The sequence below is a fragment of the Siphateles boraxobius genome, unplaced genomic scaffold, assembly GCF_051911475.1.
Source record: "Siphateles boraxobius isolate OS27281-9 unplaced genomic scaffold, OSU_SipBor_1 86, whole genome shotgun sequence".
Taxonomy (NCBI): domain Eukaryota; kingdom Metazoa; phylum Chordata; class Actinopteri; order Cypriniformes; family Leuciscidae; genus Siphateles; species Siphateles boraxobius.
Window position 1 is genome coordinate 4,631,398 of NW_027509215.1, and position 144,179 is coordinate 4,775,576.

General features: G+C 39.2%; 3 protein-coding genes and 1 long non-coding RNA gene across 4 annotated transcripts; all 4 read left to right on the forward strand.

Annotated features, from left to right (window-relative positions):
• The first annotated feature begins 50,276 nt into the window (after positions 1 to 50,276).
• Positions 50,277 to 91,776, forward strand: LOC143731163 (zonadhesin-like). Its single transcript, XM_077221829.1, has 14 exons — positions 50,277 to 50,400; positions 74,029 to 74,118; positions 74,805 to 75,049; positions 76,057 to 76,138; positions 76,280 to 76,635; positions 77,782 to 78,322; positions 80,052 to 80,248; positions 80,451 to 80,831; positions 85,998 to 86,281; positions 87,775 to 88,040; positions 89,785 to 89,838; positions 90,979 to 91,116; positions 91,292 to 91,548; positions 91,681 to 91,776. The coding sequence occupies exons 1-14, from the start codon at positions 50,277 to 50,279 to the stop codon at positions 91,774 to 91,776; spliced, it is 3,111 nt and encodes a 1,036-aa protein (XP_077077944.1).
• Positions 91,777 to 92,697: 921 nt separating this feature from the next.
• LOC143731164 (MAM and LDL-receptor class A domain-containing protein 1) lies at positions 92,698 to 105,038 on the forward strand. The gene is made up of 26 exons (XM_077221830.1): positions 92,698 to 92,769; positions 93,267 to 93,404; positions 93,492 to 93,748; positions 93,839 to 93,923; positions 94,063 to 94,170; positions 94,324 to 94,461; positions 94,592 to 94,851; positions 94,962 to 95,046; positions 95,183 to 95,290; positions 95,444 to 95,581; positions 95,691 to 95,950; positions 96,058 to 96,142; positions 96,286 to 96,372; positions 96,526 to 96,663; positions 97,094 to 97,353; positions 97,468 to 97,552; positions 97,689 to 97,796; positions 97,949 to 98,086; positions 98,196 to 98,455; positions 98,563 to 98,647; positions 98,792 to 98,875; positions 102,916 to 103,053; positions 103,164 to 103,423; positions 103,527 to 103,611; positions 103,713 to 103,857; positions 104,660 to 105,038. The coding sequence occupies exons 2-26, from the start codon at positions 93,275 to 93,277 to the stop codon at positions 104,694 to 104,696; spliced, it is 3,564 nt and encodes a 1,187-aa protein (XP_077077945.1). The 5' UTR covers positions 92,698 to 92,769; positions 93,267 to 93,274; the 3' UTR covers positions 104,697 to 105,038.
• A 6,407-nt stretch (positions 105,039 to 111,445) lies between these two features.
• On the forward strand, positions 111,446 to 118,481 carry LOC143731165 (uncharacterized). The gene is made up of 5 exons (XM_077221831.1): positions 111,446 to 111,486; positions 112,403 to 112,598; positions 112,690 to 112,844; positions 112,943 to 116,646; positions 116,896 to 118,481. Exons 1-4 carry the CDS (start codon positions 111,446 to 111,448, stop codon positions 116,532 to 116,534), a joined length of 3,984 nt encoding a protein of 1,327 aa, XP_077077946.1. The 3' UTR covers positions 116,535 to 116,646; positions 116,896 to 118,481.
• An 8,394-nt stretch (positions 118,482 to 126,875) lies between these two features.
• LOC143731442 (uncharacterized) lies at positions 126,876 to 127,836 on the forward strand. The gene is made up of 3 exons (XR_013200762.1): positions 126,876 to 127,000; positions 127,301 to 127,373; positions 127,479 to 127,836. It is a non-coding gene; the product is annotated as an uncharacterized LOC143731442 (long non-coding RNA).
• The last annotated feature ends 16,343 nt before the right edge of the window (positions 127,837 to 144,179 follow it).

Below are 144,179 nucleotides of genomic sequence, written 5' to 3' on the forward strand. Positions count from 1 at the left end.
GTACTTACCTCGCTTCAAATGTATGCTGTGCTGCGACTCGCCATGTTTACTTCCGGTATATACTGCACGCGGGTTTTTGTATGCGCTGAGAAGATCCTCTACCCAAAAGACCAAGATTCCTTGCTAATAGAACATGCGCAGAACACAAATAATTATGGGGATATGCCCATACGCGTTTACATAACCAAAAATTCGGGTTAGAAAAGGGTCGTGACCGGGTTATTGCTAATATCCCGGTTTTGAACGAGTTATTGGCTGCATGTAAACGTAGTCACTGGTAGGGACAAACTAGCCTGGTCCCACCAGTCTTTCGTACATTTCATTTGTACATAGAGTCTGGCACCGCTCCATTGACAAGCGTTAACTTTCTTGTAGGCGGGTACTCTATAGTCTAAAACTATTGGATCTGCCCAGAGTCACTCTGGATCTGCCATAACCAATCGCTTACGTCTGGTCGTGACGTATGCCTAGCGTTCGCCTTAGCCAACTCATTCACCACTAACGGAGCGAGCTGGAAAATCAAACTTTTCCCGAACTCCGTGGGCCACAACATCATGGCCACCAACAAAACTAAGCAAAGTTTGTTCTTGCTCCGGCTTTAACTTCTTGATATTCGGCAGCGTTGCCACAACGGACCGAATGGCTTCGCTCGCATCTTTCTCAACTGCCATTACTGAACTACAACTCAAAATAACGCACGACATCAACGTCATCGTTCTCAGCCACTCCCTCTGTTCGCTGATTGGCCCAGTAAAAAATTGATCGGAGAAAACCAAAGACTACACTATAATCCCAGACCTAGTACTGAAGGAAAATGAAAATTGAGCGGAAGTACGTAGGAGGGCGGAGCCAGGCTAGGGACAAACCATGATTTCCCCTACTTTTTGGTTATTGATTCCCATACCTATTGATTGTACTGTTACAATCAATCAGTTTAGAAAGGGTATTTAAGTGTCCATTTAGCTGTGCACTTCTTTCCTTACACTGCATACATCTATTTAAAAATACAATAAAGATGATTTAATTGAGCAAAAAATTATTTTGAGGTGCGCAAACGGTATGGTTTGTTCCAGGGTAAATGTGTAAAGAATAGAAAACCCTGCTAAAAAAAACAAAAACATTCCTTAAGCCACCCTAATCTGCTTTATGCTTGTCTCCAGATGATCTAGTTGATCTTCCAGTCTAGTCAAGCTGGTGTTTAGCTGGACAGCTAGCTGGTCTCCCAGCCTCATCAACTGAAAAAGCGACCGAAACCCCTCTAAAACCATCTAACAAACCAGTCTGAGACACCAGCTAAGACCAGCCTCCATGGATGACTTCATGGATGGATACTTATATTATGTGCAATCATAAATTTCAATTAAGTCTCTTAACTTTGGTCAGTGTGATTATGCTGTTAATCATGTTAGCGAGTCTGCGCTGGTATTTTCAGGAGAGTTGAATGAACATTTATCCCTCAGGCATACTTGTTGCAGTCACTTCACAGCAACACAGGCCATGCAAAACTGTTCAAAAATGCTCAATCCCAATCGCAATCAATGACCTCCAGTCACTCAAAGGAACAAGGTCATGCTGGGTATAAACAGAGCATTAGACAGTGAGATAGTGACCAGGAGACAGAGAGCCAAGGGTGATCTCTCTCCCGGCAAGGTCTAGCAGCCCCTGTCATTTCATTGCCGCCACCACCTGATCTCTGTGCTCGGTCTCTCTGCACCTCGTCTATGCTAAGAGAAACCGTGTGTGTGTGTGTGTGTGTGTGTGCTGTGATTAATCTCAGTCAGGGGTAAATGAAAACCTTTAATAAGCCATCTTAGTCTCCTCAGAAAGAGCTGCCACTCACTGTGGACACACTGTCATTTGCATAGTTCAATCAGGACCTCTCACATTGTCTCACCTGTGCTAGAATTTTAATTTGAGGTCTATATGCCCGTCTAAGATTTTCATTTTAACAAGTGGCTGTCTTTCAACTGGAATGACCGCCCCTGAGGACAAAACAGCAGTGAGGTTTTGTTTTTTAGCAAAGTCACCATCGCTCTTTCACTGATTGGACTTGTGGACATTATGAATTTATTGTGCCTGTTCCATATGTTCTTACAAATAAAGGTTATTTTCTTTTAGACAAAGGTTCACACTAAGGTTCTTCTAAGGACTGTTGACTGGAAGGTTCTTTGGGGAACCAAAAATGGTTCTTCTATGGCATTGCTGGAAAGAAAAAACTTTTGGAACCTTTATTTTAAGCGTGTACAATGACTGTTTGTGTGAACCGCAGATTGTCAAACTCTGAAATAGACAAAATGCAAAGTCTTTATGACTTATGCAGTACATTCTATGACTTATGCAGTACTGTCCTCTGAGGTCATACAATCCAAATTCAAGCCAGATCATTCATGCAACTCAATATGGAGCTTATGTCTGAATAATGATTCAATTTTGGCCTGTTCATCACACACAAAGCTATCAAATGACTTCAGAAGACTTGAAATATTGTGCCCACGTTATAGTGAATCTCATTTTGTGCTGCACAAAGAAAATAACAGCCAGTTTGGAATGACACGAGGGTGAGTAAAAATGTCAGAAACTATTGCTTTAAGATATTAAACTCATTCTAGGTCACTGATCGAATAAGCATATTTGTGATACTGACCGTGTTGGACAAAATGTCAGATGTTCTTGTTTCCATTGAAGCACGAGATCTCGTTAGATCATTCTCAAATCATGCTGAATCACATGATCATCAGGTTTTACACAAGCTTGTGGAGGTTCATGCAGCTCGAGTGTTTCTGTTATTAAAGTAAAGGAGAACAAACTAAACATTAAAACAATAATGAATAATTCACTCAAAATATGAATAGTTTGTATAAACAAGTATAAATAAGTCTGTACTTACAGTACTCATCCATATTGTTCCAAATTAGCTAAAAGTTTTCCATTTAACCTTTTAATAAAATTGTTCTACTGATAATGTTATTTTGAATGGGGTGAAAGTGTATTGACTTGAAAATGCAAATGCATTGAATGCTTTTTCACTAGTGGACTTTTGAATTCCACTGTACGTTTAGTGTATATAATAAGCCTATATTTACAATACTCAATGTCATATAATTCCAAATTCGTTGATGCCAAACTCTACTGATGCTGAAGGTTCCCACGTGTATCTCGCTAGTTTGAATGACAATGACATTTGAGAGCGGCAGCAGAAAGGCTCTAGGACTGGTCTTGCAAATTACTAATTCATTCATTTTAGGGATAAAAGAATCTGAAATTTATACAAAAATGTAAGAAAAAAATCTTTAAACTATACATACAACCTCGTCTGAGTATGTGTTATTCTGTGTGCCATAGCTGATCAACCACCAGCTTGGCCTATAAATGACTAGCTTCAACAAACCAGAATCTATGTAGAATGCAGATATAATCTACAAACATCAAGTTATGTAGTTGGCCCACATATCTGTAGACCATCCATTAACGTTTAAGTGATATGGCTTGTACAAAATTAAGCAAACAGTTTTATTATTAACAGACACTGTGGTCAAATGATTTTTGGTTAAACTGTTTAATAAACAGCCAGATTCCAATCATTTAATTGGCATTTGATTAAACTGGTGAGCGTAGACCCTGGAGCAGATCCAGACTGCAGAGCTTCGCTCGTCCAGCTGAAGATAAGCCTAAAGCTTAGCAGGACAATTAAATAGGTCTGAATGGAACACTGGGTAAAGCACAAAAACTCTGGATCAGTTTTGAAAGTTAATGATTTCCCCGAGACACCAGCCTGAGTCATTATCCTTGGATTTGTCAAGGAGACGCTGAAGAGCCTCAGTGAAAATCCAAACAGATTAAAAAAGAAAATACAAAAAAAAAAGAACATTTTTGTTCACTGAAGTTAAGACTCTTTTTTCCCTTTTACAAATGTAATTGTATTTGGTAGAATATGAGCAAGAGAGAACTCGTCTTCTGTTTTCAGAGACAAAGTTTGTCGTACTCCATGACATAATATTCAAATTGATTCAGGACTTTGGACTGTCTTTTAATGAAGTTTTTAACTCGCTTTGTCTCCATAATTGAACTAATTTTAGAGGATTTCAAAGTGATAAATCTGGCACAGAGTCTGAGCGGGTCCAGAAGGCGAGAGTGAATGAGAAACAAGATACGCAATTTTAGAAATACACTTCCATGGTATTCATCTCTTGTTTTAGACTTGACAGGAAGGAAATGAAGTTTGAATTCACTGCAAATGAGAAACTATATTTGTCCTTTTCAATGTGGGATAGAACTGTTCAAAACAAATCTCTGCTAGAAAAAAACCTTAGACCACACTAGTCCAGGCTGGTTTATGTTGGTTTGGCAGAGATCTAAACTTGTTCATTAACCTGGATGGTATTTTTGATGAAGCTGGTTGACTAAAAACAAGCATGTTGCACCAGGTTTGACATCAATTACCTCAAATGTAATTGGTAATTTTGTGCATTTGTATCATTTAAATTTAGGCAATTGTGATTCGAGAGCTAAGCCTAATATTTAAAGGTGCAGTGTGTGATTTTTAGCGGCATCTAGTGGTGAGGCTACGAATTGCAACCAAAAAAAGTAACGGTGGGCGACAGGAAAATATGTTATCGTCTGAGACAGCAGAGTGTAGCCAGTTCAGCAATGAGGTTTCTTTACAAGGATAAATTAAGAATTTATGTTTACTTAATTATTCAGTAAAATTTTGTCATTGTGAATATTATTGTTACTTGTTCATCATTGTGTCAGTGTTTTATTCGCTGAACTAAGCTTGCTCATTCTAAGGTAATACAAATATAACGGTTCAATAGGTAAGGTCTTTATACCCCACTGAAAACGTCCTCGGGTTACGACTGAGAACTGCGTCGAATGACACTTTGGGGGGGGGGGGGGCCTTAGCGTAACGCATCTGAAGTATGAATGAAACTAATCCAATCCTGATTGGTGTTGCGTCATGACGTAACATGTGACGTGGGGAAGGGACGCAGTTCTCGTTCCCTTTCTCAGGGAACAAGGGTTACAGTCGTAACAAAAGGGCTACCTGCAGTAGACTGATCCCGTCGCGACGGACCTTCTCTAGAACTCCCGGGAGCAGAGCGATCGGGGGAAATGCATACAGACGCAACCTCGGCCACGTCTGCACCATGGCATCCAACCCCAGCGGGGCTGGATGAGAGATGGAGAACCACAGTGGACAGTGGGTCATCTCTCGAGATGCGAATAGGTCCACTTCCACTGGGCCGAACCTCTGAGATATTGACTCCACCACCTGGGGGTGGAGTCTCCATTCCCCGGGCCTCAGCCCCTGTCTCAACAGGATGTCTGCTCCCTGATTTTGACTCCCTGGGATGTATGTTCCTCTTAGAGATAACAGTTTCCCCTGGGACCACAGGAGGATCTGATGCGCCAGTCTGCATAGAGGGCGAGACCTCAGACCCCCCTGATGGTTTATATAGGCCACTACCGACATATTGTCTGACCTCATAACGACATGATGACCCTTGAGGTCCGGCAGGAAGCTCCTCAGAGCTTGGAACACCGCCAACAACTCCAGGCAGTTTATGTGCCAGGAGGAATTATGGTCCTGCCATAGGCCTGTCATAAAGCGGCCGTCCATCTGTCGAAACAGATTTCCGGCGACATGACGCTCCCAGTACTGGACCTTGGGACAGAAACCAAGCTTTTTTCCACAAAGATAGGGAACGAAGGCATCTGCGCGTAACCCTGATCATGCGAAACGGGTTCCCCCTCGGGGAGAACCTCTTGGTTTTCAACCACCACTGGAGGGCCCTCAAGTGCAGCAGGCCGATTGGAAAAATTTTGGACACTGCCGCCATGAGCCCTAACACTCTCTGAAAATGTTTCACAGTGATGGCTTGGCCTAGCTTTACCCTGTGGCCAGAATGGATTCGATTCGTGCAGGAGACAATCGTGCCCGCATCTTGACCGAGACCCACACCACTCCCAGGAATGTTGTTCTCTGGGCTGGTGTCAACATGCTCTTTTTCGTGTTGAGTCTCAACCCCAGGCTTTGGATGTGGGCGAGGACGACATCTCGATGCCGAACCGCCAGCTCTTGTGACTGGGCCAGAATCAGCCAGTCGTCGATATAATTGAGCACCCTGATGCCTTGGAGCCTCAGCGGTGCTAGAGCTGCATCCATACATTTGGTAAATGTGCGAGGGGAGAGAGCTAGGCCAAACGGAAGAACCCGATATTGGTACGCTTCGCCCCCGAAAGCGAACCTCAGGAACTTCCTGTGAGATGGAAGGATGGATATGTGGAAGTATAAGTCCTTTAGATCTATCGTGACAAACCAATCCTCAGATTGAATTTGACTCACGATGATGGGAATAGTGAGCATCTTGAACCTGAATCTCCACAGAGAACGATTCAAGTGGCTGAGATCTATTATTGGACGCAACCCCCATCCTTCTTGGGAACTATAAAGTAGCGGCTGTAAAACCTAGACTCCCTGTCTGGTGGAGGAATACGCTCTATAGCCTCCTTTACCAGCAGCAAGTTTACTTCTTGTTCCAGTACCCGACCCTGCACTGGGTTGACTACAGTCCAGACCACCCCGTTGAACCTTGGTGGGCGGAAATGGAACTGCAGCCTGTACCCCCTTTTGAATGGTGCACAGGGCCCAGGGAGAAATATTCGTGAGATTTTTCCATGCATCGAAATATTTTACCAAAGGAACCTGGCTCTCGAGCCTGGCTTCGTGTATCAATCGGGATTCGTTCTCGGCCCCCTGCAGCGGATCTCCGGCAGGGTTCGACCAAAAACGATTCTCGATGGGCGGACGCGATTGCTGCCTAGCCGCAAGCCTGTGGGGCAGACAGAATAGCGTGCGTTCGCTGGAGACCGATTTGTCCCGAAGCGTACTTATGGCGGGATACAGACATCGACTTCCTGAGGGCTCTTTCGGTTTCGTTCTCGACACCCTGAAGCGGAGGGCCGGCAGGGAATAATAGAAAACCGTTTCCGATGGGCGAACACGAGCACTGCCTGGCCACAAGCCCTTGGGGCGGACACTGCAGCGCATTCGCTGAAAACCGATGTGTCCCGAAGCGCACTTGACGCTGGATACAAACATCGATTTCTGAGGGCTCCGCGGAGGAGCAATTCTCGCTCGTCCCTCCATGGGGAGGGGATAGCCCTGCTATTTTTGTCTCGTTTTCGATACCCTGAAGCGGAGGACTGGCAGGGAAAAATCGAAAAACGATTTTTGATGTGCAGAAGGAACACTCCATGGCCGCAAGCCTGTGAGGCAGACAGAGCAGCGTCCGTTAGCTGCTCATCATTTTAATTCCTCAGAATTAACTGCAGCCATAAACAAGTGTAATACGGTCTCGTAATCTACACGCTGCCTCGGCAAACGCGAGATTCGAGTCGTTACAATATATTTGGCTTTCATCCCTCAAGAAGAAAGTCAACAGGTGCGAGGCTGAAACATCCGACAGCGCACAGATATACGCGTCGAGATATTTCTCAATGAACAACTGCCAGCACCCTCAGGAGCTAACTGTCAATGCCTCGCCCCCAAACAGTATTATTTCACAGATCGAGCACACACACAGAATCTTTATTGTAAAGTAGACCCATAATCTACGCGCTGCCTCGGCAAATGCGAGATCCGAGCCACTAGATTCTGTATCGCAATGTACGACCTTAAATCTACGCGCTGCCTCGACGACGCGAGATCAAGTCACAGAATCTTTATTGCAGAGTAGACCCGTAATCAATACGCTGCCTCGGTAAACACGAGATCCGAGCCACTATAGATTCTGTATTGCAATGCAGACCTTTAATCTACGCGCTGACTCGACAACGCAAGATCCCAGTCACAGAATCTTTATTGCAGAGTAGACCCGTAATCAATGCGCTGCCTCGGCAAACGCGAGATCCGAGCCACTATAGATTCTATATGGCAATTTTTTTTTCTTGCAGACCTTTATTTAGGACAATTCTTATGGGACAAACAACACCAAATAGGACAGACAGTTTGACACAGAGCGCTTGCTGAAGAGCAAAAAGCTAACTCGGTTGTGTGCCGGCGTGCCTTTGTAGCTTCCGTGTATGCCGTCACATGTTACGTCATGACGCAACACCAATCAGGATTGGATTAGTTTCATTCATACTTCAGATGCGTTACGCTTTAGACATTCTATTAACTATAAGTAACTTTGCAACTACATGTCAACTAACTCCCATTAATTTGTTAATTAACAACTAACTTCCATTAGAGTATTAGCATACTGTAAGGTTAGGTTTAGGATTAGGGTTAGTAGAATCATTTTATGTGCTTGAAAGTTACTTATGTCTGCTGGGGGACCATTAAAATAAAGATTTAACTGATATTAAGCATGCAGTCTACTAACACTATAAAGACCTGTAGTTCATGTAGTTGTATTATACTGCCTGAGGCTTACAGACCACAATGTATGCATCATTATAATACATATAATCTTATGTAACAATGTATATAGGCCTAAGTAAGAATATCCAATGCATGCTAGGGACCAAAATAAGCAATACTACTCATTTTACCAGATTACAGGCCAATCTGATTTACCAAAGACTCTGCAATGAAATTATAGATGGGCAGTCTGGTTGATAGGTCAGGTTACTGAATCATGTGATTTAATTCAACAGTGCAATAAGGAAATCCACAGCTTTATTCATCCCAGATTGAATCTGCAAAACTGATCTGCATCATTTCATCCTATTACTGATAGACTCTAAACACTTCTGCTCCTTTGACACTTCAGGGAATGGCGGTTTAAGCGCAATCCCTGCCTAATGCTCTGATGCATTATTCAGTGACTGACCTGTTCTCTTATGGAGAGTAAAGTCCCCTGGATCTGTCTAAATGCTGGGTAGAATGCAGCGCTGATGTAAAATGCATGTGTTCTGATGTCACCTCTCCCCTGTCCTAAAAGCTCTCATCTCCACAGACACAACCACGAGGAACACCGCAGCATTAAAAAAACGACCGCAGTACTACTGCACCATCAAAGCATCATCTCTGCTCTTTAATTAGACCCTCTGCACTGTACACACCACAGGCAAAAGGAAAGGAAGTGATGAAAATTTAACACAGCACAAAAATAGAAGAAGAAATGGTGTCAGTCATTCTATTTGAATGTGATAGGGCTTTTCTTTTTGATTGGGCTGGAGTGCTATGTAGAGCGGAAATCAGTTCCCCTGGAGAAATCAACACTAGAATAGAGGACAAAAATTCAGATTGAAGTAGAAGATGTATGTGGTTTTTCAGCACAGAAACCTTTATTCATTCATTCCGCTTGCAATTCAGATTAATAAGGTACATTCTTAAAAATAAAGGTTCCAAAAGGGTATTTTCAGTGCAATCCCATAGAACAGGGGTATTCAGTTGAAGTTCCGGTCTCTATATTTCCTTCCCAGCAGAGGTCCAGACAATACTTTTTTGAAATAGTTATAAATTTCCATATGGGCAGCAGTAGTATGCTGTAAAGGGAAAATTGTCATCAAAGATGAGTATATGGGCCCTCAGAGTCAAAATAATGTTTCTAAATAAGAAATAAATAAAAATTCCAGTCGAGCCCAATTGGACATGTACATGACAATGTTTATATTTTTGCTTAAAATAAATATAATATATATTCTATATTATACTAAAAACAAACAAAACACATAATAATCAAAACACCCTCATCATGATCAGAAAACAAAGTTAAACTAATAGGCCTAATTCCAAAGTTTTAATTGTCTTTCCTTGCCATCTACAAATAGTTTTCCCAGTTACAACATTATTTATTAAGAAATGCTCTTAACATGCTGATTAATAATGCTAAATGTAGATGAAAAAACTTCTTATCAAAAATACTTTTATTTGGTTAGAATCATGTGTATGACAGATAAAAAAATATTTATTTGCTGGATATTCTGCAGTGTTTTAGCAAAGTATCAATCTATTTTGCTGCTCACTGTTGTTGTTTTTTTTTTTTTTTATCTTCTTAGTGTGGCGCTTTAGCGGGATAAAGAAAGTTACAGAACATAAAGGGATTGAATGCAGCACGTTTGGATCTAGATTATTCTAGAAAAACATTAGAGGATATAACACAGAAAGATCATTACCATAAATGACCCTGAGCGCTTGTGGTATGAACGGCTCTGTTGTTTTGATGCGCTGCTCTCTTTAAACTGTAGAAACGGTAAAATGGTGCTACCACTGTCATCATGTCTCGCTGTCCGGTTGAAACTAAAGGTGCGTTCACACCGCCGCCGACTTGAGCTTCCAAAGCGGCCGGAAGTCATTCATTTTCAATGGAAGCTGGCTTCTCTCAGCTGCAAGGAGCGTCAAATCCCTCGGCGTCGCGTTTTGGGCGTTTTGAGCGTTTTGAGCGTCAATCAGAAAGTTGAAAGAAGCTCAACTTTATGGTAATGAGCTATGACGCGGTTCAGCGGCAAGCAGCGGCAAAACGCCAGAAACCAATCAGAATAAAGACGTCCTTCACTCTGGCTGATTCCGGAGAAACATACGATGTGAACTTTCGTTCCTACCAAAACAGTTCCGAGAAAATGGAGGAGAAGCTGATAATCGCTGTTGCTGGGTTTCCTAACATATATGATATGACGTTGTTTGCTTACAGGGACCAGTTACAAAAGAACGAGGCATGGGAATGCAATTCATTTGCTCACGGTGACAAAGATTTGACCAATTGCACTAATGCAAATAATAGCCTAATGCAAATAATAATAATAATAATAGCTAATTATTATTTTTTTCCCCGACCAAAAGTGACCAAAACAGTTATAAAAATGCTGTCATTATAAAAGGTTTCTTCAATGTATTGCTTGTTTTTTTCTGTTTATTACATTTCATGTTGTGACACTTCTCTTCTCCCTGCTACGTCAGAGCGTCCAAAGCGTCAACGAGCTTCCCCGTGCTTTTTGACAAGCGTCCTTGACAGAGCGGCCAGAGCTTCTTTGACGCTCAAGTCGGCGGCGGTGTGAACGTACAGTAAGCCAGGGTCTACTCCTGCCACAGAACCAACATTTATGGTTCTCAAAAGAACCTTTCAGTGAACAGTTCTTAAAAGAGCCATTTTTTTCTCCTAGTGTGAAGAACATTACACTAGAACAAAAATCTAAGGAACCATTTGTGCAATGGAAGGGTTCCATGGATGTTCTTCATGGAACCATCAATTCCAATAAAGAACCTTTATTTGAAAGGATTGTTACGGAATTATATATTCCTTGTTATTGTTATTTCTGTGTTTCTTGTTGTTTGTTATTTTTGTTTGCTCTAATCTTCCGATCAGCTGTGGGATGGCTTCACCCCTTTAATTGGCGTGGGTTTAAGACTCCAGCTTCCGCCCTTTGAAGTTGAGCTGTCGCACTTCTCCTGTCTCCTCTCCAGCTGTCAGACCATTATTGTACCGAATTTAGATTATGTTTTTTTATTTCTCAGTGATGGTGTCTTGTAGGGTTGACCTGCCCTTTTCTTTGACATCACGTTTGTTCTGCTTTGTTAGTGTATTTAGGGTAATTTGCTGGATTTTGATTTGGATACTTTGAGGGACGTTAGTTTGATATTTTGTTTATTATCTGTTTTGTTTGTTATTTTGGGCCTTGGGTCTTCCTGAAGATTATACACCCACTGGTTTATGTTACTCTGGAAATACCCACATTCTACGTCTGTTTATTTTCTTTATCTTAATAAAACGTTCATCGTTTTTCCTGAATTTTGGGCTCATTGGTTTCTTTCGGTCTGACGACTTGGCGTGGGAGTCGTGTTTTTTTTGTTGTTTTTTTACGATTTAACCTAGACGGATCGTAATAATGATGATGGTGATTTTGGGGAGGACAGGCCAGTTCTTGGAAAGATTTGTGAGATTCATCTATCGATATCTTGTATAAAGTCTCTTTTATCGCAGGCTTCTGTCAGTCTGCAGGCTTTGGCAAGCATTTGGGTCTGTGTGTGTATGTGTGTAATTATCACTAAGCAGTTACACACTCTTTGTCTCTCATTTCTAGTCCATTTCCTGGCCCATGTTTTATTCATGCCTAACATGCTTGTTTTACAAAACATGATGCTGCTACACTTGGGACTTGGTTTTGGATGCAGTGCCAGGACTGGATTCAGAAAAAGACAAGTGTGGATATCTGCAGGCTGGAGTAATGGCCATGACGAAAGGTAAGGGCGTAGAGAAAGGTCATTATAATTGATCACTAAAACTGTCTGTTTAGGGGTTACTTTCTTTTGTAGCAATCATCTTTGTATTTTATGGGCACGCCCATAATCCCGAGCTGAAAGAGAGATGGACAGATATAGAAATAAAGAAAAGAAATGTAGGGATGTAGGTAGGTGGGGAGGAAGGAAAGAGAGGAAGGAAGGAAGGAAGGAAGGAAGGAAGGAAGGAAGGAAGGAAGGAAGGAAGAGGAAGGAAGGAAGGAAGGAAAAAAGAAAAAACTGGAAAAAAAGAAAGAACTGGAGAGCGGGCGACACTGGCTATTATTACGAGTGGCAGTGTAGCTGTCAGAGGTGGTGCCAACCAATGAACCACAAAGGAGACGAAGACAGGAAATGTGGCTCCACATAAAATAATAAAGGACCCACATTATTCATCTGACTCAAACACACACACACACACACACCATTCTCGTATGTTGCAGAAATATGAGCACAGGATCAAAGTAAGTGCCCGTCCTGAGCAGTGATTGAAATGGCTCCAAATGAGCCACTGAACTCAATCCACCTGCAGGCAGTGGCACAGGAGCCATCTGAAAATAGCCAGAGGAACACATTATAAAATATATCAGCCTGGCTCATGAATATTAAATATACCACATAGTCCAATATTCATAAAATAAAATAGAAATAATGCATGCAAAAACCTAACTTAAGGAAAATTATAAATGTTGCCTTGGCAAATAAATTAGTTCAACTTGAAGTACTGAAATTACTAGATAAAAAAAATGAAAATAAATAAAGCTGTATAGAAATATATATTTTTAAAAATGACAAAAGTACAAAACAAATATATAAAAAGTTAAACCGCAATTAAAATACAACTGAAAATATTAAAAATAAAAGCTAATTCAAAATATTAATAAATAATATTATAAAATATTATTTGTCACAGTGGATCTTTTTATATCAGAATATTAAATTAAATTATGTTTATTATCTTTTTCAACTTAATATAAATTAAAATATGAATTTGTCTAAATTCTTTAATTTAATAGTTGGCACGCCCCCTGCCTGGGAACATTATCACATCCTCACACACTTCTGTTCTAAACCCAGGACAGATGACCAGCTGATTGGCTGAGATGCTCACTGACAGCAGGTGCTTCTCATCGGCCGTGTGAGAGCAGAGGCTCAGTCCACATTACAGACTCTGTCAGAACATAAGGCATTCTGGGAAAACTCAAGAGGTCCCCTAATAGAGCCTGCCAATAATGGTCAGATCATGACACCCTGCACAGACTCCCAAACAGAAGCACGGGCCAAAGTCAGCAAACACACACACAACTTCATCCCTTCTAGACTAGAACAATAAACAAACAATTACACACAACTCACACTGGAGGTCTTTTCCAAAGCTAGCATTTTAAGGCGAATCAAAAGGCTTGAATTTAAAGAAATACTTGCAAGAAATAAAGATAAATGGGTGTGGAACAACATGAGGGTGAGGAAATAATGAGGGATTTCACTTCTGGGTGTACTATAAGCTCTTTAAAGTAGGAACTAAAATGATGCTGACTTTTAAGATCACTTCAATTTAGGCTTAAGGCAGCATTGCATGTATACTTACAGTAGCAGACATGGCAATCTCAGAATACATTGCGACAGGCTCAGTAAAAAAGTATATACATTTCAATAATGAAAAGCATCAATAAAAACAATCAAAATAAACATTTCCTATTTTCACCCAATGTTTGTATATTTTTTATGTTTATGTATAGCCTAGCTTAGCTTTCATGACAACACTACCAAAAGCATAGATGCGCTACAGAGTAGAATTTTTTTTCTTTTAAGGCATCTGACACTACAGCAGCAGGATGATTAGTGTCTAATCTCTGTGCAAAGGTATTTCTTCGCCGTCTGATGGTTAAAAAATAGTGTCCTGTCAGAATCCTGTGTAATTTAGACAGCGTGGTTGAAATCCACACAGGGTTCAAGGGGTTGTGTCAGCTGGCAAGCAGCCTTGACACTCGATAAATAGAAGACATTAATGTGTCAAACTCGATCTTCTCTCATGTCAGCCGCCATTGCCAGTCATTGATTTGCAGCTTTTTGTTTCCTTGATTTCTGTGCTTCATCTATCAGTTCCTCTGGCTGCTCTGGGACAGGGTTTAGACTGAACCTGGAAGGAAATGCCATAACAGGTCTCAGGTCAGTGATAAAAGTAGTTAACCCTGTTAGCAAAGACAATTAATGATCATATATTTGCCACAAGGTAAATAAAAGAGCTCAGGCACAGGATAAAGTTGAAAATAAAGCATAAAAAACAATGCTACTTGCAAATAATAAAATGCAACTAACAGTAAAATAAAAACAATTTTGGTCTCCTTTTTTACACCAAGAACACAAAAGCTTACCATGTTTTTTTTCTTTTGACATCAAAAGCCAAATTAGACATATATCAACATGAACAGTTTGTATGATTACACAAATAACACAAATTTCTATGATTTTTTTCATGGGCATGTTTTACTTATGTATGATAAATTACTTTGAATTAAAAAATAATTAAAAGGTATATTGAATATTCAATATAAAATTTTCAGTACTCAGAACATAAGTTTCAGTATTCAATATCCAGTATTCAATTCATACTCAATTGTGTCCTGACCTGAAGCAAAACTAATGCAGAACAACTGGTCAAATAAATTAAACAAACAAACAAACATTACCCAACAAAGGATTTGACCTATTTTTCACTTTTCTTTATTATAAGACAAATGCACTGATTAATGCACTGATTACTTAAAATTGACTATTGTGCATTATCATTGTGTTTATTGTGATGAACAGATTTAATTTTGACTTTTATTCACATATAAACATTCATCAACTCACACATAAGTTGTGGTAAATGGAAGCTCAAGCATATTCGCTCGACGTGTGAGAACCAATGAAGTTAATTCTCGTGTTACGCAGCACGTTTGAGCTTCAGCAAGAACCAATGAGGTTCATTCTCGTGTTACGCAGCACGTTTGAGCTTCAGCAAGAACCAATGAGGTTCAGTCTCGTGTTACGCAGCACGTTTGAGCTTCAGCAAGAACCAATGAGGTTCAGTCTCGTGTTACGCAGCACGTTTGAGCTTCAGCAAGAACCAATGAGGTTCAGTCTCGTGTTACGCAGCACGTTTGAGCTTCAACAAGAACCAATGAGGTTTAGTCTCGTGTTACGCAGCACGTTTGAGCTTCTGCAAGAACCAATTAGGTGTATTCTCGTGTTACGCAGCATGTTTGAGCTTCAGCAAGAACCAATGAGGTTCATTCTCGTGTTACGCAGCACATTTGAGCTTCAGCAAGAACCAATGAGGTTCATTCTCGTGTTATGCAGCATTTTTGAGCTTCTGCAAGAACCAATGATGTTTATTCTAGTATTATGCAGTATGTTTGAGCTTCTGCTGGAACCAATAAGGTTTTTTTTCACGCATCAAGCAAGTACGGTTGAGCTTCTTTTTAAGTTCACTAAGTAATTTGTGAAGTCTGAAGTCTCTTCAGAAAATTTTGACTAAAACCTCCATATGAATTAGTTTTAGAATATCTTTATTAACTTCTTAAGCGTCAAAGTGGTAGTTGCGTAGACTGTCAATGGACGGACAGAAAGCTCTCGGTATGCATTTAAAAAATCTTCATTTCTGTCCAAAATATGAACATAAGTCTTTCGGGTTTGGAGCGACATGTGAGAACCAATGAAGTTCATTCTCGTGTTACGCAGCACGTTTGAGCTTCAGCAAGAACCAATGAGGTTCATTCTCGTGTTACGCAGCACGTTTGAGCTTCAGCAAGAACCAATGAGGTTCAGTCTCGTGTTACGCAGCACGTTTGAGCTTCAGCAAGAACCAATGAGGTTCAGTCTCGTGTTACGCAGCACGTTTGAGCTTCAACAAGAACCAATGAGGTTTAGTCTCGTGTTACGCAGCACGTTTGAGCTTCTGCAAGAACCAATTAGGTGTATTCTCGTGTTACGCAGCATGTTTGAGCTTCAGCAAGAACCAATGAGGTTCATTCTCGTGTTACGCAGCACATTTGAGCTTCTGCAAGAACCAATGATGTTTATTCTAGTATAATGCAGTATGTTTGAGCTTCTGCTGGAACCAATAAGGTTTTTTTTCACGCATCAAGCAAGTACGGTTGAGCTTCTTTTTAAGTTCACTAAGTAATTTGTGAAGTCTGAAGTCTCTTCAGAAAATTTTGACTAAAACCTCCATATGAATTAGTTTTAGAATATCTTTATTAACTTCTTAAGCGTCAAAGTGGTAGTTGCGTAGACTGTCAATGGACGGACAGAAAGCTCTCGGTATGCATTTAAAAAATCTTCATTTCTGTCCAAAATATGAACATAAGTCTTTCGGGTTTGGAGCGACATGAGGGTGAGTAATTGATTACAGATTTTTTTTATTTTGGGTTAAACTACCCCTTTAATAAATAAGTGTCAGTAAAAAATCAGTAAAATCATGAGCACCCTCGCATAGTAAAATTGGTCTGTAACATAACAGTCAATGTTTGCTTCTGTAAAAATGAATTTCCTCAATAAAAAAATACTGTAAATGCATCTAATGTGATGATGTTGTTGCAATTAAAGCACACAGTTTGTTAGTAATGGAACAAGGCTGATTTCAAGAAACGACCTACACAGCTGTGTTTGCCAGAGAGAACATACTGAAGCGCAGCTTTCACTAGACTGTAGCACCTTGTTTAATGTAAAGCTACTAATCATAATTAATTACAGTAATGCCTTCACATCTTACATACGGTGAGACGAACACATGGATATTTAGGTGATCAAAACAGATTTAATTCCACCAGAGTATAACAGTTTGGTTTTTTCCGCTGTAGTAAACTCTAATTATCACTAGCCCGCCTCTCAGACGAAGGATATCTACACACATACTGGGATTCGGCAAATGGAGAGAGCTGACTAAGAAGAGGATCCTAGCGAATGGGAGATGGATTTTAAAGAGATTTTTATGCTTGGAGTTCACATGTATTCAGCGTTTTTCTGTTTACTGTATCCTCCCTGATCTGTGCATGCATTTATGACTGAGATTGAGCAGAGAAAAGAATGCAGTCATGCTGATAAGTTCACAACATCTTTGCCCATTAATGTGTTAGAATGTAGCATTGGATATAAGTACCACATCTGAATGTTGGAGCACACACTAGCTATACTGAACGTTTACATGGATTCGTTTTCTTTCAATCTGAATGATGAATCTGAACATAGTGTTTACAAGACCACTAAATAAAGTGATGCTAACTCCCCTTAGCATTAAAATGGACTATGCGGGTGTACAAACAGCCACCGTATAGAGCACAAAAAGGAGGCATGAGTGGGAAGGAGTTAAGAAAGAGGGGTTGTATAAAATGAATGAGGGTCTTGACCCTCATTCCCACCGTTACCAGCGTTTACACAGGCAAATTGGAACGAGCGATGACATGCATTATACATTAGATGCCAAAGTGACACGGCTGTTGGACTAATGGGATGAGAGATTGTATTTACCCAGCATGCCTCTCAAGAGCTCTCACCGGTTTGATTGGTTTACTTGGTACTATAATTCCCACACAGGGGTAATGTACACTGCTTTAGTTATGTCAGTACATGGGCATAATTGTGTTTCCTGTAAGGGTTAATCTGTTTGCGCTTTGGTTTTGTCCATGTATTAGTTCAGTTTCCTTTGTTTCATACTGTTTCCGTGGTTATTCATTGTTTGGTTAATGTTCGCACCTGTGAGATTCAAATCGTTAATTGGTTTGGTTCTGAGTATTTAAGCCCTGTGTTTTGTTTTGTTCATTGTCCGTTCTCATCACATTTTAGTTTGGTTGGTCTGCTTGTTTCAAGATTCAATAAAACAGCCCTAAATAGGCTTTGCTAAAAACTAATATATTTATAGTTAATTAATGGTTTATAAACAGTAGTTAATGCATTAATAAACTATATATAATAGTGAGCTCTTCATTAATTGTCACTAATAAACAAATTATTATTGTTTAATTAGATGATATATAAATAGTTAGATAATGCTTTGTTAACAACTTATTAACCATAAATAGATCTCATCAGTTTAGGTCACGGAATTTCTGAAAATTTCATTAATGAAGTGCTTTAAAACAAACTTTTAGTTAGGATTAGGGTGTGTGTGTGTGTGTGTGTGTGTGTGTGTGTGTGTGTGTGTGTGTGTGTGTGTGTGTGTGTGTATAATGTATTTGTAAACCTTTTAAGGAACTCTTATTACTATTGTAATTAATGTCCACTAAAGGTTGGTTTAAAGCACTTAATCAATGATATTTTCCGTGACCTCATCTCAAGTGAGCCACTATTTATGGTTAATATGTTGTAAACAAAGCATTACTTAACTCTTTACATATGAGCTAATTATTAAACAATAACACTTTAATTACAGTGACAATTAAGAACTCACTATTTGTATATAAATATTAGACTACAGTTTATAAACTATTAATTAACTATAAGCAATTGATTTATATGTGCTTTGTTACTGTATATTTATTATAAAGTGTAACTATTAAAATCTAAATATATAATCTGAAAATACCTGAGAAACGCTGATAAAAGTGCTCATCATTTACCAAAAATGTACTTTCTGAGCTCTGGCCTACGAGCCACCAGACTACATTTCGATCTGCCCAATCACTGTCACCATGCAGTCTGAATACACATCACCTCAGACTGTACCTGCGTGTACCCCCCAGCTCAGAACCCTTCATTAAAACATTTGTCTAGTGAACGTTCTGCGTCTTGATTGCACAAAAATTACACTCCTCATTGATTGCACTCAAATGTGTGCATTGTGCTACATTCTTTATTCTCAAAACAATCAAAACCCCTTTCTAAACAATAGTACCAATTGGCCATTTTATACTACTTTTTATTGCAAATTTGATTTGAATAATCTTTTATTTAACTGCCTGTTATATATCTATCCCAGTAATATGGGACTGCTTAAACAAAGTTGCCCACTTAATGAATTCATTACAATGTAATTTAAATGCCTTGGATGATTTACACCTCCACAAACTATTTTCTCTGTTACTAATACAGGTTCTTAGTGTGGCATTTTAATGCAAAAAACCTGTCATATACATGCTAATGTGTCTCCATGAAACAATGGCTTATATAACATAATTGGTATGTAATGTAATTTAATCCTTATTTATTAAGAACTAATAAGAAGCAGAGAGCTCTAATAGGGGAATAAGACAGAGATGGAAAACCTGACTATATTCTGATATTAGAGAAAATGTATGCTAGAACAATTAAAAGTTATAGAGACATGCAAAATGTTTCTAAACTCTATAAGAATAAAAAGACAGTAATCACTCAAGGTTGCATATTACAGTGATTTCTTTGCCATGCATATAGCAGACTATTTACCGTAAATGGCTTTTTTTGCTTGAGTGAAATGACAGTAACAGCAATAAGCAAAAAGACATTAAATAAAAGCAATTAAATACTATTCAATAAATAAAAAATAGCATTAAATTATAATAATAATAATAAACAATAATCATTGAAATCTTTCACGAAATAATAAACGGAGCAATTCCAAGAGGGTCCTCACACCATCAGGGCTCGTTCCCTAATAATTAAGGTCATTAACATAACTGTAGGCTAGTTACAATCGCCAAGCAACATGACACATCTATTTAAACACATGCTAGACGGACGTGTATGACCGTTGCGCTCAAGTCTCTCGTCTTCTGCAGCGTCTAGCACATGAGTGCCATGCTAAGTTAAAATAATTTCAACTTTTACACGCAGCACCACTCATCAATGTCAGTTTCAAAACATTGGACCGATCAGAAGACCCTGGAGGCGGGGCAAGCATTGCAAGCTTTTGTTCACAGTAGCAAATTAACATGGCAACTGTTTTAATAAATGGCGTCGGAGGATGGGGTGAACCCAAATAGAACTCTGTCCTGTTGTTCTCCGAGCAGCGACAGTTTTTGTCAAATGCCATAGCCAGTGAGATTTTCTTTTTTTCCTTATCCAAAATAGTAGCTATCGGTCCTCATGTGCGAGATGCTGTAAAAGACGCGAGATGCAAGCGCAACGGTCATACATGTCCGTCTAGCGCGTTTATATAGAAAAACAATGGAAAAGTAGCGCATTGGTATGGAAAATGTGTTCTACGTGAACGGCTCCTAACACAGTGGTCGCAGTTGTGTGATTGTTACCTTTATAAACAGCTTTGAGCGTAGCACATCCACTCAGAATTTAGAAACACAACCACTATGGCTCGAACTGGCCAAGTCATAAATATACATGAAAACAGATGTTTATTTGAAGTTGTGATAAAATAAATATTATATGGATCCATGCAGTAGCCGAAGAAAACCAACTAAAACATCAATACTGCAGTTGCACTGCCTCCTATGTAAAATATTCTCTGAAACTAAACTGTTATCAGATTATAGTAATTAAATATAGGTGATATGATCACCTGCACATGTTCTGTACAGAGAATGACACAAAGCAAGTAGATCAATCTAGCACAAAAAACAAGTCACTGAGTAGATGGTGTATTATCAATGTAACGCAGAAGAATTTAGAAGCCAATTTAGATTCAAGGGGGCGTGAGGACATTTTTCAGTGCATTCTTACATAAGTGTGTTCAATTATTACATTTTATTCTGGCTCAGTAATTAGAGTAAGTCTTAAGCATTAGTCCTGAGTGTTGTATTAAAGCTGAGGAGTTGATTTCAGGGGTCCTGTGAACTCCAAGATCTATCTGTGGATGTGCAGGCAATTAGCATCTCTTTTTAATTAAATACCCAAATGCAAGTTTTTGTAATTTCCCGAGCAGGTCATTTAGGAGCTGTGTGACTAATAAAAAAAAAATTGTGAGTTGTGAGGAAGTGAAAGAAAAATGTGTTCATACTACCTTTTGATTTGTTTTAATTCTTGGCAGCTGTGCAGAAGATTGTTATTTTGTTAAAAGATGGAGGTGTAGAGCATCCTGTGTACTCTTCTCACTAATTAGCTTTAGTGCTTGAGAGTGAAAATAATTGAAACTTTGTGTCAAGACAATGACAGGTCGAAAGAGAAAATAGCTCAGCTTGCTGATGCACTATAATATTTATGAGAAAAGACGAGCATTGTGCAGTGCGCATCAAATTCAGACTACAGAAACAGGCAACAGACTTTCATTTCAACTCAGATATTAAACAAACAAACAAACCATGTTCATCAAAGCCACAACTGATCTATGATCTGGTATTTGAAATAAAAGCCACAAAATAACGCTGTAAAAGAGACCAGGACATGCTGTAAATTCTAAAAATTAGATTGTCCCAGTTACACTTAATGCGGTCACATTTTCCTGGTTAAATAAACATTACGTTATATATGTTACATTTCTGTAACATATATAATCAATTCTGATTTTGCATTTTTACATTAACAGTGTAATTAATGTTCTATTTATTAATTAAAACCAAGTACAAATCTCATCAAGTTAGTGTTTTTAAGCATTTTTACATTTATTACAGTAACTAAAGGCAGTAACAATTTAAATAATAAACCTGTGTTTTACTGATGTTCAGCTGTTCTTTTTAATAGTCAACTTATTTCGGATCATCAATCATTAAGCTCTGTAAACACTGGTCACTGACACAGATGTACCTTTCATTTCACAAAGCTGATTGCTCACACCAAAAAATAAATCACAGTCAGGCCATTTCAGGTTTGATTTTTATGAGACAAAAAGCAGCAATATCTAACTGTGCGAGCTGTTTGCTTACTTTTAAATTAGTCTTACCAGAATAATATTGTTTATTCAGACCGATTACGAAAACAAGAGGTGGTATTTATTCGCACAAACCAATCATATCCAATCATAATCAATCATAACGCGATGGAGGCATTGCCTCCTCTCACATGACTTTCCCCCATTCATTTTCAATAACCCCCCTAAAAATTACCACCCGGCTTTAGGGGGTCTGTTAAAACTAAATGGGCTCAAAAAAAAGTCAAATTTTGTAATGCGTTTTATTTTTTTAATTTGGATTATTTTCGATAGATAGATAGATAGATAGATAGATAGATAGATAGATAGATAGATAGATAGATAGATAGATAGATAGATAGATAGATAGATTGATAGATTGATAGATTGATAGATAGATAGATAGATAGATAGTGTCATGATACAACCAGACACAGGTAGATCCAAACGCAGCGTGAGTTTATTAGAGGGTAGTCAGACAGGCAAGGGTCACAGACAGCAAACACAGCATAGGAGACAAGGCAATACTCAGAGTCCGATAACCAGGCGGGAAGACAGAGGCAGGCGGCAGACAAGTCGGAATCCAGGAAACAGGCGATGGGTCAGATACACAGAGAGGACTAGACTAGGAAAAGCTTGGTGATGTCCACAACAGTAAAACAAGACTTAGCAATGAGTGATAGTTAGAGTGGAGTATAAATGAGTGTGGAGCTGCGTGAGGAACCCAATGCAGTTGTGAGAGTGATCAGTGGAAACAGGTGTGTGTGAAATCAGTTCAGGGTGTGTGCATGGACGTGATGGCGGCCAGGGCGGAGCAGGATGAGCCAAAGGCCAGGGTGGAACAGGATGGACCAATGGCCAGGGTGGAGCCCCCTCAGGCCTCCCTGGGTGTGAAGACCTCACGGGCAGCCACGGCAGAGACGACCCCTCAGGAGACCACGGTGGCACGCCCCTCATTGTCCCTTCGTGGCCTCTACTGCCCCCCTCCAAAAAATACTTGGGGGAACCTACGGGGACATAGACTGGAACTGGAGGCTTCGGGGGTTCGGCTGCAGGCTTCACTAAAGGTTTCGGAGGTTCGGCTGCAGGCGGCTCTGGCAGTTCGGTAGCAGGCTCTGGTTCAGCTAGGCAGACGTGAAACTCAAGCTCGTCATGGCTGACGTGAAGCTCTGGGTCATTCAGGCTGACGTGAAGCTCTGGCTCGTCGAGGCTGACGTGAAGCTCTGGCTCGTCGAGGCTGACGTGAAGCTCTGGCTCGTCGAGGCTGACGTGAAGCTCTGGCTCGTCGAAGCTGACGTTAAACTCAGGTTCGTCGAGGCTGACGCGAAGCTCAGGTTCGTCGAGGCTGACGCGAAGCTCAGGTTCATCGAGGCTGACGCGAAGCTCAGGTTCGTCGAGGCTGACGCGAAGCTCAGGATCGTCGAGGCTGACGCGAAGCTCTGGCTCGTCGGGGCTGACGTGAAGCTCTGGCTCGTCGGGGCTGACGTGAAGCTCTGGCTCGTCGGGGCTGACGTGAAGCTCTGGCTCGGCAGAAAGGAACCCTGGAACGGCGACCTTTATGGACTTCCGTGTTGAGATCAGTGGAGGATCAGCCATGCTGGAAACCAGTCCTGGGTAGCAATAGACCGATCCGATGGCAGCTTTGATGGTAGGTGTGACATGAGGATTCTCCAGCTCGTCCAGCGTGACATGACTATACCCTGGTTCGGTGAATGCCGCGGCGTCGTGGAGCTCCTTCTCCATCTTACTCACAGCGAGAGCAGAACCACTCAGTAGAAGGGCCATGTCAATATACTGCATTAAAGTTCCGTGGGGATCATGAATGGGCATCAGTGACCGGAGCGTTCAGATAACCCTCCGCGGAAAAAGACCATTAAACATTCGGTACTCATTATCGTGAAACGTGCCAGTTCAACAAACTCTTTGACATACCACTCAATCGATCGATCCTCTTGACGAAGTCGCATAATCTCAGCTCCCGTATCCGTGTTCGGTATTGCTGCGAAAGCTCGACGTGGAACCTTGCTGTCGAATTTTACCGGGAGAGCTTGGCGTGGAACTGGGATTGGCTCAGGGCTGACAACTGTGGAGACAGGCTGAGTCTGCGATGGTCCCGGTGTGGAAACCTGAAGACCGCGAACCATCTTGGCCAACCTCTCCAATGACGAGGTGAGTTGATCCAGCTGATCCCGGTGTACAGCGATCAGATCCGCATTGGCTGACTGGGAGGCATACAAGGCTGACATGCTGCTGGATCTGTTTATGGCTAAGTCTTCTGTCATGATACAACCAGACACAGGTAGATCCAAACGCAGCGTGAGTTTATTAGAGGGTAGTGAGACAGGCAAGGGTCACAGACAGCAAACACAGCATAGGAGACAAGGCAATACTCAGAGTCCGATAACCAGGCGGGAAGACAGAGGCAGGCGGCAGACAAGACGGAATCCAGGAAACAGGCGATGGGTCAGATACACAGAGAGGACTAGACTAGGAAAAGCTTGGTGATGTCCACAACAGTAAAACAAGACTTAGCAATGAGTGATAGTTAGAGTGGAGTATAAATGAGTGTGGAGCTGCGTGAGGAACTCGATGCAGGTGTGAGAGTGATCAGTGGAAACAGGTGTGTGTGAAATCAGTTCAGGGTGTGTGCATGATCAGTCCCAGGGAAGGCAGTGCAGGGGTGGAGCACCCTCTAGTGACACTCGAGGGCAATCCAGCCGAACATCGTCACAGACAGACAGACAGACAGACAGACAGACAGACAGACAGACAGACAGACAGACAGACAGACAGACAGACAGACAGACAGACAGACAGACAGACAGATAGATAGATAGATAGATAGATAGATAGATAGATAGATAGATAGATAGATAGATAGATAGATAGATAGATAGATAGATAGATAGATAGATAGATAGCTAGATAGATAGATAGATAGATAGATAGATAACGTGTTAACACTGTAGATGACATTACGTGTTAACACTGCATATGACATGAAAGTGCTTGTCAAGGCCCTAAAAGCACATAGACATACAATCATTATCTTTTTGTGCAATACTTTTTAATACATATTACAATTTCATGAAGGACTTCAATTCTTGGTGACATGTAGTCAATAATTTATTGATTCAAGCTAAATAATGGATGGTAATGTGAGAGATGGATCATTAGGACGACTGTGAGCCTCTACTATGAATCGGTAAAATTTCTTATCAATAAATAATGGGTTTAGAGACCATTATCCAACATTTCACTAAGATGGATTAAACACACCCAAAACCACTATGAAGTCTTAATGCCGGCTAAAATAGTATTGAACGAAGCCGACTAAGAGGATGAGGATGGGGTATACCTGAATGAGATTATAATGACATTTCATTCTTCCAACGAGCCTGTCAATACAGTTGAAATAATAAGAAATGATAAAGAAAAGAGTGGTGCCTTTCAGAAAATCGACCAGCAGAGACAGGAGATGGTTTAAAATCAAGTTATGTCTTGTATGTAACTTCCTCAAAGGAAGTCTTTTTTTTTTTTTTGCTTTAGTTTAGGGTCCAATTCTCGCTATTAACAAACTATTGTGTATTTTTTGCCTTAATAAACTCCTAATTACTGCTTATAAATTGTTTGTAAGGTAATTGTTAAGTTTAAGTGTTGGGTGGATGGGATGGTTAAGGGATGTAGAATATGGTCATGCAGAATAAGGCATTAATATGTGCTAATAAGTACTAATAAACAGCCAATATCTTAGTAATATGCATCCTAATAAGCAACTAGTTAATAGTGAGAATTGGACCGTAAACTAAAGTGATAACTGATAAGAAGAAATGTTTTCCAAATCAGCCTATAAATGATTTCTGATGGATCAAGTGATACTAAAGAGTACAAAAAAGGGTTCTGAAAATCCATCTTTGTCGTCACAGGAATAAATTACATTTTATAATAAATTAAAGTAGAAACAGCTATTTTCAATCATCATAATATTTCACAATATTACTGTTTTTACTGTACTTTTGATCAAATAAATGCAGCATTGGTGAGCATAAATCTTACCGACCAACTTAAATAATTATAATTAATATTTTACTTGATATATGGTATCAATGTCTAGTCTACAGTACAATAAACATTGCAAAAGCTATAGAGAGGACAAAAAGTATAAGACCACAATGTCATATTCAAAATGTAATTTATACCCGCAAACAAATCAAGGGATTTAAAAACACAGAAAAGTTTCTATTTACACCTCTGTAAAAATGTCTGTTAAATCACAAAAGAGTTCAGTCGTGCTGCAGGGCTAGCATGCCTCTACACATCCAGCGCTAGCTGGCTAATCAGTGGGTATGTCAGCACCTTAGCGGAGTAATAGCCTATCTCAGACTGATAAAGAGACAGTCACACGGGACGCACAAACCCCCCTGCGGGTGCAGGCGCTGGCTCTGCTGCAGACCCCAGAGAGCCGGGAGAGGGTTTCAGCAGACAGGACGGGCCAGTGGGCAACAAGCTAGTTGGCTGTTACTCAGTTGGAAAGCTCGTCTAGCCTGGCATTCCAAATCTCTTTCTTGAACCCCTGTGGGTGTCGGGCTCTCGCGGGTGACATCTGTCTGAGACTGATATGATGAAGGGTACAGGAAGCCCTGAGGGAGGCTGGATAACTCCATCTCACCTAAAGCTATCAATACGGTCATAACAGCATCTCCTGATATGGATACACTCATGACATTCAAAAGTTCATAACCATAGTCTTCTAATTAGTTATGAGCTAAGGCAAACATAGCTATTTCTATAGAGTGTAAAAGTGCCTTTTTACTTTTTCAGCTGCCTTAGTTCTGGAAGAATTTTAAAATAGGAATCTAATTTTGTCTTGGAGGTCTCCTACAATAGGTTTAAATCAGTGGCATGCAATAGGGTTGTGAAATGACGAGGCAAAGTCCTCACTTATTATTATGTTTTATATAAATAAATCAAATGTAAATTCATTTCCCAGTTGCACTTAATGTTGTCATGGTTAAATAAACATTACATTACATAAAAAAAACAATATATTTTATTTGGTTACTAATGTAATACTAATTTATTTTCAGATCATCAATCATCAAGCTCTGTAAACACTGGTCACATCCAAGATGTCCCATTCAGTGATTGTTACGGCTTAAAGAGCGTTTTGGAAATGAAAAACCTATTCCTGTATCTGAATGTCAGCTCCGGAGGCTTCCTCAGCTTGAAACACAGTGATACTGTACGAACAGTAAAGATGGCGTCAGCTTCACTTCCAGTGTGAGTCTTCATCATTTTGAAATGCATGACAGGTAGATTTGCAGTGCTGAAAACAGCATATTTTCGACATGTTGACAACAAGAACCAAACTCTTCCAGGCCTCAGCTACAACTAGTGTCAGCCAGTCTCACTTCCTGTTAAATACGTAACAGTAACAAAGCCAGCCTATGGTTTTCATTACCTCCCTGTGAACAAGGTCTACTTTGACCAGCCCTCAGTGCAAGACTGTGTACTAAACAGCTTTAATGAGGGAAAGAAGTACAATCCCATGAAGCATTGCGATTACAAATGACAATCAAAAAAATATTGATTTAAAAATGTTGATTATATAATCACATCTGTTTAAACAGGCCTACCACCAAATGAGTCCAGCAATGCATGTTGCTAAGCCATCTTTGGAATCAAGTGTGCATCATTGATGATTATTAATAAAAAATATATTTTCTTTGTGATTTCTGCAATAGAACACAGTTTAAAGCAGAATATTCATTAAAAAACATTCAAATGTAGCATGTCACTGGAAAAGGATTCAATAGCTGTGCATCTATTTCTATTTATACCTTAAAAGTGTCCCTATTAATGTATTATGGATTTTTGAAAATAACCTTTCATGCAGTGTGTAATGTAGCTGTTTGTGAATGTAAACAGCCAGCAAAGTTGTAAAGCTGAAAGTGCATCATAAAAAAAGTTAGTTTATCTCCAAAGAAAGAGTCGACTCTGAACCGCTCAAACGAGTCGTTTGGAGTTTGAATGTATTTTTGCGATGTTCCCACGTCACATCTCACTACAACTGCATAATGCCAATCTACATTCTGCGTGGATAGGAGGACATCTTGCTGTAGCTCGTTCATGTGGATATCATGTTGTTACGACGCTGTACTCTCCGCTGTGAAAGAGAATTCGGTTTATTTTCACTTCCAAAGGATGAGGCTGTGAATAATCAGTGGTTAAAATGAATCTTTACCACAGCACAGATACCAGATATAATCCCAAACTTTTGCTGTGTTCCTTTCATTTTACTGATAACTGCTTCAATGCGGGATTCGCAAAGCGCTTGCTCTAGAAAGATGGGTCAGTACCCAGTTTAATTGGACCCATTTGCTCCTCAGAATCACAAAGTGTAAGTATGTAAATATATTTTCTACCGGTATTCGAAATACTTAATTTTGTGTTTTATATTGTGTACGTCTCCTAACTGGCTAAATCACGTTTTTACTGTCTTATACTGAAATACTTCTGCTTATCATCTGTGGGCCACTATTACCTAAAACTGTGTATATTAATGCAGATCGTCTGTCGATCTTACTACTTTGAGTAAAGATAAAGGATTAGCAAGATTTGTTTTACCAACGTTTATGTTACATCAGTCATTCACACTAGAGCTTAGCTAATGTATGCACCATTATTGATACAGTTCCCACATGTTCACCAAAATAAATTACAAATATACACATGGGTTCGTTGATGGACATATACTTGTTAATGCTGATTGTGAGGAATTACAGTTGCAACATCTCATAATGTACCTCAAACTGAGTAGTGTTGTATCACTGAGAAACGTTTTGCTCGAGTCGTCCTTACGATGAAGGTTTGGTTGAATAAGTAGTTCTTCCAATGTTCTCGGACTCGCGCTCAGATTGATATGGTAAAATCGGCGTCATCATTTGTTACTGTCTTTAGTTTACGGTGTACAATCGATTAGCCATAGGAAGCCTCCGGTTGGAGCAGACGTTCAGTTATGGCAATGGGCGTTTTTGTTTTCAACACGAGCTGTACGCAGTAAACCAATCACAACAGACTGGGCCATCTGGCCAATCAGAGCGGAGTAGCTCGTGGATGGGAGGGATTTAGAGAGATTGATGCATCCATGGAGTCGTTTAAGAGTCATTGAAAAATGTGGTGATGTGCAATGTTTTAAAACAAAAAAAGTTTTATTTGGATTCATGAAAACCTGTTGTAGGAGACCTCCAAAACAAAATTAGGAGACTTTAAAATAGCATAATAGGAGCACTTTAAATTCATTGACTTCTAGATAATGAAGTAATGTAATTTGTGAGCCTAAATCCATTCATGAGAGTGGCATATTTAATCTAAATGTGTAAATGGAAAGCATTATGTGCAACACAAAGCAAAAGAGTGCAGACGCATAGTTGTGCTTTGTCTTTGCATTGTACAGTAAACCTTCCACTCACTATTTTTCAATGCCTTTCAAAAAGTGGTGGGGACAAAATCGACATATCCCACTCGTCCTACCTACAAATTATGCCTATAATACAATCTAGCTGCTAAACAAGTACATTTTACCATTGACACTACAAACTGTAACTGTCCTATTTCTTCCTAACAGACTAAATGCTGAAGCAGTCCCTAATGGGATGAGTTGGTATAAATGTGTTGCAGTTACTTAAATAGATAATCATGACAGCTCTTTTCTCTGTATTTCAGATAATGCGCTCGACCTTTATTCGTACCGTGCGTTCTTACATTATGATTTGTCATTTCCTGCCAGTGTGTTGTCAGTAGAGCAGAAAATATCTGTAACATTCCACAAATAGGGGCTCTTTCTTTCTTCTTCCTGTGCTTGTTTAATCAATCCGTGTCATAGGAAAGGTGGAACCTATTACAACGTGTCCCACGACTCCCATCTCATTAGTATCACCATGCAGTGAGAGGAAGCGTCCACAATGGCAGGTAATAATCATAAGCTATCTTGTACAACATCTGAATGTCATGATTACATCTGCCAAGATGGCTGTTCAAAGAACCAAATGGCTAAAACGCATCATTGGGTTCAATGAACTGCCACCCCGCACGTTGAGCTGATGTTTTAATTAAGAGCGTACATGCTAGGGCATGTTGTTCTATAACGCGGTTAGTGTTTCTTCATGGCAGCAGGTTAATGCGACTGAAATTGTTGGCTTGAACCCGAGGGCATGTTGAGTGTGACTGAGCATGCGGTGGAGCTGCGGATGGAGTGCGATATCCAGAGCGGCACCTGACAACATCAGACATGACATTTTCAGGACGGAAAAGCATCTGAAATAGAGCATGGAGGGTTACAGAATGAGCAGACACCCATAATGACAGAAATAAACATGACGTGAACCATCACAAACAAGAGCAGTGCAATTTTTCACTGTGCTGATTTAAGATGAACCAAGTCTCAAATAAAACTCCCTGTCAACAAGGTCAAAAAAACATAATAAAACTAGTGTCGTGGTCTTTCACAGCAAGAAAGAGAAGTTGAGGCATGATATATAAGCAGTAGCCAATTTTATCAACAAAATAAGTAAAACAATAAACACGCAGGAGCACATGAGAATACAGGAACGCAGGAGAATTACAACCGACTTAACCTAGACATAAACTAAGACAAGAACAGACCAAGAACAACTCAAACTGACGGCTACATATATACACAGGCTGCGTGTAATGGGCAACAACAACTCAACCTGTAAGAAATCGAAAGGACAAAAGTACTCGTTCATTCAACTTCCGACCTATAACCCATGTTGAACTTGCAAAATCTACAATCAAATCTGAGATTTCTCAATGGCAATCGGGTGAAAGAGACAAATTTAGCTGTCTAGCTCCATAGACTCCCATTCATTTTGCACTCAGGGCGATCGCCCCCCAGTGGAACTCAGGTGGAACTACAACCAAAATTCGGTACAATAGGACTTAAAGGAGCATTTCACCCGTGGGAACATTCATCTTTATTGAAAGTGTGTCATATATGTAGTCAAAATATAATACAATTTTCGAACTTGGTGCCTTCTTGACCGAGTAAAGACAGAAAGTCACTTTAGGGCGCATTTGTACTGAAAACGATACTCGAAAGATTTATCTTCTCGAGATATTGAAGCCAAAAAATGTTCCTTAATTTTGTATTCATTGTCAACGCAGTGCAGCAGCTAGCAGACCTAGAGCAGGCCATCTCGCGTGCTCATTGGCTGCCTTGCGGGCAACTGCTGCAACTTACCAGTGAGCCCGGCGTGACGTCATGCCCAATGAAGGGCGCCCGCGCCTTCATAGCGTCACAGCCTACCGGAATGGGCGTGGCTTAGCGTATAAAAGTAGGGGCTCTAGGCTGCCTTCCCTGGTTTTTCGTTGACTAAAGCGAAGTCAGTCGTGGCGCGAGCACGGCCGGTTACGCAATACTCGTTCCCTCTCTAGAGAGAACCGAGGTTACGTTTAGTAACCGAGTATCGTTCTCTTACGAGAGGTTCTCTCGTATTGCGTAAGTTTAGCTTACGCTACGGGAACACTTTGTCAACGCCGTGCGCGCCAAGCATCCACCATGAGACCCCGAACTTTCAGGGGAACCCCATAAGTGGAACAAAATAAGGTGGCCAGCCACGCGGGCCATCACTTGTACATAAGCACACATAGGGAATACAGAGCAGCGCGCCGGTCTGTATAGGCACAAGGCACATACCCTACTAGTGCAGCTCAACCAGGAGAGCTGAGTCACGTGAGAGTGATCTGGGCAGGAAGATCTGGGCAGAATACACCTCTCCTTCAAACTGACAAAAGTTTAGCCTGCAAGGCAGGAACTTCTAGGTTATAAAACCTGACAAAGGTAGACGGAGAGCTCCAGCCCGCCGCTACACATATGTCATGGATAGAAATCCCACTGGACCACGCCCACGACGAGGCCACGCCTCTCGTGGAATTAGCCCTGATGCCCAGAGGGCATTGCAGACCTTTTGACGCAAAGCAGCTGCTATAGCGTCCACTATCCATCTGGACAGGCTCTGTTTCGAGGAGGCGAGACCCTTGGTGCACCCACCAAACGAAACAAAAAGCTGTTCTGAACGCCTGAAGGAGGCTGAGCGCGTAATGCAAAATCTTAGAGCCCTGACAGGGCAGAGGAGATTCACCTCACTTTCGCTGTCAGATGCTGGCAGAGCTGACAGCGAAATAACTTGCGCTCTGAATGGAGTGCCCATCACTTTAGGAACATAGCCATGTCTAGGTCTGAGGACGACTTTAGAGTCATTCGGCCCCAGTGTTGTGGGCAACGCGTTATAAAGTAACGCGTTAGAGTACTCTAATTACCTTTTTCGTGATATGTGTAACTTAACGCGTTAAATTGTGCGTTAAGTAATCAGTAACTTCGTTATTTTTTTAAAAAAGTAATCCGTTATTTTAAGGAAAGGAAAATCCCGACTGCAGCCTGTTTTTTGTCCGACAGTAGTATGCCTAGGTCTACTGTGCCACCTGCGGATGTACCAGTGGAGCCGAAGCGCTGTAATCATAAAGTCAATGGCTGTGATACGTCTGTGCCCTGGCCTGCTCATGCTGTCTATGATCCCCCTGCATGTGTGTGTGTGTGTGTGTCATCCTCATTTCATCCTCATTTATATAGCGCTTTTAACAATGTAGATTGTTTCAAAGCAGCTTTACAGAGATAAACATATAATTTAAGGTAACAGAGATTGGTTTGGTTTTATAGTGGCTCTTGAAAAATGTTTTTCCAGCTAAAGTTAGTTTTGATTGATTCACTTCCGTCTAAATGATCATTTTTTATTAAATTAGGGGCCGCTAAGACGACACCGTTCTCTCTAAACAGACTTTAAACGTGAACCTGTGATAGACGCTGATGGCGTTCACATGCGCATTAAGAATTGATTCTATAGTTATGTGCGTTTGAATATATGTGCGCAGGTTTGTAATTCCTTACAAACCATGCCTAAACAAACTACTTGTCTATAAATTTTGATGCAGAATTTTTATTTTATCTTATCACTTTGGGTAAAAAACCTCGGGATAAACAAAGACACAAAAATTAGCGTAGATGCCATTCTTCTTATGATGTAACGAGTACATCAGGATTTGAGGGAAGTGTTCCCAGTTCCGGCTGACCTAATCTAAGCAGCCTAATATTGAATTATAGAAGTCTATAGAGTGTTATGTGAATGCTAGGTCAAAGAGATGTGTTTTTAGTCTAGCTTTGAACTGACAGACTGTGTCTGCTTCCCGGACAATGTTAGGAAGATTGTTCCAAAGTTTTGGTGCTAAATAGGAAAAGGGTCTACCGCCAGCAGTCGATTTATATATTCTAGGTATTATCAACTGGCCGGAGTTTTGAGATCGCAATAGACGTGAAGGACTATAATGCGTTAAGAGCTCGCTCAAGTACTGGGGAGCTAAACCATTTAGTGCTTTGTAAGTAATCAGCAATATTTTAAAATTTATACGATGTTTAATAAGGAGCCAATGCATTGTTGACAGAACCGGGCAAATATGGTCGTACTTCATGGTTCTGGTAAGAACTCTAGCGGCTGCGTTTTGAACTAGCTGTAGTTTGTTTATTAAGCGTGCAGGGCAACCACCCAGTAGAGCATTACAATAATCTAGCCTTGATGTCATGAACGCATGAACTAGTTGTTCCGCATTTGTCAATGAGAGCATATGATGTAATTTAGATATATTTTTAAGATGGAAAAATGCGGTTTTACAGACACTAGACACGTGACTTTCAAATGAAAGATTGGTATCAAATAGCACACCCAGGTTCCTAACTGACGACGAAGACTTAACAGAGCAGCCATCAAGTGTTAGACGGTATTCTAGGTTATTACGTGTGGAAGTTTTTTGTCCAATAATTAGAATCTCTGTTTTTTCAGAATTTAGTAGTAGGAAATTACTAGTCATCCAATTTTTGATATCAACTATGCATTCCGATAATTTTGTGAATTGGTGAGTTTCGTTAGGTTTGGAAGAAATATAGAGCTGAGTATCATCAGCATAACAGTGAAAGCTAATTCCATGTTTCCTAATGATATCTCCTAAAGGTAGCATGTACAGAGTGAACAGCAGCGGTCCTAGTACTGAGCCTTGTGGTACGCCATACTGAACTTGTGATCGATAAGACATCTCTTCATTTACTGCTACAAACTGATAGCAGTCAGATAAATATGATTTAAACCATGCTAATGCAATTCCACTAATGCCAACATAGTTTTCTAATCTTTTTAAGAGAATGTTGAGGTCAATGGTGTCAAATGCAGCACTAAGATCAAGTAACACTAATAGAGAGATACAACCACGATCGGATGATAAGAGCAAATCATTTTTGACTAATGAGAGCGGTCTCAGTGCTATGGTGCGGTCTAAATCCTGACTGGAAATCCTCGCAGATACCATTTCTTTTAAGAAAGGAACACAGTTGTGAGGATACTGCCTTTTCTAGTATCTTTGACAGAAAAGGTAGATTCGAGATCGGCCTGTAATTGACTAATTCTGTAGGATCAAGTTTCGTTTTTTTAACAAGCGGTTTAATCATAGCCAGCTTAAAGGTTTTTGGTACGTATCCTAGAGACAAAGATTAATTAATGATGTTAAGAAGAGGATCTATGACTTCTGGAAGCATCTCTTTCAGTAGTTTAGTCGGTATAGGGTCTAACATACATTTTAGATGATTTAACGAGTTTGCAAAATTCATCCTCTCCTATGGCAACAAATGAATCAAATTTTACCTCGGGGAGACTATAATGCACTCCCTGATGTGATGCTGTAGTAGACGGTTGCATAGTTATAATTTTGTCCCTAATATTATCAATCTTATAAGTGAAGAAGTTCATAAAGTCATTACTGCTGTGTTTCTTGGAAACTTCTGGGCTTGAAGCTTTCTTTTTCGTTAGTGTAGCCACTTTTTCAAATAAATACCTTGGATTATGTTTATATTCTTTTAATAGGGTTGAAAAATAAGCAGATCTAGCAGCTTTTAAAGCCTCTCTGTAAGCAATCGAGCTCTCCTTCCATGAAATCCGAAATACCCCTAGTTTTGTTTTCTTCCAGTTGCGCTCCATTTTTCTGGCTGCTCTCTTAAGGGCCCGGGTGTGCTCGTTGTACCACGTGTTGGACTATTTTCTTTAATCTTCTTTAAGCGCAACGGAGCAACAGTATCTAAAGTGCTGGAAAGGAGAGAGTTAAAAGTTTCTGTTGCAATATCAAGTTCTTCTAAGCTATCTGGGATGTCGAGACGATGAAACTGATTAGGAAGATTATTGATAAAGCAATCTTTAGTGGCAGAAGTGATAGGTCTAACATACTTGTAACAGGGAGTTGGCTTTGCAGCCTTGGCTAAATGTAATTTACATGAGACTAGATAATGATCTGAGATGTCGTCGCTCTGCTGCAGAATTTCAACAGCATCAACATTGATTCCATGTGATAATATTAGATCTAGGGTATGATTACGACAATGAGTAGGTCCTGACACGTGTTGTCTAACTCAAATAGAGTTAAGAATGTCTTTAAATGCCAATCCCATTGCATCTTTTCCATTATCTACATGTATATTAAAATCACCAACAATTAGGACTTTATCTGCAGTCAATACTAATTCTGATAGAAAGTCAGCAAATTCTTTGATAAAATCTTTATGGTGCCCTGGTGGCCTGTAGACAGTTGCCAGCAGAATTCTCAAACTTGATTTATCGTTTACATTATATATTTTTACATTAAGCACCAACACTTCAAAAGAAATATATTTTAAACTAGATGTTTTAGTGGTTTTGAAAATATTACTATAAATTACAGCAACACCTCCCCCTTTGCCTTTCAGGCGAGGTTCATGTTTATAACAGTAATCATGAGGGGTGGACTCATTTAAAGTAATGTAATCGTCTGGTTTTAGCCAGGTTTCTGTCATACACAGCACATCTAGGTTATAATCTGAAATCATATAATTAACTATGAGTGCTTTTGAAGTAAGGGATCGAATATTCAGCAACCCAAGCTTTATCGTTTGCTCATCTGTATTATATCTATTTTTTATTTGTTGAATATCAATTACATTTTTAACCTTAGATCGGTTTGGACGTTTTTTGGATTTCCAAATTCGGGGAACAGACACAGTCTCTATATGATGATATCTAGGTGAAAGAGCCTCTATGTGATGGGATTTATCTGACCTTGGTGACGCGAGGCCGCTAGCAGATGGTCGGTTTAGCCAGTTTGTCTGCTTCCTGACCTGAGCCCCAGATTGTCATGTTTTGTCTCTAAGACTATGAGCCAAATTACTAGAGAGAAGAGCAGCACCATCCCAGGAGGGATGAATACCATCTCTTTTCAACAGGTCAGGTTTGCCCCAAAAACTTTTCCAATTGTCTATGAATTCTATATTATTTTGCGGACACCACTTAGACAGCCAGCCATTGAGTGATGACAATCTGCTAACTATCTCATCACTCCTTCGAACAGGAAGGGGGGCAGAGCAAATTACAGTGCCTGACATCGTACTTGCGAGTTCAAACACCTCTTTAATATTAATTTTGGTGATCTCCGACTGGCGGAGTCGAACATCATTAGTGTCGACGTGAATAACAATCTTAGAGAATTTACGATTAGCATTAGCCAGCACTTTTAAATTTGCTTTGATGTCAGGCGCTCTGGCTCCCGGCAAACATGTGACTATGTTGGCTGGTGTCCCTATTTTCACGTTCTGTGTAATAGAATCGCCAATTACCAGGGCACAATCAACAGAATTCTCAGTGGGTGTTTCACTGAGTGGGGCAAATCGATTTGTTGTGGTAATCGGAACGGAAGAGTGGTTTTTTGATCCGTGACTAGAGCGATCCCTCACTGTCACCCATCTGCCTGGCTGCACAGGCAATAATTCAGCCGGAACCGAATCATGTAAAGAGTTCACTATGCTAGGCGCATCCAAAGTAGAATCTAAAGCTCTAGCACACTTACTATCCTCAATTAAAGTTTGGATGTGAGTTTCTAATTCTGAAATCTTCTCCGTCAGCCTGACTGTTTCCTTGCATTTATCACATATAAACCCTATATTGCCGACGGGGAAGGCTATGCTAAACATGTAACATGAAGTGCAGGTGACAATAACAGGACAAGACATTACTCACCGTGTTTGTTGACTGATTCTTACTCACCTGGGCTTTTTATGAACTCAGAGGCGCGGGCGCGCGAGAGAAAAAAAATAAATAACTGAGCGCACAGGTGGCGCGTTAACAGGCTAGCGAGTTACTAGCGTGTTGTTCTAACAATAACGGAAGCTAGCGATGTCAGGTTAATCTGAGATGTTGTCTAAGCTGTATTTAGTAGTATAAACAACTAGAAATGGTAGTAAATGATGGATCGTCTGAAGCTGGGAAAAGCAGTGGGGCCTGATGATATTGGGCCCAGACTGTTGAGGACATGTTCTACCCAGTTGAGTGGTATTTTTACATACCTGTTTAATCTGAGTCTGCACCTACAAAAGGTCCCGAAACTGTGTAAAACATCCTGTTTGATTCCAATTCCAAAGAAGAGATATCCATCTAACCATAACGATTATAGACCTGTAGCACTCACCTCACATATCATGAAGACGTTCGAGAGACAGGTCCTTTCTTACATCAAGGCCTGTATGTCAAACTACGTGGATCCATTGCAGTTTGCATACCAGTCCAACATGGGTGTGGATGATACCCTTATTTACATGCTACAAAGAACGCATGCACATCTGGACACCCTTGATGCATCTGTGAGATTCACGTTTTTCGACTTCTCAAGCGCCTTCAATACGATCCAGCCCCGACTGTTGTGTGAGAAGATGAGGAGGATGCAGCTGGATTCAACATTGGTCCAGTGGTGTATGAACTATTTATCCAGTAGACCACAGTACGTGCGTCTGCAGAATAGTGTTTCTAATACTATTCTGAGTAATACGGGGGTGCCGCAAGGAACCGTGCTGGCCCTGTTACTGTTTACTATCTATACAGCAGACTTCCAGTACAATAGTGGCAGTTGCTTCCTCCAGAAATTTTCAGACGATACGGTCGTGGTTGGCCTAATTAAAGGAGGTGAGGAGGAGGAGTACAGGAGAACTATTAAGGCGTTTGTGGGTTGGAGCGACCAGAACCATCTCCAACTTAACATCTTAAAAACAAAAGAGATGGTTGTGGATTTTAGGAGGAGGAAGAAGACACCGCTAACCCCAATCACCATCCAGGGCAGTGAAGTGGAGATGGTGTCCAGTCACAGATATCTCGGTGTTCACCTTGATGATAAGCTGGACTGAAAGAGCCACATGGATACAGTGTATAAGAAGGGTCAAAGCCGACTTTATTTTCTAAGAAGGCTTAGGTCATTTAACATCTGCCGTCCTCTACTGTGTAACGTCTATCAGACAGTGGTGGCAAGTGCTCTGTTCTTTGCTGTGGTGTGCTGGGGAGAGGGTGCTCGCATGGGAGATCTAAATCGAGTCAACAAATTGATAAAGAAAGCAGGCTCGGTTGTGGGGACTGAATTTGATATGATCCAGCACGTGGCTGAGAAAAGAATACTCTCTAAGCTAAAATCAATCATGGACAATCCCTTACATCCAATCCATGCTCTTGGGGTGATCAACAAGAGCACCTTCAGCCATAGATTGATCGCACCAAAGTGCAAGTCTGAACGTACCAGGAAGTCCTTTGTACCAGCGGCCATCAGAATGTTTAATGAGTTATGAATATTCACATGTTACTGAATATACTATATTAATTATGTTTTTGAATATCCTGTTTTGAATATGTATCTGTTACTGAATATTCTATATAGGTATTATTGTTATGTATTATGTATTGTTATTAAGTGTTAAAGCTGCCGTGACAATATAATTTCCTGCAAAGGATCAATAAAGTATCAACAACAACAACAACAACAATTCAAAAGAAAATACAAAAGAAATACAAAGCTAATACGAGTCTTAGACGGAGCTTACAGCCTCGAAACAAACAAAACACAGCAGGCAGCTAGGCAGACAGGAGCAATCGATCAGGATCTGTGTGTGTGTGTGTGTGTGTGTGTGTGTGTGTGTGTGTGTGTGTGTGTGTGTGTGTGTGTGTGTGTGTGTGTGTGTGTGTGTGTGTGTGTGTGTGTGTGTGTGTGTGTGTGTGTGTGTTTTCGAACTCCGGGCAAGATGGCAGAGAGGACAGCGTTTGCAATATGGAAGTACGCACATTATTTTCAATTTGTCAACGAAAACGAAAATAACATAACGGTGACGTTGGACACTGAAATTGCTGAGTATTTTAAGTCAGGTTTTGAGATCGATATGTTGAACAAGTTCCCCAAGATCAAGACAGTGTTTCTGTGCTTCAATACCCCACCACCCTCCAGCGCACCCGTGGAGAGACTTTTCAGCCTCGGGAGTCTCGTTCTTAACGTTACTCCCAGGAGAAATCGACTGTCGGACAAACGTTTCGAAATTCTGCTTCTTCTACGTTTTAATCACTACTTTGAAGAGTAAATGTAAGAGGAGAGGACTATGTTAAAGCAAATTTAGGTGAGTCACAAATGTTGTTACACTTTATTAATATTTAGTTTGGCTATTAAGCGATTTGTCATTTGCCTGTGTGGCAGTGAATGATTTTATTCGGTTTGTAATCATTTTTGTTTGACAGACAGCTGTTAATTTTGTTAGATCGTTGACTGGTTGTTAATTTCTAACTGCATTAGAGTTAAAGAAAAACTCTAACTGCATTAGAGTTAAAGAAAAACTCTAAATGCATTAGAGTTAAAGAAAAAATCAGGAGTTATCTTGTTGTATGGTGCTCATAGGCTAAATAAATAAAACGCTATGTGGAATAGCCTATTGATGACTGTCTTTCCTGTTATTGTTATACCGCAGTGTTAATTTTAGTCGGATGACTGACGTTATTCATTGCCAGGAGTCACGACTTCTAGGTGCATTTAAAGGGGGCCGTGTCTGTCAATTAAGCTGCAGCATGTGTGCAGCACTGCAAACGGCTTTTTTAAATTTTTGGTAACGCATGAGTACTCTAACGCGTTACTTTTATGAATAGATAACGCTGTAACGTAACTGATTACTTTTAATTGATGGTAACGTTGTAACCTAATTAACTACTTTCCAAAGTAACTATACCCAACACTGTTCGGCCCGAACTCAAGACACAACGCGCTGACAGACAGCGCATGCAGGTTCCCCACACGTTTTACTGACGACAGTGCAGTCAGAAAGACGGTTTTCAGTGATAGATATTTCAGCCCCACGGAGTCTAGTGGTTCAAATGGAAAGGCTTTCAGGGCCTCGAGGACCAATGAAAGATCCCACATAGGAACCGACGGGGGGCGCGGCAGGTTCATCCTTCTAGCTCCTCTAAGGAAGCGGATGACCAACTCATGTCTTCCCAGTGACTGGCCGTGCGTCGATTCTGCGAACGCTGCCACGGCCGCCACGTATACTTTGAGCATGGATGGGGACCTCCCCTTATCCAACAGCTCCTGTAGGAAGGTGAGCAGATGCGCCACCCCGCATGTCCGGGGGTCCGGACCTCTGTCGGTGCACCATCCGGAGAACACCGACCATTTAGACGCGTAGAGCCTTCTCGTGGAAGGAGCTCTAGACTGCGTGATCGTGTTCATCACTCCTTCTGGCAGGGCAATGAGTACCCATTGATCAACCATGCGTGCAGAGACCAGCGCTCTGTATGGGGATGCCAGATCACGCCGCAAGCCTGAGAGAGGAGATCTGCCCTCACCGGAATCGGCCACGGAGCTGTAAGTGACAGCCGTGCTAGTTCCGGGAACCAAATCTGATTCTCCCAACGCGGGGCTATGAGGAGCACCGAGTGGCGCGTTTCCCTGATTCTCTTGATCACCTGTGGTAACAGAGAGACCGGAGGGAAAGCATATAGCGGGAAACTGGGCCAAACCTGGGCCAGTGTATCCTCGTCCTTCGAGAAGAACGTCGGGCATTGAGCGTTGTCTTTTGACGCAAATGGGTCGACTTCCGCTCTGCCGAATAGGCGCCACAGCTTCTGGACCGTTTGGGGGTGCAGGGACCATTCCCCTGGGGGAACAGGCACAGGTGAATCTGAGACCAAATAAGGAGGCGTTCCGTCAGATTGCAGAGATTTCTGGATCTGACACCGCCCTGACGGTTTACATAGGATACCACAGACATGTTGTCCGAGCGGACAAGAACATTCTGGTCCTGTATGAATGGGAGGAAGCACTTCAGCGCGTTCTCGACCGCTATCATCTCCAGACAGTTTATCCCTCCAGACCCTTCTCCTGGTCTGACCACTGGCCAAAGACCGGTCTGCCCTCGAACAGTGCGCCCCAACCCGAGTTGGACGCGTCTGTCGAGATGACTTTCCGATAAGAGATGGTTCCCATCCTTACTCCCTGCTGTTACCAGTCGGCCACTAACCAGGGCTGCAGAGCCGCAGGTCTGAGTCATTCTGATTTTCTGGCCGCCAGACAGCCAGGCTCGGCGGGACACGCGAGGATTCAACCAGCGTTGGAGCGGGCGCATGCGCAGTAGGCCCAGCTGAAGCACCGGCAACATCCTTTGAAATGTTTTCAAAGGGAGAAAGCTGCCCTTCTGGAAAGATGCGGCTAGGTGGCTAACACGGCGCTCGCGCGCTGTGTCGATAAACGAGCCGTCATGGTCACCGAGTCCAGTTCTATTCCTAAAAAAAGAAAATTGACTGGCTGGGGAGTAATGAGCTCTTGGTCCAGTTGACTGTGAGACCCAAGCTTTCCAGGTGAATGAGAAGCACTGTTCTTTGAGATAGCAGTTCTGTCTCTGACTGTGCCAATATCAGCCAATCGTCCAGATAGTTCATTATTCGCAGCCCCTGACTTCTCGTAAATGTTCGGGGTCCTAGGGACAGGCCGAACGGCAGGACGGTGTATTGATATACCTGACCGTCGAAGGCGAATCAAAAAAAATGCCTGTGACGGGGTATTATCTGAATCTGAAAATAGGCATCCTTCAGATCTAGAGAAATAAACCAGTCCCTCGGGCGAACGTGCGCGAGGATTTTCCTGGTCGTAAGCATTTTGAATGGTCTTTTCGCAAGCACTTTGTTCAAATCTCTCAGATCTAGGATAGGTCTGAAGGCTCCGTCCTTCTTGGGTATGAGAAAATATCGGCTGTAAAAACCTGACTCGCTCAGAGAAGACGGTACCTTTTCTATAGCCCCTTTGCAAAGCAGCTTTGCTATTTCTGCGTGAAGTAGGTGGGCTACTTCCGCATTCACTATCGTCGCGGTCCAGGCTTGAAAGCGCGGGGGACGGCGAATGAATTGAAGTGTATAGCCCTGCTTTATTGTGCTCAGCACCCATTCTGAAATCCCTGGGATAGTTTCCCACGCAGCTATGTGAGCCGCTAGGGGGCGAATGGCCTCCGGGTTCAGATCGCCGCCATTTGCGGGCTTGTGAATCTAAACCGGAGCCGAAAGCGCGGCGAACTCGCTCTCGGTTCTGGGCAATGGCTGCTCGCTGAAAGCCGAAAGTGGCTGATTTATGTGAGATGTCCCAATCATAAGGGATGGGGAACATTCTTTTTTCACTTTTTGACGCGCGAGCAGCGCTCCGGGCGGAAAAGCTTCCTGTAAGCGCGTGTGCGCGGGCACGAGACTTACAAGTGTATTTGACGCCCCGATCATAATGGATGGGGAGCGTCTTATTAATGCCCTGCGGTTTGTGATAACACTTAAACCCTTAAACACAAGCGTGAACGCTCTCTGGCGGGCACGGGACACGCGCGTCTTTTCTCTCTCTTTGTTAGGAAGGCTTCGCGAGATCAGACTTCAGCGTGATCTTCTGCTGAGGCCCTCTGGGGGGCGGCGGTCTGTGACGGCTGTCTGAGCGCGACCTAGGGCAGCCACCCTGACGTCGCTTCGAACTGGACCCTGAGGCTGTGCTGGACGCTGGGCACTGGCTCGCACAGGAGGCTGGCTTTGTCTCTCGCGAGAGCGGCCTGTAGCGGAGCTCGAGTGTCGCAGCAGGAAGAGGTTCATGGCCTTCATGGTCTTCTGTACCTCAGAAAAACGGTCAACGATCCCGTTCACCGCTGGGCCGAAGAGACCAGTGGGGGAGAGCGGCGCGTTCAGGAAGGTGGCTCGCTCAGTTTCCCTCATATCCGCGAGCGTCAACCAGAGGTGCCTCTCTGTTACAGGCAACGCGGCCATGGCTCGTCCAATGGCTTGAGCTGCGGTTTTAATGGCGCGGAGAGAGAGATCCGTCGCACTTCTCAGGTCTGTAACCGCAGCTGGATCCCGGCCCTTCTCATCCCATTCACGGAGGAGGACGGCTTGCAGGATCTGTACCACAGCCATGGAGTGGAGAGCAGACGCGGCCTGGCCGGAGGCGGCATATGCGCGGCCGACCAAGGTGGAAGTGGCTCTGCAGGCTTTTGACGGGAGGGCTGACCGTGACCGCCATCTCGCGGAGGGCGGGCAAAGGTGCGCTGCGACCGCCTCTTCCACAGGGGGAATTGCCGTGTACCCTTTCTCGGCGGCGCCGTCCACTTGGGAGAGCGACGCGGAGTCCTGGGACTGAAGTCTCGAGGAGAATGGTGCATTCCATGACTTCGTCAGCTCCGAGTGAAGTTCCGGCAGGAATGAAGCGGGCCTGCTTGCTGAAGCTGCATTGCGGCGACTTTGAAGGAAAGACTTTGAGCGGCAGCTGCGCGTCGGTGAGGGGGGGAGGGAGAAGACAAAAGCGAGGCTCGAGGGAGGTTCTCCGGCGAGCGCGTCGCTGTGGCCACAGGTTCCTAAGCTGCCTGTTCGCTGTTCGGCGGCGGCGGTGGCTTCTCTCAGATCCAGCGATGCGAAGAGCTCGCTGAAGAGACGAAAAATCAGGGAAGTCAGCCTACAGCCCCTACTTTTATACGCTAAGCCACGCCCATTCCGGCGGGCTGTGACGCTATGAAGGCGCGGGCGCCCTTCATTGGGCGCAACGTCACGCCGGGCTCACTGGTAGGCTGCAGCAGTTGCCCGCAGGGCAGCCAATGAGCACGCGAGATGGCCTGCTCTAGGTCTGCTAGCTACTACACTGCGTTGACATTGTTAAAATTACAATGTACAAAATTAAGGACAATTTTTTGGCTTCAATATCTCGAGAAGATGAATCTTTCCCGTAGCGTAAGCTAAACTTACGCAATACGAGAGAAACTCTCGTAAGAGAACCACAACTCCCACAATGCATCACATTGCAAAGCTCCGCAAGCCACTCCCACTAATCCAGAACAATGCTGAGGAGGTATAGGCCTATCAGATTCAGAGAAAGCACTCTACCGTCTACAAGGCTGGGTGCCGCCAGAGTTTGAAATTCATTTCACAGAAAAAAAAAAATTTAGTTTGTTGCCGAAATCATTATTGAATTACTCCTCGTTTCTATTTATGTTGAATGTTTAGTCCGAACATTGTAATGCAATTTGGATTTGCAAAGTAAGAATAAAATTTTTTAGGCATTACCATTATTTTGTTATCTATTATCATGTCAGGTAACAGTAGGTTAGTAACATTAGTTCCACTGATGGAATGTTGGTCGTCCAAATTTATCTAACATACACGTGGAATAAAACACTAATAAGGAAAACAACGTAAATGTGAACCATTTATTTCAATAATGATATCAACAAAAATAATTATGTTAACAATAAAAGTTCAAAAATACAATAGTAACAACAATAGTTCTTACTGAGGTTCCTCAACTTATTGGTGCCCGAAGTACTGCGAAACTGGAGCTGGATACTTCAGTCGGATTGCGACACGAGCGGGTAGAATGACACGACCAGTCCGCCTCAACTCGAGCCAGCGCGGGCTCCTCGTCCGCGACAGGCAGGTCTTCTGATTTGGCTGATGGAGGAACAGAGCGCGGCTGCTGCGGCTTCTGCAGCCGATGCAGAAGACCTGCCTTTCACGGACGAGGAGCCCACGCTGGCTCGAGTTGAGGCGGACTGGTCCTGTCATTCTACCCGCTCGTGTCGGCAATCCAACACTTTGCTATATTGTGGCTAGTAAAGATAGCCACGAACATCGGATTTGAGCAGAAGACTTTCAAAATCTTCTTCTTCTATATCATGTTTATTTCCTTCCATCATTGTCGTAACTTCCCATCTGGCTCCACAGCGCTTGTTAGCTTAGATTCCAAACAAGATGGGGGATATTGCTATTAGTTTCGGCAAGTGAAGTCCCACCCTCTGATCTGTAATAGGTCTGTAGCGTGAGTGGGCCCCTCCACCTGAATAAATGATGAGCTAGTGTTTGTAGTCTTAACCCTTATACAAAGAAATGGGACTTCCTGCTTTTTATGAAGCAAAATGACGATTTTTACATCATAAAAAGCTGGAAGTGGAACACTTAAATCCTTATTTCTCCCATCTCAGGGGAAAATAAGGGAATAAATCATGACCATTCAAAAATATGACTGGGTTTCTAAAGATACAAAGCTTAATGCAAATGGATGAAGTGTCCCTTTAATAGGGAGTGAACAGGCTTTCCATATACGGGCTTTGCGAATACCCTGTGAAGTCCACTATATACGGTCGAATGGAACGCACCTTGAGTGTACATCAGTTGTTCACTCGTTGTTGCAGTGCATTATGGGATTGACTGGGTGCACTCCATAATAAACCAAACACCTACAAACTAAACGTTTATGAAAACGAAACAGAGACCAAACTAGTTTTAATGCCAGAGAAAAACATAATCAACAATTCAATTAGGCTACTCTATCTATGAAAGATGCCACAATGTTGAGCTGGGAAAATCTGTTAATCTTTTTTATTTAAATTAGCATATATATATATATATATATATATATATATATATATATATATATATATATATATACTATAAAAATAAAATATATAAATCATATTATGTATAATATATTTTAAAATTTTAATTTTATTAAAATGTAATTTATTTTATTAATATATAATTTAAAAAATGTATTTTACAAACAAAACAGCACAGCCACTTTATCAAATATTCATACATAAAAACATGCAATTTCATCTACCACCTACGATAATTAATCAAATGATGATAAAATTATAGAGACCCTAACCAGCCACATTAGTGATTTTCTATAAATTAACTTTCACACTGTGTTACTCAGTGTTAATTATTTGAATACTGGTGTAATCAGAAAATCAGAGAAGTGCAGACTAATTATGGGGATAATTATGGTAAACTCTTATTTAAGCTCAGAAAAAAAGATAACGATTAGAAACCAAAGCCACCATCTTTACTTAAAAAAAACTAAAGAAAATAATAATATATGGAATAGTTTTTTAAAAAAGTAATGCAAAGCAACTTGCCGTTTTTAAATTAGACAATTCGATTTAATTTAGTTTCATTTCATGCAAAATTCTTTTTAACATTGTTTTAAAAACAAAACACATGACTTACCTAAGAATATGACTTTCTTTCACAAGATATTAACATAATTTCTTGCGAAGCCACCAGTGTGCTGATTATGCAGCACAATTTACCAGGTAATTATGATCTCATGTTTAGTTCTTTTCTGTACTCAGCAAACCCGCTAATTGATGGCAAACAGCGGGGGGTGCCGGTGACCTGCTGTCGTAAATATCTCACCTGGTTACTTACTCAGCTAACATGCAAATGCTGTTAAATTGGAAGTGATGGAGAATCAGTTCATATTGAGCTACTCTGCATTTATCAGCTCTTGACCTTTGGCTTTGGCTAATGGCCTGTTTACTTTTGCTTTCTGGTGGTGCCAGCAGAAGTCGTTCATCTATTGATTATATTCGTTTTGGATCTGAAAATGCTCATTAATCTGACCGATCACTTATAGAAGTCCAGCTTGAGCCCCTATCATTAGATGCACCACATGTTAGCAGGTCATTGTGACTATAGGCAACTCATCTGAGAGGCAGTGATCTCTGAAGAGCACAAAGTGTCAGCAGGTGGCCAGATGACATCAATAAAAGGTGCAAAAAGACTGAGGTCGACTGCGTGAGTGGCCTAAATATGACACACATGAGCAGGACCAGATGAGCTCAAACACAAAGAGCGAGGAGGAGGGATAGAGAGAAAGACGAAGGCAAAGCATTGATAGCCACCAAATTTAAAGTAAAGACTGCTACAAACACATCCTATGCATCTAGTTAAAAAACCTTTGTCTAAATTTTGAAGCATCTGAATCTGCATTTTAATAAAAAAATAAACAATAAAAATATTACAAAAGTATGTCAAACAACAAACAAACAATGATGTTTGAACAAAATGTTTTACTTATATTCCACTCATATAAAAATATAAGGCCATCTTAAAAATTAAACAAAAAATATTTATTTTATTTTACTGAGTCAAGCTTTTAAATATATTTAAATAAACTTCTAAAGTATATTAAATACACACAATGCTCTTTTAGGTAAATCTACAAAAAAAATCTAGCATTTTTGCTGAAAATAATCTGGCATAACTGGGTCAAGCTATATTTATATAAGCATGCATTATATTTCACATTCAATGTCCGACATAATTTCACTAAATTAACATGTCTGTACTCCTCTTGTTCACTTTACCTTTCTTCTGAGCTACTTTTATTTCCTGCCCTCGTGAGAGAGGTCGAAAGGTCACTGAGACAGAAAAAATGCAAATATAGTGATTTCCCCACATGATTCTTTACCTGACTAATTTCCATAAGTTTTGTTTCCAGGGAACCACATCAAAGGAAATGCAAACAACTCACTCGTCAATGCAGTGACAGGTCAGCTTTCATCTCGTTTTATTTATCTCCTGTTATATCCCATTCTCATTTATTTTTACCTCACTCTATGCCTGCTTAAATGAATCAAAAAAGAAATATGAAGGGGAAGAGAGAGAGAGAGAGAGAGAGAGAGAGAGAGAGAGAAAGCGAGAGAGAGAGAGAAAGCGAGAGAGAGAGAGAGAGAGAGCTTCTTGTAACTGCATTAGTGCATCAGACATGGAGAAGTTAAAGTGAGTCAAAATTCTGTAATTAATTGCTGACGCTCATGTTGTTTGAAACCCATAAGACTTTCGTTCATCATCGGAACATAAATTACGATCTTTTTGATTAAAACTCAAAGCTTTCTGACCCTCCATTGGCAGCTAGGCAACTACTACTTTGATGCTTCAAAAAGTTCATAAAGAAATTGTAAAACTAATGCTAGTCCTTCATATGAGGCGTTATTCCGAGGTCCTGACTCTCGGTGCTCATTAAAAATCCCAGCATGTCCTTTGAATAAAGAGTAGGGGTGTAACCCCGGCATCCTGGCCCAATTTGCCCACTGGCCTCTGTCTATCATGGCCTCATAATCCTCCCCATATACTGATTGTCCTCTGATTCTACTGATTATCACTCTGTCTCCTGTCCACCTATAAGCTGGTGTGTGGTGTGCGTTCTGGAGCAATATGGCTGCCTTGCACATTGTTTGAGGAGATTCCCCCCTTCAATGTAAAGCGCTTTGAGTGCAGAGAAAAGCGACATATAAAGATCTTCATTTGTGTTCTGTAGATGAACAAAAGTATTACGGGTTCGGAGCGACATGAGGGTGAGTAACTAATGACAGAATTTTCATTTTTGGGTGAACTATCCCTTTAAGTTGTTTTAGAGAGTTTCTCAGCTGTAGTTCACTGACTGATAATGTACTCAATTACCCCTTTTCCACCAAAAAATAACTGGTTCGGAACTGGTGCTGGTTCAAAGTTGGTTCGGAGTTGGTTCAACTTGCGAACCTTCTCAGAACCTGTTTGTTTTTCCACTGACTAGAGCGCCCAGCGAACGGCGTCGTTACGTCACTGTGTACGTCGCCATACGTCTTAGCTAGAAACGCTTGCAAGTACAACATTACTGTGGGATTATCTCTAACTCGTGTACCAAGAAGGCTTTAAAATCAATTGAAATATGTCTTTTAATCTTTTCCTTTGATATGTAATCTTTTCTGATTAGTTATGTACCCCTGTCTCGTGTCTTTTTTTCTTTCCGTTTATTTGTTCTATTGTGACTGTTTTCTTCTTTGCTTTTTACTTTGCGGTCAGAAAAGATGTTTAGAGCACATCTAAACCCGCCCCCAGCCCCCGACGTAAACATGACGTGGTAAAAGAACGGTTCTAGTCCAGCAAAGAGTTGGTGCCGCTTTGGAACCAGTTTTCCTGGCCGAGAACCGGTTCTTTGGCTGTCGAAACACAAAAAACTGGTTTGCGAGTAGGCACCGGCTCCGAACCGGCTCTCAAAATGCCTTGGTGGAAAAGGGCCAAATGATACCAATTACTCAGGTATTTACTACTCTTTTAAAAATCCTTACATGAGCAAAAGCAGTTTACAGCCTGGCTTAAAATACAATGGTCCAGAAATGTCCCCTCAAGGACAGCAATAGTTTAAATCAGCAACACTGTTAAGAGCATCCAACCGCCCCATGAGGAAAACAGCTCAATGACCTAATGTATAATGTATAAATGCAAAAAGGTTGTGTGAGGATTATGGTCATAGAAAACATCATTAGCTCAGTATAAAAACAATAGAATTCCTCACCATGGTTAGCAAACAAAAGTGTGTGTTAGTGTGTAAACAACAGGTAGAGATGCACTTGCTCCCACCAGAACTACAAAAGCCTGCTTAAAAAAACATGTGTGCGTGCGTGCGTGTGCGGTGTCCTTGATTGAGACTGAATAAATCCTTTAGTTGTTTGCGAGTCAAAAGACATCAAAAAAGCGTTTGTTTTTTCCACACACATGCTGTCCACAGACCTCACATTGTTGCAGAGCCCCAAAAGGGACATGGTGATGGAAAAAATATGAGATGGCAGGGAAACCTATATTTCAACACCTGGCATCAATGAGTGCATTTTTCAGGCTTGATCATAACAACAGTTATGCTTAATAACCCGACCATATTTAAGGTAATTTAAATAACTTTAATTGTGTTGTTACATAAGCAAAACTTTGATAGTCATCAGCATTTTGTTGTACATATAAACCCACTCATTTAGAACGAACATCTGCAGGAGACATTCATTTCGATGCTGGTCCAAGCTAGTTTAAGCTGGTTTAATGCTGGTTTAACTGGTAAACCAGAACAGTCATGCAGATCACCAGCATGTTGAGCCATTCTTGCAGGTTAAGCTAGTTAGGAAGCATGGTGAAGACACCTGAAGACATGCTGGTTAACAACATCCACAACCAGCCATTTAACAGTGGGAACACAGAAATCTCAGAACTGAAGATGTAGAGACTTCTAGCATGAAATTATAAAAGGTGGGAAATGCAGAAGAGAGAAGCAGAAAGATGTGCTGAGGGTGGAGAAAGAGATGGAGAAAGTTTAGAGGAGGGGCAGGCTGAGAACTCAGAGGACATGTGGGGTTTAGAGCGGAGCTCTGGGGTCTGCCGTCAGGGAGAGAGAAAGATTAGAGATGATTGAATCCTGACTCGTGCTGTCTTCAAAGAGTCTGAGGTTCATGTGAAAAGCAGTGGGGCAACCGTAACAAACATACAAGCCCTCAGCCACCTCTAGTCTGTCCGTGGCTTCATAAACACGTAGAATCAGTCACATCGTGACGATTCCTTTCACATCGTTCATGAGCCAATGCACAGAGTTAGCAGCATCTCAACCTTCAGTTTGTCTTTCTAGATGGCAAGAAGAGAATATTGAGGGTCAAGAAAGACTTTGAATCCACAACATAATGATGAAGTTACTAAATGCTAAAAACCGAGAGTTTTGCCGTAATTAAATATTAAAGTATTAAATTCAGTATTTAAATAAATATTTTAAAGGAAGAAGTTTTACATGTACAAAAATATAGTTTTTTATTAAAATAATGTACAAAAATTATATTTTTTATAAAATTATAAAATGTGTACTGGACGGTTGTCCTAATCACACACAGAAAAACCTTAAATTAATTAATATTTTTAAATTCAAAAAAATATTAAATAAATAAGGAATTATGTATTTACTATAGTATATTATAACGGATATATAATAATTTGTTATAAAATATTATAAGTATAGTATTTTCAAAAGTAAATTAATTTATCTGTACATGACATTTGATTTCGTCACATAAAATAGACAGAAGTGTTTAATATTCTTATATGGTTGACTCTTAAATGTTAATGATAGGAACAGAACCATGACAACAGGACTGTCCCAGCGAGGGCCAGATTAAGGAATCATAGGGCCCCTGGCGATGTTGATTTTGGCAGCCAATCTCCCTGTGACCGGTCGGGGACATCTTTGGCCTTTAGCACTGCATCTCCTGCTATTTGAAAACATTTATACAGCCCTGAATAGTGGCCCAAATTCCCTAATGAATAATCCGGTCCTGGTAAATTCCCAAATTCAGAATATTCCAACATGTATTATTAATTTAGGAAATGCAAATTAAATTAGCACTTAAAAACATTCTTTGATTTAAAGAAAAAGGGTCAAAATCTACTTCAAAAATCAAAACAGAACATTTTCGAAATGGAAAAGGAACTTTCATAGAATGCCTCAAGTATATCACTAAAATGGCATCAGTCAATAATCCACTGTCTGACATTTCAGAAATCACATGTCAGCCAGCTGGATCAAAGAGTGTATTTATTTTTAGGAGATTGTCTATCGACTATGTCTGTGTATATGTGTACAGGCCCTCGTCCTAACCTCAGATATGATAGTCTGTCTCCAGAATGATGGATTTACATGTGTTAACTTTTTCCCCACCAGCATTTTCTAAAAAAAAAAAAAAAAAATTAATAAAAAAGTTCCCAGCCAGCATATTGAATATGTAAACAGTCAATATTTCAAAAGAACAGAGACTCTATTTAAAAAAATAATAATAATAATAATAATACTCTGGTTTTTCATTCATTCTTTTTTAACCAACACTTGATGAGGGTAAATTTCATTAAAAAAAAAATTCAAACAAAAAGCTGAGAAAATCACGCTTTTGTAAAAGACTAACGTGTGAGCAACTTCTATTTGCTCCTAGTTTACATATATTCTTTGCTTATTTTTCGGATCCGGAGGTGCTGTACTATTTCCAATTAATAAAACTCCCTCCAACCATATAACAATGAAAACAGAGATTGCTGGACATACTTGCTGGGAAGCGTTGTGTCATAAATGACAGAAAAACTCGTCAATGGTGGGGAAATGTTGCATCATAAATAATGGAAAAACTCGTCATTGGCAGGGAAGCGTTGTGTCTTAAATGATGGAAAATCTTGTCAATGGTTGGGAAGAGTTGTGTCACAAATGACGAAAAATCTCACAATTGGCAGGGAAGCGTTGAGGCATAAATTACGTAAAATCTCATCAATTCTGGGAAGCGTTGTGTCATAAATGACGGAAAATCTCATCAATGGTGGGAAAGTGTTTTGCCATAAATGACGGAAAATCTTGTCAATGGGGAGGAAGCATTGTGCCATAAATGATGAAAAATCTTGTCAATTGAAGGAAAGGGTTGCGTCATAAATGATGGAAAATCTTGTCAATAGCGGAGAAGCGCTGTGCCATCTCGTGTGGCGAGCAGGACGAGGCCGAGGGCCATGAGAGAATGGCGTGAGGCCGGTAGCGTGATTATTGATGAGCGACACCTATGCGACGCAACGGTCTCGTATCTCTTACGAAGGATCTTACTCATAAAAGGAGGAGCGACGACAGTGAAGGACGAGAGAGGATAGGCCTGGACTTATGTTTCTGTTTTTTTATGTGTGGCGGCAGTTGTTCTTTGCTGCCGTCTTTACTTTCGTTTTGTATTTGTTTTATTTTGTTATTAAAGTCTTTGAATGTTCGCCGGTTCCCGCCTCCTCCTTCCCACAACAACGAACTGCGTTACATTGGTGCCGAAACCCGGGAGGAAGGAGGAGTGCGCTGTCAAAGAGCCCTCGCCCATATTCTTTACCATTTTATTTTTTGTCTGTTATAATACTAATCAGGTTTCTTGACCGCAAAACAGCCATAATTTAGTGTTTCTGTAGCACAACTGTCAGAGAATGATGCTAGCAACCCCAAGGACTGGGGTTTGATTCCTATAAATGCACATACTGATATGAAAATATCATTTTAAAATGGTCATATAACAGAAAATATTAAATTTCCCTTGCAAAACAGCAAAGAAAATGTGGTATTTTATATATGACCCCTTTAAAACTCTCTCTCTCTCTCTCTCTGCCTGTCTCAGGGCTCTCGAGGAAGACCAAGGTGAGTGTCTCATGCTAATGTGCATCTGATCTCAGTACCACCCTAACATCTGCTGTGTCTGATGAGTCACCTCAGCCCCAAAACCACCATGAGCATTCCTTTACCCAGCCAACAAAAATGTGTCATCTCTCACATCAGATCAACTATTTATAAAGAGCAGACTACGAACCTCAAGAACAATGTGAAGAAACTTTTTTCTCCAAGTAACATTTCTTTCTCCATTTCTCTCTCACACAAAGATGTCCTAAATATTCTCTGAATCCCCCTTTAGACATTAAATTCAGTAACTGAGGATGAATAATAATAAATTTACACCAAAATCTAAAGAAAAAAAAAATATATATATATTTTGCATAATTAAAATGAAGCTCATTTTTTAAACCATTTAAAGGTGCTGTATGTCATTTTTGGACTGTACTATAGCATGAAAATACTATAATATGTTTGCAGAGATTTAGGAAACATCTTACGTTCACATACTTCTTTCTCAGAAAAACAATTCTACAGCAATATATTCTACTTTGAAATGAGTGTTCAGTGTCAGAAAGACTGTTTTTGTTTTGGTTTATGTCAGTGTGATCCCCGCACACTGCCAATTTACCCAAAAGTATTTTGCCATCGTGGGGTTGCCAGTTGGCGGAAAACACAGCATATTACAGCCATGGAAAGCCAGCGAACAAACTGGGTCGAGAAGGCAGATTCTACCCGACCCAAAAAGCCTCGACAATAAAACCACTCCAAACGTACATTATCTGATCAACTTCCAGTGTAAGGCTCATTGCTTTCCATTGTCAATTGTGCTTGTTCCTGTTGCACATCATCACTCTGCTAACCCACGTGAGCGTCGAGTCTGATGATATTTTGAAACTGCAGTGCCAATTTCAACTGCTAGCTGTCAATATTACATACTCCAACTTCAAAAAAAGATTTTTTGTTGCATTGTGAAATTTGCCTGATAATTAAGCAAAGATTTATATATCTATACACAATGCATGCCTTTTATGTTTTTGCTACAGTTTTGTACGTTTTTTCTTAATAAATAACCAAACATTTGAATACTTTTGTAATTTAAATTTTATATTTAACTATTCGGCTAACTATTTCATTCCGTCCAGGGACTACAGATGAAAAATAGCATCAGCTAATTCTGTCAAAATGACAGTAATGTTTATTAATGTGCACTGTCCCTGTTTAAATAATATCATATAATAAAAAAAACTACCCTCTCATTACTGTAATGCAAAAAAAGACAAATTATTTAAAATTTACTATAAATTAAATTACTGTTTTAATGCAAAATACTGTATTAAACTCATAAGAATGAAATGTTGATAATAATAGGAATTACAAAAAAATATATATATTGAATTTATAAAATGTCTTATTTTTTTCTATCATTTTGGGTTAAAGCTCCAGTAGGTAACTTTTGTAAACAAATATTTGTTAAAACTGTCATTATGTCCTGACAGTAGAATATGAGACAGATAATCTGTGAAAAAAATCAAGCTCCTCTGGCTCCTCCCTGTGTCCTATTGCCATTTGCAGAAATACACCACTCCTGGTCAGAAACAACCAATCAGAGCCAGGAGGAATGTCTTAGCAGTGTCAATCACGCTCGTGTACGCGCTGATCACCCCTCTCTTACACAGCGCGAGCACATACCGTCGTTCCTGACTCTCCTGTTCGAACTCCTTCATCCAAATGAACGAATCTTTTTTCGAGTCATTTCATTCATTCAACGAACGAAATGACTCAAAAAAAGATTAGTTAATTTTGAACGAGTCTTTTTCGGAGTCATTTTGTTCATTCAACGAACGAAATGCCTCGAAAAAAGATTTGTTCATTTTGATGAACGAGTTCGAACAGGATCACGAACGTGCATCACAGAACAGAGCAAGGCGAGCATTTGTGCTTATAAAAAATATTTTTTATTTATTTAATTTTGAAATGACCGATCGTTTCGCTAGATAAGACCCTTATTCATTGTCTGGTATTGTTTAAAGCTCTTTGAAATTGCACTGAAACTCACATTTGGTCCTTGAAACGTTTGTGTCCTATTGAAGTCCATTATATGGAGAAAAAGCCTGGAATGTTTTCATCAAAAACCTTAATTTCTTTTCGACTGAAGAAAGAAAGACATGGACATCTTGGATACATGGGGGTGAGTAAATTATCATCAAAAGTTTTTTTTTAAAGTGAACTAATCCTTTAACGTTATCTTACTAGCTATTTATAACTTATAGAAAGAGTGCAACCTTATAAAGTTACATGTATTGCAAAATACATAATGATTTGAGGACCAAGTTTGTAGTCAAAGTATGGGCAGGCCATAGTCAATGTAAAGCATATTGTTGATGTTTTCGTCCCTATTAGTGAATGTTCCATAACTGTTATAATCCGCCGTCATCGGTGGTCCTGCTTGCTAGCCTGCGCGTTCACGGCAGGCTCCGCTGTGGAGGAGGAGCTGTGGGGGGAGGAGCTGTGGAGGAGGAGCTGTGGAGGGAGGAGCTGTGGAGGGAGGAGCTGTGGAGGAGGAGCTGTGGAGGGAGGAGCTGTGGAGGGAGGAGCTGTGGAGGGAGGAGCTGTGGAGGGAGGAGCTGTGGGGGAGGAGCTGTGGAGGGAGGAGCTGTGGGGGAGGAGCTGTGGAGGAGGAGCTGTGGAGGGAGGGCTGTGGAGGGAGGAGCTGTGGAGGGAGGAGCTGTAGGGGAGGAGCTGTGGAGGAGGAGCTGTGGAGGGAGGAGCTGTGGAGGGAGGAGCTGTGGAGGGAGGAGCTGTGGAGGGAGGAGCTGTGGAGGGAGGAGCTGTGGAGGGAGGAGCTGTGGAGGGAGGAGCTGTGGGGGAGGAGCTGTGGAGGGAGGAGCTGTGGAGGGAGGAGCTGTGGAGGGAGGAGCTGTGGAGGGAGGAGCTGTGGAGGAGGAGCTGTGGAGGGAGGAGCTGTGGAGGGAGGAGCTGTGGAGGGAGGAGCTGTGGAGGGAGGAGCTGTGGAGGAGGAGCTGTGGGGGAGGAGCTGTGGAGGGAGGAGCTGTGGAGGGAGGAGCTGTGGAGGGAGGAGCTGTGGAGGGAGGAGCTGTAGGGGAGGAGCTGTGGAGGAGGAGCTGTGGAGGGAGGAGCTGTGGAGGGAGGAGCTGTGGGGGAGGAGCTGTGGAGGAGGAGCTGTGGAGGGAGGAGCTGTGGAGGAGGAGCTGTGGAGGGAGGAGCTGTGGAGGAGGAGCTGTGGGGGAGGAGCTGTGGAGGGAGGGCTGTAGCGCAGCAGAGAGCAAGGGGGTTGGACCTGTAAGTTGTGCTTGTTCAAATTTTCAGGCTAAGTCAACATTTTATCAAAACTCCCTACTGCAGCTTTAAGGGTTAAATAAGTTTCATATGATTTGCCAAATAAAGTTCCCTTCATTTTGACTGATGCCTTATTCATCCAACACAAAACTATTCACTTGGTGAAAAATAAATCAGACAAGTTACATCTGAGGGAAAGAAATCACACTCATACATTTAAAACATTTCATACCTTATTCCCGTTATTGTTATTCACAGCTAGAGAGAGATTCTGAAAGAATCGAAAGGAAATGTGTTCCATTTCCCAGCACACTTCTGATATTTGACGCTTGACATTCTCAGGCGCTCTGTACCTGCGTGAAACTGTGGAACGGAGCGTTATCTGTGCCTGCCGCGCACTCAGAAGGAAGTCTGAAGGTTGGAGGTCAGGACTCAGTGTTCCTAACGCAGTGAGGAGAGACAGCAGGGGTGCAAGAGATGGAAAGACACATTAGGACAAAGAGAACAGCCTTAGCATTTCACACAGGGTCTCAAAGTGCAGCAAGTCTCTGTTGCTGGCAAACCGCTGATAAATGTCCTTAAGCGAAGCTTTTGTGCCTCTGTGTGTGTGTGTGTGTGTGTGTGTGTTGTGTGTGTGTGTGTGTGTGTGTGTGTGTGTGTGTGTGTGTGTGTGTGTGTGTGTGTGTGTGTGTGTGTGTGTGTGTGCGTGTGCGTGTGCGTGTGCGTGTGCGTGTGTGTGTGCGTGTGTGTGTGTGTGCATGTGTGTGTGTGTGCACTCTCATCACAAATTACAGGAGAGGGTTCCTCTCCTGTTGTGGAAGGCAACAGCTTGGTTAGGTTCTCTTGATGTCAGAAAGTGAGGGAGAGAGAGTAAAGCATCGATTCGGCTGTTCTCATGTTTAAATGCCTTCACATTTGAAAAGGCACAAACCAGCCAGACAGAACAGGCCAGATCTCTGCAGAGTGTCCATGTTTGCAGGCTGACAGAGCGTGATGTCTCTTGCCTTGCCGGTGGCTGGGTAGTCATAAATACTGATGTTCAAAAGAGTGAGACACACAAAGAGACATATATGAAACACGTCACCAGACAAACTCTGTCATTAATTCAGTTGACCATTTCTTCTTAAATGGATGGTTCATGCAAAAATGAAAATGTTCTACTCCTATTCTTGTTGTTATAAAAACTGTAAGGCTTTCTTTTGTCTGTGGAACATAGGAGAGATATGTTGAAGAATGTTTCAACTGTTTTTTTTTTTCATACCATTAAAAGCCAGTGGGGTCCAAATCAACAATGGACCCTATTGATTTTTATTGTATTGACAAAAAAACACAGATTTTTCACTTAAAATCTTAAATATTGCCAGCAGCCATATCACCATGTAGCCCAAGACTGGTTGCCCACTGAAGCTAAGCAGGGCTGATCCTGGTTACCTGGATGGGAGACCTTCTGGGAAAACCAGGTTGCTGCTGGAAGAGGTGTTAGTGAGGCCAGCAGGGGGCGCTCACCCTGTGTTCTGTGTGGGTCCTAACGCCCCAGTCTAGTGATGGGGACACTATACTGTCAAAGAGCACCGTCCTTCGGATGAGACTTTAAGCGAGGACCTGACTCTCTGTGGTCACAAAAAATCCCAAATTTGTGGCCTCTGTCCATCATGGCCTCCTAATTATATATATATATATATATATATATATATATATATATATATATATATATATAGTAATTGGCTTCATCACTCTGTCTCTCCTCCACCAGTAAGCTGGTGTGTGGTGGGCGTTCTGGCGCAGTACGGCTGCCGTCGCATCATCCAGGTGATGCTGCACATTGGTGGTGGTTGAGGAGATTCCTCTTTCTATCTAAAGCGCTTTGAGTGCCGAGAAAAGCGATATATAAATGTAACAAATTATTATTTATAATATTATTATAAATATATATTTTTTATAAACTGTACAAGATATAATATAAATGAAATGTAAGTCAACTTAAGTGTCCTTAAAGATAGCTTATTTATACACTTAAGTACTTAAACTGTAATACATTTTCACTTGTGATTAACATGCAATTAAGTGTCCAAAATCATTAAAATATACTTAAGTGAGAACTGAAGGTATAGTATTTCTGTAATAAGTACTCTTTTTAATAGTATGCTAAAGTGTACTTTTTTCCACAAGGGTAACCCTTTAATGATAAAGTCCATTAAAAAGAAGAGTCGTCATAACAAACTGAAGCTGTCAACGTTCATACTTTGCTCCCCATATTTGAATGGATATACAGTATATTATGCTGTTTCGTGGGCATACAGTGTCATTAACAGACTACGTGACCAAAACACACTTTGTGATTTTATCTAGTCTACCTAAATGCTAAACAGAAAAGCTGGAGCATAATAAAATGTGTCCCAGCACCACAAACACACACTTCCTGTGCCAGTAATTTACACTTCAAAGCTATGTGTCCTCTCTGCCCTGCGTGCAAGCTTCCTAATTTATACAAGAACACACACACACACACATCACATGATAACTGCAACACCAAAAAAATATCACACATACGCACACAAAAGTCCCTGTATGTGTCTATCCTCATTTAGACACAGTAAGATCTCACACACCCACACACACACAGGCACAAAAATCTGAACTAGTCTTGGCTGGACCTCTATATTTCCGTTCCCTCTCTCTCCTGTGAAGATCGAAGCACCATGTTTTTATCTCAGTGTATTGGCTCAAACAGTGTTTTGTTTGTTGCTTACTGATTGTTCATATGTGTTATTGGCTTGCATTAAAAGCACATTTATTATGATTATGATAGTTTTAGCACCTGATGCAATTTCAAACATGCACATGTGACCTATTAGCCTTGCACTAAGAAAAAAAGGCAGATCAAAGCATCTATGAACAGATCTTCAACATTTCCAGAGCATGCAGCGTATCTGTTGGATTGCCAGACCAGGCTTGTCCAGAGAGAGACATTAACAATCTCAAACTGTTGGAAAAGTCTGAAAGCACGCACTGCTAAAACACATCTAACATCGCTTACCAAAGCAAACCTTATTCAAGTGTGTATTTTGGCAGGTGTGACAAGTTATCAAATAATTTGTTATTATTATTTGCTTTCATGATCCGAGCAGCACCCAAGTCACATTTCAGAACACAGAACCTAAATGTATGTGTATGTTTAACTAAGATTAATCATATCAAAACGTGTGCACCTTTACTGCAAAAAGTACAACCCATGCAGTCACTGAAAACCAAACTGACACATTTCAGGGTGAAAAAGATAATAAAAAATATATATTTTGAATAACTAATAATAATAATAATTATGCAGTATAAATTAAAGTATGATTAACTGAGCGTAAAACTGGTTGATATTGCATCTCAATGCTAAAGCAGCATGGAACTTCTGTGGCTCAAGAATATTAATTGGGCAATGTGACTGGATGGTCTAGGAAGGTAACCCTAAGGTCAGCTTAAGCTCATTAATATTCATGAGTTCCTCTCCATAGAATTACATCACAGGCCCTGCCGCTGGATGTCCATACTAAAATTGCTTTTTTTGTGGTGCTAAAATATCTCTTCAAATGTATATGATATTAAATGATGTTTTGTTAAAGTTCGAGAGGAGCACGTTCAAATAATTTATCCAATTATCACATCATTCCAACCAGCTGTCGACAATCAGTAATCAACATGTCTATCCACACAGCATGAGCAGAGACCTATATATACTCATTTGACTCACCAATGTTCCTCGACAGTTTTCCAGCATCCCTCCACCACCCCGTCTCCTCACACTCGCCTGGTTACTTCCTAACCAGCAATACGGGGGCAGTACTCTGGGTTCGGGCCCAATATCCGAGCTCGGAGCCTCTCCCCGAACAGCACGCTAAATATGCATACCATTTATTCCATCTAACTTATTGTAAGTGTGAACTAGTGAAACCAGGTTATTCAGGTAGCTGCTATAAACATCATATTTTTTCTATGTGTTTCCAACATTCTCTTCAAACTGCTGACCATTCATAATAACAGTTGGCCTGAAAGAGAATATTTACCTCAAAACAGGCCCGGTGGGACTGTGCAGAAGGTCCTTGTCTTGCGTGACGAACTGCAGACTGACATGTTTTATAATGCAATGACTTAGGTTTGTGTAGCTAGAAGCGTTTCTGTTAGCATACTTGCATAGGCTACGCTTCGGGCCTTGAAATGAAAACAGGCAACGTTAGCAGAGCTGTTGAGTTAAATTTGCAATTAATGTGGTATCAGCAGGAACAAAGGTACAAGCGTGTCCTGCATGTAAAAAGGCACACACACACACACACACTCTTCTACATGCACTCACACCCTTGCCTAGCCCTAGGGGACTCTCCTTTCCTTCTGTCAAACACCTCCATGTTAACAAAAGGCAATTAAACACTGGCTGCTCACATCTATTGATCATATCTTACACAATGCACTGCTCTGCCAATGTAGAACAACAGGAGCCATATTCAGCCAGAAACCCCATCCACCCTCGGCAAGACGGACGCCCATCTAGAGATACATATCTGCTGCTCATTTAACACTTGTTCTCGTGAATCTCACAAAACATCACATTTTACTCCCCAAATTAAAAGAAAACTACAATTAACTGTGTTTTGCATAAAGAAAACAAAGCCATCAAGATTATTTTTATGACAACTAAGCACATCTGCCCTTGAATAGCCATTACTAATGTGTCGGGAAGATCACTTTTAAGCCTTTTCTTGTAATTCTTATTATTCTTCATGGAGATTTTCATGACTTAATACAGTAATTTTACCAAAATTTTTAAAAAAGGCTGAATTACATTTGTTTTTTAAATACTAAATTAAAGGTAACAACAAAACATACTAACAAAACACATATACTGTAAATCATACATAATGTAAATAATTATAATGAATAATGTAATGTATAATTATATAATTTATATTATATATTCTATTTAAAGAATACAAACAAGAAGTTATATTTTATATACATTTTCCTATATATATACTGTATATATACATTATATAATGTGTGTGTGTGTGTGTGTGTGTGTGTGTGTGTGTGTGTGTGTGTGTGTGTGTGTGTGTGTGTGTGTGTGTGTGTGTGTGTGTGTGTGTGTGTGTGTGTGTGTGTGTTCCTTTTTTTTTGGAGGAGAGATTTACCCATTCGTTACATGCTTTGGTTCCTGATAAGAAACCAAAAGAGTTGAGCTATCAAAGGTGACCCTCTTTCTCAATATCCTCCCAAATGCCGCACAAACAGTGAATTTCTATCCTGACTTTTAAAAGCTTTTAAAAGGTCTGAAGATGAAATAAGACTCAGTGTGAGAGAGGAATCCTGATTACAGACAGAGACCGCAGACGAAAACAAGAAAGGTCAGCAAGTGCAACAGATTGGAACAAAAGCAATGACCTTGACCTGATAATCTTTGTGTGCGTGTGTGTGTTATTTGAGCAGCAGGAAGATGATGCAGTACACATCCTCTCCTCTACTGCACAGTGTGACCTGTACCTCTGTTAAAAAGGGCAAGGTGTAGATTGATTCTCTCCACCTGCTGACCTTTAGGACCAGATCTGATATGGCCTGCTGATTAGACAAACAAAGAGAAGGAGAGATAGAGAGAAAGAAAGAACAGTTTGTGCGTGTCTGTGTGTGGGGGGGTATTTCATAGAGAACAAAAGAAGCAACAAAGAAAGTAGTAGACGTAAGATGGTTTGAAGGTTTTAGCTGGTTTAATATGGTCTAGCTAGTCCTTCAACCTGGTGTACCGAGGAGGATATAAAAAGTCTACACACTTCTGTTAAAACAGCTGCTTTTTATAATGTGAAAAATGAAAGATAAATCATGGCAGAACTTTTGCACTTTTAATGTAAAAATGATAAACTAGCCTATTCAAGGTCACTGAAAACAAAACTGGAAAAATGTGGAATTTCTAACTGCATAAGTATGCACACTACTGAACTTCTTAGTTGTGGCACCCTTTGCTTTTTTTTAACAGTGCTCAGTCAGTTTGGAAAGAAGTCTATCAGCTTGGCACATTTTGACTTTTTCCCCCCGCTCTTCTTTGCAAAAATGGCCTGAGCTGTTCTAAAGGCCCAAGCTGTTCTAAAACCAGCAACCCATCCTATAGACGGCTGGATATCTGAGGACAAATACAGGGATTTCACAAGAACACACCTGCATAAAGCTTGTAGCATTCATCTTAAAAATAATCGCTCAACTGCAGCCTCACCCTGTGAAAGCACACGTTTTGAAATCAAATTTACAGCCTGAATACCAGAATTTATAAAGAACATCTAAAGGTCCTGGTTGCTTTCAGAGAGTTGGTCTAAGTTGTCTAATAGTACTTTGGAGACTACAGGTTTGGCTTTCTTCCCCTCTATCCATCTTGTCTGAATGGGTGAGTTGCAAATCTGTAATATTCAGAGGGACATAATAAAAAATATAAAAAAGTATTTTGCAGATTTACTGGTAGCATCCAATGTTAGGAAGGAGTGATTCAGGCTCTGCTTAGAAAAGAGCATTTACAGCCATGCTAAATTTATCAAACCACAGCATTTTTACAGTTATGCAACAGTCTCATTAACAAACTTAATCAGTCATTAGTTTGGTCCAAAACATGACAGGAACAACTAATTATAGTGCAAACTGTAATGCACACTTCAACAAGTGCTTTGGAGAGTTGCAAGAATGAATTTATAGCTTTTGAAATTAATTTAAGTAAATGACAAACTTTAAATGCAAAGCAACCACAAGGCACAGATAAGATGTTGAAAAACATACAAGCAGGAGCAAGGTGAAACCTAGTGGACTGGCCTGGCGCTCTGATTTCACCAGCACAAGATTGGACCCATCTGGCTAAGTTGTTTGGGTGGAAATGACTCCCAGGCAAAAAATAAATAAAAATGCACAAAACTGGAACAAAACTGAGGGTATGTAGTTTGGGAATTCTGTAATGCAGTGCTACAGAAAGCCTTCCCTCTTTCATCTCTCTACATCATGCTCTCATTTGACATTCCCCTCCATTCCCCGCAGTTCCTCATGCAGTCAGGTCACAGGTGCACACAACTAATGTATTCAATTAATCCTATAATTCACTCTCATTTCTGCTCTGAGAAGCGGGACTGTGTTTATTTTGGGAGTGACTTCTTTTGAGATTCTTTTTGTTGAGTTTTGTTTTATATTGTCTTTGTTTGGGGGCATTTTTGTTTAGTAGACAAAAGTAGTAGCCTAGTAGTTTTTTCCCCAGCAGGTCTGTGTGCTATTCTGCACTTAAAATTCCAATTCAATTCCTGAATCTGAATTGAGGTACAGCAGCAAACAGGATAGCCTACAGAACTGCAATTCAAATTGGAATGCAAGGATGCAGGAATTATAATTAATTGAAATTCAAAGAATTTGTTTAAAATTTTGAACTAGAAAAGCAAGATTTAAGAAAGTGATTTTATGTCCAGAAATAATTTAAACTTATCTAGGGTCACTATCAGGGGCGTAGAATTTAGTAGGGACGCAAGGGACGTGTCCCTACCAATATCCAGTGACACTGATGTGTCCCTAGCAATAATTTCGATCAAAAATGCTAATATTTTTATATATAACCACTGTTGCCAGTGTGTTTTGCGTAGTTCTTATTTTATTTAACCAGGAAACATCTAATTTAGATAAAAATCTCTTATAAGAGCGTTATAAGAAAAAAATTAAAAATTAATTAAATTAAAAATTGGCAGAAATTTTTGGCAGAAATTCACATCCCTGCGCGAGCCGAACTATTCTCAAAGACTTACTTTTAGTCATTATTTGGGTAGCACACATGTTCTGAATGCCTTCGGCAGAATTCAAATGAGCCATTTTAATCTAGATTAATTCCAAGATTACAGTGAGATTAATCTAGATTAAAAAAAATATCTACGACTATGCCCACCTCTAATATATATACACATATATAAGGTTGGCATACATATATAAACATTAACAGCCTTATCCAGGTGATATGGCACAAGACACAATTGTTATTATTATCAATGTTGCTGCTTAATATTTTTCTGGAAACCATGATACATTTCTAAATATAAATCTTTTGTAACATTATAAATGTACATTTTACATCTTGTAAAGTGACCCATGCTACCATCTCAAATGTCTTCATACTACATGACTCTTCAACAGGGCCATAGCTAGGGTGTCCGGGGTCCAAGTGCAGGTTCTTGCTGTGGGCACTCCTTGGATGAAATAGTATTGTTGTAGGGGGGGTGCACCGCCACTGAGGGGGTGCCACTGAGGGGGTGCCCCCCCCCCCCCCCTTGGTTGGGGGGGTTGAGGTTTTGGGTCCCCCTCGGTTAAAATCGCGGGGGCCCTAGAATCATCACCAACTTTCTCCCCTATAGCGAGTCAGCGACGGCCCTGCTCCTCAATGCGGTCAAACTCAGTGATGTGTCTGTGTGTGTGTGTGTGTTTTGCGTATATATGCAAGGTGAACACAGCGGGGTGCCATCCCCTCAGATCCACTAAATCCACCAAGATCTTTCTTCCTTTCATGCCCTGATCTTCCTCCTCTTCTCCTCTTTCTCACTCCCTCCTCTCCTCCACTCGCAGCCAGAGATAGAGGGCTAGAAAGACAGGAACAGCTCTTTGATCTTAGTCCCCCCCCCCCCTCCCTCTGCTTTGGCCATCCAGAAAGGCACAAGCATAAGATCGTCTCCTCTCTGAAGTTCGTCGGATCGATGAGACCAAGCGAGGCACGAAGGGGAGTTAGTTCTTCATCCCTTTTTTTCTCTTTTTAATACTTCCTCGCATTTGTTCTCAGTTTTGATGGGTTAGCATGATGCTGAGGTGGGCATGCAGGGCGTGGAAATGACTTTGAGAGCAGAACTGTGTGTCCCTGTCAAGGTCTGGACGCAAACACAGTCTCACAAACACACACACACACACACACATACAATCTTGGAGAGACAAGCACTATAAGAGCCCATTTCAACTATTAACGTCCATTTTGGTTGACAATTTTTAAATGTAAAGATGCAAAGTAAAGGTGTAAATAGGCTCTGAAATGTTGAGATTCGTCCACTTTCATAAAATAGGGAAATCACATTCAAATGCATGCAAATATATACACAAGACTTCAGAAAACATCTTCAGTTGTTTTATATCAACATGCAAGCACGCTACCTGAAGGCCAGTCGCTGCTATTTGTTCCCGGAATCACTGTGTTCACTAACCGGGTGCAATCGCAGTGTGACGGATGAATTGAGCTCTGCACGGTTTGCCTGTCTGGTGCAACATAAATCCAGTCTGTTTCTCAAGCCACAGGTACTAGCATTGATATCCATCATCTTTTAACTCCACGCAAAGTCTCCAAACTTGTGTCCAGGCCTGGTGGTGGGGCCGCTACAGTCTGTTTCACACACACCTACACGCTCACTACACACGCACACACACCAATTGTTTGTTGTATTGTTGTTGTTTTTCTTGTTGTTGTTTTTTTTGTTGAAATTTAATACAAGAGACTTAATTTGTGTTGAGACGTATTGTGAATCAAGGACTCTTTTTTTGTCAAATCAACAGCAATCTCCATGGTTTGTTTCATTAATTTTTTTTGTCATTTGGAGAAAGAAATACAAACGCTGTTTGAAAAGTGAACATTGTGTAACTGTTTTTTTATTTTATTTTATTTTATGTTTTCTTAACACTCTTTGATCTGAAAACCTTCAATTTGTGAATGTGTCATTTAAGTGCATACCTAGGTGTTACCTATAGGTGTGGGCGGGTATATATATATATATATATATATATATATATATATATATATATATATATATATATATATAGGCTATATATATTAATAAAAATTTTATCTAATTTAATGATAATCACTAACTTTTTATTTTATTCATTAATTCGTTTATTTTAATCTTATTTATTGTTTTTTAATTTTTTCCAGCTTTACTCTGGGCTTTACCATGGACCCCCTGCCCCCTTTGCGGCCCTCAGACCTCAGTTTGAAAAACAGAACTACAGCCGTTGGACTGACTGACCCATCCCTACTCTGACTTGGCAAGTCATTTACACAGAAAAAAAAAATCCAAAAACTCTCTAAAAACACTCACCTAAACCTTTAACACGGTTATTTTGCTGCCTGCACTGATATTTAGAAAGAAGAAAGAATGAACTTCACTCATTTCAGACTGCATGAAACCGCTGTAACAATGCATCCTTCAATCTCATACTCTTGATTACTTTTTTTTATTTTCTACAATAAAGACATGAATTTGACATTGTATCTCCTATTCCTCATGCTTCTTGCACAACATTTAAATAAAAAGCGGACTGAGAAGAAACACTGGGGTTTGGCGCTCTCTGCTGGAATTGACATGCTAATGCATGACAATATGCAAGCAGATTAACTTGCATGTATAACTTTTAGGGGCGGTTTCCCGGACAGAGATTAAGCCTAGTGCTAGACTAAAATGGCCCTTTAAACCAGTTTAACAGAAATCTGCTTTCTCTGTCATGGCTTTAAATAGCCCTAGATTTAGTTTAGTCCAGAGTTTAATAAACTGATTTCCTGGAGGAAGATTAGAGTTACCCCAAGACTAAATTGAGTCTTAAATTAAACCTACCAGGAGGCAGGTTTAACTTCAGATTAACAATGTGTTTCAAAGAAGACACATGTATTACTAGTATATATATACAGTTGTGGTCAGAATTAATGGCACCCCTGGTAAATATGATCAAAAATTTTCTTTTGATCTTCCATTTAAAACAAATTGCAAAAATCTAACCTTTCATTGAAGTAAAATAATTGAAAGTGGGGGGGAAATCACATTATGAAATAAATGTTTTTCTCCAAAGCACGTTGGCCACAATTATTGCCACCCCTAGAATTTTTTTACGAGTGAAATATTTCTGAAATATATTTCCATTAATATTTACCTTTTTTTTTTTGGCACACCAGGGTGACTAGGAACATAAAATTGTCTTCTTGACTTTTCAAGAATGCCTTCTTGTTTCACAGGAGTTTAAATATGAGGAAACACAAAGGCCAAATTCCCTCAATCATCCACCACAATGAGTAAAACCAAAGAATATAGTTCTGATGTGCATTAAAAGATTGTTGAGCATCACAAAATAGAAAGTGGCTGTAAGAAAATAGCTAAAGAATTGAAAATCCCCATTTTGACCATCAGGGCAATAATTATGAAGTTCCAATCAACTAAAGATGTTACGAATCTTTCAAGTGACAAGTTTCGCACGCTCTCCCTTTTGCACCATATATCTCGTTAAATGTGGAGCAAAACTGACTTGTGCATCTGTAGAGGCCGTGGGCGGAGCCAACATGAATATTCATGAGTTTCCCGGGCATGCTCGTGGAACTGCTCATTTTAGTTCACTCAGAGGTTCCCTCCTCGTTTCTCAGCAGGTTTAATGGGTTATATATATATTTTATAAGGTAAATATAGTTTCAGCGCGAACTTAAACTACAATTGTGTATCGTTTCGTAATGTTCATAATGTTTTTATTAATTTGCACATTTTGTGCATTCGTCAATGACTGAATGATTGCAGGCATTCACTTTGTGTAGGCCTATATAAAGTATTTAGATTCTAGTGTGAGTTTGGGAGATCTCACCACGAGTGGGAGGGAGTGGGGGTCGAGGGAAAGCACGAGAGTGAGTTCAAATGGTTCAATTTCAAAAGAAATGCCTGGAAGTCTGTTTGTAATTAATTATATATATAATTAATTACAAACAGACTTCCAGGCATTTCTTTTCTTTTCTTCCATAGCTGATGTGTGCTGTTCCATATCTGATGTTTATTTAGCTTGCTTAAAAATAATTTTCTCTTGTTTAGTAAAAAAAAATTTTCTGATGCCATTGTTTTCCTTGTATTTGCTTCTCAGTTCCATGCAATTTTTAGCTTTTCTTGGTTCATTCCATGTTTTATAGGCTACCTCTGTCATGCTAATTCAGATTAGTACAGTTGGTTTTAAATTAATCTGGTTTATTTTAGTTCAGGGCTCCATAGTCCAGGTGTAACTAATCTGTACTTAATCTGTGTTACAGAAAGCCATTTTTTAAGACACGATTAACTATTCTAGATTAAGGCCTACTCCAGGCTTAATTTAAACCCTGTCCGGGAAACCGCCCCTTAGTGTTTAACTGATTTAGCTCACATGTAATCATATATTCACTGTGTAAGAAAATGTATATTGTATGAATGTTTTAATTTAGCTATTAACTATAAGCACTCTACCACCCTTCAGACAATAAAAGTACAGAACCAAAATTAAATGTGTAAATTAATGATGACCTTAGAATGAGTCTTAACTATGTGGATGATTACACACATGCTCTAAATGAACAACCTGACAACATCTTGCTAACTAGTTCTCAGTTTGGGACTCTGCCTGATTTTTAAATGGGTCAGATGACGTCTGAAATTTAACACTATGGAACTTTGTAAGAGTACAGTCTGTGTCCAGGGGAAATGGTTTGGAAAAGCACACAATATATCACCTCGTCAACGTTACACTTCAAACAGAGCACCTCTCAGCTTTACTCACCAGGGCTTCCGCAGCAAATCCCTCGCTGAGCAACAAATCACAAACACGTCTCTCCCAAGTTTCTGAACCGCTCACACTTTAAAGGTCTCTGCAGGAAAGTTTCTGAAACTCTAATTAAGGACCAAGTAGAAACAACTAACTTTTCCACCCAAAATATTTGGAGCATTTTTTTGTAAAAATCCACCCCACACAGAGCCCAAACTACTGAGATGCCAAGGTAAAACAATGGAACGTACACATTTTCTGCACTTTATATGATTTATATATTTTTTTAAATACATTTTTAAATCTATTTTAATATTTTTTATTTCATAATAATCATCAAGTTTAAAAAAACTGCATTGAACTGAAAAAAATGCAATAAGCTGAATAACAATTCAATACAGATTTTTTTTGGGGGGGGGGGGGGCAGCCACTTTGTGTGTTTAAAATGTGTTATGTTAATTTTATTTTCATTGTTTTTCAAATATATCTAATAGGGCTCACAACACAAGTGTGGAAAAAACTACATGTGTCAAAAAGTGTGTGTGTGTGTGTGTGTGTGTGTGTGTGTGTGTGTGTGTGTGTGTGTGTGTGTGTGTGTGTGTGTGTGTGTGTGTGTGTGTGTGTGTGTGTGTGTGTGTGTGTGTGTGTGTGTGTGTGTGTGTGTGTGTGTGTGTGTACTGGATTCATCAAAAGTGGAATCTAGTTGTCACATCACTTCACATATTAGTTTAAAAAAAATTAATCAAATGAAATACTTGAAATGTAAAATGAAACAATGATGATAATTTCTCTCACGAGAGAGTCAAAGTCTCCCTGTGTGGAAATCAGAGAGACTTTATGAGACAAAAAAGAAGAGAGAACAGAACGGAGCATTAATATTCTTGTCAAGTTTAGTGCGTATTGACACAAATGCCAGTAAGTGTCAGGGAACGGCCGAGGGAATGTCCATTCAGAGGTGTCAGACTTTAGCTCTCATTGAGAGGCTTCTCTTATCTCTGACAGGTGGCAAATACACTCTGCACAAACACTCACATTGACACCAGCCTTTATCTGGGCTCTGTGTACACATCACACACCTGTAAATGTCCAATTAGGGCCATTAATCTGCTACATTATGGAATGTATCTGCATCAAAAAAAGTTTCACACAATGGCTCAATATTCAAACACACGCATGCATTCATCTCTTAAAGCAGGGAATATTCTGCAGTCATTCAACTAGAAAATATTATTCAATATCTGAAAAAAGTAGGATCTACCCAATCCACGGTGGATCAGATTACAGGTAAACATTTTAATTTAACTTTTTTTAATACTTCAAAACAAGAGAATAGAGCAAAATCAAGTTATTTGCTAAGTATTTTAAAGTTTTTTTTAGCAATGGAAAAGCCGGAGTGGAGCCAGAGCGCATGGGATTATAGACTCTTTCTCGCTCAAATTACAGAATGATTTGGCTTGCTTTGGAACTACTTTTGCCTGTGAGAATTAAACAGAAAATACTTAGAATTTCCATTAAAATGTGATACAGACACTATCGTTCAAAAGTTTAGGGGCAGTAATTTTTTTTTTAAAAGAAATTAATAAAAAACATTTTATTCAGCTTATTTTCATGATACATTAAATTTAAAAAGTGACAGTAAAGACATTTATAATGTTACAACATTTTTTTAATTTCGAATAAATGCTGTTCTTTAGAATTTTTTATTCATCAAAGAATCCTGGGGGGGGGGGGGGGGGGGGTTGTTTTAGCTTTGCCATTACATAAGTAAATTACATTTTAAACTATATTAAAATAGAAAACAGTCATTTTATACTGTAATAATATTTCACAATATTAATGTGTAGGGCTGTCACATGCCTTGATTAAATTCGAGCGCTCTATTTAAAAAAATTTGCAATTGCAATTTACCCGTGTCGATTAACCGGCAAAATGCCGGAAGTGGTTATCAACAACGTACATTTGGGAACGCATAAAGTCTGATGCACTTTGTGGTTCATAGGGAAGTGTTGCACTGTTATCAGTTACGTGAAGCACGTCTCAGCAGCTTAGTTAACAATCTCTGCATAAGCTTTGAGTTTGGGTTGCTTCTAACTTTCATCTGGGAAAACAACATGCATTTCATCAGATTTGTAAGGTAAATCATTTACAAACCTACGCCAACACAGGAGAATCCATCGGTATGTTTCTAAATATGCTATTTGTTCATTGTGATTTCAAAATAAAAGTTTAAACCCTCGCTCTGAGTTTGCATGTTTTTAGCAGTAAGTGGTAGTTATAGGGTAAACAAGTGTAGGTTGTAACCAAAGACTATAGATATACAAAGACGGTTTACTCCTATAACTTATAAATGGGATAAAGCAGTTTTTGAGAGTTCAGGATTCCCCCATTCAAATAGGCCTATTCCCAGACAGCAACATAGTGTCGGCCCAGATCTGGCCCACATCTGGAAGCGCGTGGAATCCACGTGTAGCAGGTGTGGGCCGAAACTATGTTGCTGTCTGGGTTTGAATAGCTGCCCAGAGGCATTGCAAATATGGCAGCCAAGTGAACAGACTTTCCTTTAAACTTAGCACTCATTTATGCAACAACTCGGCATAACCTACACACAGCTGATGCAAATGGTCACAGTTCTTTATACACAAGGGTTGGACCTGCTTATGACCCTGGTTATATTCTAAATCAGCATTAAAGAAATTGAAGCAATTTCTAACCTCTCCAAGGGCTTTTGTTTCAAATCATTCATGCCAATTTTCTCATTAAATCCAATCGTCGAGAGAGAAGCAATGTTCATTTTGTAATATTGTTTGTATTACATCTGTCAGAGGATGACACTTAATGATCCACTGAGGGTAAATAGAAAATGTAATCTTATCTGAGTTGAAATCGCAGTCATTCACCGGTCTCTTCAACTGCAGTCTGTTTCTCAGCTTACTATAAAGGAGGAGTTTTGTTTGCTGCAAACCAAGAGTTTAGTTGATAGCAGATGTATGACATCCACATCCTGGAAATCATATCAGTATCAGACCACCTGCAAATGTCTGAGAAGACATCATTAAAGAAAGCTATTATCTGATATTTAAGTCAATCAATCTCTCATAATACAGAGTCGCTATAGTTATCTTATCTGTCGGACAAGTTGAAGATAAAAATAGGAGGAATAAAATAATAAAAGAGTAGCATTTGGAAACTTATGTCTTATATTGCAAATAAAACCAAGAACTGTGACATTATTACAGGAAAAAGTTAATTAGCTCTAGCTCAAATACGCCATGAAATATGTTGGCGTAAAAGAAAACTACACATTAAACGGGTCAGAGGTACGACTACAGATCACAAGGTCAAGGTGTCAACGTCTGGCATCAATCTAAACAGTGGCTTTGCTCCTATTTGATCTTTGCAAATGTAATGTTTAGTGAAGCACAGTAAATAAAAAAGGTCTCAAATGTGTGTTTAATGGACTGGCATGGTTCAATTAACCTGAGGACACTGCAAATCTATTCGCATGAACTGTAATACATTACTTGAATAATAAACGCACCGTAAAAAAGTGTATCCGTTTAACAATCACAATGGTGTCTAGTTAAGAAAATCTATCTGGCATACTCAGACAAATGTTACTTGATTTTTACTTGATCTTTTCTTAGCTGGTCAGGCGCAGAGACCACCAACCATAACCAGGCTGAAGACCATCTTATCTTCTGTTTTAGAGACATGCTTAAACCAGCTCTGGCTAGTTTAACATGTTTTTTTTTTTTCCAAGAAAGGAGCTTGCTTTGATATTATGTTATCTAATACTGCATTAGCAATGTTGCATTAGATTGTAGTAATTAAAGAGTTGCGGCAACACAATAACTGGACTTTGATATGGTGGTGACTGGGACTTAAATGAAACTACAGTTTACCTCATCAATTTCTCATTGTTACTGTAACTATACATCAAAACCCCTCCCCTTTTGGTGGGGCATCATCAACAAAACCACACCTTCTCAGGGTCAAAGGTGCAATTTCCATCACCTTTATAACAACCAGCACATTCAAACCACTCTCATTGTCCCGAGAAAGGAGGCAAGATCTAGACTCACCTCAGCGGTGAACACCCGAGGACATATTAGCAAGTCACTGGGACAGACACTATGCCAGGGGACACGTTCCAGAGGCTGCTCTATGTGGTAGCCTATTTATGTGTTCTGAACGCTGATGCTCATTCAGGGTAGGTTGTATTTCTATCACTTTTATATTATGTTTAACAAAGCTGTTTCTCCATTTAACATTTTATTATATCACATTTTCTCCATTCATCATCTGCAGAAGTTTCCCACTCACTCTTCCTGACTGGAGGTCAAATGCAGGTAAAAATTGTATGCATCACTTTTATGAGGTTAACATTTTAAAGCATTGACGGTAAAACTTTACTTGAAACCTTTAAATACAAATGCATGATATATATAAGTATTTCTTGTATTATGCCTTGTAATGATCTCATGAATTGTTATCTGTAACCACAGTTATAAAACTAACCTAAAACACTTACGTATTCACTATTACACTTTTAGAAAGTATAATGCATTAAAACATGTATAGTTACCAAGCAATTTCAGATATATCAAGAAATCTGCAAATATTATAATGCATTTTAACTATATTACAATTATTTATGAAAATATATAATGCATTACAACATACATTATGAATAACTTTATAATACATTATACATAAAGGCTTTAAATGTTACTGAAAATCTTCTGGAGTACTGAAAAATGAACCTGTTAGAAACCATGCTATTAAACTCTGATGAGTTGTGAACTTTTTAGGCCTTTCTAATAGAAGATCTCACACCGACTGGTATGACCAATTTCTCGCAAGAGTGACTTAGGACATGAACATTTGTTATAACAAGCCAAACAGAAATATATTGTTGGTTTGTTTCTTGTTTTCGATTAGGTTCTTATTCTCACTCCTCTTTTTTATCGTCATTTAATCACTTTTCCCTCCTGTGCTGTAGATTATTTCGCAAAGTGTGATTTTGGCAGTGATTTGCCAACATCCTGTGATTGGACCTCTGAGGGACCCATCAGCGTTCAGACGGCAACAGGTAATTATACTGCTGAGATGAAATTGCTGCAGAGACAGTTGCTATAGTTTGTGTTATTCGCTGGTGTTTACTGCCAATCCATTCACCTGCGGCAACAACAACAGCAGTTAATAGGTTTCCAACAGCACGTAGCAGAGCTTCTTTAAAATTCTTTATTCCTCAAATTATGTTCTTCAACTTGACTTTCAAGTATGCAAGGCACCGCATTCCGCCACTTGATCGTGACGCTGTTGCTACACTGCTAGAATTCACAAAACACAAAGTTCAGATCAGAGTCTAACCTGTGGCACATGTAAGCTTTTAGTATGTAAGCGGGTGATGATCATTTTTATGACAGCATGCTTTTCCAATCTATGAACTAAATGCATGTAACTAATACCGCCTGTGCTGGCCATAATGCAATGAAAGCATGACCAACTCAATGTTTAATGAAAAAACGGCACAGGGAGGTAACAACGCAAGCAGTATTCAAACTTTCACAGCCCACATAAGCAGCTCAATGTATCAGGATACCTGTAAAACCCACAAACCAAGCAGAAAAACTAAACTATTAGTATACTTAAGGGAAAGGGGAAATAACAAACTTTGAAAGGCGGTACAACTCTTCACTGAAAAAAAACCTAGCAGCTCTCTTTTGAATCACTTAAATGTATGCATGTTTTTTTCTCTTTGTCTATGTGCTACAGAGGAAACCGCTCTCAATCCCATGAGTTCATCTGGTGTGTTTCGTCTCAAGAGTGGATTTCTTAATACCTCAGAAGTCTCCTGCCTGGAGTTCTGGTACCATAAACCCAACCGGAAGAGTTATGAACTCAGAGTTTTGGTAGTGGATGACATTCTGCAGACACTGATTTGGTCCTCAGAGACTTCTAGCAGTGGAGACTGGAGACAAGTTTTCATCCCTCTGATAAAGCAATTCGACAACATCCAGGTAGAGCAATTTAAAGATTCAGATTTAGGTGTTGGGCATCTTTATTGGTGAAAGATTGCAGATAATGGTAAAGGTTAGAGTTTGTAAACATTTTAGAGAACAATGCAAATTTGTATATTTTTACTGTGTATACAAAAAGTCAAAAGTTCTGCAACCAAAACCACCAAACTTAATCAATTAAACAATGAAAAAGCACAGTAATGCCAATGGAAACCGAACAATAGAAATGAATCCAACATTTATCAATGGCTGGTGTCCAATGAGTATTTTTAGAGATATACAATAAAGATACAAAAATTACATACAAATACCAATGATTAATGATAAAAGTAGGATCCCTTTGAAAAACCACCAAGAGTTTTCTAGGAGTCTGAATTGTATGATAAGCGGTCTGCCATCTTAAAGCACTACAAAAATTTCTGTAAGTTGTTTGATAAGAAAGCATCTATGCACAAATGCACGGAGCCCCTAGTGGAATGGAATTTGAGATGGGGGAAAAAAAATATCTAATTTCAAAACATTTGCATTCGCTTGCAAAACCTTTGCATTCCCTAGCAAAAGTTTTGCGGGCAAACGCAAAGCTTCTCGGGGGAACACATTTTTTTTAGTGAGAATGCAAAAGCATTGGCTTATAATTTTGCCTCCCATCTCATTTTTTTCCATCACCATGTCCCATGTAAAATGTAAATAAATAAATTATTGGTGTTTCTGTTTGTAAATATTTTTTGGAATATATAATAAAGATATAAAAATAACAATTCATCAATAAAGACTGATTAAGTGGGATCCCTTCAGAAAAACCTCCAAGAGTTATCTGTTAGCAAGTGTGAGCTCTATGATAAGCTGTCTGCCGTCTTAAAGCACTACAAGAATTGTTGAGTTGTTTGATAAGAAAGCATGAGCATCTTTGAAAGTAATGTGCACAAATATAATAGGTGCATTTTGGTCTTTTGCAAGCACTGAAGAATCACTGTTACTCACTGCAACTGTAATTGTGCTTCTGGCAGGTTATTTTTGAGCTATCACAAGGACAGCATGAGGAAGGGGAAACTGCCTTTGACAGAATAGGAATCCGGAGGGGACAATGCGGTAGGGTCATTATTATTTTGACCTAGAAACATGTCATTTATCAACATAAAAACATCTACAGGCTAACACTGAGATATATCATCACCACATTTATTAGCCTTTGTGAAATAGTAAAGTGCAGTACGCCACTCTCTTCCACAGGGCCACAATGTCAGCGAAGAGGCACATTTTGGACTGATGAAAGCACCCGTTGCACCTGCACTGATGAGCAACTCACCTGTTCTCACATCCCCTGGTCCAACGACACCTTTGGAACCTGCCATGTGGCCTCTGACCCACATTACACTACTTTTGATGGGGTCAGCTTCCAATTTGAGAGTCCTTGTACCTACGTTTTGTCAAAGGTCTGCGATGCCTCAGGGTTGCTTTCGGAGTTTGCAGTAGAGGTGCAGAATGAGAGAAAAGGGGACTCGCACGTCTCCTCCATTCAGCAGGTGAACGTCAACATACGTGGTCTGAGAGTGACCATGCTGAGGACAGAGAGGAGCAGAGTCATGGTGAGCGATCAACCACAAGTAGTCGTTATTGAGAACTATATTGATTTTAATTTTAATTTTTAATGACCAATGCCAATAGCGATGCTGATATCTTAGAGAGATATTTAGAGATATAAAGCCGATATATATCACATTCCCCGTCGGCGTTTTTTTTAAAAAGTTGTCAGTCACCGCCAGCGTTTTTGATCATTGTAATGGCCCCCAGAATATTTTGATGCATGAATATCTGAACATGCATTACATCAAAAGAAAGAACAGAGCCTCTGGAAAAAAAAAAAAGTTTCCTTCTAGTTTTGTGCATTGTTTTTACCGATACTTGAATGTTAAGTTTCATTGAAAAAACAATATTTTGAACAAAAACCTGAGAATTGGGGGTTTTTTTTCAAAGACTAAAAAAAGCATAAGCTATGCTTTTATTGCTTGTTTCTGCTCCTTTTGCCTGTGTTTTGAGCTAAGATTATCTACTCTTTCAGAAGATGCATAAGAGCGAAAACACGGAAAGTCTGAAAATTCCATCAATGGCGGGGAAGCGTTGTCTCATAAATGGCGGAAAATTCTTTCAATGGTGGGGAAATTGGGTTTGGTTAATTTAAAGATAATAAAAATACATCCATAACAATTTCTGGAATTAAATCTATATTTATTTGACCTATTTACTGAATTAGAAAGAAAGAAAGAAATTGAAAATGATTTATTTGAAATAAATATTTTGAACAAAAAAATCTGAAAAATGTAATCTTTAGATTGAAACGTCTTGATTCTGTAATCCTACGATAGCATTTTTCACATATAAATACATAAAATGGAAGTAAACAATGTACCTAACCAGTGCACTCAGTGATCTGGTGAGTCTGTGTGCACTGGGAATCATATTTTCTCAAGTAAAGACCAGGTAACCCTAATTTTATATTGAATATGACATGAATACGACATAGTGGCCAACCAGATAAAAAGCGCAGCATACTTTGAAATCAAGGATTGAAGGTTTGCCGATTGTGCGTATCCAGAGAAAGAGTCGATGCCGGCAATTGAAAAATACCAAATAATCAGCGATATATCGGCCTTGGCAATATATTGGTCAACAGCTAACCACAATTTATGATTATCATTTTTGTCTTAACCCCCTTCTATTGTTGTTCTAATCAGGTTAATGGGATCTGGAAGGATCTCCCTCTACTCATGAAGGGAAATACAGTTACGGTTAATGCCCAGGGAGATGCTTTGGTCCTTCAGACAGATTTCAAACTGTCTGTCTTCTACATGCATACCGGTGCTGTTCAGGTGATCATCCCCAGCCATTACTCGAACAGAATCTGTGGCATGTGCGGCAACTTCAACCAGGAGACAGAAGACGACTTGAAGGTCCTAGACGGGTCACTTATGCAGGATGCTCATGTTTTAGGGCAGAGCATGTGTGATGAGCCCACCCTGCCTAGGGTCTGTACAGGCTCAGAAGAGCAGCAGTACGCCAGCGAGGTTTACTGTGGTCTGCTGACATCCAGACAGGGACCGTTCTCAGCATGCTCATCTGTTCTCAATGCAGATAGTTTCTTCCAAAACTGCATGTTTGATATGTGTACAAGTCACGGAGATCCTGGAGCACTCTGCGATGCCATTGAGGCCTTCAGTGCCACCTGCGACAAAGTTGGGATCTCTGTTGCAGACTGGAGGAACTCAACATTCTGTCGTAAGTGGCTGACAATAGCTAAAATTATCAACAAAAAAACATTTAGGATAAATAAAACTCAAACTTGACAAGTAAAATCAGTAAATCAGTAAAATCTGTTTATTATTATTATTATTATTATTAATTGATCTCTAAAGTTTTCTTTTTAAATTGAATTTTTTATAGGTGAATACACATTGATTATACTTTACTGACATAATTATTGATGGTGGACTTTGGTCCATGTAAAAAGTGCAATAGCAAGAACCAATATTATGGCCAATAAGCCAATAATTGTTTAAGTGGGTGTTAACCAATAAATAGTATATATTATATATTATAAATATTATAAATCTATCTATACTATTTATGCTGCAAGTGAATTTAGGCATTACGCTCAAATCAACATTATGATGTACAACACAGAGGGTGGCAATGATTGACATAGATCATAGATATGATTGTGAATCAATTTTCGTGGAAATCGGAACATCGGCCAAGGAGGAGTTTGAAAAAGTAGGTTTTTCAGACAATTCAAAATGGCTGACAAATTTTCATGACGGGAAATGATGTTTTTTTTGCTCATAATAACAGAGAAGGGAATGCTTTGAAAAACTCCAGGATAACTCCACTTCTCATTAGATAAAAAATTAGCAAAGCATGCACCACATTACCTATAATTAAAATTGTGATATGGCTTAGTGTAATATTCAAATCACAAAAGGCTGAAATTTAATTTAAAAAAGTATCTAGTCTGTCATGCTCCTTGTTTCAGAGTGAAGCACAGCAAGTATCCAGTGTTTTCAACATCTTAGTTCACTGTGAATGCAGCAAAATCAATCTTTGGTTACTAAAAAAAAAAATGAATACTTAATTAGAAATATTTATTATTCATTTATTAGAGATAATAATAATAATATATTCAAATTGCTTGATTAAAAACACCAGTGTGAATGCAATGCGACTGATAATCACAACTTTAAAAAGGTTTGAGTAATTTTTTTTATCTGTTAAACTTAGTCATAAAAAAGGGGATGGAGCTCTTAATTTTGCTATTAAAATGCCTCAGATTGATGCATTTAACTTCTATATAACAATCGCTTAAGTTTTAACAAATTGACCTTCACATCTTAAAATAGGCAGGAAAAAAAACATCAAATATCAACAAAAAATGAACACACTGCTGCTCACGCACAGCATGTGTGAAACGGGCCTTGAGCTCTATCAAAATGCTTTTAACCTTGAATATTGCTTTAAAGCCTTATTATCTCATCTCCACCCAAGGATATATGAAACAATGGGCAAGAATACAGACAAGCGATTCAAGTACTGCCAATATTGTTAAGCAAATCATAAATATAAATTAAGGCTTGACGTGTCAGATCAGACTACCTGATTTAAGCCACTGTTGAGCAAAAGGCCTATCTCAGACCTCTGTAATCAGCAGTGTAGTCTCCACCTAACAATCCACACAGAAGTACTCGACTTACTCACTGGTTATTTATTAATATTCTCCCACACCTTCACCAGCTGACCCGTAACTTTCCATTACAAACCACAAAGGCCCTGGGAAACATACTGTAAATCTATCAGGCACTGGGAAACTTACTGTATCTAACAAGGCACTGGGAAACATACTGTAAATCTATCAGGCACTGGGAAACATACTGTAAATCTAACAAGCACTGGGAAACATACTGTAAACGTATTTTTGATGAATTATGTTTGCCTCTTCTGGTTTCTGCTGTAGCTGTGTCATGTGGCCTACACAGCCACCATAACGCCTGTTCCAGTGGCTGTGCCAAGACCTGCTCCAGCCTGGACACCGCAGGGCCTTGTGGGATATGCGAGGAGCGTTGCGAGTGTGACGATGGTTTCATGCTCAGCGGAGGAGCATGTGTGCAAGCTAAAGACTGTGGATGTTGGACTAATGGACAGCATTATTCTGTAATTAAGCTTAGCCATGTGTATATATATATATATATATATATATATATATATATATATATATATATATATATATATATATATATATATATATATATATATATATATATATATACTTTTTTAGTATTATTAATTTTTATGTGTCCATAAATCATACATTTTTATATGTATCCATAAATCTTTCTCATCCTGTCCTATCCAGATCAGTGAGACATTTATGGAGGGTGAATGTGAGCAACAGTGCCAGTGTTTGGGCCATGGGAACATTCACTGTTCACCTGCTTCCTGCACGGCTGATGAAGTGTGCATGGTTAAAGACGGTGTCAAAGGTTGTTTCCCGTCCAGTCCGGTGACCTGCAGTGTCTACGGTGATCCCCATTACATCACGTTCGATGGCAAGGCCTACTCCTTCTGGGGCACCTGCAACTACACAATAGCAAAGACCTGTGGGCCTACTCACACCCAGTTCACAATAACCGCACGAAATGAGGGACGGAACGACTCTGCAACTTCCTCTCTTAACTCTGTAGCTCTTGACATGGAAGGCCAAAACATTATCATCGGGAAGAACAAGCTGGTTTATGTGAGTGTCTTGTTTTTGTCATTCATTCAGAGTTGGCCATATTATCACTGTTTGTTTTAAAACTATTTATTCGTTTACACCAAGAATAGACCATACACATTTAACCATTTTAAGTCTCATTATTAACAAATGTCAAAAGCACATGTGCACACCAAAGGAATCCTTTCATGAGGAATGAGATAGTGTTGCTCCAGCTTACTATGAAAACTTAAAAATAACTTTCAAACTTAAAACTACCCAGTCCAAAAAGATTTAATGAAACTTCCAACAGTAATAATTTCTTACTCAATAATTATGTCTTGCTTTCCAGTACAAATATCTAAACAAGAAAAAAAACATTTACTTGAGAAGCAAAATGGCATAAGATCTAAATCTTATTCTTGCTAAAAAAATAAAAATAAAAAATTTAAAAAAAATCTTATTTTCCTTTGAACTAAAAAAATATTTTTCTGACCCCATTGGCAGATAGTTTTTCTTATTATAAGCATACACTCACTCAATTACACTTTTCTTTTTTCTTTTTAGAAAACAAGACTTAATATCTTAAGTCATTTTGATTCTCAAGCAAATGTATCTTGATTTCTGTACTGAGAAACAAGACAAAAGTACTGAGTGAGAAATTTTATTTTGGTAACATCATACAGATGACTGTCCACACATTTACACATCAATGCCTATCTGGTGATTAGATAAGTGATCAGAAACTAGAGGAAGAAAGATATTATCAGAGAACAAGACAAGCAAACTAACTATTGTATTAGAGTACAGTGAGGAGAAGTTTATGAGGCCTCCACTTAGTTCTCCACGTAGCACTTCCCTAATCTTTCATGATATACATGGGCAGTTCGTGGAAAAAATGTTTTAGGAGCTGCCATCTAGAATGTATGACTCTTAATAAGTGTTTACAGTAAGTAAAATGTTCATATTTTAAAGGTAAGTGATAAGAAATATGTTTGCTTATGACATAATATGCCATAATTCAAATGATAACATTTGAAAAGTGTCCTGATAGTGACTTCTGCTTGACATAATCAGATTTCTGATAAGCAGGTTTAAACCGGTCACTTAAAAAAAAAAAGCATTCAATCACAAGCACTTTTGTGACTCAGACACTTTAACTGATCTTATCAGGAACACAACACTCTCTGGCCCTTAAAAAGATAAAACAATGTGCCAGCAAATGCATGACCCAGTTTTAACAAATCTAAGCACATTTTTATAATTGACAATGATTTGGGACTATTATAAAATAAACATTATCAAACATTTACCAGTCTAACATAGTTCCCAGCAGATTACCAAAATTACTACAGTCATGTTTACTACAACTGTGCCAACTTGGGATCAGCATCCAGTAAAAACATATTTTTTAAAAATGACAGAAGATTCTGAAAGCATCTTAGACAGTTTGAAGGAGATCCTACATTAAATGTATCATGATTTTATAGCAGAATAGATCAACAGTATTTTGGCAGAATCTATGTTATCATATTAAATTTTGTATAATGCCCCAGTCTTAAAAGCTGAACACAAATAGGATCACAAATATCCTTTCAAAAATATGAACCTGTCATTTTAATTCAAAATCACAAGAAAAAAAAAATAAATAATATTTTTCATATAGAAAATGAAGCTTACTTTTGGACCTTTGCATTTTTCCCCATGGTGACAATTTAAGACATGAAGGCCTGGTTTCACAAACAAATCTTAAATAAGTCAGTATTAGGCCTTAGTTCAATAACGAAATTTAAGTAGCTTTTATAAACATGCCTTAGAAAACAACATTACTGGTGCGCATCTTGAGACAAAACAATGGCACTGACATACATGCCGGTGCAAGTAGCTTTCAGTTAAAACAGCTCAAACATGCATTTTAGTCTGGGATAGGCTTACACGTCATCTATGAAACCGGGGGATGAAGAATAAACAAGAATAATAATTTCCTTTGAATTAAAAAAAAAATTAATTCTGACCCCATCGGCAGATAGTTTTTCTTATCATAAGCATAAACTCAAACAATTAATCTCACTTCAAGACTTGGGCCTGTTTTCACAGACAGGTCTTAGATTAAACCAGGATTAGGTTTAAGATAAATTAGGACACTTAAGTAGCTTTTATGAATGTGCCTTAAAAAACATTACTGGTTGCATCTTGAGACAAAACAATGAAATATGACGATATGCCAGTGCAAGTTGCTTTCAGTTAAGGTAGGCCTACCTCAAACATACATTTTTGTCTAGGGACTTTTCTTAAACCTTGTCTGTGAGACCGTGGGTTAACCCTTGTGCATCAATTAAAAAAAGTTACTCATAGGTACATGGAGGACAAAAATGTCCGTATCCAAAAACTGTCATAAAAATATTATAGATTTATATTTTTTTCCACTTTCACTGACATCAATTTTTTAACCAGCATCAGCTCTAATCATAATGACCAAACATTCATTAATTTTCAGAATTTTAACCCTTAAAATGTGGGTTTGTTTACATAATGCCACTGTTGTTTTTTTATGAAAAAAAGAAAAATAGTAATTATTTTCAATTTACTAAATGCTAAGCAGAATTTTTTTTCTTTGATTATTACAGCCTTGGATATGTCAATCATTAAAAACAACATTAATTTTGATGCATTAATATTTTTTATGCAGTATCAGATTTAAAAAAAAGCTACCACTCAGGCCCATAAAGGACAAAAATGTCCATGTCAAAAAAGTGTCATAAAAATATTATAGATTAATATTTTTTTACACTTTCACTGACTTAGATTTTTTACTAGCATCAGTTCTAATCATAATTACCAAACAGTCATTAATTTTCAGAATTTTAACCCTTTTAACGTCGGTTTCTTTACATAATGCCACTGTTGATGTTTATAAAAATTAGAATAATAATAATAATTTTCTATATACTAAATTCTAAGCAGGATTTTTTTTCTTTAAATATTACAGCCTTGGATATGTCAATAATTAACAACAATATTAATTTTGATGCAATCATATTTTTTATGCAGTATCAGATAAAAAACAAAACTACCACTCAGGCCCATAAAGGACAAAAATGTCCATGTCAAAAAAGTGTCATAAAAATATTATAGATTAATATTTTTTTACACTTTCACTGGCTTAGATTTTTTACTAGCATCAGTTCTAATCATAATTACCAAACAGTCATTAATTTTCAGAATTTTAACCCTTTAAACGTCGGTTTCTTTACATAATGCCACTGTTGAAGTTTATAAAAATTAGAATAATAATAATAATTTTTTATATACTAAATTCTAAGCAGGATTTTTTTTCTTTAAATATTACAGCCTTGGATATGTCAATAATTAACAACAATATTAATTTTGATGCAATCATATTTTTTATGCAGTATCAGATAAAAAACAAAACTACCACTCAGGCCCATAAAGGACAAAAATGTCCATGTCAAAAAAGTGTCATAAAAATATTATAGATTAATATTTTTTTACACTTTCACTGGCTTAGATTTTTTACTAGCATCAGTTCTAATCATAATTACCAAACAGTCATTAATTTTCAGAATTTTAACCCTTTAAACGTCGGCTTCTTTACATAATGCCACTGTTGATGTTTATAAAAATTAGAATAATAATAATAATTTTCTATATACTAAATTCTAAGCAGGATTTTTTTTCTTTAAATATTACAGCCTTGGATATGCCAATAATTAACAACAATATTAATTTTGATGCAATCATATTTTTTATGCAGTATCAGATAAAAAACAAAACTACCACTCAGGCCCATAAAGGACAAAAATTTCCATGTCAAAAAAGTGTCATAAAAATATTATAGATAAATATTTTTTTCCACTTTCACTGACTTAGATTTTTTACTAGCATCAGTTCTAATCATAATTACCAAACAGTCATTAATTTTCAGAATTTTAACCCTTTTAACGCTGGTTTCTTTACATAATGCCACTTGTTTTTTTTATAAAAATTATAATAATAATAAAAATATTCCATATACTAAATGCTAAGCAGATTTTTTTTTCTTTAAATATTACAACCTTGGATATGTTATAGGTTTGGCTGTGAGAGCACTTGTGTCAACGAAAATCTTCCAGACAAAACAATCACCATTTTCTGTGAAAACAAAAACAATGTGTTGTGGAGCTTCTAAACTTCTACATCAAAGTCAAGCTCACCTTTTATCTTTGTAAAAAAACAATAACAAATGAAAAGGTGCAAGCAAGTAATAAGAAATGTGTTTGAATGAAAAAAATCCTCAAAGCTCAGTAACTTTTTGACCTTTTCAGTTTTCACATGGCAGGATCTGTGACTCTGCCAAGGGTATGACTCATTTACATGTGGTGGGATTTGTGATTTCCAGTACAATATAATTTCTTTCTTTCAAACTGAAAGAAAGAAAACCCACACACACACCTAAAACTTTCAGTACACACATACAAACCACACTCTGACATCCATACCAACACACCCACACAATTATAGCTTCATAATTTATCTAATTGGCTCTATAATATGCATAAGCCGAAAACAGCAGAAAACAACAATAAAGTGATCATTTGCTTTATATGCCAAACCTGAAAAAATGGCACAATCTGATAAAAAATAGTAAAAATGTAAATTTTGAAGCCTTGCCAACAGAATGAAAGCCTGTTAAGAAAGATTGCATCATTTTATAGTTGAATGGCACTGGGATTAAAAATCGCAGTTTTAATTCGTTTCAATGGGGACATTTTTGTCCAAAAGGCGCTGAGTGGGAGTATTTTTTGTACCTAGTGCAAAATAGATTTTTTAAAGGAAATGAAGGTGAAATATTAAAATTCCAATAAAAATACACACCTGCAGCAAATTTCATGCAGTTAGCATTAACACAGACAAAGTTATCAAAAAAACAAAACTGAAAAGGACAAAAATGTCCATAAGGATGCACAAGGGTTTTAAATACATTGCCTCAATATTTAATGCAAAAAATATATATATATTCTCATATTCCACCGTGATGTGGAAAAGGCCTAACAGTAATTGTAGTTACAGTAACAAAAATATATCATGCTAATTAATAAAAAATCTTCATGGTCCTAAATACAGCTCTTTTTTCGTTTTGACATTTTCTTCACAGGCTTCATGAGATGCACTGGAAAATTCCTCACCTTGTTTTCTTCCCCCCTCCAGGTAAACGGTAGTCAGGTCCGCCTCCCCGTGGAGTTTGGTTCTTCTGTGTTTGTGTCTCAGTCAGGACCTTACGCCCAAGTTGATACAAACTTCGGTCTGAGGCTGCTGTTTGGAAACGCCAGGCTGTTCGTCCAGGTGGATGAACGCTACAGAGGAGTGTTGTGCGGCCTGTGCGGCACCTACTCCGGAACTCAGTTTGACGATTTTCTGACACCCGACGGAAACACAGTAGCGGATTCGCACGAGTTCGCCAGCAGCTGGAACACCAACGACAGTGACTGGCCGTAAGAGCTCACTGAATCCTCACAGAATTCGTACTAAGTCCTAAAATATTCAGTTGAATCCGTAAAAAAAGGACAAACTGTTCCCCTTAAGCAAACAAAAAAGTAAAAACTCCAAATATGTTTGCGCCTGATGATTTAAAGGGATAGTTCGTTCATACTGAGTAGCCTACTGGGGCGTTCAGACTCCAAATTGCAAAAAAAACAACATAGGCTAATTCTTATAAAGCCATATGATAGTGAGATAAACAGACCGAAATTTAAGTTATTATTCTCTTCAAATTACATTCACTCAAGCTTTTCTTGGCGATGTAGCAATGACCGATTCGTGAATGAATCGTAATCGTAATGAATTGGCTGATCCTGTTCACGAAACCTCTTTGAATGATTCAGTCATTAATCGTTCACGATTCATTTACCAAGCGACTTTAAAGGGATAGTTAACCCAAAAATTAAAATTAGCCCATGATTTACTCACCCTCAAGTCATCCTAGGTGTATATGACATTCTTCTTTCAGACGAATACATTCAGAGTTATATTAAAAAATGCCCTGGCTCTTCCTAGTGGCAGTGAATGGATGTATATTTTTTGAAGTCCATAAAGTACATCCATCCATTACAAAAGTAATCCACACGGCTCTGCAGGGTTAATAAAGGCCTTCTGAAGTGAAGCGATGCGTTTTGTGTAAGAACAATTTCCCTATTTAAAACTTTATCGACTAAAATAACTAGTTTCTGGCAGATGGTCTACACAAGTCGACTTATGCCAAAATCATACAACTTGATGATGTATGATGTAGGAGTAGCGTAAGCTTTGACGCCTCGCCTCTTGCGGTTCAAACAAACAGAGCTGGGCAACAAATTCAAGCTTCTCCGACATTTCTCTTTAAAAAAATTTGTTATAGACTTCTAATTAGTGACTGGTGTTTTGTTTTACTCTATCGCCTGTGCTTCCGCGTTCATCATTACGTTGAACGTCAAGGTCAAGGGTTAGTTTTCCACCGTAAATCAATGCTTACAGCGTCTGCTGGAAGCTAGTTATTTTAGTTGATAAAGTTTTAAATATGGATATATTTTTCTTACACAAACTCATCGCTCACTTCAGAAGGCCTTTATTAACACCCCAGCTCTTTTATCATGGATGGATACACTTTGATGGACTTACAAAAAATATACATGCATTCACTGCAATTATAAAGCTTGGAAGAGCCTGGACATTTTTTTATATAACTCCGATTGTATTCGTCTGAATACACCTAGGATGACTTGAGGGTGAGTAAACCATGGGCTGTTTTTCATTTTTGGGTGAACTATCCCTTTAAACTGGGGATGTGACGGTGATTGATTCATCGAATGTGAATTACAAAGGGGCATAAAAACATCTGCCACACTATTTTAATTAATGAATGATTTATGTATGCATTTATTATTATAAAAAGCTACATTGTAATATTAAATACATAATGTACTGTTTTTTCCCCCTACCTTTTTCCCAGTTGCAGTGATGGCTCTCCAGACCCCCCTACGTGTCATCCAGACCTGGAGGATGATGCATATACAAAGTGCAGTGAACTGTTTGAAGATGCTTTCAAAGAGTGCCACTGGTTCGTTCCACCACAGATCTACGTCAGCAGCTGCGTTTCTGATTACTGTATTTCCCAGGGGGACATGGCTCTGCTCTGCACCTCTTTGGAGGACTATGTGTCTGCTTGTGAGATAGCAGAGGTGTTTCTGCCAGACTGGAGAAATCACACCTTCTGTTGTAAGTGCATAATTGTTTATTCTATACATCGTTCAATAATAATCTTCAATCATATTTGTCTTATTAAACATTTGTCCCATTTGTCCTACATTTTGTAAAATGCAATAAAATCAAGAATCTGTGATTTGTTCATTCTATTTAACCTTTTATTAGCTGACAAAAGAATCTGTGATTTGTTCATTCTATTTAACCTTTTATTAGCTGACAAAAGTACAAATAAACGTTTTCCAATGTTTTCACTGACTAAAATAAATGTATTTTGTAAATGTGAACAAATTTTGATTTTGATGGCTGCAACACACCCCAAAAAAGTTGGGACAGAGACCAAATAAAAGTGAAAAGACTATCCAAATTAGATTATCCAACTATTTTGAAACAGTCCACAATGAGCAGGTGAATTGGTAATAGTTGTGGGTATCATGTTTGGGTGTAAAATGCTTCTCAGTCTTTTTAAGCAAAGATGGGTCATGGCTCATCACTTTGTGCCAAATATCTTGAGAGAATTGTCAAACAATTAAAAAATCACATTTCTCAATGCAAGATTGCAAAGCATTTATGCCTTTCATCATCTTCCATACATAATATTGTCACAAGATTCAGGGAATCCAGAGAAATCTCAGTCTGTGTAGGGTAAGGCAGTAGACCTCTGTTGAATGTGCGTGACCTTTGAGCCCTCAGATGGCATTGCACAAGATACCATCATGCTAATCCGTTAAATACAGCCACATGTGCTCAGGAGTAATTTGGAATACCATTTTCACTGAACACAGTCTGACTCTGCATTAAGAAATGCCACTTGAATCTCTGTTATGCAAGGGAAAGCTTTACATCAGTTCTATGTGGAGATGCCGGCGAGTTCTTAGTTTCTAGACACTCTGCACCATAGAAGGAATGTGCCTGCCTGTTTACTGCAGTCCAGATATGTCTCTTATGGAAAATGAAAATGACCCATCATGAAAAGGAGAATCAGGCAATGATGACCACAGACTGTTGAGCGGCTGTCTTGTATCTGACAAGATTGGGCAAATATTCCACTAACAAAACTCCAACAATTAGTATACTTAACTCCCAAATGCTTAAAAAGTGTAATTAAAAGGAAAGGTGAAGTGATACAGTGGTAAACATGTCTCTGTCCCAACTTTTTTGGGGTGTGTTGCAGCCATCAAAATCAAAATTTGTTCAAATTTACAAAATACAATTATGTTGGTCAGTGAAAACATTGGGAAACTTTTCTTTGTACTTTTGTCAGTTAAAAAAAGGTTGAAAAGAATGAACAAATAACAGATTCTTGATTTTATTGCATTTTACAAAATGTCCCAACTTTTTCTGATTTGGGATTGTATATAGTATATATATATATATATATATATATATATACAGTATATATATATATATATATATATATATATCTTTTTAGCTGTTCATTGTGCTGCACATTTTCTTTCTTTTTTTGGAAAAAAAATATGTCCGTATCTTTTGATTTTTTAAAACTTTTTATTCACTTTAATATATTATAAAATCATTTTCAACTTAACATTTACATGCTTTTTATACTTTTTTCTTAATTGCTTATGTAAAAGAATTATCATTGTATGAAATGTACAACATAAATAATCCTGCCTTGACTTAACATAGGAGTAGTTTGCTAAATCATTTCTTTCTTTCAGTATAGTAGATGAAAAAACGGCAAGGCAACAACTCAAATGAAACCTTAAATCTCTGAACTTTTTCTGCTTCCATACAGTTGCCAATCCTTCACCACCACCAACAGACAAGCCCACACCAACCTCATCTGCAAGTAAGAAGTCTTTCTCTTTTTCTTTATTGTGTACAGGTGAAACTCAAACAATTAGAATATTGTGCAACAGTTCATGTATTTCAGTAATTCAAATTAAAAGGAGAAAATAATATACATAGTATATTTAGTATATATAACTATATACGGTAATACTCTATTTTACAGTGTCCTTGTTACATATGCTACATGTAATTACCATAGTAGTAACAGTATATTATGCCTAATTACATGCAATTAACCCTCAACCAAATCCTAATTCTACCCTAACCCTATAGTAAGTACATGTAGTTAATTAATGTTACACTGTACTTAAATATTTAATTACACTGTAACAATGACACCTTAAAATAAAGTGTAACCCTATATACATATTCATGACTATACTTTTCAGAGGGCCGACATTTCTGTATTTAATATAATAATGTAATATTCTAATTGTCTTAAATTTTGAATGTGGGGTTTTCATAAGCTGTAAGCCATAATCATCAAAATTACTTTTGCACGATATTCAAATTTTTCGAGTTTCACCAGACCGGACCCAAAAAAAAAGTTGCTGTTGGGATTTAAAATGCTTAAGAGTCTATGATTGGATCATTTTTATAGTGATTATTATGTTTCTAGTATGTTATATGCTTGCCAACACTTCTTTTAATGCTAATTTATGGAGTGTGTAGATTTTCATTTCTTAACAAACCATGTAGGACGAAACATCGTGGCCATATTCCAGGATGACATAACCAAGATTAATCAGGCTCAAATTGCGAAAGAAGGGTTGGGACTGAGGGAGAATGAAGAATCATTTTCACACATAAATTAACACCTCTGAGTACAGAGCTTAAATTAATTGAAAGTCTTTGGGATGTGCTGGAGGAGACTTTACAGAGTGCTGGACTCTTGCATTGTCAATACAAGATCTTGAACAAAAATTGATGCACCTCTTGATGGAAATAAATGTTGAGATTTTATTTCAAGATCATCAATTTTGGGTTAAGATCCTGTACTACTCCAGCACATCATAAAGACTTTCAGTGAATGTGCTCTTGCCTATTTAAATCCAAACAGTGATTTATTTTCTTTTTTCTATTTCTTTTTTGGTCGAGCTGTTTATATACAATTTTTAATTCCTTTGTCATCATACAGGTTGCCTGTGGAGCTGTAACTTTGATCAGGATGAATGTGGGTGGGAACAACTTATCCAAGACAGTTTTGATTGGACCAGATGGTCAGGGACAACGCCATCAAACTTCACTGGACCACCTAGTGACCACACCACAGGAAGTAAGTTTGCTGGGAAAATTGGTTAATAAAATATGAAGTAGACTATGGGATTCTGTTGAGATTCTGTGGAGCAGATTTATTGTAGACATTGGGTCGGTGTCCCAGTCAATACATGGGTAAAACAACTTAAAAATTTTTTTACTGTCTCATTCACTTTTCTGACTGTTATATATAGGCGGCTTTTACATGTATATTGAGGGGGATAGCGTGGTCCATGGCGACTCAGCCCGAATGATGAGTCCTGTCTGCAACACTTCTGGCAGGCAGTGTTTGAGTTTCTGGTTCCACATGTACGGCCTGGCAAATGCTATGTCTCTTAACCTCTACATATATGAGAACAACCAAGCCATCAAAATATGGTCCAGAGCCAACAACCAGGGCAACAGCTGGTACCAAGGCCAAGTTGAAATCCAACCACAACAGCCATTCCAGGTAAGTTACTGTGTGTGGATATGACATCAACGCATTCTACTTGTTAATGAATTCAGAGGTCAAAATTAAGTGCATAAGCAAACATGATGGATGAAAGACTGTTTGTTAATACTCTGATATGGACTGTTTCAGGTCATCATAGAAGGCATAAGGGGCTCAGATCAACGCTCAGATGTGGCCATAGATGATGTGGTCATAATGTATGGTGCATGTGATAGTAAGTGTTGAAGATATAAATCTATTACAGACTGATCTATAAAACATATTTTGAATCTGATTATTTTTGTGTGGCATGATCCGTGACCACTTAGTTTGTTTTTTTGTTTTTTAGCTTTACTCCTTAAAGGGATAGTTCACCCAAAAATGAAAATTCTGTCAGTATTTACTCACCCTCATGTTGTTCCAACCCCGTAAGACCTTCGTTCATCTTCGGAACACGAATTAAGATATTTTTGATGAAATCTGAGAGCTGGATCACTCCTCCATATGTTCTTGAGGGATTGAACTTGCAGGCCCCGAAAAGTTATTACAGACATCGTTAAAATAGTCCAAGTGACTACAGTGGCTCAATCTTAAGTTTATCAAACAACAAGAATACTTTTTGTGCGCAAAAACAAACAAAAATAACGACTTTATTTCAACTATTCATTTCCTTCTCTGTGGGCCTCGAGTGAGTTCACTAGTGTAATAGCGTAGAGCTTCTGTTGTTGTACGTCACACGCATCACCCTCATGACCAGCGTCGGCCAATAGTGAGCCTACGTGAGACGTAGCTCTACGCCATTACACTAAGTTAACTGACTAGAGGCCAACAGAGAAGGAAATTAATAGTTGAAATAAAGTCGTTATTTTTGAGTGATCCAGCTCTCAGATTTCATCAAAAATATCTTAATTCGTGTTCCGAAGATGAATGAAGGTCTTACGGGGTTGGAACAACATGAGGGTGAGTAAATACTGACAGAATTTTCATTTTTGGGTGAACTATCCCTTTAAGAATAGTCTTAATCTAATTCTACTTCGGAAATGCTGTTGTTAACTGGATATTAATTTATTTACTTAAGGTATAATCCTTTTGAATTTTTTATATTACATGATTAAAGCAAGCTTCAGTTAATTTGATTTGATCTCATCTCATGAATTTGATATTCATCCGCAGAAGATTCAGACTCGAGCACTCTGGCACCCCATCTGACTACTCCAAACTCAATTAACCCCCAACCAAGTAAGACTTTCTATAATAAAGTTTATGTAAAAGTGATGAAAAACACTGGGATGCACAACCCTGTTTACTTCTGTAATGCTGCTGTTGTTGTTTTTTCAAGTAAAATGGGATATTCAGTGAGAAAAATTGTTGGGCATGACTAAACATTATTCGTAAGTAAATGTACCAGTACACGTTTTTGTAGTTTAAACTGCAGAAAACATGAGTATAGTTTCAGGGAATACACAAGCTGATAAAATGTGCAGTATATCTTCAATGCAATAAAAACATAAAAGTGTCTTGAGAATATTCATGTGAAATGAATGAACTTAGAAAAGTGGGTGTTACACAAACAAAAAGGGAGAGGTTGAAAAGAAGGATTTGTGACAAATTAGACATCACTTTATAGGTGAGCTAAGTTTTAATGTTTAAAAAGGCGTTCATATGCTGCATATCGGTGTATCAGACTGTGGTCAACTGCTTGGCATGATAATTATATGGTTGCTTTGTTTTGACAGATTGTAGAATGAACTGTGATTTTGAAAAGGACACCTGCAGTTGGACTCAGATGGTGACTGACGTATTTGATTGGACAAGACACACAGGCTCCACCCCTACATCAATGACTGGTCCCTCCTCTGACCACACAACAGGAAGTAGGTCAACATTCACAATTTTACATCTTGTAAAATTTCCATTTTTTGAACATTTCCTTACTCAGATGTCTCCGTTTCCTGGTCCAGGTGGTTTTTATATGTACATCGAGGGTGACAGCGCAACTTATGGCGACACGGCCCGTCTCCTCAGTGCAGAATGTGCTGACCCTCAACCTCAGTGTCTTCAGTTCTGGTATCACATGCATGGTTCAAGCTGGGCCATGGGACTGAGCGTCCACATACTGGAGGGCAATGTGGCCAAGGAGGTCTGGAAGATGAATGAAGACCATGGAGACATGTGGCATCTTGCACAGGTGGACCTGATATCAGATGTTAAGTTTAAGGTCAGGAAAAGTTTGAGAACTACATAATCTTCTTCAAAATAAACTAAATTATTAGATCTAATATATTGACATATGTTATTGGTCTATCAGGTGATCTTTGAGGGGCGTAGAGGTAGCTCAGCCCGGTCAGATGTTGCCATTGATGACGTGTCACTGCACAGAGGAGCCTGTAGCGGTATGTTCCTACTCTGTGGCAGACCTTAGTAAAAACATTCAGATTTAAAAATAACAAGTCAGCCTATTCAGTAAAACGACTACTAAGTTTTGCAAAAAGGTACGTAATTAATTTCTTAAGACTTGTACACATCTTTCAGATTTACCAAATCAGGTGGCTCCACCTTCAGTCCCATTGCCACCAGCTGCAACAACGCCACAACATGCACCCATCCAAACTGCAGAAATATCAAACACCTCATCAGAGTGTAAGTTCACTATCCACCACTGCAGTGTGATCACATTCTGTTGTGACTGATGATGCCAAAAAATAACACCCCCATGTTTAATTCTCTACATCTTCCATTGTTTTAAGGAAAAGACTATTGAAAAAATGAATGAAATTTGCTTATTTCCTCCAGCTTGTGGCATCAACTGTGATTTTGAAAGGGACATCTGTGCTTGGACTCAGTTGGCGACTGATGTTTTTGATTGGACAAGACACAGAGGCTCCACCTCCACATCAATGACTGGTCCCTCCTCTGACCACACAACAGGAAGTAGGTTTGGTCTTCTAGTTCTTGAGGTCATTCCACCATTAAAATTATAATTGTCACATTATTAAATAAATTTGCGTTGCAGAAATTCTATAATTGTTCTGCTCAAGAGTCTCCTGATCCACTTTTCCAGGTGGTTTTTATATGTACATCGAGGGTGACAGTGCTGCCCATGGCGACACAGCCCGTCTCCTCAGTGCACAATGTGCTGACCCTCAACCTCAGTGTCTTCAGTTCTGGTACCACATGCATGGTTCCAGCTGGACCATGGGACTGAGCGTCTACCTGCTGCAATATGGCAATGTGGCCAAAGAGGTGTGGAGGAAGAGAGAAGACCAAGGAAACATGTGGCATCTTGCACAGGTGGACCTGAGACCAGATGTTAAGTTCCAGGTCAGTAAAAGTAAAAACTAACTAATTCTTCTTTGAATAATACACGTTAAAGCGAACATACTAAACTCTTAAAAAATAATCTACAGTAATATTTGTTATTGGTCTATCAGGTGATCTTTGAGGGCCGTAGAGGAAGCTCAGCCCGGTCAGATGTTGCCATTGATGACGTGTCACTGCACAGAGGAGCCTGTAGTGGTATGTTCCTACTCTGTGGCAGACCTTAGTAAAAGCATTCAGATTTAAAAATAACAAGTCAGCCTATTCAGTAGAACGACTACTACATTTTGCAAAAAGTTTCTTAATTATTTTAAGACTTGTACACATCTTTCAGATTTACCAAATCAAGTGGCTCCACCTTCAGTCCCATTGCCACCAGCTGCAACAATGCCACAACATGCATCCATCCAAACTGCAGAAATACCAAACACCTCATCAGAGTGTAAGTTCACTATCCACCACTGCAGTGTGATCACATTCTGTTGTGACTGATGATGCCAGAAAATAACACTCCCATGATTAATTCTCTACATCTTCCATTGTTTTAAGGAAAAGACTAATGAAATCATTAATAAAATGTGCTCCTTGTCTACAGCTTGTGGCATCAACTGTGATTTTGAAAGGGACATCTGTGCTTGGACTCAGTTGGCGACTGATGTTTTTGATTGGACAAGACACAGAGGCTCCACCTCCACATCAATGACTGGTCCCTCCTCTGACCACACAACAGGAAGTAGGTCTTGTTTTCTAGATCTTGAGGTCAATCCACCATATTCAACATCAAAGTTATAGAAATTATTTCACATCAAATCAAAAGCTGTGTTGCAAAACTTCTTTTCCAGGTGGTTTTTATATGTACATCGAGGGTGACAGTGCTGCCCATGGTGACACAGCCCGTCTCCTCAGTGCACAATGTGCTGCCCCTCAACCTCATTGTCTTCAGTTCTGGTACCACATGCATGGTTCCAGCTGGACCATGGGACTGAGCGTCTACCTGCTGCAATATGGCAATGTGGCCAAAGAGGTGTGGAGGAAGAGAGAAGACCAAGGAAACATGTGGCATCATGCACAGGTTGACCTGAAACCAGATGTTAAGTTCCAGGTCAGTAGATTTTTGAGAACTATCTAATGTTCTTCAAATGCTTTACATGGTAAAGTAAACATACAACAAAATAATAACACATCTAATCTATGTTATTGTTCAATCAGGTGATCTTTGAGGGTCGTAGAGGAAGCTCAGCCCAGTCAGATGTTGCCATTGATGATGTGTCACTGCACAGAGGAGCCTGTAGCGGTATTTTCCTACTCTGTGGCTGCCCTTTGTAAAAAAAACATTCAGCTTTAAAATGTCAACTTATTCATTAGAATTATTTATTTTTTTACGTTTTTCAAAAGGGTTCTTAAATTAATGTTATAAGAACTGAAAATATCTTTCAGATTTACCAAACCAGGTGGCTCGACTTTCAGTGTCATTGCCACAATCAGGACCCATCCAGCGTAGAGAAATACCAAACCCCTCAGCATGTAAGTTCACTATCCACCACTGCAGTGTGATCACATTCTGTTGTGACTTATGATGCCAGAAAATAACACTCCCATGATTAATTCTCTACATTGTCCATTGTTTTCAGAAAGAGACTAATGAAACCATTAATAAAATGTGCTCCTTGTCTACAGCTTGTATCATCAACTGTGATTTTGAAAGGGACATCTGTGCTTGGAGTCAGATGGCAACTGATGTTTTTGATTGGACAAGACACAGAGGCTCCACCTCCACATCAATGACTGGTCCCTCCTCTGACCACACAACAGGAAGTAGGTCTTGTTTTCTAGATCTTGAGGTCAATCCACCTGTTACGACCGCAGCCGTAACACAAGTGAAGACATCACAACACAGCTCGTTCCATAGGATTTATTACAAGATGTGATGTCGACATAACCATAGGAAAATAACCCGAAGTAAAACACAGCACAAGAGCACACAGGACCGCGCCGAACCTCCTCGCCCGCCGAACAGATTTAGCCGCTTGAACTGCTTATGCCTAACGTACTTGTTTCACAGGTGCCGGCCATCAGTCCCTAATAAAGAAAGACACAAACAAGAACACTCGCCCCCTAGAGGACAAACAAATCATAACATAAAACAAATGACGTACATGCACATGTAACACCACCATATTCAACATCAAAGTCATAGAAATTATTTCACATCAAATCAAAAACTGTTGCACAACTTCTTTTCCAGATGGTTTTTATATGTACATTGAGGGTGACAGTGCTGCCCATGGTGACACAGCCCGTCTCCTCAGTGCACAATGTGCTGACCCTCAACCTCAGTGTCTTCAGTTCTGGTACCACATGCATGGTTCCAGCTGGACCATGGGACTGAGCGTCTACCTGCTGCAATATGGAAATGTGGCCAAAGAGGTGTGGAGGAAGAGAGAAGACCAAGGAAACATGTGGCATCTTGCACAGGTGGACCTGAAACCAGATGTTAAGTTCCAGGTCAGTAAAAGTAAAAACTAACTACTTATTCTTCTTTGAATAATACACATGTTAAAGAGAGCATACTAAACTCTAAAAAATAATCTACAGTAATATTTGTTATTGGTCTATCAGGTGATCTTTGAGGGCCGTAGAGGAAGCTCAGCCCGGTCAGATGTTGCCATTGATGACGTGTCACTGCACAGAGGAGCCTGTAGTGGTATGTTCCTACTCTGTGGCGGACCTTAGTAAAAACATTCAGATTTAAAAATAACAAGTCAGCCTATTCAGTAGAACGACTACTACATTTTGCAAAAAGTTTCCTAATTAATTTAAGACTTGTACACATCTTTCAGATTTACCAATTCAAGTGGCTCCACCTTCAGTCCCATTGCCACCAGCTGCAACAACGCCACAACATGCACCCATCCAAACTGCAGAAATACCAAACACCTCATCAGAGTGTAAGTTCACTATCCACCACTGCAGTGTGATCACATTCTGTTGTGACTGATGATGCCAGAAAAGAACACTCCCATGATTAATTCTCTGCATCTTCCATTGTTTTAAGACAAAGACTAATGAAATCATTGATAAAATGTGCTCCTGTCTACAGCTTGTGGCATCAACTGCGATTTTGAAAGGGACATTTGTGCTTGGACTCAGTTGGCGACTGATGTTTTTGATTGGACAAGACACAGAGGCTCCACCTCCACATCAATGACTGGTCCCTCCTCTGACCACACAACAGGAAGTAGGTCTTGTTTTCTAGATCTTGAGGTCAATCCACCATATTCAACATCAAAGTTATAGAAATTATTTCACATCAAATCAAAAGCTGTGTTGCAAAACTTCTTTTCCAGGTGGTTTTTATATGTACATCGAGGGTGACAGTGCTGCCCATGGTGACACAGCCCGTCTCCTCAGTGCACAATGTGCTGACCCTCAACTTCAGTGTCTTCAGTTCTGGTACCACATGCATGGTTCCAGCTGGACCATGGGACTGAGCGTCTACCTGCTGCAATATGGCAATGTGGCCAAAGAGGTGTGGAGGAAGAGAGAAGACCAAGGAAACATGTGGCGTCTTGCACAGGTTGACCTGAGACCAGATGTTAAGTTCCAGGTCAGTACATTTTTGAGAACTACCTAATGTTCTTCAAATGCTTTACATGGTAAAGTAAACATACAACACAATAATAACAAATCTAATCTATGTTATTGTTCAATCAGGTGATCTTTGAGGGGCGTAGAGGAAGCTCAGCCGAGTCAGATGTTGCCATTGATGATGTGTCACTGCACAGAGGAGCCTGTAGCGGTATGTTCCAACTCTGTGGCGGCCCTTTGTAAAAAAAACATTCAGCTTTAAAATATGTCAACTTATTCATTAGAATGATTTTTTTTTTACATTTTTCAAAAGGGTTCTTAACTTAATGTTATAAGAACTGTAAATATCTTTCAGATTTACCAAACGTGGCTCCACCTTCAGTGCCATTGCCACAATCAGGACCCATCCAACGTAGAGAAATACCAAACCCCTCAGCGTGTAAGTTCACTATCCACCACTGCAGTGTGATCACATTCTGTTGTGACTTATGATCAGAGTTGTGTATAACACGTGTATTCTAATTACTTTTCGTAATAACGCAGTAATGTAACTCATTACATTTAATATTTATGTAATTTAATTACAGTTACTTATGTCAATAAAATTAAGTTACTTGCGTTACGAATGTATTTTTAAGAAAAACATATTTAGTAAAATGCATTTCTAATCACGTTTGGCCGGCTGCGTCAGTTAATGAGCATGCGCTTTAATAAATTACCGGAGAACGTGCTTCATGAGCGAACACGCACACACAAGCAAGGGCCGTTTCTCAAAACCAAGAATGCAAAGAACGGACTTGTGTTCTTGGGGAGAACGCTCTTGCTAGTTGTTCTTGGAAGAATGAACTTACAAGGTGCCGAGCACACAGAACGCTGCTGACAGTTTGAGGCGATGTGTTCTTGCTGGTATTGCGCAATACCCCCGCACAGCGCCGTCTTCAGTACCCAAACATAACAAGAATTATTGATGATAACAGCCAGGTTTTTAGCATGACTGGCCGGTTGGCTCGCTAGCTACACCCGCGTGCGCTTATGGAGATTCTTCACTACCGAAAATATTTGAGCATATTTTCGATTCGCCATAAATTTGCGTAAAAATGGCAATATTTTAAATCTACACAGTAGTTTTCTCGCATCAAATGCTCTCAGAAGTGAATTTAGTGATGAAATAGCATACGAAATTGTAGAAAAACGACTTACTGTTGTTCTGCCTTTCTGCTCCCCGCTCCTTCCTTGAATGCCGAAATGAATGCTGGGATATTTCTTCCGTCAAGTTCACACAAGTTACCAACCGATGCATCCTCGGTAAAATGGGCATGTCAAGAACACTTCCGGGATTTTTAACCGTTCTTGCCAAAATGCAAACTTGTGTATTGAGACAGTACCTGGGCAGCGACTGATGACGTTTCACAAATCCACAAGAACACAAGTACAGATAAGAACGCATATTGAGAAACGGCCTTGGTCTCTCGCTCTCTCCGCCGTGCGCGCGCTACACGGTTTGGAGCACAGTCTGGCCGTTTCTCAATACCAAGTATGCAAACTTTGGACTTGCGTCCTTGGTAGTTCGGACTTGCCAAGTTCGACTCAGGAGAACGAACTCCCGTGGACAAGAGGACGCAAGTCCGGTTATTCTGTAAATGGAACAGCGGCGTTCTTGATCGCGTCACTCATCTACTGTGGCTACTCCGGTTATCTCTTTATGTATATTTTAGGCAACAATAAAGCGAAATATGGTATAAAGTAGAACTCTGCCTCTTTTCGTCAACAATAAAACAAAATATGTTATAAAACACCACTCTGCCTCTTTTCTTTAAAAAAAAAAAATCTTAAACATATTAATGGCCACACAAATGTGGTTCAGGCAACGCGTACATTGATGATCTTCACTGCATATATTTATAACACGACGATATATAAAATGCAACCCTGCTTCTTTTTGTTTTTATTTTAAAAATATGATTTCCATTACACGAGAGTAGATGTTAAAACTTCATGCTGATTTGTACTCGGCTTTCGGCAAGATAAGCACCAACTAAGACGTAGCTTTACAGTAACCTATGCTTCTCCATCCATTTACGCTTCTTTCCAAATGGTGACGTGATTCTCCTTCTGTCTGGTGTTAATAGCTGCAGTGTATTTGCACACACAACGGCTGCAACCACAGTGCGGTCCCCTCATGACAACCGTCTGGATTGAGCAGAGTAGGGGACATCTCTAGGGTCTTCAAGTGGGCACCTTCCGTCCTCAGTGTTTCGTCGACTAGCCCACGACACCTCAAGAGGGCTCGACAGTGACTCTGGCGTCCCAGAGTCACCCCCCTACGTCTCCCATTAAACTCAGCCCAGCTTACTGACCTTTACGTCCCTCCTGCTGCTGAGGCTGCTCCTTTGACCTAACCACAATCTCTCACAACCCGACCATACGCGCCAACCCGTTTGACTAAGGCTGTCAAGCCGTACTGCGGACGTTAAAGCGGTCAGTGGCAACGGTTCCGTATGGCATACTAACGCAAAACACAGTATCTGTCCAAACACCAATCCTCATTCACGCAAAATACACAGGAACGTAATAACTGTAATTACTATGCAAACTATACAAATAAACCAACTGACTCATCAAATTTTCAAGAATTTTTCGAAACCGTAGCATGGCGGCCTGTACACAGCCAGCCAGACTCTTTCCGTCTCAACCACAGCCAGTTGCCGCTCCTCTCTGCTGCTTCAGATAAGTTCTTTACTGTGCGACGCAACTCTTGGCCACTGAATCGGACGTCTCTGAGGAACCGGGTTGTAGAGTGTGCCACAAATCCTCGACAACCCACTTCCACTGGATAAAGCCGGACTCTCCATCCTCGCTGTTCTGCTTCAGTGGCCAGCTGAGCATACCGCAGTTTCTTCCTCTCATATGCCTCATCTACAGCATCCTCCCATGGCACTGTCAACTCTATCAGTTGAACAATGCGTGCTGATCTAGACCACAAAACCATATCTGGTCAGAGGTTAGTGCTGGCAATCTCAGGTGGAAAAATAAGCCATTGATCAAGATCAGCCAGCACTTTCCAGTCTCTAGCAGCTTCCAGTTGCCCTGGGCGAGAATTGGTTTTAACACCCTTTCTTGGTGGTTGCTCACCTGGGCGGAGGAATATTGTCTTCTGTGTGTAATGTTTTGCTAGAACAGGTGGCAACTTATTGGTCATGTTACGCTTGTCTTCCAATGCTAAAGCCAAACATCGGAGTACCTGGTCATGGCGCCAAGTAAACCGACTGGCTAAGAGCCACCTTACTTCCTGTCAAAATGTGCCTTAATGTGGCAGGTGATGAACACAAAGGACAAGAGGGATCCTCTCCTACCCAGAGGTTTAGGTTCTGTGGTGATGGGAGAACATCATATGCTGACCTGATAAGGAAACTGATCCTACTCTCTTCCATTGACCAAAGGTCTTGCCAGCCCATCTTGCGTTGTTCCACACTCTCCCATCTCATCCACTCTCCCTGCTTGGCCTGGGAAATGGCCTTTATACACCTCATCCTTTCCTCCGGCTTTTCGCACCTCGTTGACTACATTAAAAAAACATTATTGATCATTAAAACTGACATTTTAACAGAGACAGCTGTCTTTTTATTTTATTATACATGTAGGCTACATAGAGTGAAGAGAATGTATAGTCAAATAAATATAAAAAAATTCTATATATTTTAAAATATATAAAATAAAATTACATAACCCTGTCTCTTTTTGTTAAATGTCAGTTTTAATGATCAATAATATCCAGTATAAAAGTATAAGTCGCCTAAAAGTTATAAGAAGCTATACAATTAGAAATAAAGCGAACAGTTCAGTCAAACAAAAGTCAGCTCTCTAATAGGCTACAAAGTTAAAGTCACCTCTCCATGCATCCTTGGTAAAAGGGGCGGATCAAGAATACATCGGCGGTCTTGAACTGGACTTGGCTAGATGTTAACTTTGAATTGGAACAGTTCTTGGGCAGCGACTAATGACGTTTCACACGTCCACAATAACAGATTGAGAAACGGCCCTCTCTTCTGTCTCGCATGTGCACTCTTGCTTGCTCGGTCTAGATTCCGGGAGATTTTAACTAATTTGCAGGCATCAGGGAGCCGCTATCAATATGCAGGAGACTCCCGGAAGGAGACTTGGGATGTCTGCAATATTAAATTACGGAAAGAACTGAGTTTCACGTTTTTAGTGTATTCTTGTAGTTTTAATAGGTTTTCAAAGTAACTTAAGTAATTAGTAATCTAATTACTTTTTATATAAAGTAATCGGTAATGTAATCAAATTACAATGTTAAAGAAGTAATTAGTAATTTGTAGTGGTTTACTTTTTTTGAGTAACTTACCCAACACTGCTTATGATGCAAGAAAATAGCACTCCTATGATTAATTATCTGCATCTTCCATTGTTTTCAGAAAGAGACTAATGAAACCATTAATAAAATGTGCTCCTTTTCTACAGCTTGTGGCATCAACTGTGATTTTGAAAGGGACATTTGTGCTTGGACTCAGTTGGCAACTGATGTTTTTGATTGGACAAGACACAGAGGCTCCACCTCCACATCAATGACTGGTCCCTCCTCTGACCACACAACAGGAAGTAGGGCTTGTTTTTTTAGAATTTGAGGGCAATCCACCATATTCAAAATCAAAGTTATAGAAATTATATCACATCAAATCAAAAGCTGTGTTGCACAACTTCTTTTCCAGGTGGTTTTTATATGTACATTGAGGGTGACAGTGCTGCCCATGGTGACACAGCCCGTCTCCTCAGTGCACAATGTGCTGACCCTCAACCTCAGTGTCTTCAGTTCTGGTACCACATGCATGGTTCCAGCTGGACCATGGGACTGAGCGTCTACCTGCTGCAATATGGCAATGTGGCCAAAGAGGTGTGGAGGAAGAGAGAAGACCAAGGAAACATGTGGCATCATGCACAGGTGGACCTGAAACCAGATGTAAAGTTCCAGGTAAATATTTGAGAACTATCTAATGTTCTTCAAATGCTTTACATGGTAAAGTAAACATACAACACTATAATAACTAATCTAATCTATGTTATTGTTCAATCAGGTGATCTTTGAGGGGCGTAGAGGAAGCTCAGCCCGGTCAGATGTTGCCATTGATGACGTGTCACTGCACAGAGGAGCCTGTAGCGGTATGTTCCTACTCTGTAAAATCAACCTAATGTGTTACTTAGCCGGATTATGTAACTTCAGTACTTAAGCATCGCAGTGAAATCTCTCTCTGACTCTGCAGAGATTTCTCTCTCTGACACGTATGGAAATTCTGAAGGTACACTCAAAAATAACATGATACTGTCTAACGGGGAGGAGGTCAAATATAAGAAAGAGTTTCGAGACAGCTGGAAAACAACAGATGACAAAAGCACAGCAAGAAGAAGGTAGAGAGTCTTTCTTAATCTTTTTTTTTTTCTTTTTTTCACATCAGCTTTACCAATTCTGTTTTTTGCTTTGTCATTATGGGGCATGGAGTGTAGTTTGATCTGAAACAATTTATTAAAAAGCATTTTAGCATAAGGCTGCAACATGACAAAAGGTGAAAATGCGCAACATTTTTACGCCGCAATCTTATGTGTGAGAGTGATTAATTTAGTAACCATATTGTGCAATTTATTTAATATGATTATTAATTGATTAACGGCAAATAAGTTAAACATAAGTTGTCAGAGTAGGTCTTAAATACTAATACAAAGTAATTCTTACAACTCACAATTGCGTACCTTTTTTTTTTTTCTTCGTGGAAACAAGCTTCCATTCCAGATGCCTCTGTACAGGCAAAGAAAACAATATTCTATCTTCTTGTATGTTAATCAGTTACACATATATAATGTAAGATATTTTCTGTATTACATGTTTTGGTTTATTAATATCTCTTCATATAGGATATGAGGTGAAATTATGCAAACTGTTCTTAGAAATCAAACTAAACCTGCTTTTTGATTATAATATTGTGAGTCACCTATAATAAAAATATAAGTATGTGTTTGGTTTTTTTCATCATTGTTTTACATCACATTTAAATTGGTTAAGAGAGGTGTTAGGTTAAAATAGCCTTTACTGATTTACAATTTTAGACTGTTTATGAACCAGTGATGTTGGCCAATGTTATTGTTTTTTTTGTTTTGTTTTTACAAACATAATTGACACCTGTATGATTGTTCTTCTTTCATCTTTGATATGCAGGCGGTCCTTGCTGTTAAAAAAACCTTCTCAGGCTTGAGCTGAAACATACTTCCTTTATACGTGGCAAACAATCAGCTGACAGCCCCTGTCAATATGGACCTCCTCCTCTACATCATAACTCATCAATCACTCACACTAGTTTTAGCAAGATCATTTAGTAAGCTGGGTGTGTTGGTGTTGTTTAACTAAGAAGTATCGGTTATATACAACAGTCTCTAACATAGTCTTTTCATTATATGATGTACAACAAAATGCTTATCAGCTTTTTATAGATAAGATGTTAACCCCTAATGTCACAGTGAATTTTCTTCTCAAGTTCACAAGGTCTCCTAGTTCCTCCATTACATTAACTATGAACATCCACAAAACATCCATATGCTTATTTTAATTTTCAACAATTTATCTATTATCATTTGAAAACTAGCAAACTTAACTTTGTCAAAGTGTGTGTGTGTGTGTGTGTGTGTGTGTGTGTGTGTGTGTGTGTGTGTGTGTGTGTGTGTGTGTGTGTGTGTGTGTGTGTGTGTGTGTGTGTGTGTGTGTGTGTGTGTGTGTGTGTGTGTGTGTGTGTGTGTGTGTGTGTGTGTGTGTGTGTACGTACGTAATATGTGAGACAAACATGTTTTTGACATGCATTTAATAAACATTTCAATTTCATTCAATAAAAACTTGTGATGGTCCTGTTGCTTATTTAACTTTTTTTTAACTTACAAAATCACAACCTAATTGTTTTCCAGCATTCCTGTCATAGTTTCAGACTATTAAGCGTAATGACAAATGACACTGATATACAGCAAAACCTGCTGAGCAAGATGCAATCAGTATGTAGCCTCAAGAAAACTCTGCAGAACAAGTAGAAAACAGTTAAACAACAAGAAAATCAGTTGAATTGGACACGCGTCCCTGAAGAGAATGAAGGTTTCAGTTGTAAACTTCTGGCTTCTCTTTCTACTCATGTACCAAAGAAACATGAACCTGGCATCGGGTAAGTCAGACGACACTGTACAGGTAACCTGCCATGTGTTTACACATGTTCTGTGAGAAACTAAAGGTAAAAGGAAACTTTCACGTATTGGTCAATTTTGGCCTATTTTGCTTTCTTAACTAGTGGAAAGAAAACATCCAAAGTATAGCCTACATTTAAGTGTTTCTATTATAACACTATCTATTTGCGTCTGTAGATTTCAGTTGCATATCTTTAAAAGGCATTTTCTCTCCACTTCAGAAGCACTTACATACACGCGACTTACCAGTTTTATTCCTATCTATTGTTCTGGAAGTTTCGTATATCATTCACCTGATTCATGTAACATTTTACTTTGATTTATGGAGTGATAAAAGAGAGATAAGTCAACAAATATTTGACATATTTTATTTGAGTAAAAATACAAAAAAAAACAGTAATATTGTGAAATATTATTACAATTTAAAACAGCTGTTTTCTATGTGAATATATAGTAAAGTGTGATTTATTCCTGTGATCAAAGCTGAATTTTCAGCATCATTACTCCAATCTTCAGTGTCACATGGTTCTTCAGAAATCATTCTAATATGATGATTTGATGCTCAAGAAACATTTCTCATTATAATTACATTTCTCATTATATATATATATGTGTGTGTGTGTATTAAATATATATATATATATATATATATATATATATATATATATATATATATATGTGTGTATATATATTTATTTATTTATTTATTTATTAAATATAAATAGTATTTTTCAGCATCAGAAACTTTAAAATAGAGCTACTAATTTGAATTCTTTCTTCTCTGCATGAAGAAGGTATTTTGGTATAATTTCAGATAGCCCCAAAGCAGCAATGTGCACCACAAGGGGAAAAATTGGGGGTACAAAAAACGTGAAAAGATGTCTTCTCTTGATTTATCCATTATATTTGGATCCCCAAGTATTTGTTGTTGATGTTGTCATATCTTGATCATTGTAAGAGCTGCACTGAACTCTGCCCTGTCTCGGGTCTTGTATCTTTCAGCCTTGTGTTCAGAACCCACAGTGCTCTGCTGTGCTGGCAGGAATGACAGTTGCACACGGGATTGTTACTGTGATGAGTTCTGTGTCACTAACGGAGACTGCTGTGCTGACTACAATCAGACATGCATTCAGCGTAAGACTAAATACACACTGATTACTAAACACAACACACTGATCAAGAAAATCATGATAGTCAAAAAATATATAGTAGGTTTTTATGCAACCCTGCTGCTGTGTAGTTTTAAATTTGAGAAAAGGTACTCTAGGTAAACAATTAAAACTTGCTTTTTTTTTCTTTTTTTTTAATAACCTGGTGTCACAATTTTTTAATGTAATAGAATCTCCCCAACAGAAGTACTGCTATTTAACCACTAGCGAGCAGTTCACGATAAGAGGTAGCAAAATGCACAAAGGTAGCGGTGTTTAGTTCGGTAGTTTTTTGTGATTCATAATAAATCCAAACTAAAACCTGCTTCAAATAGTTTACTCTTTTTTTTTTAATGATGAATCAGACTGCATCAGATTAATATATAATGTAGTATTATTTACATCTGTCCCGATTAACCATAAATCTCATTGTCTATACAATCATTCTCTTTACCAACAGGATCAACAGCCTTGCCACTATTTCCAACATCCCAACAATCTTCAACACCAGCTTCACCATCATCACAGACAACACAGTCATCCTCACCATTATCACCATTATCAGCATTATCATCCACACCCTCATCATCAATCTCAACACAACCTTTATCATCCTCACCATTTTTATCAGTATCATCAACATCATTACCACAAACTCCATCACCATCCTCCCCATCTTCACGATCACCAACATTCACACCATCTTCATCACCAACCGCAATACTCTCATCATCTTCCTCATTTCCTTTATCATCATCTTCCTCATTCTTACCATCATCAACAAATTTACATCATTCATCACCAAAATTAACATCATTCTTATCATCATCAACATCTTTAGTACCATCATCTCCACCATCCTCAGCACCATCTTCATCAGTCCCACTATTGTCATCATCATCATCGTCATCATCAACAACTTCAGCACCACAGCCCACACTAATAGCAACCTCTACATCATCTTCCTCGTCAGCAAATTTACAGCCTTCATCACCATCCACACCATCTTCATCACCAACATTAACATCAACGTCATCAACATCCTCAAAGCTATCCTCTACACCATCTTCATTATCTTCAACTTCCTCAGCACCATCTTCCTCAGTCCCACTATCATCATCATCTTCTTCTTCTTCAACACCATCATCCCCACCAACATTATCCACATCATCATCCACACTATCATTTTCAACTCTACATTCTTCATCATCAATCTCAACAACATTGTCAGCACCAATTACAACATCATTCTCATCATCAATAACCTCATTATTAGGTGACTACTTTAACTATTTGAATATAATTATTAACTTATAATTTGCATAATTTTCATGTGAGTTCAGATATTCTAGATTAAGAGACAGGAAAACATTGAAGCTGAGTGATTTTGTGCAATAATAATAATAATAATAATTTTTATTTGTAATGCTCTTTACACATGAAGGAACATATCTCAAAGTGCTACAAGTACACAGATAAAACAATAAAATAGATTAAAACACTTAATAACAAAATTAAGAACAGTTAGTGACAACAAGAACAAGATATGTTTTAAGAAAAAGCAGTTAAAAATAAGTGGGTCTTCAATTTATTTTTGAAGACCTCTATAGACTGTGGCGCCCTCAGGTGATTAGGGAGAGCGTTCCACATTCGAGGTGCAGCTACCTGGAAGGCCCTATCTCCCATAGTACAGAGTTTGGACTTAGGAACCTGAAGTTTGTGGCTGTCAGAAGAGCGGAGATGTCGGGGTGGATTATGCAAAGTAATGAGGTCTTTGAGGTACACTGGTGCACTACCGTAGACACACTGATAGGTCAGGAGACAGATCTTGTAATCAATCCTGAATCTAACAGGGAGCCAGTGAAGTTTTTGGAGAATGGGTGTGATGTGCTCAAATTTGCGAACCCCCGTCAGGACCCTGGCAGCGCAGTTCTGAATGTATTGCAATCTTTGCATGCTCCTGCCAGGGATCCCAACAAGGAGTGAATTGCAGTAGTCAAGCCTGGAGGAGACGAAGGCATGCACCAGCATCTCTGCATCAGAAAAAGAGAGGGAGGGGCGGAGTTTGGAAATGTTCCGGAGATGAAAAAGTGCGGTTTTACAGGTGTGTTGGATGTGAGTGTTAAATGATAGATGGGGGTCAAATCGAACCCCCAAGTTGGTTATAGAGGATGTCAAAGAAATATCATGGCCAGCAAATGAGTAGACTGTCAGGGGGGAAGATCGGAGTTGGTGTGGGGTCCCAATGAGGAGACCTTCAGTTTTGGTGCTGTTTAACTGGAGGAAATTATCCGTCATCCATGCCCTCGTCTCCTCCAGACAGGCATTTAGAGTGGAGAGTGAAGGTGTAGATGAAGTGGGGTCCAGCCTGACATAGAGCTGAGTATCATCAGCATAGCAATGGAAAGCAACGCCATGCTTGCTGATGATGTGGCCCAGTGGGAGCATATAAATGGAGAAGAGAGTAGGGCCGAGAACGGAGCCCTGGGGCACTCCACAAGTAACTGTGTAGGGCCTCGACCTGGCTCCTCCCAGGGCCACATACTCAACTCTATCAGTCAGGTAGGATTGAAACCATTGAATTGCTGTATGTGAGATGCCAATGAAGTGTTGTAGACGATGGAGTAGGATAGTATGGTCAACAGTGTCGAAGGCGGCTGTGAGGTCCAAGAGAATAAGGAGAGATGGAGAGCCCTGGTCAGCAGCCACAAGAAGATCATTTGTGACTCTGACCAGGGCTGACTCTACGCTGTGGCCGGAGCGGAAACCAGACTGAAATTTTTCATAGAGACCATGTAGATGAAGATGATTATGAATTTGAGTTGAGACAACTTTTTCAATGACTTTGGAGAGAAATGGAAGGTTGGAAATGGGCCGATAATTTGAGAAGATATCCGGATCGAGGGATGGTTTCTTAAGCCGAGGGTTGATACGGGCAGTTTTAAGCGAGATTGGAAAATGACCCGATTGCAGGGAAGAGTTAACGATAGTAGTGATGAGAGGACTTAAAGAATTAGTATTTGATTTGATCATGTCAGTGGGAAAAGGGTCCAATGAGCAGGTTGAGGGTCTCATACTGTGTATGAAAGTCTCGACCTGTCTATGTGTAGGAAGAGTGAAATGAAAGAGTGTTGGTGCAGAGGTTGGGGTGGTGGATGGAATGACATTGCTTTGTATTAGGTCAGCACGGATGGTAGTTATTTTTGTTGTGAAAAAATCAAGGAATTTATTACACTGGTCGTCAGTATTATTTTTATGCGTCAGGCCAGGTGGACTGAGAAGATAATTTATTGTTTTAAAGAGCTGTTTTGGATTTCTTGGATTATTGTTAATAATATTGGAGTAATATTGTGAACGTGCCTGACTGAGTAATTTGGAATATGATCTTTGTTGCTCTCTATAAGCGATTTTATGGACAGTGAGCCCAGTGGCAACATAGCGCCTCTCAAGGACCCTCCCAGCCGCCTTCTGTCTACGAAGCGCATCAGTGTACCACGGAGCAGGGCGTGTAAATGTTACAGTCCGTGTCTTGAGGGGTGCATGGGCATCAAGTATCCCTTTTAATCCAATATTGTAATGATCGACAAGCGCGTCAGTAGTAGAGTGATCGGCAGATATGATTAGTTTGTGTAGATCATGTGACAGATGTTCAAGGTTAATTTCTTTTGTTCTGCGAAAGCAGATTTTGTGTTTCGGTTTATCGAGTGAGGTCAGCAATGAAAAGTCAAATGATATGGCATTGTGATCAGATATGCCTAAATCATGTACATGAACATTGTTAACTGGAAAGTTTGTTACAATGAGATCCAGTGTATGCCCTTTGGTATGTGTAGGGACTGTCACAAGTTGCCTGAGGTTGAGTGAATCAAAAAGTTGTAGTAGTTCTGTAGTATATAAACTTGTTGGAGATTCAACATGAATGTTAAAATCTCCAAGAATTTCCACATTGTTTGATGTGGTGCAAACTGGCAAAAGTAACTCAGTTAATTCTGCAATAAAACACGGGTGTAATTTTGGTGGTCGGTATATGAGGATGGTTGTAAATGGAATGGGTAATTCACATCTAAAAGCCAGACATTCAAATGACGACAACTTTGGCAAGGTCACCAAAGATAGGTGAAAATCAGAGCGATAAATGACCGCCAAACCCCCTCCACGACCATTGCCCCTAGCTTTTTCCAGATAAGTATAGCCAGGTGGGCAAGCTTCATTAAGTGCAGAGTACACTTCTGATTTATGCCAGGTCTCAGTGAGGCAAATAAAATCAAGCTTCTGATCAAATATATAGTTGTAAATAAAAGATGCCTTGTTGGTAAGTGATTGACAGTTTAACAGTTTTAATTTTAATATTTGAAGATGGAGTCCACTTTATCAGAGAGCGCAGCACGGTAGAATCCACTCTGCGTTTCTCAGAACACGTAGTGGGTAGTTCCTCCGGCAGGGGGCGTGGGTGTGGTCGGTTACAGTTTTTGAGGCGTTAACCGTAGGCGCTCTGATGACGCTTCTGATGATGACGTTGGTGTGCGCCGGTACTGGCAGCTGTCCACAGGCTCGGAATAGAGCTCTCGGTGATCCTCTCGGAGTAAACAAAACGCCGCCGTGACCCTCTATGGATATAGGGGGGTCGACGAAGGATGCCCAGTTCCTTGAGAGCAGAAATGTTCGATGGGATGAGGCGAGTGTTAAGTTCCAAGAGCCGATTCGGCAGATAACGAAGCATGGTGGGTGTAAGAGTCATTGTAATGCTACAGTTAGGCAGCTATCGATGGATCCGGCAGACGTGGATAAATGATGACCATATACACCAGGACAAGTGGCAGTGCTTGTAGTGACTCAGAGTGCAAGTGTGGCGTCCACTGGAGATGGTGGAAGCCCATGTGGACTGCAAAGCTTGGTTTCAGGACAGTATATGGTGGTAGCAGCCGACTAGCCTAACCACGGACCAACGTATCTCGATGAGCGAAAACGGCTTCAGCTAACCACAAAACTGCGGTTGTCCCAAGTTTTATTTCATCAGTCTATTCAAATTACTGAAAGCACTCAGATCGACGAGATCCCCAACATCCAAGGGCGATGAAAAATAGCTCCAGTCACTCACCACTCCAGCAGCAGCAAGGGCAGCTCCAGGTAGAAAATATCCGAGCCTAGATGTTTTTAATATCCAAACAAAGTTTGGACAGAAGGGTCACTATCTGTTATCAGTTAAACAGATCAGTAAAACTAGTTATAGAAGTTTTAGCAAGTTTTAGCAAGCGGAGAAGCGGCGAACATCCAGCGCCAGCGTCCTCTCGTCCTTTGATACCTCCAATAGGTATCAAAACTCCAATGTCTCAGTCAAAGAAGCTAATCTGCCCAACAACAGTTCTGCTATTTAACCAATAGTGGGCAGAACTAAACGTGTGACAAAATGTACAACGGCATTGGTGTTAGACTGGGAATCCATGAAGAAATAATTACACAATCTATAATATTCCAAAATTGCTTAAATTAGTTTAACTTTTTTATTATAAATCACACAGCATTAGACTTTTACATATTTTTTGTTTTCACACCACCATTCTCAAATTATTTACCATCATCTTCTCTAACAGCCTCAACAGCCATGCCACTATTTCCAACATCCCAATGGTCTTCAGCACCAACCCCACCATCATCACAGACACCACGGTCATCATCCTCACTAACCATGATCCCATCTTCACCATCTATGTCACCAACCAGATCCTCTTCATCTTCACCAAGCTCAGCAGAATCAGCATTATCATCCACACCATCATCATCACCAATGTCACCATCTTCATCAAACTCAACACAACTTATATCATACTTACCATCTTTAATATCACCAACTATACAGCCATCTTCATCATCATTACAGACCACAAGACTGTCATCAGCAACCTCACCATTATCACCATTGTCACAACCTTCTTCATCCTTACCATCATCATCATCATCATCATCATCATCATCATCATCATCACTAACCTCACCACCATCCTCCTCTAAATCATACACATCATTAACATCTTCGTCATCCTCACCCCCATCATCATCATCCTCGATACCACCAACTTCACTCCAACCTTCACTGTCATCAATTTTGCATTCTTCATCACTATCCACACCAGCTTCATCACCAACATTAACATCGTTATCAAAACCATCTTCACCATCTTCAGCAGCACTATCTTCATCAGTCACAGTATTGTCATCATCTTCTTATTCTTCAACACTATCAGTTACACCATCTTCATCATCTTTCACATCTCCCACATCTCCACCACCAACATTACCATCATCATCAACAACATCATCAATACCATCATCTCCACCATCTTCACCATTCATAGGACCATCTTCATCAGTCCCACTAACATCGTCATTATTATCTTCATCATCATCTTCAACACTATCATCTGCACCATCTTCATCACCAAAATTAACAAGATCATCAACATCTTCAGTACTATCATCTCCACCATCCTTAGCACCATCTTCATTAGTCCCACAATCTACATCACCTTCCTCATCCTCAGCAAACTCACAGCCTTTATCACAATCCACACTGTCTTCATCCCCAAAATCATCATCATCATCATCATCATCATCATCATCATCAACATCTTCAATCCTACCATCAACGCCATCTTCATCTTCACCATTGTCAGAACAATTTTCAACAGTCTCACTATCGTCATCATCTTCTTCTTCAACACTATCACTCACACCATCTTCATCACCAAAATTAACATCATCATTATCATCTTCACCAAACTCAGCACCATCTTCACATGTCCCACTATCTTCATCATCACCATCATTATTACTATCATCTACACCATCTTCAATACCATCATTTACACTGTCATCATCTCTATCATCCTCAACACCAACTTTGTCACCATCATTATCATCATTAACACCATCTTCAGTGTCATCATTTACACCGTCCTCATCTTCACCATCATCAGCATCTTTAATACTATCAACAACACAATCATCATCTTCACCATCCTCAGCACCATCTTCATCAGTCCCACTATTGTCTTCTTCAACCTTATCATCCACACCATCTTCATCAGAACCACTATTATCATCTCCATCATCACCATCGTCAATACTATTAACAACACCATTTTTATCAGTTTCAACATTTTCATCATCATCTCTATCATCATCAACCCCAGCAGCACAGTCCTCACTATCAGAAACCACTACATCCTCTTCCTCATTCTTAACATCAAAATCAAACTCACAGCCTACATCACCATCCCCACTATCTTCAGCACGCACATTATCAACATCTACAATAATACCATCTACACTAAACTCAGCATCATCTTCATCAGTCTCCTTAACATTACCATCATCATCAACCCCGGGAGTACAGCCCTCAGTAGCAGCAACATCTACATCATCTTCCTCATTCTTACTATCATCAGCAATCTTGCAGCCTTCATCATCATTCACACCATCTTCATCACCAACATTAACATCGTTATCATCAACATCTTTAATACCATCAACAGCACCATCTTCATCATCTTCACCATTGTCAGCAGCACCGTCTTCATCAGTTGCACTATTCTCATCATCATCATCTTCAAAACTATCATCTGCACCATATTCATCATCTTTACCATCTTCATCACCATCATTAACATCATCATCAACAACATCTTCAATGCTATCATCTCCACCATCTTCACAATTCGTAGCAGCATCTTCATCAGTCCCACTAACAACATCATCATCAGCCCCACCAGCACAGCCCTCCCTATCAGCAACCACATCATCTTCCTCATCCTTACCATCATCATCAAACTCACAGCATTCACAGCCATCCACACCACAAACATCATCATCATCATCAAAAATGTCTTCAATACTATCTTCCACGCCATTCTCTTCATCTTCACCATCCTCAGGACCATCTCCATCAGTCCCACGATCGTCTTCATTATCATCATCATCATCTTCAACACTATCATCTGCACCATCTTCATCATCCATAGCACCATCTTCATTAGTCCCACTATCTTCATCATCATCATCATCAACCCACCAAGCACAGCCCTTACTATCAGCAACCTCTACATCATCTTTCATATTCTTACCATCATCAGCAAATTCACAGCCTTCATCACCATCACCAACATTAACATCATCATCATCATCTTCAATTTCATTTACACTATCCTCAGCATCTTCATCAGTCTCACCAACATCATCAACAATATCTTCAATACTATCATCTACACCATCCATAGCACCATCTTCATCAGTACCACTAACATCATTAACCCCACCAGCACAGCCTTTACTATCAGCAAGCTTTACATCACCTTCCTCATCCTTACCATCATCAGCAAGCTCACAGCCTTCACCTCCATCCACACCATCTTCATCAACAACATTGGCATCATCATCCTCAACAACATCTTCAATAATATCATCTCCACCATCCTCATCACCTTCACCACAATTTTCATCAGCCCCACTGTTGTCATCATCTACTTCGTCTTCAAAATTATTATCCACACCATCCTCACCTCCACCATCCTCAGCATCACTTTCATCAGTCCCACTATTTTCATCTCCATCATCAACAGCAACAAAGTCCTCACTATCAGCAAATTCTACATCACCTTCATCATTCTTACCATCATCAGCAAACTCACAACCTTCATCATCATCCCCACCATCTTCATTAACAACATTGGCATCATTATCCTCAACAACATCTTCAATAATATCATCTCCACCATCCTCAGGACCATCTTCATCAGTCCAACCATTGTCATCAGTATCTTCTTCGTCTTCAACACCATCATCCACACCAGTTTCACAATTTTCATCATCATCAACAACCCCGGCGGCTCAGTCCTCACTATCAGCAACATCAACTTCCTCATTCTTACCATCATCAGCAAACTCGCAATCTTCATCACCATCCCCACCATCTTCATCACCAACATTTACATCATATTTATCTTCTTCACCAAGCTCCCCTCATCAATCCTCAGGATCCTCACTGCTACCCTCATCATCTTCACTATCAACACCAGCAATTACTCCATCTTCATCACTGCTAACTCAAGCATCATTTCCATCGTCTCCATCAGCACTGTCATCATCAGAATCCTCTTCAACAACAACAACCTCTTTTTCAACATCCTCAGCATTATCATCACCAACATCACAGCCTACTTCATCATCCTTACCATTATCACCTTCAATAATCTCACCACCAACAACAAAAACACCATTTCCTTTTTCTCCACAATCCTCATTGACTTTACCAACTACACCACCATCTTCATCATCCTCACTTTCAGCAACACCAATAATACCACCATCATCCCTAACCTCAGCACCAAACTCACCATCCCCATTTTCTTCATCAATAACTTTCCATTCATCTTCCCCAGAAGCAACACCATCATCCCCTTTTTCTCCACAATCCTCATTGTCTTCACAATCCACATCACCATTCTCATCACCATCTTCATCACCAGATTCACCATCCCCACTATTGTCTTCATCAATAACCTCACCACCAGCAACACCATCATCCCCTTTTTTACCACCATCCTTTTTGACTGCATCAACTACACCACCAGCCTCATCATCAGCAAACTCTCAATCATTCTCATCGTCCTCGGGATCATCATCATCATTATCGTTACTGCCATCAGCACCGACCTCCCCCTCATTTAGATCATACTCACCCTCAACATCATTCGTGGATAAGAAGAGAGTGACAACAGGAATGCGTGTGTTTGTGCGTTCCAGGGCTAATAAGGAAGCAACGCTAAAGGCCGTGCAGGGTGTAAGTAGACTCATTCCTAAAATTACTTTCAATGGTGCATCACTACCTGCATGAATTTGCTTTATTGCCAACTAAAATCTGCACCTCGATGTGAATTTTACAGCACCCAAATTCAAGGGTTTATAAAACTAAAAATAAGGCATTGAACTAGCATTAAAAAAAAATACATTAACAATGGCTAGCATTAAAAACCACACTGGCAACAGTACACCTAAAAAGTTGTAAGTAATATTCTTCTTCTCTGTTTAGTTTGTTCTTCACATGGAGGCCGTCATGAGGAGACAGCAGGCTGAAGAATGCAGGCTACAACTTTTGAATGACACAGCTATGACAATATCAATGTGAATTAACACATCATTGACCATGACATCCACATCATATAATATCTGCTATATTAGAGCAGCAGTACCGTTGTGGATATTCACTGTTCTACATTACATGAACTCTCATTTCCTGAACTACAGTTATGACTATTCCCATGTTACTACAAGTTCTACTAGAGCTTGAGACTACTAGAGTATAAAACACCAGTAAACAACATCAATGGAACAGATTTAAGTCTGTTGTTGTCACACCCAGTAAGACAGAGGATTCAATTGCGAGTGTAACAAAGAAGTTTATTGATAACGAAGTGAGAGTAGCCGTAATGGGTCAGATAAAGATATGTGCCGGGAAACCATCTCTCTTGGCAGCGCAGGGACGCGAATGGGCAACCCGTTCCTCCGTGGAAGATTAAGGAGCGAATACAAACTCAGGAACTCAAACACAAAATCCTCCGTGGAAGAAGGCAGAGCAGTGGTGTAGTTTACGTGATATGCGGGTATACCCACTAGGAAAGGTCAAGGATTTCCGTGTCGTATACCCACTTAAAAAAGCGTGAGGATTCGTAACAACATCGTTTTGTGACAGAACTTTCAAACTTTCATTCATAAAATCACCGTCTGTGTTTGCGCAGCGACACGGATCGAATCGCGGAATCCAGTCACAAATGTAACTTAGCCTAGCCAACTGTAAAGCAGAACGTCACGGAATTTGGCCATTTTTTAATGAATAAATGTTTTAAAATTGTCAGCTGATAAAACCTGTGCTTCAGGAACCATATTCATATAACATCTAAGGCTAAATGTAGCTCTTTGCTGGGTGAGTTTGATGGCGATTAACACCAAACAGTAGAAAATCCACAGCTGTAAATATCACTGGCTGTTAAAGTCTTGTGTTGCTTATAATAAATTGAAATGTTGATAACACTTAGTTTTTCATAATGCTCTCAATTACATGTCGATGTATATCTGTATGTATTAGTAAGTGTGGTATATTTCACAGTATACTCACTACAAAAACTAGACTACACCACTGAGGCAGAGCGATCAGAAAGATCCAAATAATCCAACTCGAATCTTAGAGACAGCCAGGGCCCAGGGGACAAGACACAAACACCGGAAACATCCACAACGATCTGACAAACACAAGACAAAAGACCATAGCTGTTTTCCAATGTGAAGGTTGCATCCTTCAAACGCAACGGACTTCAAAGGATGCAGCCTATGCATCCTTCGAAGGACGCACCATGTAGCCTTCGTAGGATTTCCTGATTGCGCAACAAGGTGTTCCCGATTACCGCTCCTAGCGCCAAGCAACGGTATGAGAGTACAGCTGTCATCCTGATAATTAATTTGATATAATTGAAAGTAAACAGCTATGGAGCCAGAATTGTCTATTGTAATTTTTATGTTTTATATTTTACTGGAGGACATGTTGAGGATGTTTTACCCGCAGGTTTTCAACCTCCGTATTACGGAGCCCTGGAAGTCACCTGTGGGAGAAAAAAAAAACAATCCATGGCGACGGTTTTAAAATCCGTTACCATTAGTTTATAAACTGTACTCACGAATTCTTCAACTGTTCCCTCCATTTAACAAATCGTGCACACGGATTAATAAACCATACCCACAAGTTCCTAATCCACACTTTCAGATTTTGCAATCTGTCCCCACAAATTCATAAACCGTGCCCACGCTTTCCGAATCTGTTCCAAAGGGTTTGTAAACTGTACTCACGGATTTGTGGCCCCTCCCCCAGTCTGTGCCGGCTGATTCAACCAGGCCACCTGTTTAGGTGCGGGATACATTTTATTATGTTTAAACTTAATTTTTTTAAATTGATTATTTCTTGAATTTTCTAAAAACGACACGTCACCACGGATAGTTGTTTTTTTTCTCCCACAGGTTACTTCCCAGGCTCCATACCATGTGAATATTATACCCAGTTGAACATAAAACAGTGCAGTTCAAATTGTTACTCCCGCTCATCATCGGTAGCTGTCACAGTTGCTAGGCGACAAGAACAATCCTCTGTCTTTTTTTTTTTTTACATAAATTGCTGTCGTCACCGGCGCACAATGACTTATGGGGTAGGATAGGCCGCTAAGGATCCATTTATGTATCCAGAGAATGTCTAATATGGGGAGAACTTTCACTCGCAGTTAACTTCCGGGTTCTGAACTGGTTGCAGTTCCACTCTGGTTCCATATGAGGGCGTTCACAGGACGAGTGCAGAATGAATGGAGGTCTATGGAGATATACCCATAAAAATCAAATTTTCTCAGGATATAATTTTTTGTTTAGTAATTTGAATGTTGTTTTCGAAAGGAGATGCAAATAAATTACAGATTACTGGGTGTTAGATTTTTTAGAGTTACTTATTTGCTTTAAAAAGTCTTTTAAAATGTCAATGACGTCATACACATTGTGCGACCAGAGAACTGCTTTACGGCAGTCCTTCAGTCAATTTGGTGCTTTAGCGATCTGCACTTTCTTTTCTCTCGAGGCATCAACAACACCGCTGACACAGGTAAATACACGTGCTAGAAGAGTTAAGTCCGCCTTAACATTCAGGTCCCGCTTCGGATGCCACGATGCCATCAGGCGGTATGTCTGGTCGTAATCAGTAATTCACTGACCAATCAGCGTCCATTAGCAACAACAACTCAACCTGTAAGAAATCAAAAGGACATAAGTACTCGTTCATTCAACTTTCGACCTATATCCCATGTTGAACTTGCAAAACCTACATTCAAATCTGAGATTTCTCAACGGCAATCGGGTGAAAGAGACAAATTTAGCCGTCTAGCCCCATAGACTCCCATTATTTTTGCACTCGGACGATCGCCCCCCAGTGGAACTCTGGTGGAACTACAACCAAAATTCGGTACAATAGGACTTAATAGGGAGTGGCCAATAGGGAGACGGGCTTTGATGTATCCTTTCACGGGGAAATGAAGGGTGCATTTGGCGTCGCTTTTGAATCAGGGTAGCCTTCGTTGCGCCGCGATGACGCAACCGGCCTTCGAATACGGCCTTTGAAGTGTGGAGAATTGAATCGGGACAACCTTTATCATGCCATGGTGACGCTATAGTCCTGTAATGCGGCCTTTAAAGGGTAACTAAACCCCTGGTCAGAGCCTGAATCCACCCATTGGCAATATTTGAAAAATGCTGGAAAAGTGGGCAGAGCCCAGCGGGGATAGAGGGGACAAACCAAGGGCGGGGCTGAGTGGGGGGTGTGCACCTGAGACCCGCAGAGGCAGATTAATTGACAGCTGCTGTCAGACTCGCTAACATGGAGAGCAACTGGAGTAACGCAAGTAGCTTTGCAACAGAGCGGTCATTTGAAGTCTTTTCTTCCCCACCTTCACCTGATTTTTCTGCCTTTTAAGAGGACCAAATCTGAGGTGTGGTCATATTTTGGCTTTTACAAAAGTCCTGTGGGAAACTGAGGGGAAAAGTCGCTGCAATACACTTCAAAATGTTGTTTTGAGTTGAAATATTTTATCTCACTCCCTTGAAATAAACGTGAAGCTTCCACAAAGAAAAGTTCGCATTAACGTTTTAAATCTTACCCGTTTATAAATCCATTTTGTACAGTGTACAAAACAATCGTCCAGACAAGATGATCACAACAATATTACTCTGTAAACAAATTAACTCTAATTTCATTTTCAATACAATCAAAAACGGAGACGCAAGACGGCAAGTGGTATTTGAATGAAACGAGAGAGCGCGTCCGTTGTGATGCACGGATTTGCGCTGTGTTCTAATCATAATGCGTTGCTATTGACGACGGTTAGAAGGAAATGCAACAGAATAGAATCTTGTTGATTTTCAAATATAAAACTATCCTGATCGTTTTCAAAACTCGTAATTGACCCTTCGCAGGGAGCTTGATTGACAGGTGATTTGACCAATCATACTTCGCCATCCGCCATTTTGTCCGACAAAGCAGTCAGGAGAGTTAGTAGATTATCATGGGAGGATTTGTACTTGAAAAACTGAATATACTGACGTCTTTCCGCGGTTAAAACAACATTCCTTCTAATGTTCATTCATGTTTATTTGATGCTATAAATGAACTAGAAGGAAGAGATGATCTGTTCACGAGCAGCTTTAACTGAGGCTCTACAGCGATCTGTCACGACACATCAAAGAGCCACAAAGCGGTATTTTTTGTTTAAATTCCTTTTTAAAAATGACCAAATTTGAAAGGTGAGACTTTGTTTAATGTTTAATATCAAAAGTAACCGAAAAGAACCTGGTCTGTCCTGTCTGTCAGCGTATTGTCAGTCTCCTCTCTGATCCGCGATGTATTTTTCACTGCGTGAGAACATGGTGTGTGCGTGAGAACGGCGTAGCTTGTCGGACATAGCGACAGTAACTAAGGGGGGCGGGTCTTTGCGAAGGGTCAACTCCAACTCCTGACTCGCTACAGTAGTTTTGACGGAACCAGAAGCTTTTATACCAGGGTCTGCCTCTGCCAAGGGCGTGGTGAGCTTGCACCAAGGGCGTGACAGAGTGACATCAGAGAGTGTTCTATGTCAGAGAGTACCCCTACTGCAGGAGCTTTCCATTTAACCTGAAGAGGGCAGCACTCAGACGTTTTTACACCATATATTTGAAAATTAAAACAATTTATACCCACATGTCAAAAAATTTACTCAAATCAATGAACAGCATTTATGAAGCTCCATTCTTACAGATCATTAACTAAAAAAAGTTGTTTTAGTGTTTAGTTACCCTTTAAAGAGTGCAGCCTTTGAATTGGGACATCCTTCGTCGCGCCGCTGTGATGCAATCGGCCTCCAAATGCGGCCTTCAGAGGATCAGATGCAGCTGGCACCGATGATCAGATAAGTGATGATCAGTGGCCACACCCACACACACACACAAACAGAGCGAGTCAGTGAATTCATGAACTGTGACAGTTGTATGCTAACTTTACTGTATTTTTGATTAAGTTTAAAATATTGCCATCAAATAAAGTTTGATGTTAGAATATATAATATCATGACCAAAAATACATAGCACATAAAATACTGGCCAAGTATTCTTTTTTTAATTAGAATTAATTATATGAAATAAAATTATATTTATAATTATGTTCTCCTGTCTTCCATCTTAAATGTATTGTTTCACTAAGCTCATTGCAGTGCATTCTGGAATTGCATTTTCAGCTAATTATATGCATGATAATATATCATAATATAATAAAACCTGTTTCAAAAGGTAGGCAGCATGTAATTATTCAGGTATTTATATTCATCTTTATTTTATTACAAACTGTAAAATTATTTAACAAATGGGTGTTGTTCACCCAGTTGTATTGTCCTTTTTAAGTACAAAGTCCAGTATTCTACATGTTTACATGTTGAATGTGGTGGGTCCAATATTTTGCATATTTAATAAATACCTTTGTTTTAATGTAGTTTAATAAAACTTTGTGAAAGTCTTCTAAGTTTTAATGTTTAATCTACTTTGTTTATAGAAAATATTTGGAATTATTCACATTACACAAAACATTTCATGGGTGCATTCTTTGGAGCAGAACTGATTCTAGCATTCCACTCTACTCATTGTCTGATGCCAAGTGTCATAGCAGAACATGCAAGTCAGGCTGCCCGTAAGAGGAAACTGTCTTTAAAAAAAAAAAGATTGTGGTGTGTGTGTGGAAAGATTACAAAATGCTCTGGGTGTATGAATAAATAAAAATAAAAATTATATATATATATATATATATATATATATATATTTACATACATAAAAAAGATATACATAAAAACAAAATATATATAAATGTTATATTTAAATGCTTCAAGAGCATTTTGTAACCTTTCCACACACCACACTCTTTTTTCATTAGATAGTTTCCTCTTACCTCCAGCCTGACATGCATGTTCTGCTATGGCACTTGGCATCAGAAAATGATTAGTGGAATGCTCAAAAGTATGCACCCATAAAAATGTTTTGTGTTATGTGAATAATTCCAAATATCCTTGTTATGTTCCATGTTTTCTCAAATCATGCAATAGATTTGTGTGAGGAACTTAAAATTCAGGAATCATCATTCAGGTAAAAAAAATATATTTAACAGCAGTGTTCAGTGGTATCACAGTAGTTTTCCTGCACTCTTCTCCTATTTGGAAGATTAGTATTCTGCTTCAGACGCATGGGGAAACCCCTGTTAATGTTAAATTCCTAATTTTCCATAGCTGAACTTGAATGACAAGATACATGGGGTAGTACAAAGAAATTGTGTTTCTGCTGGTGTCTGGGTGTGTATTTCACTAATGCTTGACTCAAAAAACACTCAAACCACCATACACACTCAGCTGGAAGATGAGGTCGCATGTGCTCAAATGGCTTCTCTTATTGTTCCTGGTCCAAAATGACAGAAACCTGGTTTCAGGTAAGACAGATGGTGTGCTTCCGATAAAGTTCTATAAACACAGCAAACAAAAAAACTAGCAGGAACTTGTCAACAAGTTCCATCATGTTGTGTTATTCTTGTGAGTACTTGAGCATTTACTTATTTTAGGTTGTTTGTATGAGAAGTTTGTTTAGAAGGATACAAATAAACAGTTTTTAAATATCCTATTCAGAAAACTTAAATCTATTAATATTTATATTAAAATCTATAAAAATATTAAATCTGGGCATATTTTTTTGTGAAAGAGAGCAGCAGATTTGAAAATTGATGTATTCTATTTTTGTGCACAATATTAAAATATGAAAAATTATTAATAGTATGTATAGAATATTACCTTTAAGGAGTATGTTAAGTCATATTTAATCAATCATCAATAATTAAAGGTTTAAATTATTTCAGTTTTTTATGCAATTGGTACCATGGTCATAACATCCTTTTGGATTCTAAATAATAATTAAAGGGCATTTATTTACAGACCAAAAAATTACACATCTTATAGTTTTTAAATTAGTTTGATTAGTCAGATTTTACGAAGATGCATGTTTTACTAAAAGTTTGGTATAATGCCCTTTTCACAAGATGTAAAATAAGTATTTGATGTCCCCAAAGTGTGTATGTGAAGTTTTAGCTCAAAATACCCCACAGATATTTTTATATAGCATGTTAAAATTGGTAGCCTACTTTTTGAGGGTGAGCAAAAAAACGCACCGTTTTTGTGTCCGTTTTTGTGTCCCTCCGCACAGAGGGCGGAGCTTCAAGAGCTCTTGTGTGTTAGCAGCTTCAATTACCTCACACAGACACACACTGAACATTTCAAAAACCTTCAACCTTTTATGTCCAAACCGGAGTCAGACAACGATGAGAGACTCAAGAGGAAGTGACATGTAGACAACATTTCTGAATAGGGTGACCACCCATCTCGCTTTATGTTGTACCGCACATCATTTTCACCCCTTTTCCCTCACGTCGCATATTGAGAAAATGTCCCGCGTTTTCATCAGTCTGTTGGTCTTTAATTATCATATTAAGAAAACGTGCATGCAACATTCTTTAGCCTTTTTAAGAAAGCATTTTATTTATTCTTTTTCGGCATAGTTTTTCACCTATATTTAACGGCGCTTCGTCAAAAGTAGTACAAATACAACAGCTGTTTTTTAAATCCTATCCAATGATTGAAAAGAAAGGAGTAAACACGGTCACTAGTAGGTTGTGACAGCTGTCAATCAAAATGTGTAGCGGTGATTTGTTCCATGTGTTCCCTGTCAGAAAAACAAATAGATAATTAGTTACATTTAGATTTAACAGAATTGATCAACTTGTTGCCTGCTGTGGTTGTTTTAATTCACATCCTTTCTCTAAATATGAAAAATGTTGGTTTAATATATTCTTAATATATAAGACAGTCAATTATCTCATTTCATGCTGTTTTATATTTTATTTGTTCATTATTTATTTTGTTGGATTTTAGTTGGACTTGGTCAGAACTGTTTCAGAAATAGTGATCTGCATGATGCCTGCTGCCTTTGGGCTCAGTGATGTTGAATTTAAATGACATGTAAAATAAAGACAAGTTATGTTACATTGTGATGTGATTGTGTTTTCTGGAAGGGACTAAAGAACAAAACATTTTTATCAGCTGGAAGGCAGAATACAAATGTTTTTATTAAGTTAGATAAACATTATATAACAGTTTCAGGTTATGTTATAGTGTTGGTAACATGTCCCACTCAAACTTATAATCGTCCCACATTTGGTTTCTTTGATGTTGGTCACCCTATTTCTGAATGGTTAGTTGATGAATTTATGTAGCTTATGTGATAATCTATAAATCTCGTTCCCGGGGTTAGGGTTATTTCTAAATTTTAGAGTTAGAAACGTCACTAACCCGGGAGAAATGTCGTGTAGTCCCTACCAGCCTTAAAAAGCAATTTCTTTAAAAGAAATTAGCTCCCTTTGCTTTGATCTTCATAACTTTGCAGATGAACTTTGTTTATGCTCAAACAGCAACATTACACACGAACTACAGTTATAAAAGTAAGTAAAATCATAATCAACCAGCCCTTTAAAATCCCCACACACATAAATTACACATTTGCCACACATATCAATAGGTCTACTTATCATAGTTTCCAGGTTATCAAAAAATAAGGGGAAAAGAGCCAAGGGTGCACTACATACTGTTTAATACAATGTAAAAAGCATTAGCTCTATTTCTTCAGCTGAGAAATACTGAATCTGAAAACTCTTCAAAAATGCAAATAAATGAATTCTTTCTCAACACAATTAAACTATCAGCTGTATGGCCTAAAACTAACTTTTTGCCTCACGTGCCAATGGCCGGTGACTTTACCAGCCATGAAACTTTTTTAGCATGTAATTGGCTATGTCACTTTGTAAAGAAAGACTACACATCCACGCACATATGCATTAAAACGTGCATGCCACGTAATACACATGTGCATGCCATCACCGTTTTCACAGATTCACGTTTTTGACGTTTACGCAGAGATGATAACGGTATTGTTTTCAAAACTCGTTTTTAAAAAACGTGCACTTTTTGAAACCTATTTCAAAGTTCGCATTCTCAGGCCACCAAAACACTAGAACGCATAAAAAGTTTTATTTTTTCAGTTAAAACAGTGTCGTGTAATCTGCATCTAACTTAATAACTAATGATTTTTATAACGTAAATTAATCAATCAAAAACTTACTTAAGCTGGACAATGACTTTCTTCTAGCTGCTGTACAGCCAAAACCATCTTAGCATCAGATGTGTAACTTTAGAAAAGGAAAGTCCCAGATTAGCCCAGGATACACATCTTTGTTAAGCTTTCTGTGTTCATGTCTTGTATCTTTCAGCCCTGTGTTCAGGATCCACAGTGCTCTGCTGTGCTGGCAGGAATGACAGTTGCAGACGGGATTGTTTCTGTGATGAGTTCTGTGTCACTAGCGGAGACTGCTGTGCTGACTACATTCAAACATGCCAGCAATGTAAGACTACTCTCAACATAAAATATACATCCACTACAATCAGCTCAACAGTGCCTGAAAAAAGACAAATCTGTAACATTTCTTTCCACAAGTGTTTGCAAGTTAGAGAGGGCACTCTTCTCATTAATCAGTAACTAGTTCATTAGAAGTGATCAAATGTATATCTATGAAGTCACTAGAGTCCCAGTTTAGTCCTTATCTGAAACAAACGCTAGCCAACTAACTAGCTAAATTAATTAATGAATGATATAACTACAAGCATGGATTTGTTTGATAAATAAATATCTAATTCTGTTTTTAATATTTATTTAACTTTTTTATCATCAACCTTAGCACCTTCTTCTCCAACTTCTCTATCATCTTCATCATCTTCACCATCACCACCTTTACCAAACTCTGTATCACCAAGCTCACCTCCTTCATCATCATCAACCTCACCACCATCTTCATCCTTCCAAACACCATTTTCAACCTCACCATCATTTTCACCATCCTCACAATCAACCTCATCTACAACCAACCAATCACCAACCTCACCTCCTTCATTTTCTTCACCGTCAACCCCTGCATTCTCTTCAACACCCCAGAAAAGTACATTATACCAGTGTTCAACTACTGAAAATGCTCAAATGCAAATTATATTTATGCAAATTTCATTTTTTAGATTTTAGATTCATTGTGTGGTTAAAACCGTGGTGTTTTATTGTGCATATGATAATAAATACTCAGCTCTAATAGTAGAATAGAATAGAATAGAATAGAATAGAATAGAATAGAATAGAATAGAATAGAATAGAATAGAATAGAATGGAATAGAATAGAATAGAATAGAAAACAAAGTGATACATTAATTCCTTGGAATAAATATATTGAGTAATGTTCCATCATTTTCAGAAAAAATCAGAGCGATCACAGTCTTCCACATACGCGTTCGCTCCACAGCCAATGAGGAGGCAATGCGGAAATCTGTGCAGGCTGTAAGTTATACTTATTTTGAGAGATGATTCATATTAATACTGCACACTCATATTAGATAGAACACTGTAAGTGATATCTGTTTTTTTCCTTTCTGGCTTTACTAGTTCATTCTCCAGCTCAGTTTGATGAGGACACAGCGATGTGAAGACTGCAGTACACGAGTGCTGAACATCAGCAAGAAATAGCACTGACCATAACATCAAATCATATTTACTATATTAGAGCAGCAAAACTTGTGTGATAATGCACTGTTTTAGTAATTAATCATTAACTGACCTTCAGCATCTGGTCTTCTTCCAGGTGTTTCATTCTCTGCGGTGTGTAAATGATGACACTAGATGGCACTAGAGAACGAAACATCATGGATTGCCTAATCACAAATAACTCTTAAAGTCTTAATTCAATTCAATTTAGAGTTTCTATATATCTTTGCAACAAATATCAATCAATTTAATATATTATTATTATATATATATTATATTTATATTATATATTTGAATGTGGCCCAATGATGAATCTTAAGATAATTGGTATCACTTTACAATAAGGTAAACATGAATAAACAAGCAATTTATTTTTACAGCATTTATTAACATTTGTTAATGTTAGTTCATAAAAATTTTAGTTCACAGTGCATTAACTAATGTTAACAGATAATGTTTGAATTAACATTAACTCGTTATTAACAATTTTATTCATTGTTATTTCATGTTAACTATTGTTAGCAAATTAAACCTTGTTGCAAAGTGTTACCAAATAATATATAATAAATGCTGTTTCAAAAGTTATAGGTACTGGAGCAATTTCCAGCATAATGCTATTACTGCCTGTTTCTCAGATTTGCTCATGGAAAAACATTTATTTCCATGGTGTAAAATTTTCACAAAACAAAAAAGGAGTACTAAGAGTCGGCAACTCTTACTGTCATGCCCTTTTGAATTCAAAGTCGAGTGTTGTATACTTTGTTGTTGTCCAATGTTTTCAAATGTAGTGGCTCACAAATATAAAGAAGCAGACATTTTCTTTGTGAAGAAAAAAAAACTTAATTTACTTAGGTTTAATAAACATTTGTCTAATAAAACCTTGCGAATGTCCTCTTATTTTTTATAATAATGATTCAAATAATTTTTATGGCAGTGTTCAGTACAACAAAACTATTTTCCTGTGCTCTACTCATATATGGGAGATTAATAATCAGCTTCAGACAAACAGGAAGTAATGTTTTAAATGTTACATGTTAAATGACTCACTGTCCGCAGGGAAATATTGTTCTTTTAAATGCTTCTGCCAAATGTGTTTAACTAATGATTTAGAAAAAAAACACCCAAACCACACAGGTGCTCCTATCTTTCTGGTCTAATTATTATTGGTCCAAACGGACAGGAACCTTGTTTTCAGACAGACTGACAAACAAAAATCTTAGCTAAGCAACACATACTAATACATAATCAGAATTCAAACAATTTTAAATCTGCATAAATGCCTAATGAAAGTCATATAAGAGTCATGTGGCCAATGCGGTTTCATCACTGTTTGCATAAATCTGGGTAATTAGTTGCCAGTGATGGGTAAATGTCTTCTGAAAACTAAGCTGGAACAGATTATTAATATTTGTGATTCATTAGGCTGCATGACTAAAAATAACATTTGTAACTAAACATGTAATTAATAGGCCTAAATTTGATTGACATCTGATCTGATGCAGTGGAGTCTTAAAATATTTATAATCCATTTCATTATATAGTTTAAGACGCTATATTTTTGACAGTGGCAAATAATTAATTATTTGTAAAATTACAATAAAGTGTAGTGATTGTTTTTTGATCATTGGTATTTGAGGGAGAAATTATTTGGAGTGCTGATTAACATTAATACGTCCATAACACATGTTACAGCACAAATTAGATAATAATAGCCTACTGTCTCCACCTCCAGGGTTGATGAGGAAACAAAAACAGCAATGTGAATGCAGCTCGAGCGGGAAACATTAGTAGGAAATAACACTGACCATAACGTCAGATCATTTTTTACTACATTAAAATAGCAATAGTACCTCTCTAAAGTTTTCGTAGTTTATTATTTCCTGACCTGCATGTGCTCTTCCTCCACGTGTTTGGTTTGTTTGGTTAATACTCCGCGCGCGGTGTGTAAATGATGGCACTAGATGGCACTAGAGAACGAAACCTGTATTAGAACATCGTTTGGTGTGCGACACTAAGTAACTTGATTTTCTTCCACAAGCATTTAATAATACTAATAATAATAATAATAATAATTTTAAAAAATCTAAAAAATAAAAAAAACGAAGTAACTCATTTACTAAGTTTTAAGTAAAGTTTGATATATATATATATATATATATATATATATATATATATATATATATATATATATATATATATATATATAGATAGATTTTCTGTTTATCTTTGCAACTAATCTTATCTTATTATCATTACATAAAAGCAATACAAAATAAATTTCTTTTTTGTGGAGTTATGGTTAATGCATGTTTCTGTGCAAAATCAAATGCATTACTTCAACATTATGCAACCATTATCTATTCTTGGAAAAGTTGTAAAATAACTCAAAGCCAAATGCACCAGAAAATACAGTGAAATGTACATTTAAAACTTTAAAAGTCCCCTCTCATCAAGAAAAAAAACATGGTCACATGTCCCAAAAAAGTTATACAATTTATTTATTGTAGTCTTTCTTTTTCTTTTTTTTCAAAACAATAGTTTGATATTTCATGTTAGTGCATTGCATTAACTAATATTAACAGATACAACTTTTAAATTCTTAAAAATGTATTAGTAAATGTAGAAATGAACTTACAGTTTTTTACAGTCGCTAGGACACATTTCTCAATACTTAGGTCACTTTTTCAAAACTCTTCACACAGTTCTCCAAACCAACTTTCAGCTCGGCACAGCAGTTCATTTCACTTTCAAAATGCACTAAAACTACCATATCACTTCATACATGTCTCAAATCAACATATTCTTCCATCACACAAAGGTTGACAGACCACAAACACACTTTGTCACCCACAAAACAATGACCTAAAAAACACTAACAACAGGTAGCATTATACAATGTTTTCTTCTGTAAAACAAGCTCACCTCTCTACTGTTTAGAATTCACTGCAATATATTTTACTGGAATGAATCAGACATGATGCAGTATGCTTCAATATATTTTATGTCTTTTTTTTTTTTTTTTTTTTTTTTTTGCACAGACTAATTACAAAATACAAGAATTTGTACACACCATTCACCGATACAGATACAATAGGAATCAGCTGTGGTTGGTCCAATTGTCCAATTGTTTTTATAGCATTTCATTTTTAGATTCAAAATATATTTCATTACAATACTGTAGAAACGTAGCAAATTGCTGTCATATTCAGTTTTGTATTATGTTATTGTTTTGAACATAAGTTTAACAGTTTTGAAAACAGTTTGTAAGCAAGTGTTTAGCCTCAGTATACCCACAAACAGTTTATCCCACATATACTTCTGTTGTGCTCACTGTGTGAAGAGTTTTGAAAAAGGGACCTAAGTATTGAGAAATGTGTCCTAGCGACTGTAAAAAACTGTAATAAGGTTAATAAATGCTGTAGAAGTATTGTTCTTTTTTAGTTCATGTCAACTAGTTAACTATAACCTTATTGTAAAGCGTTACCATGAATTATTAATTATGCGAACACAATGTATTTTCAATCTTGAAGTCAGATAAAAAAAGTCACTCTCTGTAAAAGAATCTGTTTAGTCAAGCAGTTTTTTTGCCATCTCTTGTTTTGTTAGCTTGTCTTGGCTCTTCTCTGCAGTTGTGTATGGTCAGGTCACAGAAGTGAGATGGTCAGCTCAGCTCTACCCCCAGGCTTCAACATGTCTTCAAAGAACAGCGGGCGGATAGATTAAATTAAGACAGGTCGGGCCTTTCTTCGGGTCAGGATGCTCCTCTCTTGACCCAGGATATCACCTGCCCTCAGAGAAAGTTTTTTGTGTTCTAGTCAAATATCCAGCCACTGAAATCCCATCAGACTCAAGTCATTGGATGTGTTTGCACATGTCATTGCTTCCACAGACGTTGTGTGTGTGTGTGTGTGTGTGTGTGTGTGTGTGTGTGTGTGTGTGTGTGTGTGTGTGTGTGTGTGTGTGTGTGTGTGTGTGTGTGTGTGTGTGTGTGTGTGTGTGTGTGTGTGTGTGTGTGTGTGTGTGTGTGTGTGTGTGTGTGTGTGTGTGTGTGTGTGTGTGTGTGTGTGTGTGTGTGTGTGTGTGTGTGTGTGTGTGTGTGTGTGTGTGTGTGTGTGTGTGTGTGTGTGTGTGTGTGTGTGTGTGTGTGTGAACTGTGAATGTAAAAATATATATACATACACATATATTATGTTTATTGTTAACTGGGGATTTGTGATTTAAGCACATTTTTTTGTAAATCGGCTTTGAAACCATATGTCGACAATGTATTACAAAAACAATACTTGGCATGTCTTCAATTACGTTATTGTTGCAGATATTTTACAATAAGCCACTCAAAGTCACTCCTTGCAGTGATTTTGCCATCATCTATACAGGAAAAAAGCAGGTTAAACTATCTGAAAAATGCCCAAACCCCTCTAAAACCAGCAAACTGAAAGGTTGGGAGACCAGCAAACCATCTTGAGCTGGATTAAACATTTTTCAGAATGATTTTAGTCTATGTTTTTGTTATAATTTATTACGTAGATTGTTGATAATTTATTAATTTTCTCATTTTCATTTGGTCACTTTTTGCAGACATAGTGTGTAAATCTAATCAGTGATTAGATAAACCCACTCGATAATTCATTTGTTTATTATCTATTTTTTTTCTCATTTATAATTTTCTTGCAATCTAAACTCAGTTCAAGTTTATTTTCTAAGTAAATCAGACCTGCTGTGATTTAACAACACTGTAAAAAATGATTTTTTGGTAAGGTAAATACTACTGAAAAAAACCAATGTAATATACAAGAAAAAGTTAGTTCAGGCAAGAATAAAAAAAACTAAGTAAATTCCATATCAGTACTTAATTCAAGCGAGTAGAAATGAAAGCGTAAATATCAACTCAATAAAATTAAGTAAAAATTACTCAACTTTTCTGACACTGGGGTTCCCATCATGCACTGGACCTTGAATAATTAATGAGGTTCTTTTTTCACTGGTTTCCAGCAGTATTTACACTGTTTTATCATTGCTTTTGTTGTCAGGATTTAGTAACTTGCCATTTTGTGACATTTCGAGTAAATTTTCTGCTCAAAATGACACATTCAAACACAAAAACGATCCATCAAATGTTACCGTCATTGTTTATTGTCTACCAAGTATTGAGGTCTTTGCATTCACATCATGCTTAACATCTGACATGATGAAGTATAAATTACTAAGATACTCAAAGTAAAACACATACTATAAATGACTGCTATAATTCAATAAAATTGTTTGAGTGAAATGTAATGCAAAGGAAATTTCAACTAAATCGATATTAATCAACCTGTTACTAGCCAAGTTAAAATTACTTATTTTCTGTGTTACTTTCACTTAACTAGGTTAAGTAAAGTTTACTTAATTCCATATTCCAAGTGAATTTTAAATTAAAGATTTCTAATTAAAGCTACTGATAAATATGTTTAGGTTTTTACTTGGCAAATCTTTGTAAATTTAATAGCATTTTCTGAGTGGAAAAAGTTGCCTAGCTTTTTTCAAGTAAATCCTACTCCAAATTTTTATCAGTGAACATTCAAACACGTCAGAGAATGAATTCCTGCGATTAATGTGCAAAACCCTTTGCTGTAAAAAACAATCATCATTAAATTAAACTTAAACCAGAGTTTTATGAGTTTCAATTTCATTTCATAAGAAAAATCATTTGATATGGTTGCAAAGAACTAATGAGTTGTTTGTTTTTACCTGAAATGTAAGGCAGCATCTTAACATTTCAGTTTTAGTGGGATAGATTTGGTATAGTGTACAAACACATTAATATGAAGATTCTGAATGGATTATGATGGATTATGAACCAGGCCAAATGAGCCTTTGCCTTGAGGCCCCAAACCGAGAGGCCCACTGTGACCCAACAGCTGGCAACAAGCCACTGCAGATGTGCAACTGATATAGACAGACAAACCGCACTTCCTGCAGTTTACCAGCTTCTATTCACAGCTCAGATCAACCCTCAGAGCATACATGACCTTGGCAACAACCTGTGCCTGTGCACCCGTTGTATAAATTGATTTCTGCGCAAAAGGAATAATAGAGGCTTGATTTATATTATATTATATTATTCCGGAGGCCTCCTATGATAAAGTGCCATTAGACAGGCTGTGGAGATGTGATTACCCGAGTTTGAACCCAGACTTTACTTTGGAGTTTGAGTAAATATAAACGAGGCCTCTCGTAATCCTGACCACCAACAAATACATTTTAATTTTGTACATAGAACGTATTTAACCCCTAGCAAGCTTTATTTGATGAAAAGAGTAACGGGTCCAGCGCATGCTCTGAAGGTTTGCTCTACACATGATGTTGGAGTGTCCACCTGTTGCTCAGTTTTGGACTCGGGTAGCCTCCAGATTGTCTAATTTGGTTTCTGTAGCTGTGCCTGTAACTGTGCCCGCCTTGTTATTAACCAAGCTGACAAGCTTGAAAATTAATAATTTGCATAGGCACATTGTACCGGGTCTCAAAGCTGCTAAAAAGATTATTGTATTAAACCCCGATCATTCACTTTCTGTTAAACATTGGATTCTTACAACTCTGGATGTGATTGTTTTAGAGCTATATCTACTGCTCGAGTTAATGGTGCAAATGAGAAAACACTTTCATTGAAAGACTGGTTGAGGTGATCACTTTATCTGATTTAATTCATTTTGTTTCAGTTAAGTTTACTCATTCATTTGAGCGCCTGAACTTGAGTAATTCCTCCTTGTTTTTGTTTTGTTTTTGAATATGCTTATTGATTTGTTATAATTAGATGCCTAGTATGGTTGTTTGTATTGTTGTTGGCCCTTTATTTTGTTCAATAAATATTTGATCACAAAAAATAGCCCTTGAATGGCTTGCAGATTATTTTACAGTACATGTACTTACGTGAACTTTCAGTGTACTTAGCTAAGAAAATACTGGTTAATATAAGATAGCTACATTGGTTAAGGTTATATTTAGGGGTAGGTTCAGGGTTAGTACAGTTAATATAATAAGTACTTAGTATGTGCATGGGGAACAGGACTTCCTGTCAAATAAATAAAGTGCTTTGAATGTTTGCCAGTGGCATCAGCCGAAATGTAAAATACATAAAAATAAACATTCCTCCTTCACACCTTCTAGTACAGGGTTTTAAACCTGGGGCCTGGGGAGTCACAGGGGGTCCGTGGAAAAATCTAGAGAAAAACTGTAAAAAAATCAATAAATCAATACATTTATTAATAAATAAATAAACAGATCTATAAAACATATTAAATTAGATTAGAATAAATGAATAAATAAATACACATTTTGATTACTATAATAAATTATAATGGGATTAAAATTGAATAAATACGCAAATTAACCAATAATAAATTTAACAGTAAGAAAAAAAATACAAAGTAAAAATATATAAATACCAATGCTATCTCACGAACACATACATACATAAGTAATATATATATATATATATATATAGCCTATATATAATTATTGTAACTTAATAGAATTTTAGATTTGTAATGTTAATTTGTCTGCGCATTAATTGGGTGTATATAAAAGGTGACATCTAAAAGATGAAAACCCCCTAATCTGTCTTGGTGCATTCTCTATTTGTGTGTGTGTGTGTGTGTGTGTGTGTGTGTGTGTGTGTGTGTGTGTGTGTGTGTGTGTGTGTGTGTGTGTGTGTGTGTGTGTGTGTGTGTGTGTGTGTGTGTGTGTGTGTGTGTGTGTTTTTGTAGCGGGTATTAACTACCAAAATGGACCAGACAAATAAAATCAGAAGACTGCTTGGTACGAAAACGGAGGTGGTGGTGATGCTGAGAAAACAGGCAGAGACAGAAGGTAGGGTTAACCCTAAAAGGTAACTTTACTTTTTGTATTTAGTGATCCTTTCTCTTTTGTATTTTCTTTTTTCTTTTTGTTTCCTCAATCACAAAATAACAATACAAAACAACAGAGGAAATAAATATATACAACAAACTTATATATTGCCTGGGTGCACCCTCTAAATAACTTTTTGCATATCAATAATCACAATTGCACTCACTGTATCCAAGTGATCTCAAATGAAAGAAAAACAAAAACAAAACAATCACCAGTGGCCAAACACATTAACCACTGCTTCCAAGAAATATCAATTGGAATGTTGATCAATGTTATATTTTCTCAATTGTGTAAACAGAGTTAGTTTCAGTCCCAAAAAAACAAATATCAGTCTCTGAAAACGTGTACTCTTACTTATCCGAGCAGGTGAAACGGTATAATGAGACGGAAACTGTCCTCTCCTTTAAGTTCGTGATCTCTTCAGAATCGAAGTGGGAGGCTCGCCATCAATTGGGTAAATCCATCTTGGAAAAACAATTCACACAGAAAAAAAACCTGGCCTGATCACAGACCAGAGTATGCATTCAATATTGCATATCATTAATGATCTACAATTACATATAAAACACAAATAAAATACATATATATGAGTATATCATCCTAACAATTTACACTGTACTTAATTACCTGTTCATTCACATTTTTTCCTTTTTTTTTTTTTCCACAGGCACGCGCAGACAAAATGGCGTCAGCAGTGAACACTTAATACACCATGCGGTCTGACACAACCACACTGCAAATGAACAATCCAACCCATACAACATCAGAATATAACACAATTTTGTCTCATATGAATAAAACAAATAAAAAGCTTCTACATTCAATGTGTTGTCATTCGTTTTTAATGCTAATTATAACATTGGTAAACTCACCGAGTCAATGTAAACTCTGAAGTGCCCGATTGACAATCATAAAAGGTCATCTACTATCTTACTTCTCAGATTTTTTTCCGTTTTTATGAGCTTTGAACAGTTTAAGAACTATATCAGTTCAATTGTAACACTCTCTAGTCAGATCAGATATCTCCGTCGCTCTGCATCTGTTGTCTAATCTGCGCAACGCTATTCGTAAGCAAGGGGCGGAGCCAGCAACCAAACGCTCCGATTGGTGGATACTGATAATTTAACTCAATTCAGATATGTATTTATATTATTTTGTATAGAATTTCACATTTATGAATAATCATAACATTCAATTCAAGCAACATAAAAATAAATAATATCTGTAAAACAATTATTTAACCAGGGTTACACTTTCCCCCCCTGAAATCATGCAAGACCCTTTGCGTGCTCTGAGTGGCTGATTAGTCACTACATTTGATGAAACATCAGGTAAAATGGAAAGGGCACCTGGATTTTCAACACCATTGAGAGAGCTAACAAGGGCAGTGCTTAACCCCTGGAACAAGGACTGAACAACAAAAGACAAGGGGTTTCCAAGTTGAAAGTAGGCAAGTCTCTCAGGTTCCCCTCTCTGCCTATTAGAGCGTCTGAGCGGAATATCTGAATTATGCCCCCCCTCATTTTCTGGCTGTTGTTCTTTCCCTTCAACAGGAACATCTGATACTTCAGCATAGTTTGTCACTTCAACTTCATATTCACTCTGAACAGGTAGGTCCTTTTCTGTTTCAGTTTGGTCCTCGTCAGGTATATTACTTGTTTCAGGGACCCTTGGAGCATCAACAGGTGAATTGTCAACAGGTAAGTATTCGTCTGATGCATCAGCAGGTGAGTGCTCCACTGGATTGTCAACATCTGGGGGATCTTGGTTAATCAAGTCAGCATCAGAAGGAACATCCACAGTTTCCTTTGCTCTACAGATGTCATGGACTGTAGAGAACCGCACTGTTTCCACAACTGGAAAAGCATTAGACTGTCCATTAAGATCTTCATCCTCTGAGTCAGCAAATGAGTCATCATCCGATGGTGGAACACTAGGGTTCTGGCGTGTTCTGTGTTTAGAAGTAGGTTTGGACAAGGTAGAACTTGAGACTTCTGGTGTTGGTAAGAATCCGCAAGGAAGCAGAAGGTCTCTGTGAAGTGTACGAAGAGGACCATCCTTGCTCTCAGGACGAACTGTGTAAACTGGTAAGTCAGCTGCTCGCTTCACTACAACATACACCCCTGACTCCCACTTGTCTGCTAACTTGTGTTTACCACGCAGCCGAAGATTTCTCACCAACACTCGATCATTGACTTCCAAGGAGGAATTTGTCACACCTTTGTCGAACCTGGTTTTGTTCCGCTTTGCACTCTTTAATGCTCTACTGGAGGCAAGCAGATAGCTTTCTTCTAAATGAGACCTTAGGTGCTTGACATATTCAGAATGGGATTTCTGTGGACTGTCTTTGTGTGCTAACCCAAAGGCGAGGTCGATAGGCAACCGAGGCTGGCGCCCAAACATCAATTCATAGGGGGTAAACCCTGTAACTTCGTGCTTCGTGCAATTATATGCATGCACTAAGGGCTTGACAAAATCTTTCCAATGACTTTTGTCTTTCTCTTCTAATGTGCCAAGCATATTCAGCAGAGTCCTGTTGAAACGCTCCACAGGATTTCCCCTAGGATGGTAGGGTGTTGTTCGAATTTTCTTGATGTCTGATATCTCACAAAGTTCTTTGATTGTGCGTGACTCAAAATCTGGGCCCTGGTCACTGTGAAGGCGTTCAGGGAACCCATAGTGCACAATAAAATTCTCCCAAAGAGACTTTGCTACTGTTCTCGCCTTTTGATTTGGGGTAGGGATTGCCACCGCATACTTAGTGAAAAAATCTGTGATCACTAAGATATCTCTTGTGTTGCTTCTATCTGGTTCCAATGAGAGGAAGTCCATACAAACTAACTGTAACGGTCTAGTGGCCTGGATGTTGACCAAGGGTGCCGCTTTTTGAGGTAAAGACTTCCTTCGCACACAACGACCACATGTCCTGACCTTCTGTTCCACTTCAGCAGCCATTTTTGGCCAGTAGAAACGGGATCTGACCAGATCTAAGGTCCTCTCCATCCCCATGTGTCCCATATTATCATGTAAACTGCTCATCACCGTGGATCTTAACTCTTCTGGGAGCACTAGCTGGTAAGTGATAGAATCCTTATCTATCCGTCTCCTATAAAGTGTTCCATCCTTTATCTCAAGGCGGTTCCATTCTTTTAGGAAATAAGGAAGACCAGGAAGTTCCTTCCTTAGCGCTGGTGAAGGTCTCTCTCCCAACTCCAAGTGCAAAATCACCTCTCGAAGAACTGGATCGGCCCTTTGTTTTTCACCAAGATCTTTTGAAAGGTGAGATATAACAGGTAAGCAATCAGAACTATCTTCTCGTTCATAACAGTCGGGTACAGCATCAGAACGTAGTGCAAGGGAGCTTACAAGAGCAATGCCTGGCCCGACATCAGCTGATTGCCTAACAAGGTGCTTCTCACAGATGGCCTGGACTTCCTCCTCCGTGGCACTGAAAGAGTCTTCTGCGGCGGTAAGCTGATGCTCTATAAACTGTTGGATCCTTTCATGCTCCTTTTGTGATAAGGGGTTTTCTGGAAAAGGCTCCTGAGGTCGCCTTGAAAGACTATCGGCATCAATGTTCAGCTTGCCTGCCCTGTACTGCAACTTAAAGGAGAACATAGAAAGAGCTGCAAGCCACCGATAACTAGTTGCATCTAATCTTGCAGTGGTAAGAACATGCGTGAGAGGGTTGCTATCAGTAATGACAGTAAATTGGCTGCCATAAAGGTAATCACTGAATTTTTCAGTTACTGCCCATTTAAGAGCAAGGAATTCAAGTTTGTGAGCAGGATACCTTGACTCACTGTGCGACAGCCCTCTGCTCGCGAATGCAATTGCACGCATCTGCCCACCTTGTTCTTGATACAGCGCAGCTCCTAATCCCTTGGTGCTGGCATCGGTGTGGAGAAAGTAGGGGAGTTTGGGGTCAGCAAAACCCAGGACAGGTGCACTAGTTAGCTTCCCGATAATAGACTGAAAAGCTTCCTCACAAAGAGGCGTCCAACGACTCCCAAAGGGCTCCTTAGGATTGTAGTACTGACCCTTTTTGTCACTCTTTTTACCACTCTTCCTTAACGGTGGATACCCTGAAGTAAGATCATTGAGTGGTTTTACAATCTTCGAATAATCCTTAATGAAACGGCGATAGTAGCCGGAAAAGCCCAAAAATGACCTCAGTTCTTTTAGGTTCGTGGGACTCGGCCAGGTTTTTAACGCTTGTGTCTTCTCGGGATCTGTTTCAACCCCATGCTCCGACACGATGTGTCCTAGATAGCGAACGGAGGTTTGGAAAAATTTACATTTCTCCAGAGAAAGTTTCAGTCCGTACTCCTTGAGGCGAGATAGAACATTCAATAGCCGTCTCTCATGCTCCTCTGGAGTATCTGAGAATATTATGAGATCGTCCAAAAAGACCAGTACTTCCTTCAGATTAATGTTCCCCATACACTTCTCCATCAATCTTTGGAAAGTACTTGGTGCATTGGTGACACCTTGGGGCATACGGTTAAATTCCCAAAACCCCAATGGACAGACAAAGGCGGTTTTGGGCTTGTCAGACTCCTCAACTTCTATCTGATAATATCCCGATTTCAAATCAAGTACGGAGAACCATCTGGAACCTGTCAGAGCAGAAAAGGTGTCCTCAAGATTGGGTAGTGCATACGCGTCCTTCACCGTCTGGAGGTTCAACTTCCTATAATCGATACACAGCCGTATATCTCCGTTCTTCTTTCTCACCACCACAATGGGTGAGGAAAAGGGTGATTCGGACTCTCGTATGACTCCACTTGCTAGAAGGTCACGCAGATGCTTGCGGACTGCCTCAATATCTTGTGGGTGGATCGGTCGTGCTCTGTGTTTAAAAGGAGTTTCATTGTTCAGATTTATGCGATGTTTCACCTTCTGGGTGTGCCCAAAGTCCAAGTCATGCTGACTGAAAACTTCTGGCATTTCTCTGAGCTTGTTAGTGATACGGTCCTTCCATTTCTGTGGTAAAGGAGACTCACCAAAATTTAAGGTGAAATTGAGCTCCTGAGCAGGTGGTTGCTTATCTTTTAAAAAAATGCTTGGAGGAGGAAGCACTGATTTAATCGCATGGAGTTCTGCTACTATACACCTTGGTGGAATAGCTATATCATGTTCGGTTTCATTTGTGAGCACCACTGGTAAACGGTAAGGCTGAGTTTTAGAAAGTGTAAGTAGGCAGCGTTTTACAAATACCCCACCAGGCAAAAATGGGTTAGATGGATGCTCCACCACAACACACTTATCAACCCCACAGGGCACTGCAACGGAACCTTCCACCACTACTGTCTGACCTGCAGCCATGACCTCAGGTACTTTACTCTTCAACCGCACATGACCAAGAACACCATTTGAGTTTTGTTTCCGTCTTGTTTCAAGTGTCCTCAGAACCACTCTGTAACCAAATGAAGATGGTTGGTATGTTGGGGAACTTGCATTCAAATATTGTTCGTAGAGAACATCCAAGGTGTTTGTGCCTATTAAAACCAATGGTTGATTGTGAGATTTGACATCAGGTACTACTAGGGCTACGGTAGACACCTCAACACTCACACCCAGGAACTCCTCAGGAAAGGTAATGTCTACTTCTATATAGCCTTCATATGGGACAGAGAGACCATTGGCACCTTCTACTTCCAAGATGTCATTGATGGAGTTAATGGGGTACCCTGAGAGATGCTGCTCATAAAAGGATTGAGGGACGGTTGTGACTTGTGACCCAGTGTCCAATAGACAATGACACTTTTCACCGGCTATGCTGACCTCCGCAATGCACCTCGCACCGACTAAACCCTTTGGCAGGCTAGCGCTTTGCTTGCTGGGAGATTGACATTTGCTTGACGCATGTTTAGAAGTGGGACGGTTTGCTTTACATTCAGCCCCTGTCTGTCCCACAACAAGGGCTGGCTTTAGTTTAAATCAGGGTTGGGGGTGGGGTTCTGAGCATCCCACTGAAGCTGCTTCTCTTTTAGGAGCTTGCGTTTGGTAGTGACAAGTGCAGGATTAGGTTCAGAAGTGCAGGAAGATGCAACGTGGCCATCCTCGCCACATGTAAAACAGTACCATGGCCTGGGCCTGCCCATTGGTTTCTTATTGACTGCAGTCACACTCACATTACTGGCAGTTCCAACTTTTGTTTTGTACTGTTTGTCTACTGCTACCTGCTGTGGGAATTTCATCTGGATTTTTGGCTTGGTCATAAGATTGGTTAACTGACTTTGTAGCTTAGCAATCTGTTTCTTGAGCTCTTGTGTCTCAGTGGCAAGTGAAACCACTCCTGGAGCTTCTCTTTGCTCAGGTTCTGCAGAGGCCCACGCTCTTTGAGAATGCATCAAAGCTCTCTGTTTAGAAGACCCAAGATGCTGCTTCATACGAGTGACCTTTGCTGTATGCTTGTCTTCTTCTGTGCGTAGCATGAGCAGAAGCTGCGCAAAAGGAGGGGGTCGGTTGCGTTTTTGCTCTAGCTGCAGATCAGTAATCAAATCATTATCCCAGCAGCCTCTACAAAACTGCTTGAGGAGGTGCCGGTCTGCCTCCTCAGGTGTAATACCACCTCTTTTGATAGTCACCCTCAAGGCTGTTTGCAATCTATACAGGTAAGCGGATGGTTTCTCACCGGCATCTTGTAGGGTATTCATAAATCTTGCAAGGAGTTCATCCCCATCTTCAACAATGCCAAAAGCAGAATCTAGCAACTGAAGATAAGCTGAGGATGGAGCTTCAGGGCTCAGGTGTTTTATAATATCGGCTGCAGGTGACAAAAGACTGTCCACTATCTTCCTGGACACATGCAGATCAGATAAGCCAGGCTCTTTCAGAACAAGCTCAACACTGGAACGCCAAGTATCATAATCGGCCTCATTTCCAGGTCTAGGACATTTACCGGAGAACATCCTGAGCCTTGTCTGCACAGGCCCTTGAGCAGTCATTTCACCACTCCTCACAACGTGTTCCACAATGAGCTTCTGAACTTCAGGTGGGCTGTGTATTTGTTGAGAGGTAAAGAGAGGTGGAGCATTCAGTTTAACAGGCGTGTGCTGTGACTTTGGTTCATCTACCTGACTCGGTTTAACAGATGCTGCTCCAACACAGTCGCCAGGGAGTTCTTGCACAGTAGGGTTTCCATCTCCAGCCTCAAGATCAGTGGATGCTGGTGTGAGTTCTGCACTCATTTGAGATAGCATCTGGCTCAACACTGCTTCGAAATTGGTTCCGCTCAGTTTTGCTATTTCCTTCAGCCCTTCAAGGTAAGATTTAGTGACGCTACCGCCCAATTGCTGTGTAAAGACACTAGACAATGCCCTCACGTGGTAAGTGATACCTGGATCACTGGACAGATGGTGAGTATAAGGCAGCTGGGGCTCTAGCATTTCCAAGGCTTGGCCACTGTTATATTCAATTATTGTGCTCTGGTAAAACTCTGATTCTTTGTCACTAATGAAAATGGTTCTGGCAAAAGAACCATACTTTTTCAGGAGGTCAATTAACTCATCATCACCTTCGGTTTTTGTCAAGCCACTTACAATCACAGAGTTCGGGACTTTAATACCCTCTGCCTCAACTATGTCCATTTTTGTTGGTTAAGAATCAAAAAATGCTAATTTAATCGTTCAAATCACAGCTGTTAATACTCAGAAACAGCGCCACCTCCTGGCTGGCTCGCCACAGTTGTAGCGGGTATTAACTACCAAAATGGACCAGACAAATAAAATCAGAAGACTGCTTGGTACGAAAACGGAGGTGGTGGTGATGCTGAGAAAACAGGCAGAGACAGAAGGTAGGGTTAACCCTAAAAGGTAACTTTACTTTTTGTATTTAGTGATCCTTTCTCTTTTGTATTTTCTTTTTTCTTTTTGTTTCCTCAATCACAAAATAACAATACAAAACAACAGAGGAAATAAATATATACAACAAACTTATATATTGCCTGGGTGCACCCTCTAAATAACTTTTTGCATATCAATAATCACAATTGCACTCACTGTATCCAAGTGATCTCAAATGAAAGAAAAACAAAAACAAAACAATCACCAGTGGCCAAACACATTAACCACTGCTTCCAAGAAATATCAATTGGAATGTTGATCAATGTTATATTTTCTCAATTGTGTAAACAGAGTTAGTTTCAGTCCCAAAAAAACAAATATCAGTCTCTGAAAACGTGTACTCTTACTTATCCGAGCAGGTGAAACGGTATAATGAGACGGAAACTGTCCTCTCCTTTAAGTTCGTGATCTCTTCAGAATCGAAGTGGGAGGCTCGCCATCAATTGGGTAAATCCATCTTGGAAAAACAATTCACACAGAAAAAAAACCTGGCCTGATCACAGACCAGAGTATGCATTCAATATTGCATATCATTAATGATCTACAATTACATATAAAACACAAATAAAATACATATATATGAGTATATCATCCTAACAATTTACACTGTACTTAATTACCTGTTCATTCACATTTTTTCCTTTTTTTTTTTTTCCACAGGCACGCGCAGACAAAATGGCGTCAGCAGTGAACACTTAATACACCATGCGGTCTGACACAACCACACTGCAAATGAACAATCCAACCCATACAACATCAGAATATAACACAATTTTGTCTCATATGAATAAAACAAATAAAAAGCTTCTACATTCAATGTGTTGTCATTCGTTTTTAATGCTAATTATAACATTGGTAAACT

Excerpts from the sequence above, each read along its gene's own strand:
- LOC143731165 (XM_077221831.1), top strand. The coding sequence starts at position 111,446 with ATGCCCAGTTCCTTGAGAGCAGAAATGTTCGATGGGATGAG. Across the intron at positions 111,487-112,402 it reads GAAATGTTCGATGGGATGAG|CCTCAACAGCCATGCCACTA; the intron begins GCGAGTGTTAAG and ends CTTCTCTAACAG. Across the intron at positions 112,599-112,689 it reads ACACCATCATCATCACCAAT|ACCACAAGACTGTCATCAGC; the intron begins GTCACCATCTTC and ends TCATCATTACAG.
- LOC143731164 (XM_077221830.1), top strand. The coding sequence starts at position 93,275 with ATGAACTGTGATTTTGAAAAGGACACCTGCAGTTGGACTCAGATGGTG. Across the intron at positions 93,749-93,838 it reads TATCAGATGTTAAGTTTAAG|GTGATCTTTGAGGGGCGTAG; the intron begins GTCAGGAAAAGT and ends TTGGTCTATCAG. Across the intron at positions 96,664-97,093 it reads CTCTGACCACACAACAGGAA|ATGGTTTTTATATGTACATT; the intron begins GTAGGTCTTGTT and ends CTTCTTTTCCAG.
- LOC143731163 (XM_077221829.1), top strand. The coding sequence starts at position 50,277 with ATGCAGAAGAGAGAAGCAGAAAGATGTGCTGAGGGTGGAGAAAGAGAT. Across the intron at positions 76,636-77,781 it reads CAGAGAGGAGCAGAGTCATG|GTTAATGGGATCTGGAAGGA; the intron begins GTGAGCGATCAA and ends TGTTCTAATCAG. Across the intron at positions 88,041-89,784 it reads GAGAAATCACACCTTCTGTT|TTGCCAATCCTTCACCACCA; the intron begins GTAAGTGCATAA and ends GCTTCCATACAG.